Source organism: Neoarius graeffei, chromosome 4 (genome assembly GCF_027579695.1).
Source record: "Neoarius graeffei isolate fNeoGra1 chromosome 4, fNeoGra1.pri, whole genome shotgun sequence".
Taxonomy (NCBI): domain Eukaryota; kingdom Metazoa; phylum Chordata; class Actinopteri; order Siluriformes; family Ariidae; genus Neoarius; species Neoarius graeffei.
Window position 1 is genome coordinate 75,163,852 of NC_083572.1, and position 144,179 is coordinate 75,308,030.

The 144,179-nt window shown below is 41.4% G+C and overlaps 4 protein-coding genes across 9 annotated transcripts in view; 2 read left to right on the forward strand and 2 right to left on the reverse strand.

Moving 5' to 3' along the window:
• The window catches only part of LOC132884470 (glutamine synthetase-like), a 6,424-nt gene extending 717 nt beyond the window's left edge, over positions 1-5,707 (forward strand). For both annotated transcript variants that reach the window (XM_060918323.1, XM_060918324.1), the window contains exons 3-6: positions 2,177-2,323; positions 2,432-2,559; positions 3,421-3,620; positions 5,386-5,707. In XM_060918323.1, coding sequence (XP_060774306.1) covers positions 2,177-2,323; positions 2,432-2,559; positions 3,421-3,620; positions 5,386-5,701 — 791 coding nt within the window. In that variant the 3' untranslated portion in view covers positions 5,702-5,707. The remainder of the gene's footprint in view (positions 1-2,176; positions 2,324-2,431; positions 2,560-3,420; positions 3,621-5,385) is intronic.
• A 38,104-nt stretch (positions 5,708-43,811) lies between these two features.
• sec16b (SEC16 homolog B, endoplasmic reticulum export factor) lies at positions 43,812-93,433 on the reverse strand. 3 transcript variants are annotated; one of them, XM_060919710.1, is made up of 25 exons: positions 93,204-93,433; positions 90,903-91,206; positions 90,530-90,627; positions 90,250-90,340; positions 88,584-88,668; positions 88,228-88,342; positions 84,029-84,174; positions 83,808-83,869; positions 80,356-80,494; positions 79,663-79,905; positions 79,154-79,180; positions 77,095-77,192; positions 69,313-69,394; positions 69,044-69,161; positions 68,776-68,887; positions 61,343-61,448; positions 60,948-61,085; positions 60,288-60,386; positions 59,429-59,513; positions 56,418-56,822; positions 54,902-54,927; positions 54,642-54,746; positions 54,455-54,538; positions 53,500-53,605; positions 43,812-45,818 (listed from the first exon to the last, which is right to left on the reverse strand). In XM_060919710.1, the coding sequence occupies exons 2-25, from the start codon at positions 91,163-91,165 to the stop codon at positions 45,781-45,783; spliced, it is 2,871 nt and encodes a 956-aa protein (XP_060775693.1). In that variant the 5' UTR covers positions 91,166-91,206; positions 93,204-93,433; the 3' UTR covers positions 43,812-45,780. The 3 variants fall into 3 exon arrangements, with proteins under 3 accessions (XP_060775693.1, XP_060775694.1, XP_060775695.1); XM_060919711.1 differs by having other exon boundaries at positions 93,130-93,433; XM_060919712.1 differs by lacking the exon at positions 79,154-79,180.
• A 2,458-nt stretch (positions 93,434-95,891) lies between these two features.
• On the forward strand, positions 95,892-98,239 carry gadd45ab (growth arrest and DNA-damage-inducible, alpha, b). Its single transcript, XM_060918325.1, has 4 exons — positions 95,892-96,007; positions 96,380-96,481; positions 96,575-96,791; positions 97,505-98,239. Exons 1-4 carry the CDS (start codon positions 95,958-95,960, stop codon positions 97,616-97,618), a joined length of 483 nt encoding a protein of 160 aa, XP_060774308.1. The 5' UTR covers positions 95,892-95,957; the 3' UTR covers positions 97,619-98,239.
• Positions 98,240-105,316: 7,077 nt separating this feature from the next.
• The window catches only part of gng12b (guanine nucleotide binding protein (G protein), gamma 12b), a 130,794-nt gene continuing 91,931 nt past the window's right edge, over positions 105,317-144,179 (reverse strand). For all 3 annotated transcript variants that reach the window (XM_060919714.1, XM_060919713.1, XM_060919715.1), the window contains 2 exons: positions 111,654-111,772; positions 105,317-109,114 (listed from right to left, as the gene is read on the reverse strand). In XM_060919714.1, the coding sequence (XP_060775697.1) occupies positions 108,989-109,114; positions 111,654-111,746 (219 nt within the window). In that variant the 5' untranslated portion in view covers positions 111,747-111,772 and the 3' untranslated portion in view covers positions 105,317-108,988. The remainder of the gene's footprint in view (positions 109,115-111,653; positions 111,773-144,179) is intronic.

Genomic DNA, 144,179 nt, shown 5'->3' on the forward strand with positions numbered 1-144,179 from the left:
CTCTGCATGCTCCTGCGACAAGGCTTTCGCAGATAGCTTTTTGCAGACAGTTGTAATTTATTGTTGCGCGGGGAGTAATAGGCGTGCGCGATGTTATTCACCGCCACAACGCAAGGGGGCGCGAAGTCGCGAAAGCGCTAGGAGTAGTTGGTGGGTGTGGTTAGTGGAGTGTTTCCTCCAACAGGTCATTCAACACCAACAACAATGGCGGCTGGACGAGTCCGCACTTTGATCGAGATGCAGCTGAAGGATCTAGAAATCGAAACACTCCTGGTGCAGGAGCTGGCAGAGAGGCGAAGGAAGCACCGTAGAAGGTGGGCTGTACGCCCTTTGAATGAGGAGTGATGGCCCTCATAAATGACCTCAACTTTAATATTCTTTGTATGATGTTACAGAAAAGACTGTTCTGATGTTCAAATGTGATAACATTTCCGTAGGTTGACTTTTACAAATTTGTATTTCAGAATAATAAAGACACCTTTTCCAAAAAGATTTGTTTTTATTTTCCAAAGAGCAATGACTAGGAGTAAAAAGGCAAATATAACAATAACAAAATATAACAATGTACAACAATGACAAGGTGTGAAAATACAAAATGCAAATAGAAATTTTGAACATGTAAATAGATAAAAAAAGGAAAATAGAAATAAAGTGGCAAGGTGTAAAAAGGCAAATAGAACAGTAACAACAAAATATAACAAACTATAATGTATAACTTAGGTGTAAAAGGGGAAATAATATTGCAAATGCAAATAAATTCTGAACATGTAAATAGATGAAAATAGAAATAAAGTGGCAAGGGGTAAAAAGGCAAATAGAACAGTAACAACAAAATATAACAAACTATAACAATGTATAACTTGGGTGTAAAAAGGCAAATGACAATATTGAACATGCACATAAATTCTGAACATGTAAATAGATGAAAATAGAAATAAAGTGGCAAGGTGTAAAAAGGCAAATAGAATAGTAACAACAAAATATAACAAACTATAACAATGTATAACTTGGGTGTAAAAAGGCAAATGACAATATTGAACATGCACATAAATTCTGAACATGTAAGTAGATGAAAATAGAAATAAAGTGGCATGGTGTAAAAAGGCAAATAGAACAGTAACAAAATATAACAAACTATAATGTATCACTTAGGTGTAAAAAGGGAAATAACAATATTGCAAATGCAAATAAATTCTGAACATGTAAATAGATGAAAATAGAAATAAAGTGGCAAGGGGTAAAAAGGCAAATAGAACAGTAACAACAAAATATAATAGAAATAAAGTGGCAAGGGGTAAAAAGGCAAATAGAACAGTAACAACAAAATATAACAATGTATAACTAAGGTTTAAAAAGGCAAATGACAATGTTGAAAATGCAAATAAATTCTGAACATGTAAATAGATGAAAATAAAGTGGCATGGTGTAAAAATGGTGAAAAAAAATGTAAACACAGATCCTGTCTGCCACCCGGATCCCCGCTCTTTTTGGCCATCATTGCCTTTCGCTGCCGAACAAACTTGTCGCGCAGGTTCTTCCACCTCCTCGTGCACTCGATCGAATCCATGCCCAGATTCTGCGATATCTCCCTCCACGAATTATTGGAGTACGCGCTGTCCTTATAATGACTAGAACTGGAGTCGTATAGATGTACGTACTTCCTTGATCAACCGCTCTTCGTGCTGCTCCATCTTCGCTCGTGTTTTTAAAAATGGCGGTCGTGAAAACAAACCAAACCGAAGTGGAAGTGCGTGTACAGCGGGTAGAGTGGACCAATCAGAGCCCTCTTGTCTGCGACACTGTCTGCGAGGCTGTCTGCAGTGGTCACAATTTTTGGGAGGTGCGCGCAGAGCGTCTGTGAAGGTGGGGGGGCTTCGCAGACGCCATCTGCGAAGCCATCTGCGAGGACTGGGTTGTCAGCATAAATTGGCCTTGAATTGACCGTGAGTGTGAATGGTTGTTTGTCTCTATGTGCCAGGCCTGCGGTAACCTGGCGACTTGTCCAGGGTGTACCCTGCCTCTCGCCCATAGTCAGCTGGGATAGGCTCCAGCTTGCCTGTGACCCTGTAGAACAGGATAATTGGCTACAGATAATGGATGGATGGAGGTCTGTCATTTATGAAGGAGTATTTGTGGATAATGCATGCCTCTTTGTCCTTTTATTCACTTCTCTTAGAAACCAACCTTCGTCAGATGTGTGAAAAAATCATGAGCATGGTGGAGGACCAGTATCCATGGTTTGGAATGGAGCAAGAGTACACACTATTTGACTCAGACGGTATTCCTTTTGGTTGGCCCTCAAATGGTTTCCCAGGACCACAAGGTGAAGATCTTTGTGGGCTGCACCACTGTTTTTAATTTAGCCCTTGCTAAATTATGATGAATGTCTGTTCCTCTGGTCTGAATGAAGGGGTGTTCTGTGTCTAAACAGGTCCTTATTACTGTGGTGTGGGAGCAGATAAGGCCTATGGCAGAGACATCATCGAGGCCCATTATAAAGCCTGCCTGTATGCTGGTGTTATGATTTGTGGTACCAATGCAGAAGTTATGCCTGCACAGGTAAGCCTTCAAAAATGGTTTATGAAGAGCTTGTATGATGGTTTTCCTTGAACTGAAACATATGTCCCTACACCAGAAGCCATTTGAGATTTGTAACACTCTTGCTGAAGCTCCTACAGCTTCTGTTGAAGCTTTTTTTTAAATTAATTAATTGGCTGGACTCCAGTTGGGTATCTAAAGCAAACTGATAAACTACACTGTTTACACTGAACTGAATAAAGTGGCACTAGTGTGTTTACATAGCATTCCGTCATCCCGGAACCAGAGACATGACGTGTAACACAAGGGAGCATCTGACTCCAGTGTGACAAAACATTTCTGCATACTGGAAAGACAAGTACTCTGAACATACCAGTGTTGCTTTCAAATTAATAACAGTGAGTGAACAGCGTTGAGGTGCTTTTGCTAGCGTATTTATTATACCATGTTATTCAAATGCAAGGTAAGTTGCTGAGTGTAGTGTTTGTGTGATTTTAGAAATATGTTGGAGGAGAAAGTGAAGTGGGAAGTGATTTGAGGCAGAAATGTTTGCAGACGTCAACACTATAGATGCTGTAGACAGGGGTGTGACGCCGTCCACCAGTCACACCCCTGTCCTGCCATGCCAGCTGTCCCTTTTACATGGACATGGATTCTGGCTCTGATACTATGAATGTTCCATCTCTGAGCCAGAACCAATAGCTCCTTCCCCCCACCCCCAATTCCGTATTCTGACATTTTACATGGAACAGTGAGGTAGAATAAAGGCGCAACGCTCCTGCTTTTAACAGTCTGTATAAAACGGGATTAAGATTCCAAGAAGTAATGATGTGATCGGAGTATAATTGTTCTTGCACCAAACACCCCTGTCTTTCTTCTTAGTGGGAATTCCAAGTGGGTCCATGTGAAGGTATCAGCATGGGAGACCACCTGTGGATAGCTCGTTTTATCCTGCATCGGGTGTGTGAAGACTTCGGTGTTGTGGCCTCCTTTGATCCCAAACCCATCCCAGGCAACTGGAATGGTGCTGGCTGCCATACCAACTTCAGCACTAAGAACATGCGAGAAGAAGGAGGCATCAGGTATGATGGTGGAAGTACAACTGAAGTGTACTGTAGTAGCGGGTCTTGGTGCTTTTAATTGGACATCTAATATGCAGCATGGTATAAGTGAAATTATTCATTCATTCATTCATTCATTCATTCATTATCTCTAGCCGCTTTATCCTTCTACAGGGTCGCAGGCAAGCTGGAGCCTATCCCAGCTGACTACGGGCGAAAGGCAGGGTACACCCTGGACAAGTCGCCAGGTCATCACAGGGCTGACACATAGACACAGACAACCATTCACACTCACATTCACACCTACGGTCAATTTAGAGTCACCAGTTAACCTAACCTGCATGTCTTTGGACTGTGGGGGAAACCGGAGCACCCGGAGGAAACCCACGCGGACACGGGGAGAACATGCAAACTCCACACAGAAAGGCCCTCGCCGGCCCCGGGGCTCGAACCCAGGACCTTCTTGCCGTGAGGCGACAGCGCTAACCACTACACCACCGTGCCGCCCCTAAGTGAAATTATATTTAAAGTAAATAATTTTCATCTAAATTTAATGTTAATATTTGAATATAAAATGCATATGCAAATTGTGAATACATTTTTGAATGCCATTTAAAAACGTAAATTGGTATATATGATATATAAATGGTGTATGTTATGAGTAGATCTGACGAAACAGCTTGGAAAGGCTAAGGCTACATCCACACGACAACGGCAACGAGATGTTATTTAAAAAAATATCGCGTCCACATGGGCAACGATCAGTAAAATATCAGGTCCATATAGCAACGCAACGCTTGCTGAAAACGATGCAATACACATGCCACACCTCTAGGGGCGCTGTAAGACGGTCCCTTCGGAGACACCAGAGCAATAGAAGAAGTAAGGACGCATGCGCATAAACTATTATGCGCGAGACTTCATATTAGCCACAAAGTCAGAAAAATCTGTTCGTAAAATTACATTATAATGACCAAATACAATGAAAAGTATTTTTCCAGTCTCACCTGTGAAAGGTAATCCCATGTGATCTCGTTTGGACGGTAAACCTGTTGGTACAGTTAAACGCAGCACATAAATGAGGCATCTTTATTCTCTGCTTTGACCCATCCAATATGGCGGCGAGGATGACGTATGATTCTACGCAGAAGGCGGCGTCTTTAATGGTCCGGAATAAATTGAATGCTTCACGTTGATGGATTAATTTGTTCTTCTACGCCCTTTTTGAGGAATGTATTGTAGGACTTAAACCAACATCTGAAGAGGTGAGTCGCTCCTTTTTTTCCCTATTTTTGCTGGCGGGATTGACTCTGCCCTAAGGGCTATTCTCTCTCTCTCTCTCACTTTGCACCATTACACAATAAATATTCACAGTGAAAATATTTTGTAAGCGCGTTTCATGAACCAAGTTATAGGATTTGTTGACAACTCGCATCGAGTTCGTTACACTTCTACCCGGCGTGAAGCACTCACAGTCATGTGGTTGTGACGTCATCGTAAACAAATCCGTTCTACTCATCCAGACGACTTCGCAACGGCAACATTGCCAGATCTTTCCACTCTGGAACCCGTTCTCAAAAGATTGCGTTGCCGGTGCCGTGTGGACGCCAGGCCGAAACGATAAACAATTGTATTGGATTCACCTGAATCCGTTGCCGTGTGGACAGGGCCCAAGTCCTGTCACCTTAACTCCCTTAATAGTCAGAATGACAGGGACTGAAATTTGTCATCCTCAGGATCACAACTTTGGCTTTGTTGAACTCCCTCTTTGCTTCACTGCTTGTAGGCACATTGAGGAGGCTATTGAGCGGCTGAGTAAGAGGCATCACTACCACATTCGTGTCTACGACCCTAAAGGGGGGCTTGACAATGCCAGACGTCTTACTGGTCGCCATGAGACATCCAACATCAACAAATTCTCAGCTGGTGTGGCTACCCGTGATGCCAGTATCCGTATCCCACGAGCTGTGGGCCAGGAGAAGCGAGGCTATTTTGAAGATCGCCGTCCCTCTGCTAACTGCGACCCATACGCTGTGACGGAAGCGCTCATTCGCACCTGCCTACTTAATGAGGAGGGGGAAGAGCCCACAGAGTACAAATGAACTGAAAAGAACTCCCATGTGCCTTTATAGTAAGTGGTTTGGCTGATAAAAATGTCATATCTTTTTAGTGCTGTGGTACCTTGTCTATAGTTGACTGGTCAATCTGATACAAGATGGAGCTTGTCCAGGAAAGTAATCTCTCCTTTATTATTATTATAAACTTTTTGTTTAAATCCCAATGTATTATTGCCAAGTCTTTATTGCAGATGCTGGTTGTCTTGTGAGTATGGAAGAATGATAGGGAGAAGACTCCTATTCCACTCACACGTGACGTGGAGTTTTTCTGTTACCCTCCATTATGAGCATTAACATGGTTTTTAATGACTGCCTAAAAGTCTTTATATTCCTTTTTATAAGCATGTTTTGTTCTTACCTAATTTTGGTTATTGATAACTTTTTTCCCCTTCCCCTGAAACTGGGTTAAATGATCTCAAGGTCATAATTTGGTATTTCAATTGAGTAACATTTTATAAAAAACTTATCTTGGCATTAAATGTAATCAGTGGGTTCTAGAATGCTGAGGTTAATATTTTTTTAAGAAGTAGTGGGTGGTAAAATATCTGCTAGATTGATTGGTTTTGCAAATTGCATGCATTTAAATCCCTTTTTTGTTATTTTTTTTCAAAGCACTAATACTAATTTGCAAAAAAAAAAAACCCTTGCATGTCTTAGGTGGGGTTTACATTAGACCGTATCAGCGGATCATCAGATTAACGTTTTTAAAACGATTAGCGTGCACACAGCAACACCAATACACGATTCGCGTGCACATAGCAACACCAATACACGGATACGCTCGGCTCCTCAGGCATCCTGCGCTCCAAATCACTCCGCCCTGAACAGCGAGTGCCCTCTGGAGGGTGCGCACTCCGGCCCTGCGCATCTCACAGAGCGCGCGAGTGAAGCGCACAAGCCACGATTCGGGACTGAGCCGCTGTGTGTGAGATCCCAGCGCATATCACTTACCACTTGCAAGTGGAAGGATGGCAAGCCTAAAGACAATCATAACTACACAATGGGCAGTATTTGCATCAGTATTTGCAGTATTTTCATACTTTTATACTCTTTAATGAAAGGTGATACAAGGCGGAAGTCCGCGCTGTTTTTCAGCAGTCGCGTCACATGACCAGCGCCAGCGAATCAGGAAGGTGGATGTCACAGTGACGTTGTCCAATGACGATGCCAGCTAGAGCTCAGCACAGCGTATCCGCGTATCTCAATGTTTACACAGCACCGGAGCTGACACGATCTGGAATGAATACGTGGACCCTGGCGGATTCCCGTTTCTCGGCGTTTCCAGGCGTTTTAATGTAAACGGACAGTGCATCCGCGAAGAAAACGAGACAAATACGGTCTAATGTAAACTTGGCCTTAGGTGATCAACAGTTTAGTACCATGCATGTTCTAATCCACTTGAATGACCATCACCAGACCTTTCCAGGTCTGATGTGTAAAAACATGAAGCTTCATCAGGTTCAAGTGTGTGCTGCAGGTTCAAGGATCCAGAGTTTGATCATGGATTTGAATTGAATTGCTGTCTGCATCCTAGGTTTCCTCCCATGTCATGTGTAGTGAATTTGCTACTAGAAATCACTCCAAGGTGAGGGAGAGGGTTTGGGATGGGGTGGGGTTAGGTGGGGTACACTATGCTGCAAAGCACTGGTATCCCTTTCAGGATGTATTTCTCTCTTGTCTCAAGTGTTCTCAACATAAGCTCTGCAACCTTGACCAGGGATTATTGCGCAAATGAGGTTATGTATATCACTAAATGGACATGAAAACTTCACATCAACTATTGTTTAAAAATATAAAATTAAAACACATGCTTTTCTTGGGGGTGAAAACAGTGTCTGTCTTCAAACCAGAGCCTTTTATAATCCAATGTTTTCAACAGTGCGTACTGTCCTGAGTGATGCCATTTAAGAATTCCAAAGCCTTGGAGAGATGGTGTTCATACACAGTAACCTTCAGATAAAAGACGCAAGTACTAAAAGAAAATACAACCTATACAGTGCTTAATGGACAAAAATAAACCCTGTACTTTACAAAGAGCTAATGACAGGAAGACAATACACAATATCTATAGATTTTTGTCAGTTATGCTGAACTGTAGCATTCTGAACTAGTTATAGTTAAGCCAGGATGAGTGACTAACAAACCAATACCGATGTGATCTCATCTCATTATCTCTAGCCGCTTTATCCTGTTCTACAGGGTCGCAGGCAAGCTGGAGCCTATCCCAGCTGACTACGGGCGAAAGGCGGGGTACACCCTGGACAAGTCGCCAGGTCATCACAGGGCTGACACAGACACAGACAACCATTCACACTCACATTCACACCTACGGTCAATTTAGAGCCACCAGTTAACCTAACCTTCATGTCTTTGGACTGTGGGGGAAACCGGAGCACCCGGAGGAAACCCACGCGGACACGGGGAGAACATGCAAACTCCGCACAGAAAGGCCCTCATCGGCCACGGGGCTCGAACCTGAACCTTCTTGCTGTGAGGCGACAGCGCTAACCACTACACCACCGTGCCACCCTACCGATGTGATGAATTACAATAATGCAGGTGCAACTGAATAAAGGAAGCATCAGGAAATCCATCTATATAAGGATTACACAAAGAGTTTTAGCACATTTTTATGTCCATCAGTTACCAAGGTTATTAAGAGACCTGCTCAGATCTCCAGGGCAGCCACGTACCTCAGCCCATGTTTACATTAGACCGTATCAGCGGATCATCAGATTAATGTTTTTAAAACGATTAGTGTGCACACAGCAACACCAATACACGATTTGTGTGCACACAGCAATACCAATACACGGATACGCTCGGCTCCGCAGGCATCCTGCGCTCCAAATCACTCCGCCCTGAACAGCGAGTGCCCTCTGGAGGGTGCGCACTCCGGCCTTGCGCAGCTCACAGAGCGCGCGAGTGAAGTGAACAAGCTGTGATTCGGGACTGAGCCGCTGTGTGTGAGATCCCAGCACATATCACTTACCACTTGCAAGTGGAAGGATGGCAAACCTAAAGACAATCATAACTACACAATGGGCAGTATTTGCATCAGTATTTGCAGTATTTTCATACTTTTATACTCTTTAATGAAAGGTGATACAAGGCGGAAGTCCGCGCCGTTTTTCAGCAGTCGCGTCACATGACCAACGCCAGCGAATCAGGAAGGTGGATGTCACAGTGACGTTGTCCAATGAGACGCCAGCTAGAGCTCAGCACAGCGTATCCGCGTATTCTGAATGTTTACACAGCACCGGAGCTGACACGATCTGGATTGAATACGTGGACCCTGGCGGATTCCCGTTTCCCAGCGTTTCCAGGCGGTTTAATGTAAACGGACAGTGCATCCGCGAAGAAAACAAGACAGATACGGTCTAATGTAAACGTAGCCTGTGTCAGCGCTGCGATGACCTGGCGACTTGTCCAGAGTGTACCCCGCCTCTCGCCCATAGTCAGCTAGGATAGGCTCCAGCTTGCCTGCGACCCTGTAGAACAAGATAAGCGGCTACAGATAACGGATATATATATATATATATAATGAATAATTATTGACTATGTATCTTAGCTTGGGAAAGCTCACTTTTACAATAGATGTAGATAATGAAAAAGCATACCAAAATTTTTGCCATACTGTATGTTTAAGGTTACGTTTACATTAGACCGTATCTGTCTCGTTTTCTTCGCGGATGCACTGTCCGTTTACATTAAACCGCCTGGAAACGCCGGGAAACGGGAATCCGCCAGCGTCCACGTATTCAATCCAGATCGTGTCAGCTCCGGTGCTGTGTAAACATTCAAAATACGCGGATACGCTGTGCTGAGCTCTAGCTGGCGTCTCATTGGACAACGTCACTGTGACATCCACCTTCCTGATTCGCTGGCGTTGGTCATGTGACGCGACTGCTGAAAAACGGCGCGGACTTCCGCCTTGTATCACCTTTCATTAAAGAGTATAAAAGTATGAAAATACTGCAAATACTGATGCAAATACTGCCCATTGTGTAGTTATGATTGTCTTTAGGCTTGCCATCCTTCCACTTGCAAGTGGTAAACCACTTGCGCTGGGATCTCACACACAGCAGCTCATTCCCGAATCGTGGCTTGTGCACTTCACTCGTGCGCTCTGTGAGCTGCGCAGAGCCGGAGTGCGCACCCTCCAGAGGGCACTCGCTGTTCAGGGCGGAGTGATTTGGAGCGCAGGATGCCTGCGGAGCCGAGCGTATCCGTGTATTGGCGTTGCTTTGTGCACGGCTAATGGTTTTAGTGTAAACGCGAATCGTTTTAAGAACGTTAATCTGATGATCCGCTGATTCGACGTAATGTAAACGTAGCCTAAATCTGTCAGTCACAAAGTTTACAGGATTTAACAGGATAAGCCGTTGCAGATAATGAATGGATGGATGTTTTTGAGCAATTCCAACCAATGGGAAATTGAGTGAGCCATCAGAAAACAACATGCTCTGCAAACAGGCTGTCAGCCATGGAGCCAATGTCCTGTACAAAGGCTGGAACAGCCTGCGTTAGTTGTTTACTACCGATCCAGTTTTATTCACAAATTGCTGGACTGAAGTGCATCCAACCTCATCTCACTTGAAATAACCACTGACATTCTGAACCAAAGGAAACTTACCCTTTCATCAAATTATACCAAGTAGTAAGTTCTCAGTATAATTACATGCAAGTGTAAATTATATTTTAACCTTGTCTTGATACACACACACACACACACACTTTTATGAAGACATAAATTTGAGAATGGAGTTATGGTCAGTTACACAAATCCACTTATAAATGGTACTGATATACTGATAACTAAGATATTGCTTGTCTTTCAGAGAGTCCTTTTCTCAGTCTACAAAAAGAAAAGAGTACAGAATGGTCTTCTCCTTTCATTGTCTTTAACCAAAATGAAGTGCTGGCCAGCAAAAGAAAAATTATTATATAGAGCTCTATATGTAAAATGTTAATGGGTGTTTGCCGTCAATAACCAGAATGGTGTGGTAACAACTATCCTCCTCAAGGGCTACAGGGAAACAGCAGCAGTCCATCCACTAGCAAGGAAACGTCACATAGACAACACGAGTGCAGAGCATGGCACACGTTTATTATCTCTGCTGCAGCTATGACCATTTGAGCCCGCTTTTATCTCAATATTAACAGTGCTTTGCTCTAAATGTAACACATAATACAGAATTCAACTCATTGTACATTACATGAAAAACACATTTCTCAGCAAAATGAGAAACTGTGCCATGTAAACTAACACATTTGAGAAAGTTAAGTCAGCATTAGACGTTTCGAGTTCAAAACACTTTGAACAAAAGGCTAGTTTGTAGAATCCACCGATCATGGCAGCTAATTAACAATTAACTTAACTAGCGGTTAGCATGCTAATAACCTTAATTTGGTTATTTAAACTTAGCCGTGTTACATGCAACACATTATCATAATAATGCAATGTTATATATTGAACATAAATGCTCCCCTAGGAAGGAAACGAGCGTGTGCAGAGCATGGCACACATGTTTGTTACTCTGCTGCAGCTATGACCATCTGAGCCTACAATTTCCACTAGGAATGCTATTATAAACGAGCTGGCAGTCGTAAAGCAACCGTAATATAATATCGTCATAACATTTAAAGGGTAATACACACAAAAACAATGATAATATGGTAGCATAAGCCGACTGAAATTACAGCTGGGTTACACAACCACAGAGGCATCCCCCATATCAACATTCACCAAATACAATGCTCAAGTGAATACTAAAAAATAAAACAAAACACCTCTATCCACGGCGGCACGGTGGTGTAGTGGTTAGCGCTGTCGCCTCACAGCAAGAAGGTCCTGGGTTCGAGCCCCGGGGCCGGCGAGGGCCTTTCTGTGTGGAGTTTGCATGTTCTCCCCGTGTCCGCGTGGGTTTCCTCCGGGTGCTCCGGTTTCCCCCACAGTCCAAAGACATGCAGGTTAGGTTAACTGGTGACTCTAAATTGACCGTAGGTGTGAATGTGAGTGTGAATGGTTGTCTGTGTCTATGTGTCAGCCCTGTGATGACCTGGCGACTTGTCCAGGGTGTACCCCGCCTTTCGCCCGTAGTCAGCTGGGATAGGCTCCAGCTTGCCTGCGACCCTGTAGAAGGATAAAGCGGCTAGAGATAATGAGATGAGATGAGACCTCTATCCACAATATAGAGAACTGACAGTTACATGTCAACACATTTCCAAACATCAGGCTCCTACACAAAGGGGAAAAGATTCTGTTTCTGGCTCATTCCACACGGTGGTGTAGTGGTTAGCATGGTCGCCTTACAGCAAGAAGGTTCTGGGTTCGAACCCGGCGGGGGCCTTTCTGTGTGGAGTTTGCATGTTCTCCCCATGTCTGCGTGGGTTTCCTCCGGGTGCTCCGGTTTCCCCCACAGTCCAAAGACATGCAGTTAGGTTAATGTGGGGCAGCCTTGGGCTGAAGTGCCCTTGAGCAAGGTACTTAACCCCTGACTGCTCCCTGGGCACTGTAGTGTGGCTGCCCACTGCTCTGGGTGTGTGTGCGTGTGTTCACTGCTTCAGATGGGTTAAATGCAGAGGATGAATTTCACTGTGCTTGAAGTGTGCATGTGACAAATAAAGGTTTCTTCTTCAGATATTGCACCATGTTAATCCCAGACCATACATGTCAACCTTTGGTCAATCAAACCTGTATAACCAACCTCCAAAATCCGTATTTCCCTTATAAAATCCTTATAAGATGCAAATTAAAATAATTTACCTAAAATTTGAATGATAATTAACAATGATATATCCCAGTTACTTTTTATTCAGTATTAATAACAATAAACCTTCAGAATGAATACAAAGCTCCAATGTTTGACAAAAACACAAAGTGTTATCAGCGTAGTTACGAAGGAAATACTTTGTTGTTTGGAGACAGGTTTCACCGAGCGGCTATTATGCGCGAAACTTCATATTAGCCACAAAGTCAGAAAAATCTGTTCGTAAAATTACGTTATAATGACCAAATACAATGAAAAGTATTTTTCCAGTCTCACCTGTGAAAGGTAATCCCATGTGATCTCGTTTGGACGGTAAACCTGTTGGTACAGTTAAACGCAGCACATGAATGAGGCTACTGTCTAGACACTATACCAGAGACGGTTGAAGAATCTCCACTTTGCCACATCCAATATGGCGGCGAGGATGACGTATGATTCTACGCAGAAGGCGCCGTGACTTCCCGGTTGGCGGGATTCTCGCAATGCGGTGTGCGCATGATCAAAAGTGGAACGAAGTCTCGCTACCACAAGATAACGCGCGATTTCATAAGACTCTTTACTGGCTGTCTGTGGTGTACAGTACGTTTGTAAATGTTATGCGCTCTTTTATCATCGTGGGAATTGATTATAGCTCTAAATAAATATTGAAGTTTTTTTAAAGAATCCGTATAACTTTATTTATACGCCCGTATACTACGTTTATTGAATCAAATCCGTATAAAATACGGACATTCCGTATCGGTTGACGTGTATGCCAGACCAAAAACACAACAGTACCAGTCAAATGCTTAGACACACCTACTCAACCCTATTCCACAACTGTAGTAATCTATATTATGTCATGAACTGCTCAACTTAGTAAAGAGAAACAACATCCATCTTTACTTTAAGACACAAGGTGACTTTTAATGAATACAAATTAAAAACAAAACAAACAACAACAACATTGAATTAGATGTCCAAACTTTTCACTGGTACTCATCTCATCTCATTATCTCTAGCCGCTTTATCCTGTTCTACAGGGTCACAGGCAAGCTGGAGCCTATCCCAGCTGACTATGGGCAAAAGGCAGGGTACACCCTGGACAAGTCACCACAGGGCTGACACATAGACACAGACAACTATTCACACTCACGGTCAATTTAGAGTTGCCAGTTGACCTAACCTACATGTCTTTGGACTGTGAGGAAACTGGAGCACCCAGAGGAAACCCACGTGGACAACATGCAAACTCTGCACAGAAAGGTCCTCGCTGGCCATGGGGCTTGAACCCGGACCTTCTTGCTGTGAGGCGACAGCACTAACCACTACACCACCGTGCCGCCCCGTGCCTACATGCAATCTGAATTATTTAAACATTAGTGGTTAGCACTGTCACCTCACAGCAAGAAGGTCCGGGTTCGAGCCCCGTGGCCGATGAGGGCCTTTCTGTGCGGAGTTTGCATGTTCTCCCCGTGTCTGTGTGGGTTTACTCCAGGTGCTCCGGTTTCTCCCACAGTCCAAAGACATGCAGGTTAGGTTAACTGGTGACTCTAAATTGACCGTAGGTGTGAATGTGAGTGTGAATGGTTGTCTGTGTCTATGTGTCAGCCCTGTGATGACCTGGCGACTTGTCCAGGGTGTACCCCGCCTTTCGCCCGTAGTCAGCTGGGATAGGCTCCAGCTTGCCCGCGACCCTGTAGAACAGGATAAAGCGGCTAGAGATAATGAGATGAGATGAGACATTTTACATACATTACATATATACAGATATTGATACTACATCTTTATTGACTTTATTGATCACATAATTGTTTTGATACGAATTAACACTTCATTAGTAATGTCACTTGACAATATAAATACATGTACATATTCATTTGAAAGACAAAGGACTTACCCAATTAATTTGTGAGCAGTAACTAGTGAATGGTGATGTAAAAGAAGTAAGTAGATTTCGTTAACTTATCAATATTTTTTAGATTTCATCATTTATTTATTTATGTAGTCCAGTTCACAGCGACAACATGATCATCAAATTTGCTGATGACACCACAGTGTTCGGGCTGATCTCAGATGGAGATGAGACAGCCTACAGGGAGGAGGTTCAGAGGCTCTCGACCTGGTGCTCAGTAAACAACCTGGCTCTAAACACTACAAAGACAAAGGAGATCATTGTGGACTTCAGGAGGAAGAAAAGTGACCACCTCCCCCTCTACATTAACGGCGAGTGTGTGGAGAGGGTTCATGATTTCAGATTCCTGGGAGTCCAGATCTCTGACGACCTCTCCTGGACAATCAATATCTCAGCTGTTATAAAGAAGGCTCAGCATCATCTACACTTCCTGAGAGTCCTCAGGAAGAACAATCTAGACTAGAAGCTGCTGCTGGCCTTCTACCGTTCCTCCATCGAAAGCCTGCTGACGTACTGCTTGTCCACCTGGTACGGGAGCTGCACTGCTGCAGACAGAGGGAGGCTTCAGAGGACAGTCGCAGCAGCACAGAGGATTGTCGGCTGCCCTCTCCCCTCCCTGACGGACATATACACCACCCGGTGCATCAGCAGAGCTCGGAGCATCCTTAAAGACAATTCACACCCTGCCTCCCAGCTGTTTGAGGTGCTTCCTTCTGGGAGGTGCTACAGATGTATTAAAACAAGGACTACTAGAATGAAAAACAGCTTCTTCCCAAGAGCCATCACCATATTGAACTCTAAGAGGAAACAAATATAATGTCGACATTATGCAAAACGTGTCATTGTCACGTTTACATTCTGTGCAATACAAATAATTCAGGGGCGGCACGGTGGTGTAGTGGTTAGCGCTGTCGCCTCACAGCAAGAAGGTCCTGGGTTCGAGCCCCGGGGCCGGCGAGGGCCTTTCTGTGTGGAGTTTGCATGTTCTCCCCGTGTCCGCGTGGGTTTCCTCCGGGTGCTCCGGTTGCCCCCACAGTCCAAAGACATGCAGGTTAGGTTAACTGGTGACTCTAAATTAACCGTAGGTGTGAATGGTTGTCTGTGTCTATGTGTCAGCCCTGTGATGACCTGGCGACTTGTCCAGGGTGTACCCCGCCTTTTGCCCGTAGTCAGCTGGGATAGACTCCAGCTTGCCTGCGACCCTGTAGAAGGATAAAGCGGCTAGAGATGATGAGATGAGACAAATAATTCATTATTTATTCTGTACATAGCCATCCATATTCATACTTGGATATAAGACACTTTTATACGTATTTCAATTTTTGTAATATTTAAGTGTTAGGATTTAAGGTTTTTTTTGATACTTATTTTTTTTGCACTGGAAAGGGAGAAGCTTCTAATCTCGTTATACAATTGATTGTAAAATGACAATAAAGGGCATTCTATTCTATTCTATTTTCACAAAGCTGCTGTCTGGTAAACTTGTAAATTCTAAAAAGGGAAGGTTTTAAGCTATATAACAGTTCAAACTTGATGTTAATAGCACCAATATTAAGAAAATTATGGCAGCTTATCTTTGAAAATCAACAAATCTGTCGACTGCCATTTTGACAAATATAATTTTTTAAATTGCCAAATATTTTAATTTATAGTTCAGATGATAGCTTGGAAAAATTAGACCTAAATATGCATAAAAGTGTGTTAGAAAATGTGTAGCAACAGCTATTTTAACATATTTTTTATGATTTTATTAATCTTTGGAAATGCCATTTTTGGCATTTTGGCTCTTTTAGTGTAAAAACCAAGTCCGAAACAGTATCATCTTAAATATTTGAAAATTCTGTAATTTCAAAACCAATAACTTAATGAATGAGGTATCATCTCATCTCATTATCTGTAGCCACTTTATCCTGTTCTACAGGGTCGCAGGCAAGCTGGAGCCTATCCCAGCTGACTATAGGCGAAAGGCAGGGTACACCCTGGACAAGTCGCCAGGTCATCACAGGGCTGACACATAGGCACAGACAACCATTCACACCAGAATTAGAGTCACCAGTCAACCTAACCTGCATGTCTTTGGACTGTGGGGGAAATCAGAGCACCCGGAGGAAACCCACGCGGACACGGGGAGAACATGCAAACTCCACACAGAAAGGCCCTCGCCGGCCACGGGGCTCAAACCCAGACCTTCTTGCTGTGAGGTGACAGTGCTAACCACTACACCACCGTGCCGCCCCTGAATGAGGTATCAGTGTCTTTGTTTTTTTTTTATGGTCTTTCTGATGGACTATTGTATGAGAAACTACCAAAGAAAAAATGCTGTGGGGTACCTAATAAAAGCAGACCAAAACAACATGGTTTAGTAGTTCCTTTTTCTTCATTACTGCATACACCCGATTCACATGTACAACCCCAAATCAGAAAACGTTGGGATGGTATAGAAAATGCAAATAAAAAAGCAGTGATTTCTCAATTTACTTTGACTTGTATTTCATAGCAGACAGAATGAACCCAAGATACTTCATGTTTTGTCTGGTCATATACCTCCATTCCTTCATTTTAAGCCTGCAACACATTACGGAAAAAGGTGGGACAGGGCAGTTTAGAGCGAGTAATGAGGTAAAACAAACAATGAGGACATTTGAAATAGGTGATGTATCAAGGTGATAAAATCAGTATCCAGGAAAGGCCTTGTCTTTGAAGATGGGCCGAGGATCTCCAGTTTGTCAACAAATGCGTGAGAGAATTTTTTTAAATGTTTAAAAACAATGTTCCTCAAATAAAAGATATGAAAGTATTTGGAAGATATTTTACCATCAAAGGTACATAATATCATGAACGATATTGAATTGATTAAAATCTAAAGGAATTTTGGTGCGTAAAGGGCAAGGGTACAAACCTAAGCTGAACACACATGATCTCCGATTCCTCAGACGGCACTGCATCAAGGACCATCATTCATCTATGCCACATGGTATAACCACATGGGCTCGGGATTACTTTGGCAAACCTTTGTCAAGCACTACAATATGGAGTTACATCCATAAATGCCAGTTAAAACTTTACTGTGTAAAAAGGAAACCTGTTAACTGTGTCCAGAAGCGCCACCAACTTCTCTGGACTCGGAGGCATCTGGGATGGACCATCACACAGTGGAAATGCGTATTGTGGTCAGGCGAATCAGTATTCCAGGTCGTTTTTTGTAAGAAATGAATGTTGTGTGCTCTGAGCCAAAGACAAAAAGGACCATCCACACTTACCAGCAACAAGTCCAAAAGCCAGGGTCTGTGATGGTATGAGTTTGTGTCGGTGCTCTTGTCAAAGGTAACTTACACTTTTGTGATGGAAGCATTAATACAGAAAAGTACATTGAGGTTTTGGAGCAACATATGTCTCCATATGTTTTCCAGGGATACTTCAACAAGGCAATGCAAAACCATATTGTGCACACATTACAAAAGCATGCAAATTTTGAAATGAAAAATGTGACATCGATGACCCTATACTGCAGCACACCTTAAGACCTGTTTGCAGGAACATTGAGACGAAATATCACCTGAAACACTTCATCATTTGATTTCTTTAGTCCCTCAAAATCTTCTAAGTGTTGTGAGAGAAGGAATGGGAAACTGTCCCAGGTTTATTTGAACTGGACATGTGCTGAGATATGGTAGGGGAGCAGCTGGTGTTGCACTGCCATCTGGATGGGCAATCTGGGAATTACAACAACAGAGAGGACATATAAAATGGTCCTAATATGTCCTACTTAATTTGCTCCCACAGTGTGAAGTTTCCACAGTCGGCAATGATTTGGGGTGCCATGCCATCTGCTGATGTTGGTTCACTGTGTTTTATCAAGTCCAGTGAGCAACAGTCCAGTTCTTTTTCTTCTTAGCCCAGGTAAGATGTTTCTGACTTTGCATTTGGTTCAGGAGTTTCTTGATTAGATAGATTAGATGAGATGGAGCTTTATTGATCCCTTTGGGAGGGTTACCTCAGGGAAATTAAAATTCCAGCAGCATCATTACAGGATAAACAGAGAATAGAAAATAGAGAAAACTTCTAGATAAATTAAATTAAGTATTTACATATACAAATATAAAAGATATGGGGAGAAAAAAAAAAGTCCAGCAGGAGAGGTATTGCACATTTATATCGCACATTGTCCAGTATTGCTTTTTGTCAGGCTAGGCTACTGCTCCTTCCCATCCTCTGTCCTCCTGTTACCCCCCGAGAGGAGTTGTACATTCTGATGGCATGAGGGACAAAGGAGTTTCTGAGTCTGTTCATCCTGCACTTGGGAAGGAGCATTCTGTCACTGAACAGGCTCCTCTGGTTGCTGATGACGGTGTGTCCATGATGTTCAGTAGTTTGTCCATAGTCCTCTTCTCTGCCACCGTCACCAGAGAGTCCAGCTTCATGCTGACCACAGAGCCAGCCCACCTGATCAGTTTGTCTTGATATTAGGAATGCGACGGTTGTAGCCCCTTTCCTGAAAACGTCAATGTGTGGTGGCTCTTGATGCACTGACACCAGCCTCAGTCTACTCCTTGTGACACTTTCCCAAGTTTTTGAATCAACTTTTCTTGACCAGGGGTGTAGCTGGGGGGGTCCTGGGGAGCCTGTGACCCCTTCCTTTGTCGGACCATACATTTTTTCAATAGCCGCATAAGAATATTAGAAAAGCACTCACTGTAATTTTTTAACATTTTTTTTTTAAACTAGATTGTCACCTCAGCCTCATTAGGGTTTCTATAACCTTGTATGGACTTCCTGTGGTTTGGGCGCGAAAACCAGGTTCTGCACAAGCGCAACACAATCGCAGTAGAAAGCACGGTCAAGCTACCAGTGTAGCTGCAGTCTTTTTAGTTGTGAATTACGAGTATTTCCTCTTGTGTTAATAATTAGCCATGTCAAAACAAGCAAAACTTCCCTCCTTTCGACTGCCAGTCAGTGTGTGACTCCCGCTTTGAAAAATGCTAGCTATGCCCCTGTTGACAATCCTCTCAAGGCTACAGTCATCCCTGTTGCTTGCATACCTTTTCCAGCAAGCCTTTTCAGCAGTGACTTTCTGTGGCTTATCTTACCTTGTGGAGGGTGTCGACAATTGTCTTCTGGACAATCAAAAGATACACAGTATTTATATTGTTTTACTCAAACTCAAAATGAAATATTCTAATATTTTGAGATACTGGATTTCTGATTTTCACGAGCCATAAGCCATAATCTTCAAAATTAAAACAAAAAACCCTTGAAATATTTCCTTTTATGTGTAATGAAGATAGAATATATGAAAAGTTTACCTTTTTGAATTAAATTATGAAAAAATGAACTTTTTCATGATATTACAATATATTGAGATGCACTAGTAGGCAGCTAGATGTTTGGATTGATAGATGTTTAAATAGCAAATGTCTTCTTAGATTACTATAGATAGTTATTTATATACCTTTGTTATATACTTATACCTTATTTTGGAATCTATTTTCTCTATAAATGCATCATGGGGAGCCTGAGGAAAATGTTATCTCAATGCACTCTATATTTGTTTAAGGATGGATTGACAATAAAGCTCTCTTGAATCTTGACTCAATAGAGATCTTGCAGTCACGTGACCGGAAAGTACACAGCCACCATCTTGTCGGTAAAAAACACAGCTGAATACTGCTGCACTTGTGTACAGAATGGATCAATTTCAACCGACGGACTACACGGCTCATTTTTCTAATGAACAGATAACTAGATATGTGTCTAAAATAAACGACCTACAGATTAGTGACCCTTATGGCTTACCGGACAGAGTTTTCACGACCGTGTCAGTGGATATTGAACTGCCAGCGGAATACCCGGACGTGTATAATTACCTCATTAACTTTCCCTCGCTGTTCAGTGGTGAAGCACTGCGTGCTTATAAATCTCTGGACAGTTATCTTTACAGAAATTAAGGATTTGTCAGCGACTCAGATGTGACATCTTGTAAACAAGAAAATAATCCTCACTGGATGGGTAAGTCACTTAAGTATTGAGTATAGCACTGACCAGCCGATTATAGAATAAGGTAATTCCAGCTGTAATTCCAAATTGTCCGTGTTGTTTACCATGGATCTGGCGTTGGAGAAGTAGAGGCTTAGCAGTGGAGATTTGAGTGGCTGTTTTCTGAGCTTAGTCAACAGGCCAGCTCTACAGCCTCGCTTTTGCTTCCGCTCCCGGCGCCGCCTCCTTCGCTTTGCTTCCGATAACAATCCACGGAGACCCCGCTGGTCTCGCTATCTCGTCCGGAATGTTGTGCATGCGATGGAAATCGCTACAAACCGTCATTTTCTGCTGGAAACCAATGTCCAGTAAGTCCATACGGTTGTAGTGGATATTGAAGTCCGGTACAGACGAACAACACGCAAAAATACACACAAAAAACATAAAAAACGTGCACAGGTAGGGAGAGCTTGTAGCCGCAGCCGTTGTAGTAGAATTGTATATAGTAGGGTTTTCCAGAAGAAAAGGTAGAAGCAGAAGTAGAAGTAGAAGGCGGAAATATGGCGTTTGACCGACAAGATGGTGTCTGTCACAATCTGGATCGGCTGTGATGTCACATGCAAGTGCTCCATTGCTGGTTGCTTGAGTGGAAGAGTTGAGTTGTGGTTCCTTGACGAGACACTATGAGTCGCTATTGACCATGAAATAACTCCTGGACAAACTGTGTGTGAGAATTATTTTTTTAAGGTGGTTTAACAAAACATATTCTAATTACAAATATAATGCAAGTATTTCAAAATAGACATCCTGGTAGACAGCCAGGTAAAGTTCCGCTAAGGACGAACAAGGATTGGTTCCTCCTGCCTGTGCCATCTGGTCACCATGTTACCATGCACATCGGATCAGTACGGTCGTATCTCTGCCTAGGAAGCTACACAAAACTGGACACATTATTCATCTTATAGCCCTCAAGCATAACTACGTCATCACTTGTTTACTGCAATACATTGTGGCGGATAGCCGGGGTCAGTAGTTGAGCAATATGATGGATGTCAGATTAATTTTACGTGAGAGCGATGTGAGAGGAGTGATTTTGCCATGCTCTGTCGTGGAAGACAATGAAATTGGTGATTTAAAGAGGTGGATAACATGTTGAGGGTTTACAGCAGGAAAATTGGAATCCAAATCAAGCTTGGTGAGAAGGTACAGTGGTGCTTGAAAGTTTGTGAACCCTTTAGAATATTTCTGCATAAATATGACCTACCGAAAAACATCATCAGACTTTCACACAAGTCCTAAAAGTAGATAAAGAGAACCCAGTTAAACAAATGAAACATAAATATTGTACTTGGTCATTTATTTATTGAGGAAAATGGTCCAACATTACATATCTGTGAGTGGCAAAAGTATGTGAACCTTTGCTTTCAGTATCTGGTGTGACCCCCTTGTGCAGCAATAACTTCAACTAAACGTTTTCGGTAACTGTTGATCAGTCCTGCACACTGGCTTGGAGGAATTTTAGCCCATTCCTCCGTACAGAACAGCTTCAGCTCTGGGATGTTGGTGGGTTTCCTCACATGAACTGCTCGCTTCAGGTCCTTCCACAACATTTCGATTGGATTAAGGTCAGGACTTTAACTTGGCCATTCCAAAACATTAACTTTATTCTTCTTTAACCATTCTTTGGTAGAACGACTTGTGTGCTTAGGGTCATTGTCTTGCTGCATGACCCACCTTCTCTTGAGATTCAGTTCATGGACAGATGTCCTGACATTTTCCTTTAGAATTCACTGGTATAATTCAGAATTCATTGTTCCATCAATGTCCTGGCCCAGATGCAGCAAAACAGGCCCAAACCATGATACTACCACCACCATGTTTCACAGATGGGATAAGGTTCTTATGCTGGAACGCAGTGTTTTCCTTTCTTCAAACATAACGCTTCTCATTTAAACCAAAAAGCTCTATTTTGGTCTCATCTGTCCACAAAACATTTTTCCAATAGCCTTCTGGCTTGTCCATGTGATCTTTAGCAAACTGCAGATGAGCAGCAATGTTCTTTTTGGAGAGCAGTGGCTTTCTCCTTGCAACCCTGCCATGCACACCATTGTTGTTCAGTGTTCTCCTGATGGTGGACTCAGGGGCGTTGCACCAAATTCTGGGCCCTATGCACAAGCAGTGGCCATGTGCCCCCCCCCCCCAAAAAAAAAGCTCACCAGTTAACAATGCTGAAAGTATCTAACAACAAGGGCGTACTACCAGTCCAGTCAGTTATGTAGCCACACATTAATCTAACAACTCTTCAATGAATAAAAATCCCTAATCACACAATACGTCACTGAATCTTTGTTTTATTTGCAGAATGATTAAAAGTTGTAATAGTAAATGCCACCAAAGGTCACCAAACATAATAGGCCTGCATGAAAATTGAGCACCTTTGCATTGGGCTGAAGAGAACAGATTTTTATCAAGTAGCTTATTTATTACATAAAAGAAATGCCATTTCCAGATTTCTACATTAACAAAATATTTCCTTTAGAATGAAAGGTAAACAAAACTTGACTCGTCATTTTTCAATTTAAAAAGGGCAAAAAGAAAACAGGCTTCCACAAAGTGCTAAACACTGGAATTTATACCCCAGCTATTAGCCTAATTATGTTATGGCCCAATAGAATTTAATTTTCGATTAGTATACTATTGCAATGCAGAGAAAAAAGGCATCATGTTATTTCTAATTTTGTGTTGTGCAGTTTTTAGCACTGACAATCGCGGTGGTATTGAAGCATTTATAACCGCGGGTGTTCATTTACTGTAGGCTATTTGCTTTCACACTTGGGCTCACCTTTCTTGGGAAAGAAGTTTGTGAGCAGTTGCTTTCCCTCATTTCTTTTCTTGTCTCTTTCCTGCCTCTCTTTTCGTTTCTAAAAACCGGATTTTGTTTTCTTGTGCATCATCTTCCATAGTACAGATAGCCTACAATGCATAGCGCTAAATGCGCCGAGTTAAAAAGCCCGGTGAAAGCGGACTAAACCATTTCGTGCAAAGGGTGGGGGGGCCTGTCCCCAGACACTATATGTAGGCTAGGACAAACAATTCAATCCATTAATCAAACGATTTATTTACCCAAAACATTACATTTACATTAGTTAGCAACATATATTGTGATCTTTAAATGGTATTGATATTTAAAGGAAAATAAAATTACAGACTCCTCAAGGGCCCTCCCCCCACTTGGGGCCCTGGTAACTCAGTCCCCCTTTTCCCCCCACTACGACGCCCCTGGGTGGACTCATGAACATTAACATTAGCCAATGTGAAAGAGGCCTTCAGTTGCTGAGAAGTTGCCCTGGGGTCCTTTGTGACCTTGCTGACTATTACATGCCTTGCTCTTGGAGTGATCTTTGTTGGTCGACCACTCCTGGGGAGGGTAACAATGGTCTTGAATTTCCTCCATTTGTACACAATCTGTCTGACTGTGGTTTGGTGGAGTCCAAACTCTTTAGAGATGGTTTTGTAACCTTTTCCAGCCTGATGAGCATCAACAACGCTTTTTTTGAGGTCCTCAGAAATCTCCTTTGTTCGTGCCATGATACACTTCCACAAACATGTGTTGTGAAGATCAGACTTTGATAGATCCCTGTTCTTTAAATAAAACAGGGTGCCCACTCACACCTGATTGTCATCCCATTGATTGAAAACACCTGACTCTAATTTCACCTTCAAATTAACTGCTAATTCTAGGGGTTCAGATACTTTTGCCACTCACAGATATGTAATATTGGATCATTTTCCTCAATAAATAAATGACCAAGTGTAATATTTTTGTCTCATTTGTTTAACTGGGTTCTTTTTATCTACTTTTAGGACTTGTGTGAAAATCTAATGATATTTTAGGTCATATTTATGCAGAAATATAGAAAATTCTAAAGGGTTCACAGACTTCCAAGCACCACTGTAAGAGTCTAGACCGAGTCTACCACACTGTACAACAACAACATCAAATCTCAGAATGTCTTATTTCTGAGGACGTATATTGCACCAGCTAAAGTTTATCGAGAAAACAAATCTGTCTGAATATCAGGAATTGTATGTAGCCTCCCTGAAATTGGCTGTAATGTCTATAGTGTTCATGGCGAAGTTACATTCATGTTAGGCCGACTGCCAGGTCCTGCAGCCAGGTATAGCAAAACTTTATAGGCCTAATCAACAAAAATGTGCGAACAAAATAAATAAATTGTGTGCTAAATAATTTCATTCCTAATTTCAAAACATTTTGCTACATCTAGTCAAATCTTAAGAAATAAACTGTTTTGTAAGTCTAATCTGGATTTATTTGTTGAACACAGATTGAACTTAATTTTTGGTGTATTTTACAGGGTGAAGGACTTAAACAATGGATTAAGTTGATATGTATGTGACCCAGATGGTGATGCATTAATAAATGCCGCTAGTGAGGTACACTGAACATTATACATACCTGAAAGAGAACCCTTCATGGTTTGGGAGTTTTATCGGTCTGACAGGCTCGTTCAGCTGCCGAGTGCTTCGGTACGTTGAGAGGCAAAGGCCGAAGAATGCTTCTTTGTTTTACAGGCTTTGGAATATCGCTAGTTTCAGATGATGAACAGTGTCGATTGTTATAATCTATAACCGAAGGCCATTTCACAGACCATGGAAATATTGCTGGGTCACAGTTTAAGTACGTCTTTTTCCCACCAGAGAAATGTAAGCTACAAATACTTGTCCATTTCGATTCAGTCTGAAGGTTTTCGTTGCGGATTAAACTTCTCCATTTCTTTCTTCTCTTCTTCTCAACTGGAAGCTGATAAAAGCTCAAGTTAGGTGTTCTCTTTGTTGTGGAGACACAGTAAGGCACACAGCAATTCACTTTAGGCACGGTTAAAACCAGTTAGACACAACAATGCAGTGTTTAACAAAGGTAAAAGTAAACAATTCGGTGACACTCATCCCAGAACAAAAATAAGATCGATATAACAATTCAATGCTATAAAAAAGCCAATGTGTATTTAAGAAAATGAGATGTAAGATATTAGTGTGAGCACTGAGGAATAATCTATAAGTTATGGCAGTCTATCAGGATCGATTCATGTGTAATGTGAATTATGTGACCAATAAATATTGTTAAGACATAACTGTGAGAATGAAGTGAAAATGACAAATAACATTAAGGAAAAAAAAAATCCTATTTCAACAACTATCCTAAACAGAAAGGAAGAAGAAATATATGAAAGCGAAAGATAAGAGAAAAACTGAAATAATCTCCATAAAAATTATTATAGAGCGGCGGCTACAATTATCAACAGTCCATAATTATCGACACCTTTTCAGATTTACCAATAAAAAAAGCAATTTTACAAAGGTAAGTTTCAGTTACAACAGTTATTATTGGTTAACTAATCAACCAGAAGACCCCCCTTCCCCTTTGAGCTTGTCACTTGATGACACGGCTCATTACCTGAGATGGACTTTTTTTAGCAAGATCAGCAATTTGAGGAAAACCCGGACGTTGTCATCGCAGGTAAGCATGGTGGAAAGATCATGGACATGTTTTTACTTATCAAATTCATCGATATTTCATGATCTCCTTGTCTAAACCTACTTTGTTTCTTACTCTTTCATTTGACAGTCCGCCATTTTGTATCTAAACGCGCATTTGAGGTGACACTTGAGGTGTCGATAATAGTGATCACTTTAACCGGTGTCCACCATTATCGACACCTTGTGGAATTAAGTGACATTTATAACTATTATGTGTCGATCTTTGTGTAACATTGTTGAAGTAGATGAAATACTTTTAAAAAATAAAAGTACTGTGATTTACAATATTTTTTTCTGATTCATAACAGAATGGAATGCTTATAGAGTATTTGGAATCCTATTGCAATAAATAGAATTAGACCAGAATTAAATTCCTAGCATATAAAAAAATTACCCGCTTGAAATATTCAGATTTTTCTATTCCATTCAGAAATTTTTTTTTTGCAGTTTGTTGTAAATATCTACCACATATTACAATATCAGTAGACATTTTATATTTTTAGATGTAAAAATATAACGTTTTGGTTTGAGGAATGACATGCGACCTTTGACCTGGATTTTCATGTGGTTACAATGTCAATTGCCTGTTGACATTTATTGGTAAACTACAAAACTAAAAATGAATACAAACAACAGCGAATGATAAACAAAATGTGATCTAAAAATACTTAGAAAGTGGGTAGAAAGTGGAACAAAAAGATTTTCTGACAGGTTAAACATTATCAGTTCATTTGTTTACACCGTCAACAAACTCGAGTGAGCAAGCGAGTGGGGACTGACAGCATCCATACATTCCAATTTACCAAAACACTCTGTCTGAGGACCCTCCAGATCTACACCTTTACCTCATAAACACCATTAACACAAGGCTTGTCTAAACAGATATGTTTTCAGCCTAGACTTAAACGCTGAGACTGTCTGATTCCCGAACATTACTTGGAAGGCTGTTCCATAACTGTGGGGCTTTGTAAGAAAAGGCTCTGCCCCCTGATGTAGCCTTCACTATACGAGGTACCAGCAGATAGCCAGCACCTTTTGATCTAAGTAGGCGTGGCGGGTCATAGAGGACCAGAAGTTCACTCAGGTACTGTGGTGCAAGACCATTCAGTGCTTTAAAGGTCAATAGTAGTATTTTTTATAATCAATACGAAATTTGATTGGGAGCCAGTGCAGTGTGGATAAGACAGGGGTGATGTGGTCATATTTTCTAGTTCTAGTAAGGACTCTTGCTGCTGCATTTTGAACTAACTGGAACTTGTTTATGCACTTATTGGAACATCCAGACAGTAAGGCATTACAATAATCCAACCTGGAGGTAACAAAAGCATGAAGTAGTTTTTCCGCGTCATGTAGTAGCATTAAATTTCTTATCTTAGCAATATTTCTGAGATGAAAGAAAGCTATCCGGGTAATGTTATCAACAGTGGCATGCACAGATAGACACGAGGTGGTGCTCAAGCACCTGCCCCTCTGCCCTCTGTCCAAAAAAGTGCCCTTTTGAATTTTTTTTTTTTACAGTTTACTGAGGCCAATGTCGACATGATCTTTTAGAAAAGCCGTGGCATTAAAAGCGTGTGTGAAAATAATGTCCCGATGTGTGACCCCTCCGCACACACACCGGACCTCTGTCTCTCTTGCTCTGTCACGTGAACAAGCGTGCAGTGCATTCAATGTGAGGTTGCAGCAGCATAGCGTCCTGGAAGCCACGGCCTTGTCGTAGCGCAGACAACACATCGGGCAGTCAGTCAGCTCTTCCCCTGCCCCACCAGCCAGGCATGGGCGCCGCCAGGGGGGGAAAGGTTAGAACAATTCTAGGGGCCCAGCACTGCCATGGGGCCCTTTAAGGGGCTGATAATATGCTTTTGACGATTTTAATAAGACTTTTGAAATAACAACAATGCAATATTCCATCTGGTAAAATGAGCTAATTGAACAAGGTTGTCTATTTCTTGAGTTCTTCAACATATTGTCATTTAACCCTCCCCCTTTTGTGAAATGGTACGGTCCAGTTCTGGTAGAGGCGCGATTGCTGTGTCGCGGGGCAGCAGCCAGCCAGCCAGCAGTGGAGTGCGTACAGTCTATGATCGCTAAATATGAAGAGTGGCTGTCAAAATGTAAAGAAAGGCAGCTGAAAGCTGAGAGGGACCGGAGAGGCAGGCAACTGGTCACTCAGTTTTTCCCAAAGAAAGGTAGCTATCGCTCACATGTGTGTTCAAAATATTAGCGAATGGTAAATGAACAGTATGAACGTGGTTGGATTAGTCTATCAAGAGAACACTTTTACAGTTTGTACAGTGACATTTTTTCCATTTTAATAACTGAACTGACTTGTGTGATAAACAAGATGAAATATTACGTTATGCTGGCGCTAATAACTAGTGCTAATAACCAGTTTCATAACTAATGGAGTGCCCTAAATATGCACAGATTCAGCCTCACTGATGAGGCTACGTTTACATTAGACCGTATCTGTCTCGTTTTCTTCGCGGATGCACTGTCCGTTTACATTAAACCGCCTGGAAACGCCGGGAAACGGGAATCCGCCAGCGTCCATGTATTCAATCCAGATCGTGTCAGCTCCGGTGCTGTGTAAACATTCAGAATACGCGGATACGCTGTGCTGAGCTCTAGCTGGCGTCTCATTGGACAATGTCACTGTGACATCCACCTTCCTGATTCGCTGGCGTTGGTCATGTGACGCGACTGCTGAAAAACGGCGCGGACTTCCGCCTTGTATCACCTTTCATTAAAGAGTATAAAAGTATGAAAATACTGCAAATACTGATGTAAATACTGCCCATTGTGTAGTTATGATTGTCTTTAGGCTTGCCATCCTTCCACTTGCAAGTAGTAAGTGATATGCGCTGGGATCACACACACAGCAGCTCAGTCCCGAATCGTGGCTTGTGCACTTCACTCGCACGCTGTGTGAGCTGCGCAGGGCCGGAGTGCGCACCCTCCAGAGGGCACTCGCTGTTCAGGGCGGAGTGATTTGGAGTGCAGGATGCCTGCGGAGCCGAGCGTATCCACGTATTGGCGTTGCTGTGTGCACGCAAATCATGTATTGGTGTTGCTGTGTGCACACTAATCGTTTTAAAAACGTTAATCTGATGATCCGCTGTTACGGTCTAATGTAAACATGGGCTCAGGGGGGCCTCTGCCCTACCAAACCACTGAACCCCCCTTTGGAGAAGGAGGTAAGCAGCAATACAACCCATAAATGCTTTAGGATTGAAGTTTTTAATGAGCGAGCGCCATATACAGTTTGGTAGATTAAAGTGTTGCTAATGTAACAGACGTTGCGTTGTGTTGTTCACCAGTCTTTTTATTCTGAAGAAATGAGACACAAATACACTGCTGAGGACGGGCTGCAAACGTCCAGTGGCATTGGCGCTTACATTTCCAAAACGAACTGAAAGAGGCCAGCGCCTCGTTCCCATAACTACCTGCGCTCTTAAAGGGCCAGCGCAGAATTTCCCCACCACTACACACAATGGCAAGTGGAAAAAAATAAACCCGTTACACTAATAACGGACACCGGTCAAGTGTTTGACATGGTTACGTGTGTGGAATGTTCACACGTTCTAAACCATTGGTTTCAACCATTGGTTAATACATAAAATGTAATAAAGTCACAAACTCAAGGTCCATGGGCTATCAAAAGTCAAATAATGACAATGGTGCAATTGTGACGAGGGTGGGCAAAGTTGGGGGGCCCAAAATTCTAATCTTTCATGGGGCCCGAAATTTCTGGCGGCGCCCCTGGAGCCAGGTAACACATGAATCGAGTGAAAATGTATTGTTTGCCCTCTAAGCCCAAGCTGTAATTATTTTGTCGTGAAGTAGCCCGTCGCATACAGAAACAACTGCACATAAGTATTATATTTTTTGCTAGACCATTTTCAACACAAAAACAAAAATTTATTTTTCTATTTTGTTCAACTAGAGATTCCTTGCAAAGTCAAAAAGCCTTGATGTAATAAATTAACATTAAGTGGTTGTTTTACACCTTTAAAAACTAAAACGGGTCAGTGGTGACCCGAACACAAGAGGAGGGTTAAATCTCAGACTTTTATAATAAGGTGTTCCACATGCGCAAAAAAGTGCCCTTTTTTCCCCCCAGAGCACTTGCCCCCCAAAATGTCTGTGCACGCCACTGATTGAAAACACCTGACTCTAATTTCACCTTCAAATTAACTGCTAATCCTAGAGGTTCACATACAACCCCAATTCCAAAAAAGTTGGGACAAAGTACAAATTGTAAATAAAAACGGAATGCAATGATGTGGAAGTTTCAAAATTCCATATTTTATTCAGAATAGAACATAGATGACATATCAAATGTTTAAACTGAGAAAATGTATCATTTAAAGAGAAAAATTAGGTGATTTTAAATTTCATGACAACAACACAGCTCAAAAAAGTTGGGACAAGGCCATGTTTACCACTGTGAGACATCCCCTTTTCTCTTTACAACAGTCTGTAAACATCTGGGGACTGAGGAGACTAGTTGCTCAAGTTTAGGGATAGGAATGTTAACCCATTCTTGTCTAATGTAGGATTCTAGTTGCTCAACTGTCTTAGGTCTTTTTTGTCGTATCTTCCGTTTTATGATGCGCCAAATGTTTTCTATGGGTGAAAGATCTGGACTGCAGGCTGGCCAGTTCAGTACCCAGACCCTTCTTCTACGCAGCCATGATGCTGTCATTGATGCAGTATGTGGTTTGGCATTGTCATGTTGGAAAATGCAAGGTCTTCCCTGAAAGAGACGTCGTCTGGATGGGAGCATATGTTGCTCTAGAACCTGGATATACCTTTCAGCATTGATGGTGTCTTTCCAGATGTGTAAGCTGCCCATGCCACACGCACTAATGCAACCCCATACCATCAGAGATGCAGGCTTCTGAACTGAGCGCTGATAACAACTTGGGTCGTCCTTCTCCTCTTTACTCCGAATGACACAGCGTCCCTGATTTCCATAAAGAATTTCAAATTTTGATTTGTTTGACCACAGAACAGTTTTCCACTTTGCCACAGTCCATTTTAAATGAGCCTTGGCCCAGAGAAGACGTCTGCGCTTCTGGATCATGTTTAGATACGGCTTCTTCTTTGAACTATAGCATTTTAGCTGGCAATGATGGATGGCACGGTGAATTGTGTTCACAGATAATGTTCTCTGGAAATATTCCTGAGCCCATTTTGTGATTTCCAATACAGAAGCATGCCTGTATGTGATGCAATGCCATCTAAGGGCCCGAAGATCACGGGCACCCAGTATGGTTTTCCAGCCTTGACCCTTACGCACAGAGATTCTTCCAGATTCTCTGAATCTTTTGATGACATTGTGCACTGTAGATGATGATATGTTCAAACTCTTTGCAATTTTGCACTGTCGAACTCCTTTCTGATATTGCTCCACTATTTGTCGGCGCAGAATTAGGGGGATTGGTGATCCTCTTCCCATCTTTACTTCTGAGAGCCGCTGCCACTCCAAGATGCTCTTTTTATACCCAGTCATGTTAATGACCTATTGCCAATTGACCTAATGAGTTGCAATTTGGTCCTCCAGCTGTTCCTTTTTTGTACCTTTAACTTTTCCAGCCTCTTATTGCCCCTGTTCCAACTTTTTTGAAATGTGTTGCTGTCATGAAATTTCAAATGAGCCAATATTTGGCATGAAATTTCAAAATGTCTCACTTTCGACATGTGATATGTTGTGTGTGTTCTATTGTGAATACAATATCAGTTTTTGAGATTCGTAAATTATTGCATTCCGTTTTTATTTACAATTTGTACTTTGTCCCAACTTTTTTGGAATCGGGGTTGTACTTTTGCCACTCACAGATATGTAATATTGGATCATTTTCCTCAATAAATAAATGGCCAAGTATAATATTTTTGTCTCGTTTGTTTAACTGGGTTCTCTTTATCTACTTTTAGGACTTGTGTGAAAATCTGATGATGTTTATGCAGAAATATAGAAAATTCTAAAGGGTTCACAAACTTTCAAGCACCACTGTAAGTAATGAAGCCATTATGGCTGACTTATTTCAAATGAACCACATGAATGACACCAGCAAAGCAAGAAATATATGAATGGAGAAAAATGTAGGAAGTGCACATTTGTTATACAGTATTGCTATAAACTTGTACTTTTCAAGCGATGTCAAGGATTCAAAGGATTCAATCAATGAATGATTGATTCAGTGAATATTGAAGGATTCAAGATGTGATGAATATTCAAGTTCAAGTCAACTTTATTGTCAATAATGCCATATGTGCAGGACACACAGAGAATTGAAATTGCGTTTCCCTCTTATCCGCGGTGCAACAGTAATAAACATGAAATATAAAATATAGGTACAAGATGGGTTTATTTACAGTACACACACAAGCTAAAGCTATCTAAGAAAAGGCAGTGGCAATCCAGAAAGTGCAAATGTGGCAGTGTGAACAGAATTAACGGTATAAATTTAAATGTGACGAATGACAATATAAACAGAATGAACAATGTAAACGGGAACAGCAGTCTGACAGTATAGTAGGGCAAGATAGCACGATATAAACAGAATTATCAGTATAAATATAAATAAATAAATATGGCAGTATGAGCAGAATTTTCAGTGTACAGTAAGTATAAATATGGCAGATATGTAAAAAGTGTAAACAGTGTTGTAAACAGTTTTTATATAGTGCAATTAACTAAAAATAATTTAAAAAAACATGTAGACAGTATTGTAAACAGTTTTTACATAGTGCAATTGAATATAAGCACCATATAATCTTCTCAAACACCATGTGGCTTTGGTGAACTGCTGACAAGTGTGTGAGCAACGTTGAAGTACTCAACTCCTCCTCCAGCATCTTAATCCTCCCTGCTGGTTAAAAATGCACCAGTCACAGTGAAATCAGCCTCAGCAGACGTGTAGCCTGAAGGTAAGAAATTCGGACAAACGCAGATGTCCTTTTCTTGTCACAAGTAATTGCTTAGGAAATATGCTATAACATATCCAAGCTCACACTGACAGCAGAGATTTAATCAGGTGTTATTTTGTTTAGTAATATGAAATTCCTCTGGCGTTCTTCCAGTGCGCTTCTTCAAGGTCATTTATCTTTTAAACTTTCAAGATGCATTTACTCATTCTGTATTGTCTCTCAAGGAAAAACTTGCCTTTTTAGTGATATATTTATTTAAAATACAGTACTGTGCAAAAGTCTTAAGCACATGTGAAGAAATGCTGTAGACCAAAAATGGCTTCAAAAATAATACTATAAACAGCAGTAAGTCATAATAAATGAAACAAAGTCAATATTTGGTGTGAGACGACCCTTTGCTTTAAAAAAAAAATAGTCATCTCCGGTACAATGAGTGCAGTTTTATGAGGAAATAAGCTGGAGGCTTTACTGAGCATCTTGCAGAAACAGCCACAGTTCTTCTGGACACTTTAACAGTCACACTTGCTTTTTAATGTTGCAGCAAAACCCAGTAGCCTTCAATATGTTTTCTTTTTTAATCTGAAAAGTGGTCTCTTATGTAATATGCTGCTCCGATACAAACTTTTTTTTCTGTATGAATTTAATTTTGTGCAGAAAAACAAAGTTTGGAACCCTAAAATGTTTTTGTACTGACTCGTTAATGTAGAAGTCATAAAATATCTAACAAAGTTTGTATGGGGAAAAAAAAGGGTCCCCACGACTCTTACACAGTACAGTAAATCACCATTATCTTAGAAATATAAAGCTGTGATAAGTGATCTGAAATATCTGAGCAATGCACACACACACGTGTGTATATATATATATATATATATATATATATATATATATATATATATATATATATGTGTGTGTGTGTGTGTGTGTGTGTGAGAGAGAGAGAGAGAGAGAGAGAGACACGTGCCTGCTTCAACTTTTACTAGCTGGACATACAATTACATATACACAGTGTACAGGTCACCTGTGACTTATGCAGCAGTAGGAAGAGAAAACAATGGGAATTAATAACAGGTTCTGAATGGCATCCTGGTGTCACTGAGCCCAAGACATGTTTTACACAGATGGTTTGTCGTCAGCAGTGGTGTAGTGGTTAGCACTGTCACCTCACAGCAAGAAGGTCCGGGTTCGAGCCCAGCGGCCGGTGAGGGCCTTTCTGTGTGGAGTTTGCATGTTCTCCCCATGTCCGTGTGGGTTTCCTCCGGGTGCTCCGGTTTCCCCCACAGTCCAAAGACATGCAGGTTAGGCTAATTGGTGGCTCTAAATTGACCGTAGGTGTGAGTGTGAATGGTTGTCTGTGTCTATGTGTCAGCCCTGTGATGACCTGGCAACTTGTCCAGGGTGTACCCTGCCTCTCGCCCATAGTCAGCTGGGATAGGCTCCAGCTTGCCTGTGACCCTGTAGGACAGAATAAGCGGCTTCAGATAATGGATGGATGGTTTGGCATCAGCTCAATTTTCTTGTTTTTATTAGTGTGCTTTTAAATGGCTGAAACAATGCAAAAAAAAAAAAAGTATAAAATAAGCATAGCAACTAAAACCAAAAAGTTCTGAAATAATTTGTCAATAGATCATAAATATCAAATAAATCTAAATAAGTTCAGTCCTTTCAGCAAATGAAGTCAATACAAGGAAAAATAATTTATTGACTATGTCAAAGTTTAAATGTCATGGTGTCAGTGTTTTCGTCAAATCACATTTGAAATATTATGCCTTAAATCTAAATGATTCTGGCGAGTAAAAGATTCACTTGCTTGACGTGTACTGAATTACTTAAAATAATATTTTTTGAATATCATTAATAAGACAAAGACAACATTATGTAAAGCTCAAATATTGCACACTTCACAAATGTATGAAATTTGCTGTTTTAAATGCTCTATAAGGCACAGAAAATGTATCTCTAGAACAGGACCAGTAAGCAACAGTCACATGGACTGAACAGAGGAATGTAATTTTCTATACAGGTGCATCTCAAAACAATTAGAATATCATGAAAAAGTTCAATATTTTCCATCAGTTATTTAAGAAAGTGACAATTTAATATATTCTGGACTCATTACATGTAAACTCAATTTTTTCAGGCATTTTTTTATTTTACTTTTGATAATTATGGCCTAAAGCACAAAAAAAATTGGGAAAAAAACCCCTCAGAATCTCATATCATCTCTAGCCGCTTTATCCTGTTCTACAGGGTCGCAGGCAAGCTGGAGCCTATCCCAGCTGACTACGGGCGAAAGGCGGGGTACACCCTGGACAAGTCGCCAGGTCATCAAAGGGCTCCATCTCAGAATATTTTAATATTTCATTTTGAGTTTGAGTAAATTACTATTCAAACAGTATAAATACCATGCATCTCTCGGTCTAGTTCAGAACATGCAACCACAGTCATGGGGAAGACTGCTGACTTGACAGTTGTCCAGAAGATGATCATTGACACCCTCCACAAGGAAGGTAAGCCACAGAAGGAAGGTAATTGCTGAAAAGGCTGGCTGGAAAAGATACACAAGCAATGGGCATGACCGCAGCCTTGAGAGGACTGTCAAGAAAAATTGATTCAAGAACTTGGGAGAGCATCACAAGGAGTGGACTGAGGCTGGTGTCAGTGCACCAAGAGCCACCACACACAGACATCTTCAGGAAAGGGGCTATAACTGTCACATTCCTAATATCAAGCCACCCTGAACCAGAGACAACATCAGAAGCGCCTTACCTGGGCTAAGGAGAGAAAGAACTGGACTGCTGCTCAGAGGTCCAAAATCCTCTTTTCAGATGAAAGTAAAAATTTTGCATTTCATTTGGAAATCAAAATCCTGGAGTCTGGAAGAAGAGTGGAGAAGCACAGAATCCAATGTGTTTGAAGTTTAGTATGAAGTTTCTGCAGTCTGTGATGATTTAGGGTGTCATCAGTTGGTCCACTGTGTTTTATCAAGTCCAAAGTCAATGCAGCCATCTACCAGGAGAGTTTAGAGCACTTCATGCTTCCATCTGCTGACAAGCTTTATGGATATGCTGATTTCCTTTTCCAGCAGGACTTAGCACTTGCCCACAGTGCCAAAACTACTACCAAATGGTTTGCTGACCATGATATTACTGTGCTTGATTGGCCAGCCAACTTGCCTGACTTGAACCTCATAGAGAATCTCTGGGGTATTGTCAAGAGGAAGATGAGAAACAGATGACCCAAAGATACAGACGAGCTGAAGGCTGCTATCAGAGCAACCTGGGCTTCGATAACACCTCAACAGTGCCACAGGCTGATCGCCCCCATGCCACGCCACACTGATGCAGTAATTTCTGGTAAAGGAGCCCCAACCAAGTATTGAGTGTATAAATGAACATACTTTTCAGAAGTTGGACATTTCTGTATTGTAAATCCTTTTTTGGCTGACCTTAAGAAATATTCTAATAATTTGAGATACTGGATTTCTGATTTTCATGACCTATAAACCGTAATCATCAAAATTAAAACAAAAGAAAGCTTGAAATATTTCACTTTGTGTGTAATGAATATATAATATATGAACGTTTTCCTTTATTAATTAAATTATGAAAAAAATAACTTTCACCAAACCCCTTATGGATATTAAAAGAACAAGGACTGTGATGTCGCCCGGTATGGCACAGCCAGGGCCCCACCCTGGAGCCAGGCCCGGGGTTGGGGCTTGTATGCAAGCGCCTGGTGGCCAGGCCTTTGCCCACGGGGCCCGGCCGGGCTCAGCCCGAAGCAGTGATGTGGGCCCGACCTCCTGTGGGTTCACCACCCACAGAGGTAGCCGTAGGGGGCAGGTACAGCGTGGATTGGGCGGAAGTCGAAGGCAGGGGCCTCGACGACCTGATCCCCGAACACAGCGGCTAGCTGTTGGGACATGGAATGTCACTTCGCTCGGGGGGAAAGAGCCTGAGCTTGTGCAGGAGGTTGAGAGGTACCGGCTAGAGATAGTCAGGCTCACCTCCATGTGCAGCTTGGGCTCTGGAACCCAGCTCCTCGAGAGGGGCTGGACTCTCCACTTCTCTGGAGTCACCCACGGTGAGCGGTGGCGGGCTGGTGTGGGCTTGCTTATAGCTCCCCAGCTCAGCCGCCATGTGTTGGAGTTTACCCCAGTGAACGAGAGGGTCGCCTCTCTGCGCCTTCGGATCGGGGAGAGGGCTCTTGCTGTTGTTTGTGCCTACGGGCGGAATAGCAGTATAGAGTATCCGGCCTTCTTGGAGTCCCTGGGAGAGGTACTGAAAGGTGCTCAGACTGGGGACTCCATTGATCTACCAGGGGACTTCAACACTCATGTGGGCAATGACAGTGACACCTGGAGGGGCAGGATTGAGAGGAACGGCCTCCCCGATCTGAACCCGAGTGGTGTTTTGTTATTGGACTTCTGTGCTAGTCACGGTTTGTCCATAACGAACACCATCTTTGAGCATAGGGGTGTCCATAAGTGCACGTGGCACCAGGACACCTTAGGTCGGAGGTCGATGATCAACTTTGTTGTCATTTCATCTGATCTCCGGCCCTATGTCTTGGACACTCAGGTGAAGAGAGTGGCCGAGCTGTCAACTGATCACCACCTGGTGGTGAGTTGGATCCGCTGGCGGAGGAGGAAGCCGGACAGACCTGGCAAGCCCAAACGTATGGTGAGGGTCTGCTGGGAACGTCTGGCCAAGCACTCCGTCAGGGAGGTCTTTAACTCCCACCTCCGGGAGAGCTTCTTCCAGCTTCCGAGGGAAGCGGGGGACATTGAGTCTGAGTGGACCATGTTCTCTACCTCCATTGTAGAAGCAGCTGTTCGGAGCTGTGGCCGCAAGGTCTCTGGTGCCTGTCGTGGCGGCAATCCCCGAACCTGGTGGTGGACACCGGAAGTAAGGGATGCCGTCAAGCTGAAGAAGGAGTCCTATCAGGCCATGTTGGCCTCCAGGACTCCTGAGGCAGCTGACGGGTATTGGCAGGCCAGACGTGCCACAGCTCAGGCAGTTGCGGAGGCAAAAACTCGGAACTGGGAGGAGTTTGGTGAGGCCATGGAGGAGGACTATTGGTCGGCCTCGAAGAAATTCTGGCAAACTGTCCGGCGCCTCAGGAGGGAGAAGTAGTACTCTGCCAACACTGTTTACAGTGCGGGTGGGGAGCTGTTGACCTCGACTGGGGACATTGTCGGGCGGTGGAAGGAATACTTCGAGGATCTCCTCAATCCCACCATCACGTCTTCCATTGAGGAAGTGGAGGCTGATGACTCAGAGGTGGACTCGTCCATTACCCAAGCTGAAGTCACTGAGGTGGTTTGCAAGCTCCTTGGTGGCAAGGCACCGGGAGTAGATGAGATCCACCCTGAGTATCTCAAGTCTCTGGATGTTGTGGGGCTGTCTTGGCTGACACGCCTCTGCAAAATCGCGTGGCGGTCGGGGACAGTGCCTCTGGAGTGGCAGACCAGGGTGGTGGTCCCTCTTTTTAAGAAAGGGGACCGGAGAGTGTGCTCCAATTATAGGGGAATCACACTTCTCAGCCTGCCCGGGAAGGTTTACTCCAGGGTAGTAGTCGAACCTCGGATCCAGGAGGAACAATGCAGTTTTTGTCCTGGTCGTGGAACACTGGACCAGCTCTATACCCTTCATAAGGTGCTCAAGGGTTCATGGGAGTTTGCCCAACCAGTCCACATGTGCTTTGTGGATCTGGAGAAGGCATTCGACCGTGTCCCTCATGGTATTCTGTGGGGGGTGCTTCGGGAGCATGGGGTTCGGGGCTCTTTGCTAAGGGCTGTCCGGTCCCTGTACGAACGGAGCAGGAGTCTGGTTCACATTGCCGGCAGTAAGTTAGACCTGTTCCTAGTGCATGTTGGACTCCGGCAGGGCTGCCCTTTGTCACCGGTTCTGTTCATAATTTTTATGGACAGAATTTCTAGGCGCAGCCAGGGGCCAGAAGGAATCCTGTTTGGGAACCACAGGATTTCATCTCTGCTTTTTGCGGATGATGTTGTCCTGTTGGCTTCTTCAAACCAGGACTTTCAGCATGCACTGGGGCGGTTTGCAGTCGAGTGTGAAGCAGCTGGAATGAGAATCAGCACCTCCAAGTCCAAGGCCATGGTTCTCGACCGGAAAAGGGTGGCTTGCCCTCTCCAGGTTGGTGGAGAAGTCCTGCCTCAAGTGGAGGAGTTTAAGTATCTCGGGATCTTGTTCACGAGTGAGGGAAGGATAGAGCGTGAGATCGACAGGCAGATCGGTGCAGCCTCCACAGTGATGCAGTCACTTTACCGGTCAGTCGTGGTGAAGGAGCTGAGCCAAAAGGCGAAGCTCTCGATTTACCGGTCGATCTACGTTCTGACTCTCACCTATGGTCATGAGCTTTGGGTAATGACCAAAAGAACAAGATTGCGGATACAAGCAGCTGAAATGAGTTTCCTTCGCGGGGTGGCTGGGCGCTCCCTTAGAGATAGGGTGAGAAGCACAGTCACTCGGGAGGAGCTCGGAGTAGAGCCATTGCTCCTCCACATCAAGAGGAATCAGCTGAGGTGGCTCGGGCATTTCTTTCGGATGCCTCCTGGACACCTCCCTGGGGAGGTGTTCCAGGCATGTCGCCCCGGGGAAGACCCAGGACACGCTGGAGGGACTATGTCTCTCGGCTGGCCTGGGAACGCCTCGGTGTTCTTCCCGAGGAGCTGGCCGAGGTATCTGGGGAGAGGGAAGTTTGGGCTTCCATGCTCAGACTGCTGCATCCGCGACCCGGCCCCGGATAAGCGGATGAAGACGAGATGAGACGATAACTTTTTCATGATATACTAAGTTTTTGAGGTGCACCTGTATAAGCTTACATATTTTTTAAAACATGCTTAAAATATAATAATTTTATTATTATTATTATTATAGCAGCTTTCATACATGAATGCAACTCAATGTGCTTTACGCAAATAATAAAAATCAGGGCTAACAAAACATTTAAAATCAGTCAGGTATAATGTAAAACTGTAAAAGATGAACATAACATCTATAGTAGTTTATTGCTTAAAATGATAAATTCCATCCCGTCAACAAAAAGCTGGGTGTAATAATTTAGGCCAGTTGTAATCATTGAGGTATAAAAGCATTGTCACTGAATTGTCTGGGTATTGCACACCTCAGTGGTGGAGAATTTTGTAGAAAATCTTGGAGCTGAGATAAAAATTCGAAGAGAGGATGTGGTTATTAACTTTTACCTTCATTTTATTTCCCCAGTGTCTGGTGATATTTATGTGATAATTGTCTGGGAGCTGCAAGACCAGAACCAAACCAAAAATAAGAATGCCAGAAAATTCTAACAGCTTGAAGCCAGACATATTCAACAATAAAGCCTACATCTCAAAAAGAAGCATCAGAAAGACTTTACTGAATAAGATACGGTATATACCCATAGAGAGTGAACTCAACACTAATGCTAAGCAATCATTATCTTCTGCTGGCTCTGCCAGTGAAATGGATCCAGTGTACTGTGATGCACAACAGGAAATGAACGAGTGTAAAAATGTTAGTGAGATGCAGAAGGTAGGATCTGAGCCTGAGGAGGTGTCCAGCTTTCCCAGCCTGAAGGTGAAACTTGAGGAAGAATGTACTGAGTTTGAATTGGCACCAGCTCCAGAAATGCAACAGGAAGCCACAGTAGATGTACCAAAGCCATGCAGGAAACATGAGCCAAATTCAGAACCAAAACAAATAGACAAGCCACTTTATGTTTTCGCAGCTATGAAGAAGCGAAGCATGGAGGGAGATACAGAAAAACGCCCTTACAAGTGCCCTTACTGCAACTGGGCCTTCAAGAAGTCCAGCAACTTACTGAGTCATGTGAAGACGCACAGTGGGCTGAAACCACATGTGTGTGAACTGTGTGGAAAAGCTTATGCTCATCAAGGCACACTGCAGCAGCACAAGCGGCTACACACGGGTGAGCGGCCCTACAGCTGCCCATTCTGCGACAAAACCTACACATGGTCCTCTGACTACAGCAAGCACATCCGCACACACACTGGTGAGAAGCCATACACATGCACAGAGTGCGGCAAGGAATTTGTGCGCTCGTCAGACCTGCGCAAGCATGAACGCAACATACACACCAATGACAAGCTATTCCTGTGTCGTGCGTGTGGCAAGACCTTCAACAAGCCTCTGGCACTGCTACGGCATGAGCGTACACACCTGGATGAGAAACCTTTCATCTGTCGAGACTGTGGCAAAACCTTTGCTCTTCCCTCCCGCCTGACTGAGCACCAGAAAGTCCACAATGGCTTGCGGCCATACGTATGCCCCATCTGCACCAAAACCTTCACTAAGTCCTCAAACCTGACTGAGCACACGGATTTCCGTCCGCACACGTGTGCAGAGTGTGGTGTGGCGTTTGCCATGCCATCACGCCTGCTACAGCACCAGCGCACACATGCAGCCAGACGACTGCAGCAGGTCCAATAGCCACCAGTTTCATAAGTTTCGGTTGTTTCATAGCAACTGGTGGCTTTCATAGCTCAGAACAACTCAGCCAATGCATCAGTCATGAACCACACTCGTCCTTTTTTTTGTACTGTGGAGCAATCACACACTCATTTTCTTGTGGTAGTGCATCTCTAGTTTTTAATATTTATTCCATTTTGTTTTGACTTGCTTAGCAAACATTTTATTTTTTTTACTTTATAATATTTAGTTTTGCATATTCTGTCTTTTACATATTATTTTAGGCAGTCACCTCTCGGTGCACATGTATCCTGACAGCTGCACCCAGATTAATATTTAATTCTTTTTTTTGTTGTTAGAGACCTTTATTCGTTCAGACAATTTCTTCCTTAATTTATTCTCATTTTTGCCCCATGTTTTTTCCACTGTCTAATGGTTTCAGAATGTAAATGCTTTCAATTTTTGTCACCTTGTCCATGATGGCAGTAAATCCTTCCTCTGTTATACCCCACTGACTGATATTCATTTTGAGATATGTTGCTATGGAAGCCCCTGCTATCTGAGTAAACATGTCTCTGTACTACTATTAGCACAAAGCTAATTTAAGCCAGTATCAAACCCCTGTAACAGAAAGCCATTGGGACAACTTGTTCTACATGCTGATCACAGCTTTGACTGGCTTAGGGGTATAAAACTCCAAGAATAAAGTATACAGCACTGTTGTTAATGCCTCACTGACATGGGCGTCGCCACCATTGAATGTGAAGGAGGCGTGTCCCCTTCACATTTTATAATTCTTCATTTGGACCCCCCCACATTTAACATAAAATGTTAACCCAGCGCTGTTTCTATTGCTTCGTGAAAGAATCCATTCCACTTGATCGATAAGAGAATCCACATACCACTGGAAATCCACTCTGGGTTTTCCGGGCGTTACCTACGGTACAACAACTCACTGCACACAAGTGAAGTGAATCTCAGGGCAAGCAGAGAAATTTTGGTGCAAGGTGCAGCTGCTCGAAAGTGGAGGAGGTAACGTCAGCCCCATTGCCACCTCACAATGTCTAGCTTTTGCTAAAACCTTATTCTTTTGTTATATGCCCTCAAAATTAACCCTAGGCCACATTAAATTAATGTTCAACTAAACAATGAAATAAGCTTAGCCTAATGGGGTATTCTTGGTTGATGAAGAATTGTTTGCAGTATTTGCTCCCTCCCCAGACACAATGGACATAAGGAAATTCTTTACAAAGAAGCGGAAAGTAAGTCAAAATTTACCCACAGGACAGGTTTCTTTTGTCCCAGTGGAAATGTTAGTGCAGTTAGCTGGCTAGTCAATGTTAGGAGATGTATCAGCTAGCTTAATGTTAGCTATCATTGAATTCAAACCCAGTAGGCCTGCCTTACTGTAATGCCAAGAATGAGGTCAAGTCTGCTCTGATGATATTTATTGATTCCCTGTTGTGATTTGAAGAACTTGTTTTGTCTGGTCTTTGCCAGTTTTCTGGAAAGTAACATGGGAAATCAGTGTATGGGGAAGGAATAGTAGAAAGGAAAGCAATGGAGAGATGGATGTTATTCCAGGTGGATTGTGAAGGAAAGGGGGATAAAAGTTATGCAGTGGTAGAAATTATGGTGGCACCAATGCAAGGAGTTATATCTATAAATCTATTTGTTATACTAATCTGTAAATGTTACTGTAGTACCACCATTGCATGTAGGTTGACAAAACTGCACTTGTGTGGATAGATCTCAAAAGAGCAGTGCATGCAAGACAGCCCAAGAAACTTGCAGAACTGGAAGCCTTTTGCAAGGACAAATGTGTGAAAATCCCCCAGGTAAGAACTGAAAGATTATTAGCGGCTACAAAAAGTGTTTACAAGCTGTGATACTTGCCAAAGGGGGTGTTACTAGGTACTAACCATGCAGGGTGCCCAACCTTTTGCTTCAGGCCCTTTTCCTTTGTCATTTTGAAAATGTAAAAGATGAAAATAAAAAATTGTTTTTGCTTCAAATATAAAGGGAATGAGTCATCTTTAACTTTATGCCTTTTGGAGATCATTTCTTCAACTTGCTTAACTGTTCACAGTAACAGCAATTTTGACCAGGGGTGCCCAAACTTTTGCATACCACTAAAATATAAAATTATTCCAGAAAGGCATTCATCAAAAGCATTTCTCACATCTCATTATTTGCATAAGGCTTTGGTTTCACAGTTTTTGTTTGTTTTGCTTTTTATTTTTACTTGCCTTTTCCTGTTTGAGTGGTTTTAAAATGAATCCTGAACCAAATACAAAATACTGCAGTTTTGTATAATGTTAACAGATCAAGAAATGTTACCATCATCAATATCTGGTCGTCTTCATTGTGTTTTCAAGACCATGATACTGTATTTAGTTATTTCATTTCTTATTATAATAGTTTATAAAAAAGTATATCCCATTACCAATGGATTTCTGAATACTATCTACACTGCCTAGCAGAAACAAAACAATAAGAGCCTTACATTTCCTGTGTTTTATCATTTAATCACCTTCAATGTCACAAACAAAATCAAGATGCATGTTAAAAGCTTAGAAGGCAATTGTATGCTCATCGTTTAAAGCTTACACAGAAGTGACATCATTTGTGTTCCTTCAGTGCTAAAATACATGTTAAAAAAATCATTGGATTCACCTTTTGTGTTTAACTGTGTAACAAAGAGTGAAAGGAGGTCCTTCTGTTGACAGAACATATTTCTCTCTCTCTCTCGCACGCACACAGCTGTGCAGACTCATGGTAAAAGGAACCATCATGCATCTTATGCAATTCTGTTGTCCTAATTGGAAAAGTCCCAGAGGAATTAATGCAGTGTCACTCTCATAGTGGTCATCTCAATACAGTATCAGTATAAGGCACATACAGTACATGCAGTCCTTTCCTTTTATTTACTTCCATTATTCAAGGCCAAATAGTAACACGTGTCATATATATTAATTGTCTTAGTGCAAGAGAAAATACTATGAGTTTCTGTAATAGTACATCAACTTTAACACATACAGTATAAAACAAAACATACAGTGAATTAATTTACAAACCCAAAGATTGTCTGATAATACAAATATTAAATGGATACATTTGATAAACAATTTGAAATTGCTCAAATTGCTCAGTCAACATGTTTACAAAACATTATTTACAAAACTATGAAAAGATATTGCCACCAACTGAACAGCTGATGATCATATTGTAAATTATAATGTGGTTTTACAGAGGTGGCTTAATAATGACAATGTTCTGCATTTTCATACTGCTTTTTGCTGAATTCATTTCAGAATTGGAAAATGTATTTCTTCAGTCACAGCATTTACTGACTGATTTGATCATTAAAGCAACATGTGTACATTTTTGTTGCTCTTAAGGCATCTTTGCCAGAAAGGGTATTTTCATATTATTTAAACCTCACAATCTAGAAAACCAAAAACTTCAACAGAAACAAAACAAACAAAAAAATAATTAACAGAAGCCTCTTATAGAGTGAATACTAATTTATCAGAAAGTTGTTTTAATGATATCATAATCAGTGTATAATAACAAATTTGTTCCCAAACTGTTGGCACCCATAAAGGAAGCAGGGCTCTCACACTTCCTAAATCCCAATCGAACCCGTCAAGAACCACGATTGCTTTCCAAATTCATGGTACAAAATGTGAGCTTCTCAGACTGAACAGAAGTATCTTCAAAAGTTAACAAAAATGTTTGATTTCTGTTAATTTTTGGTCCTTTTAGATTAAACAAAATTGAAGAGACTATAACAGGTACTTCTGAATTATTTTAAATTCACTATCTGGTACTTGTCCTCTTCTTGAGAAATTAAATATTTGATTAATTGATTCAAAGGTGTGGCAATTGCATCATAGCTTAAAAGTACAATTAATGTGATAGACAGTATACATATTTTCATATATAAAATGCTTTAAAAGTGATTGCTTTGCATTTTGTTCCCTTCACAGTACCAAATCCAGAATAATTGAGACAGTTACTATAAAGAGTATGTTTTTTTGCATCATAAACCTAGACCTTGCCTCATGCACTTTCTGCCTATTTTTGTGCATTCCTGAAATCTGTTGCATAATCATAAAAAAGAGCTCATAAGGTGAAACCAAAACCGTTGTGATATTTCACGCCTTGTCCAACACCACAGCCATTCGCCAGCTTTGCACTTCAAGGGTCCTACTGATATCACCACCATCAACTCCAGCTTTCAGCTGTTCCATTTCTTCAGTCAAAGACAGGAAAGTCTAATGTCTCAAATGCACTAATTCAGCATTTCAAATGGCACAGATAATGTGTGTATGCGCCTCCAAAAAATATCGGGTGATTGAGCATTTTGGGTCTGTTTGATGCTGAATCCTGAGAAGTTTTGATCCAGACTAAGCAGGTTGACACCACCTGTAAGCCTCCCATGAAGCGAACAGCCCCATGTGCAGAGCTGCATTAGGGACCCTGGCCCACAGCTGCACCTGGCAGTTGACCTAAAAGAGAACAACTCTAGTCACAATGAGAACACTGCTTCAACCTCAGAACCTCTTTTTTTTAATACAACCCCGATTCCAAAAAAGTTGGGACAAAGTACAAATTGTAAATAAAAACAGAATGCAATGATGTGGAAGTTTCAACATTCCATATTTTATTCAGAATAGAACATAGATGACATATCAAATGTTTAAACTGAGAAAATGTATCATTTAAAGAGAAAAATTAGGTGATTTTAAATTTCATGACAACAACACATCTCAAAAAAGTTGGGACAAGGCCATGTTTACCACTGTGAGACATCCCCTTTTCTCTTTACAACAGTCTGTAAACGTCTGGGGACTGAGGAGACAAGTTGCTCAAGTTTAGGGATAGGAATGTTAACCCATTCTTGTCTAATGTAGGATTCTAGTTGCTCAACTGTCTTAGGTCTTTTTTTGTCGTATCTTCCGTTTTATGATGCGCCAAATGTTTTCTATGGGTGAAAGATCTGGACTGCAGGCTGGCCAGTTCAGCACCCGGACCCTTCTTCTACGCAGCCATGATGCTGTAATTGATGCAGTATGTGGTTTGGCATTGTCATGTTGGAAAATGCAAGGTCTTCCCTGAAAGAGACGTCGTCAGGATGGGAGCATATGTTGCTCTAGAACCTGAATATACCTTTCAGCATTGATGGTGTCTTTCCAGATGTGTAAGCTGCCCATGTCACACGCACTAATGCAACCCCATACCATCAGAGATGCAGGCTTCTGAACTGAGCGCTGATAACAACTTGGGTCGTCCTTCTCCTCTTTAATCCGAATGACACGGTGTCCCTGATTTCCATAAAGAACTTCAAATTTTGATTCGTCTGACCACAGAACAGTTTTCCACTTTGCCACAGTCCATTTTAAATGAGCCTTGGCCCAGAGAAGACGTCTGCGCTTCTGGATCATGTTTAGATACGGCTTCTTCTTTGAACTATAGAGTTTTAGCTGGCAATGGCGGATGGCACGGTGAATTGTGTTCACAGATAATGTTCTCTGGAAATATTCCTGAGCCCATTTTGTGATTTCCAATACAGAAGCATGCCTGTATGTGATGCAGTGCCGTCTAAGGTCCCGAAGATCACGAGCACCCAGTATGGTTTTCCGGCCTTGACCCTTACGCACAGAGATTCTTCCAGATTCTCTGAATCTTTTGATGATATTATGCACTGTAGATGATGATATGTTCAAACTCTTTGCAATTTTACACTGCCGAACTCCTTTCTGATATTGCTCCACTATTTGTCGGTGCAGAATTAGGGGGATCGGTGATCCTCTTCCCATCTTTACTTCTGAGAGCCACTACCACTCCAAGATGCTCTTTTTATACTCAGTCATGTTAATGACCTATTGCCAATTGACCTAATGAGTTGCAATTTGGTCCTCCAGCTGTTCCTTTTTTGTACCTTTAACTTTTCCAGCCTCTTATTGCCCCTGTCCCAACTTTTTTGAGATGTGTTGCTGTCATGAAATTTCAAAATGTCTCACTTTCGACATGTGATATGTTGTTTGTGTTCTATTGTGAATACAATATCAGTTTTTGAGATTTGTAAATTATTGCATTCCGTTTTTATTTACAATTTGTACTTTGTCCCAACTTTTTTGGAATCAGGGTTGTATATAAAATCTCTGAACCCTAGCAGTTCATCAAACATTATTGACCTTTTTCATTCCAGGCCACCAGGAAAAGCTAAAAGTCAGGCAAAGAATCATCATGACGTGACACTGCAAAGTGTCAAACAACAAGTTTAATTTATATAGCGCCTTTCACCAACCCAAGGATACTTTACAGCAGGGGTCTTCAATCCTATCCGCAAAGGGCCGGTGTAGCTGCAGGCTTTCATTACAGCCAAATTGGAGGCTCACTTGATTGTTGACTGGAGATGAGGGTGAAATGATTAAACAAGTGAAATCAGGTGTAGCTCCTGCTTGGTTGGAATGAAAGCCTGCAGCCACACTGGCCCTTTGTGGATAGGATTGAAGACCCCTGCTTTACAGGGTAATGGCACTACGGAAAAAGAAACAAAAATCAACCAAAAGAAAATATAACAGATACGAGACACAGGAAAGGAAAGAACAAAATGACAATTTGCATGAGTCTAAAGAGAGCAGATTTATTGAAAGCTTTGAAGAAGTAAAACAGTCAGTGATCAGGAGAGGAGGGACAGCAAAGCGATAAGATTTAAGAGGAGCCTTGATTTTGGGAAGAGATATATTATCACAAGGGCTCTGAGGGAGAGAATTCCACAGCTTGGGGGCTGCAACCCTAAATGTCCTGGAACCCATGGTGAATACTTTAAATCTGGTGGACAGACAACAGACGAGAAGATTAAGATCTGAGACTGTGAATGGGAGAGTAGGGTTGAAGTAATTCTATTAGATATTGAGGAGCATAGCCATGGAGTGCTTTAAATGTAAACAGAATAATTTTATATTGAATGTGATCTTGAACAGGGAGCCAGTGGAGGTTCTGGAGGATAGGGGTGATCCATGTTGAACATTTAGTATGGGTGAGGACTCTGGCTGCAGAGTTTTGAATATACAGCTCTGGAAAAAATGAAGAGACCACTTCAAATTTTTCTTAATTCAGCATCTTTATGTATGGCAGCCATTTCATTCCAGTGTCTGTGCTGGAACTCCAACACAAGGACAACTCATTATACTTAATGAGGTACCCATCAGGTGATCGCCTGAACCAAATCTTATTTAATGAGGAAAAGTATAAAAAAAACACTGCTGTGGTCATCACTATCCTCTTGCAATAGGACCAGTTTTGATGGCAAAAACAGTGCTAGTCATACCTTAAGTTTAATTGAAATACAAAAATATCTATTCATCATGCCAAAAGAGTTAAAAAGAAAAAAAGTTTTGAATGAGAAAAAGAAGGGTTCAATTCTGGTTTTACAACAGTTTGCTTCCATCCTTAAAATTTCAAAGACGGCAGTTCATAAGAACAAGGTCAAGCAGCAGACATCGGGAATAATAAAGTTACAGACTGGCAGAGGGTGAAAATAACTCCACTAATTGGGATCATCGCCAACTTCTTCGAATGTCATTCAACAACCATAGGACGACATCAAGTGACCTACAAAAAGAATGGCAAATGGCAGCTGGGGTTAAATGCATGGCAAGGATGGTTTGAAACGAGCTCCTCCGGGTGGGGTTGAAGTCATGCAAAGCTAGAAAAAAGCCTTTCATCAATGAGAAGCAAAGAAGAGCTAGGCTGAGGTTTGCTAAAGACCATAAGAATTGGACCGTAGTAAAGTCGTCATCTCCGAGGAGTCCAATTTTCAGCTTTTCCCATCACCTGGTCATCTAATGGTTAGACGGAGACCTGAAGAGGCCTACAAACCACAGTGTCTCACATCCATTGTGAAATGTGGTGGAGGATCGGTGATCAGGAAGAAAACTTGCTTCTTTCTGCTCTGACAATATTCCATAACTCTGAGGATTGGGTTTTCCAGGAGGACAATGTTCCATGCCACACAGCCAGGTCAAATCAAGGTGTGGATGGAGGACCACAAGATCTTGGTTGGGCTGCCCTGTCATGGGCAGCCCAACCTCCAGATCTGAATCCCACTGAAAACCTCTGGAATGTGATCAAGAGGAAGATGGATTGTCACAGGCCATCAAAAAAAGCTTAGCTGATTGAATTTTTGCACCTGGAGTGGCATAAAGTCACCCAAGAGTAATGTGAAAGACTGGTGGAGAACATGCCAAGACACATGAAAGCTGTGATTAAATGTCATGGCTATTCAACCAAATATTGATTTCTGAACTCATCCTAAGTTCAAGCATTAGTATTGTGTTGTTTAAAATTGAATATGATCTTGATTTCTATGTATTATTCAAGGTCTGAAAACACTTCATCTTTTGTGTTATTTTGACCAGTTGTCAGTTTCTGCAATTAAATGCTCCAAGAGCCAATATTTTTATGTGGAAATGTCAATAGTTTATGGAGTAAAATAAAAATGTTCATGTTCCTCAAACCTATAAATAGTAAAACCAGAGAAACTGATCATTTTGCAGTGGTCTCTTAATTCTTCCAGAGCTGTACTGAAGCCAAGCAATGGACTTGGCTGGGAGACCAAAAAACAGAGCATTACAATAATCTAGTCGTGATGTGATAAAAGCACGGATGAGTGTTTCAGGACAGAGACATGCAATATTGCAAAGGTCAAACCAGACCTGTCAAACCAGACAGGAAGGCCACGCCTTCAGAAACAGCAGCTGATAAAAGATGCGTCACCAATTAACATCCGGTGACACTCTGAGGAAGACGGAAGTTGTACGTCGAAACATGTCAGGTAAACAAACCCAAAAATTAGATGTCTGATAAAAAAGGAGAGAAAAAAAAAAAAACTAAAGAGGAGAAGGACGACCCAAGTTGTTATCAGCGCTCAGTTCAGAAGCCTGCATCTCTGATGGTATGGGGTTGCATTAATGCGTGTGGCATGGGCAGCTTACACATCTGGAAAGACACCATCAATGCTGAAAGGTATATCCAGGTTCTAGAGCAACATATGCTCCCATCCAGACGACGTCTCTTTCAGGGAAGACCTTGCATTTTCCAACATAATGCCAAACCACATACTGCATCAATTACAGCATCATGGCTGCGTAGAAGAAGGGTCCGGGTACTGAACTGGCCAGCCTGCAGTCCAGATCTTTCACCCATAGAAAACATAAAATGGAAGATACGACAAAAAAGACCTAAGACAGTTGAGCAACTAGAATCCTACATTAGACAAGAATGGGTTAACATTCCTATCCCTAAACTTGAGCAGCTTGTCTCCTCAGTCCCCAGACATTTACAGACTGTTGTAAAGAGAAAAGGGGATGTCTCACAGTGGTAAACATGGCCTTGTCCCAACTTTTTTGAGATGTGTTGTCATGAAATTAAAAAAAAAAAAAAAAATCACCTAATTGTTCTCTTTAAATGATACATTTTCTCAGTTTAAACATTTGATGTGTCATCTATGTTCTATTCTGAATAAAATATGGAATTTTGAAACTTCCACATCATTGCATTCCGTTTTTATTTACAATTTGTACTTTGTCCCAACTTTTTTGGAATCGGGGTTGTAGTTTTTCCTGCCTTAGTCGATTTATTTCCATTTCACATGCATGCAACTGTTGTAAAGTTCAGTGTGTTTGTGAAGAACTCTCTGACTGTAGGTTCATTACTTGACAATGTAAAAATCATAAAATACAAATCGATAAAGTTTGCATGAAGAAAATAGGGTGCCAAGACTTTAACAGTACTGTGTTTGAGAATATTTTTACATAATTTTTTTTTGTTATATCATCCACCTCTAGGTTTAAAAAAAAAAAAAAAAAAAAAGTGCTGCGTCATGACAGACAGGATAATGTTCAAGTTTAAAATTGTTTAGTGTGTAGGTTGTAGGCATTTTATACAGACTTGGCAACCTGCAAGTGAATCAGTGCAGCCAGTGTCATGATGCAGCACATTTTTGTTTTTTTAAATAAACCTAGATGTTGGGTTCGCCCAGAAAGAGACCCTGGATTCCTTCGTGAATGCCTTTCCCTCGGGCCCGAGGTGGACGAATCAACACTAGAGATGGATGATAAACCCCCCCATGAAGGCACTAACTCAAATGCGAGAAGAAAAATAAAACAAGATTCTTAAGCAACCTCTTCCATCCTCACTTCCGACTTTGTTTTTGCAAAATACATTTTAAATACAATTGTGAATTTCTCTGGAGTTTTCAGGCTGAGCTCCTCTTGATATATTCTTTAACCACTCATTTCCCTGTTGTTCTTGAAGCATTTGCTTCTATTTGTTAACATTTTTCTTGATAGCAGGGAGACAGTAATGCCCTTTATCTATTTCTCTGTTTGAACAAGTAAAAGCAGAGCAAAAATTAACCATAATGAAGACAGATTAAGCCTTGCTTGCATGAAAGACGGTGTCTGTCTGACCCCAGCTGTAATTATCACATGATGTGTGACATTATGCACAAGGGGTCTATAAACAGTATGCATTAGGGAGCATCAGTTGCCCTCACTTTCATAAAATCTGATGCGTTTTTGTTTGGGCGTTCCTTTTCACCAATAAAGACATCCTGTAAAATTTTTTGACCATATTCAAAAGTCTAATGGCGGCACCATGAGGTTCATTTTTTGCCAAAAAACGCTTATTTTATGTTTTCGCGTAAGGTTTGAATCACAATGTTGGACTCCATTTATTGATTTCTTGTGACCCAGAGATCATGTTAAGAACCTTTGCAAGGGATTGAGAAGCATTAATGTGATTCATAATACATTTGTATTGTTTAAAAGTAGTTGAACAATGAGTCAATGAACAGCTAAAACTCAAACTGTGCTTGATAATATATTTAGAAATTGTCATAAAAGTCATAAAATAGCAGCTTTTTCCATAACTTTGAGCTTCATGGTGCCACCATTAAACTTTTGAATTTTGTCAAAAATATTTCACCCAGTGTGTTTTCTTACCAAAAGGAACATAAAAACAAAAATGCATCATGATCGGAAGAACTTTTCATTTTTAGGGGGCAACTGATGCACACCATACTACAACAGCGGAGGTATATAAACTAACTTGCAAAGCAGTAAATGAAACCGAGACAAAGAAAACAGCCAAGACGTAATGGCGGATACATAGTGAGGGACACTTTTAGGAACTGAAATAAAAGATCAAAAAGCCCAATTTTTGTAGTGCTAGTGTGTAATATATGCTCATTCCAACTTGCCTGGTCGGGCATGTCGGGGACATATCCCACTTGCCCGAATGCATGTTTCACTTGCCCCGGGCAGTCCTAAATGCCGAGCCCTGAAAGCATTACGCAGCTCACAAGTGCTCTCAGGGACACCCCATCAGAGTTACATGGAGCTACCGTATAACTGGTGAACCAGACATTGACTCAGAATGGAAGACAAGCCATTCAACCTGTTACAAATCAATGTACTATCAAAATGACTTCAAAGCTGATATTTTAATGTAAAACTGCTACTTAGTGTTGCTTTAAATCTCATAACCCTGAGCAATAATAAATACTTATGATACTTGGGCTATACCCCAAACTGCAATACTACTGTACTAAATAATGTCCATACAACATTGCAGTCATTGCTATTTAGGCACATTATTTAAGGTGCATTATATGGTTCGGGACACATCCTTATATTCTCTGTGTGCACTAGCAGCACAGATTTATCTACATGGTGGAGAAAAAAGAAAAACAAAACACAGGACTATCCATTTTATGAAAAGTTATTCTTCAAATAGCTTAAAATGGTGACTTTGGCATTGTTAGACATTGCCATTTGAGCTTGGTTACCATGTTTTGATATCTAAAAATATTATGTATTGACATTTTTGGATTCTAATCCTGGCTTGTAGGATTGGATTTTGAGATATGGATATTTTCACTGTAGATACTGTATATCCCAAAGCAGCTTCACTTTGGAGGCTTGACTGAGAAATTATATATATATATATATATATATATATATAATTTTTTTTTTTTGGGGGGGGTTTAAAGTGTTAGGACTGAAAAGAGGACAGTAAAGGATGGTGGAATTATAATTGTAGAAAAAAAGGTAGGATGAAGAGATATTAAGATCATAGAGATCTAAGAACTGTGTGGACACACACACACACACCACTTACCAGCTCTCCTAGAAAAGGGATTGATGCCAGCAGCTTGAGTCTGTGATGGCAGCATGGGGAAAGAGACCTTTGGTGGAGTAGGGAAGGTAGGCGTGGGTGTTGACTCCTAAAACAAATTTGTGACTTTGAACAAATCGAAAATGTCAAAATACACAGACAAAACACACCTAATTACAAACACTACACATACAGTATATGGCCAAAAATAACAGACACCTGACCATCATACCCATACGTGCTTGCTGAACATCCCATTCTAAAACCACAGGCATTAATATGGAGTTGGTCCCATCTTTGCTACTATAACAGCCTCCACTCTTCTGAGAAGGTTTTTCACTACATTTTGAAGAGTGGCTATGGGGATTTGCCCATTCATCCACAAGAGTTTTAGTAAGACCTGGCACTGATATCGAGCAAGAAGCTGGCGTATAGTTCGCTTTCTAATTCATCCCAAAGGTGTTCATCCAGGCTGAAACTTGGAATTTTTATGCTCTATGCACAGGGGTATTATCATGCTGGAAAAGGTTTAGGCTCAGCTCCTTAGTTCCAGTGAAGGATTTTTTTTTTAATTATGATAAAAAAATTAAAAAAAAAACCACAACACACATTCCAGACAATTATGTGCTTCCAAATTTGTCGCATCTGTTTGGGAAAGGCCCACATATTGATGTCAGGTGTCCACAAACTTTTGGCTATATTAGTTTACATACACACAATGCAAAGGCATCTAACTAACATGAATAATACATTAAAAAAAATAAAACTTAAACTGCGATTGCTCTATTAAAAGTTAATATGCAATTCCGTTCACATTTATTTTCAAGATTAAAAAAAGTAAAATAATTTTTTAAAACTCAAATTAGCTTGTAATTAACATTACTGAACAGCTTTGGTGCTTACTAGTAACGTCTGGAGTAGTAGTAGTCATAGTTGTATTTAGTAGTAGCATAATTACCATGAGAGCAGGTTTGGTTTGTTCATATTGGTCCTCTGGAGTTTCTTTAGGCTTTGATGTGAACCATCTGCTAAACCACCCTGACTTTGGTTCCAAATAAATAAATAAATAAAACAAACAAAACCCATACATTAGAAGAGGTTATACTAACACTTCAACAGGATTTTAAAATATTTAACACGCTGACCTTTTCTGATTTCTGACTGGTGGTTTCTGTTGGATTAGCATTAGTAAGGGTGGTCAAGGCCAGATCAGCACTATCAGGAGCAGTTCCATTTTTAGGAGCATCCATCTTTACACATTTTAAAAATATTATACAGTAAGAAACAAGCAACAAAATGTACCATCCTTAGTTTTAGATTCCATGACAAGTACTCTGTTACATTGACAAGTAATTGTGATGGTTTTGTTTGCCTTTATTAATTTATAATTAATTTATTTTCTTACCATGTTTTTACTAGTGGAGATATCATCTAGGAAAACAATTCAATAGAGACAATTAACAGACACACGAGTATGCGTGTAGCACATTACAGATTTTTATACATTTAGTATTAAAAATATAATAAAACTCATTCTATATTGTGTTATTAGCAAAGGCATATATTCCAACAAATAACATACACTAACATTTATTAACATACACTACAATGACCATCACAAACATTCACTGCCAAACATTATTCACTAATGCCAACATTCACCAACACTAAGGCTACGTTTACATTAGACCGTATCTGTCTCGTTTTCTTCGCGGATGCACTGTCCGTTTACATTAAACCCCCTGGAAACGCCAGGAAACGGGAATCCGCCAGCGTCCACGTATTCAATCCAGATCGTGTCAGCTCCGGTGCTGTGTAAACATTCAGAATACGCGAATACGCTGTGCTGAGCTCTAGCTGGCGTCTCATTGGACAACATCACTGTGACATCCACCTTCCTGATTCGCTGGCGTTGGTCATGTGACGCGACTGCTGAAAAACGGCGCGGACTTCCGCCTTGTATCACCTTTCATTAAAGAGTATAAAAGTATGAAAATACTGCAAATACTGATGCAAATACTGCCCATTGTGTAGTTATGATTGTCTTTAGGCTTGCCATCCTTCCACTTGCAAGTAGTAAGTGATATGCGCTGGGATCACACACACAGCGGCTCAGTCCCGAATCGTGGCTTGTTCACTTCACTCGCGCGCTGTGTGAGCTGCGCAGGGCCGGAGTGCGCACCCTCCAGAGGGCACTCGCTGTTCAGGGCGGAGTGATTTGGAGTGCAGGATGCCTGCGGAGCCGAGCGTATCCGTGTATTAGGCTTGCCATCCTTCTACTTGCAAGTGGTGAGCCTTGCGCGGCTTGCCATCCTTCTACTTGCAAGTGGTGAGCCTTGCGCATGCCCTAAATACACTGGGATCATGTTACGCGCCGTCTGAAATGCACTGGGATCATGTTACGCGCCGTCTAAAGTCATGTGATTAGCGTATCCGCGTATTGGCGTTGCTGTGTGCACGGCTAACGGTTTTAGTGTAAACGCGAATCGTTTTAAGAACGTTAATCTGATGATCCGCTGATTCGACGTAAACGTAGCCTATAATTCACCAATATTCAACACACACCAACACCACCATTCACCATTACACAGACATTCAACACCCATTAATTAGCAACATCCACATTAACCAACAGCAACATTCACGAACACACACTAACATTAACCAAAACCAACACTAATCATTCACCTACACACACACAATCAGTCAGCAACACACACCATAAACCAGCACTAACATTTACCAACATACAACAACATTCACTAAAACACACACGCTAATATTCACCAATCCATATTCATCATTCACCAAATGTTCAACACACACCAACATTCACCACCACACATGCAGGATTTGGGTTGAAAGTCCAAAGCACACCGACACAATGTTTTCAAACAGTAAGTTGGAAGTATCATTCTAACCTATATTATTGTGGGTCCTTGGCTCCAGACTGGAAAGAGTCTGATGGTACGACGTGTCAGAATGATTAACACCATCCTGAACTGCACAAATTGGTGGGAGCTCAGAAGGGACCAGATTCTGTTGGGCATACCTGGGAACTGGAGCATAGATTTGAGGAAGCCGTTCTTCAGGAACATATGTTTGGGTTTCTGGGATGTAAGACTGTTCTTTTGAGAGATAGGAGGGGAAGGAGTGTTCTGCTGGGGAGTAGTGGGAATAAGACTGTTCTTCTGAGGGGTAGGAAGTATGGAGAGGTGCTGCAGACTGAAGCTGATTGTAATGCATATTTCCTGAACCATTATGACTGTCCTCAGTAACAGAAGTATGGATCATCTCACTGGTGGAAAGCTGGTCCTGGCTAAAATCTATAAAAACATACACTGGGTTACTTTACAGTCTTGAACTACTTTCAGATCAAAACATAGAAAATGATACAAACAAACACTTTTCTAACAGTAAAGACATTTTAAGATTTCAAAATGCAAAAAATAAAGAAAAATCAGTTATGGCCCTTTTCCACTACCCTTTTTCAGCTCACTTCAGCTCGCTTCAGCTCACTTCAGCCCGACACGGCTCGCGTTTCGACTACCAAAAACCAGCACGACTCAGCTCGCTTCAGCCCTGCTTAGCCCCTAAAACTCGCACCGTTTTGGAGTGGGGCTGAAGCGAGCCGAAGCGAGCCGAGTGAGGCTGGGGGCGTGAGCAGACACTCCCCTGTGCACTGATTGGTGAGGAGGAGTGTCCTCACATGCCCACACACGCCCCGCGAGCACGCTGGGATCTGTAAACACCGCAAACCCAGAAGGAGAATAATTACGAATTACGAGAATTTCTGGAGCCTTATGCGCCTCGCCTCATCTATACGCTCTTGCCAGTATCTGTCCGCGTTGTCGGTGACAACAAGCCACAGCACCAAGACCAGCAACACTAACGACTCCATGTCCTCCATGTTTATTGTTTACTATTCGGGTCGTGAGACTACCGCTTAAAAGGTCACTAATGTCACTGTTTGCGCTGCTTAACGACATCACCTGACGTCCACCCACTTTCGCTAACTCCACCCAATGTGTCCACCCACTTCCAGCCAGCACGGTTCAGCGCGGTTGTAGTCGAAATGCAACTCCAACAGCCCCGCTCAGCCCGACTCAGCACGGCACGGCTCAGCCCGACTCAGCCGCGTTTGTAGTGGAAAAGCGGCATTAGTTGTATACTTTTGCTGCAGAAACTTGGTCAAACCTGTTGTTCTAAGTTATTTCTCATGTTACTGCCCATTAACTCTGTGGAAAACACACCATGTTTATTTTTATGTTGTTAGTACTGCTTCAAAACCTTCGGCCTCTAATGTAAACAGAGACATATCAGCTTGCTAACTAGCAGATTAAATTAAGTCATCTGATCTATAATGTACATCCGCAGTTTTAGCTACATAAACTCCAAACTGAAAACAGCATTTCACATGTTACATTTGGGAAATATTAAGCATTTTATTGCTCCTGCCGAGACTTGGGATCAATTTCTTCTGCTATATTTTGGTGTTTTATAAAAGCAATGGGTGCAGATTCCAGTGTATTCTGGATGAACATGCAGGCCTGATCCATTGTGACTCCAAGTGGCCATCTAATACATTACACTTGACCTAATAACCCGGTGGATGGGCCAGTAAGATACTCCCTGATGTTCTCTCCACAATAAATGGTGAGGGTAGTCAACGATAAACAGTACTGTAACAGTGACTAAGGCTACATCCACACGACAACGGCAACGAGATTTTATTTAAAAAAAAATATCGCGTTCACATGGGCAACGGATCAGTAAAATATCAGGTACATATGGCAACGCAACGTTTGCTGAAAACGATGCAATACACATGCCACACCTCTACGTGCGCTGTAATACGGTCCCATCGGAGACACCAGAACAATAGAAGTAGGACACATGCGCATAAACCCCTTCTTCTACCCGGCGTGAAGTACTCACAGGAACAAACACACAACAAGAAGATGGCTGCGACTACGCGAGGAAATCGTGCCTTCTGTGTGTACATCTCATTATCCCTAGCCGCTTTATCCTTCTACAGGGTCGCAGGCAAGCTGGAGCCTATCCCAGCTGACTACGGGTGAAAGGCGGGGTACACCCTGGACAAGTCGCCAGGTCATCACAGGGCTGACACATAGAAACAGACAACCATTCACACTCACATTCACACCTACGCTCAATTTAGAGTCACCAGTTAACCTAACCTGCATGTCTTTGGACTGTGGGGGAAACCGGAGCACCCGGAGGAAACCCACGCGGACACGGGGAGAACATGCAAACTCCGCACAGAAAGGCCCTCGCCGGCCACGGGGCTCAAACCCGGACCTTCTTGCTGTGAGGCGACAGCGCTAACCACTACACCACCGTGCCGCAAATTAGTTTTATTAGTGTGCATAGTTTTATATAACTTAATTTTCTTATTGTGTGTGAACATTTTGAAAAGCATTTTTATATAATTTATATAACTTTTTATATTGTGTGTGAACATTTTGAAAAGCAGTCTTATCCAATAAAAAAAAGAAATTCAAGAAATGGTTCAGTTACTTGTTTATTTAAAAGAAAAGCTGTATACAAAAGTGAATGCAATGCAGTGGTTCATACAAAAACAGCGAGAGTGCTGCTTGTTCTAGTCATGTGGTTGTGACGTCATCGTAAACAAATCCGTTCTACTCATCCAGACGACTTCGCAACGGCGCCGTTGCCAGATTTTTCCCCACTCTGGAACCCGTTCTCAAAAAAATATCGTTTTGGGGCACCCAAAACGCCGGTGCCGTGTGGACGCCAGGCCGAAACGATAAACAATTTTATCAGATTCGCCTGAATCCGTTGCCGTGTGGACAGGGCCTAAGGTCTCATGTTCTACTGTTTTCTACTGGATGTGAAGGTAACACATTGAATGATACGAATATGAGGTAACACTGGAACAGCAATTTACCTGCATCTTCCCTCTTTTCCTTTTGGGCCCAAGCAGTAGCTTCAGCAGCTGAGCGGTACAAACTATCACTGCCCAAGTTCCCCATCTACAAATGCACATTCATTCTTAGGATTGCTATACAAGACATAGATCCAGAAAACAACAACAGAGACAAAAAGAGACAGGAAGACTGGTATATAATGTCTACAGGAGTACAGAAAACATTGGGAGCATAGAGCAGAGTAAGTAAGCTTAGTATGTAGGAAGATAAGCGCACACTGTATGAGGAATATAAATTTATTTCCAAATTGGGGCAAATAGCAGTTGGGGGCTAAAGGTTCTGCATAAAGACCCAACAGTGGCAATCAGCAGTACTAGAATTTGAACACAACCTTTGAATTTTATTTGTATACACACACACACACACACACACACACACACACACACACACACACGAATGTAATATTTTAAATGCTGACTTATTCTATAGTTGCATGAAACTGATCATGTACAAATGGTATTACCAAGACTAAATCATATGCTTTAAAGTGAGTGTGTGATATTTTAGGCAGTTTACTTTATTATAAACTAATGCATTTTTGTTAAATCTGCATTTGTCTTGTAGCTATAGAGAAGGCTACAGCCTAAAAATCTATAGCGCATGTCTAAAAAATTGAGACATTCTACTTCCATTAAACATGTAATTGTGTTTTAGTCAATAAACTACATGTCATTTTTTTCTGGACATTTAATGACCATGTGAACTAGCTATAGACAAACAAAAGATAATACAAAAATAAAAGGTCTGTTCTCATCCTCTCAAGCAAATCAATCAATAAAGCATGGTCATTGCGGCTGCACAGATGGAGCACGAGCTCACCTGCAGGTCCTGTAGATGCTGCCGTAGGAGAGACAGCCAGTCTGGATCAGCACCTGTCTCACTGATCTGTGCTTCAGAGTGTTTAAGTCTGTCCACCATCTGTGAAAGCACATGGAAAAAAAAACCAACCGACCAAATAAAACACTTATTACACCACAATGTTGCAGCAATATCCAGATCCAGGCCTGAATCAAAATGATGTTCTGTTACAATCAGGTGAAAATTCAAATTCAATCCAAATTGCTTGAAACTGGTCTCATTGAATTCAGAATTGAATGCAGAACAACATACAGTACTTTTTCACGGGATCTCGGATGGATGGATGGATGGATGGATGGGCGGGCAGGTGGACAGGCCCGTGACCCGTAAACAATGCCTCCACCACACAGTGGTATAAACAAACCAAATTACAATTCCTCATTTAAAATCAATTCTATTATAGCATACAATTCCACCTTCAGACTTTGGGTGAGACCTCATTCCTGTGTGGAGCGATCCCAAACTATGTACTGAGGAAGAAAGTGATTCAAGCGTCAATATAGCTACTACTGCTTTTTGGGGGTTTTTTTCTGCACGGCTGTATTCAGTTCTTTAAGTACTTGTGTTTCTCTGATACAGCATACACATAGCCGTGTGTCTTTGTTGATGAGCGTGTGTTACCTTGATAACCTCCTGTAGCAGTATGATGTGTGGCTCTTGTATTGTGAGCAGAGCTTTGGCTACAAGCTCACAGTAATGGAAGGCCTGTGAGAACAGACCGCAATCCAGCAATCGACATGCATACAGGAACTTGTATACCTGCACGACAAGATGCACCACAGCAACAGTGGAGCAAACAGGAAATAACCAACAAGTAAATCACAATTTACTTAATCAAATGATTCATGATATTGAACCGTCTGTGATCCTAATTGGTTAAACTAAACACACTTATTACAGACTATTTAAAAACAGTTAATTGTCAAACAATTTGACCAGCTTGATAAAATCAATGGTGAAGGACAACTTTCGGACATGACTGTACATAATACGAAAAGGGAACAGAGCAGACATACCAGAAAAGAAGGGATGATGAAGGATGGGTTTCCCAATCTCTGACAGTATTCAAACACCTCAGTGCAGCGAATGGCTGAATTATGACAGAAGTCAGCAAAGGAAGCACTGCAGGATTATCATATCAAGAGAAAATGTAGAATAAAATTTCAAGAAGCCTGCTGTAAATATTGTGAGTGATGGTAGAAACAAGCAATACAACTTTGGACATTTTGATTCGCCCTGAACCTTTACGTATTTATTTACCTTTGGCCAAAAACATCCCCAATAAAAATTGTAGCCCAAAATCACCATATCCAGATTAATGCTGCTTCGTTTTTATGGCAATCTCAGCAGTGGTCACTGACTGACATGAACAAATTGGCAAAGCTCATTCTTATTAATCAGTTTTCCTTAGGTCTACATAAATCGTCACACACAACTTATGAAGGAACACAAAGCAAATGTCCAATCAGCAATGTCCGAGCGACATATGTGGGGTCCATGAGGACAGCTCAGATAAGCCAAATATACCAAATATTACGTTAAAAAAAAGAGAAGACCTTCCTTGGAGCAAGATACTAGATGTTTTCATTTCTGTGCAGACACAGACTAGTTTTGGTTTTTTTTCCCCCCTCTAAATTTTTATTAAGAAAAATCTCCCTGAGACAACATAAGGAAAAAACTCTAGAGAGAAACAGCACTCAGAAGGGAACCCATCCTCTTATTGGCGACACCAGATAATGAGAAGCGTTACTACCTATCCACAACTGTATACTATTAAATCAAATAGTACCATGTGTTAAAAGGATTTAGAGTTTTTAGCTTCAAGTCTATAGTATCCAAGTACAGTTATCCACTGAATAATGAATGAGACTTCAGCATAGATTGAACTTACTGATACATCTTTAGACTACTCAAGTGGCATCATCAACAGTATTTGTGTGTCTGTGTGGTACACACCTAGAGAATAAAGCTATAGCTCATACAATTATACAACCCCAATTCCAAAAATGTTGGGATGCTGTGCAAACTGTAAATAAAAACAGAATGCGATAATTTTCAAAATCATGGAGGCCCTATATTTCACTGAAAATAGTACAAAATTAACATATCAAAATGTTGAAACTGAGAAATTTTATTGTTTTTTGAAAACATAATGCTCATTGTGAATTTAATGTCTGCAACACGTTTCAAAAAAGTTGGGACAGGTGCATGTTTACCATTGCGTTGCATCACCTCTACTTTTAACAACACTGTAAACGTTTGGGAACTGAGGAGACCAATTGCTGTAGTTTTGAAAGAGAAATGTTGTCCCATTATTGCCTGATATACAGTGGTGCTTGGAAGTTTGAACCCTTTAGAATTTATGCAGAAATTAAGACCTAAAACATCATATTTTCACACAAGTCCTAAAAGTAGATAAAGGGAACCCAGCAAGGGCGGGTGGTGCATAAGGGCGATTGGGCGACGCACTGCCAAAACAAAAAAAAAAAGTTTTTTTTTTTTTTAAACAAACTTTCACCAGTGCTGCTCTAGGCTGTTTTAATCTGTCTCTGGGCATCATTGTCCAATCAGGGTGGTCTTGCTTCTAGGAGTACCGCCCCTTTTGGGGTGATTTCAGTCACGTTGAAAATCACCCAAGAGTTCACTGATAGAGTCCCATGTTAATATATTTTTTTTCTCCTAACTGACACTTCAATGCAATCTCTATGGGTTCCAGGGGGGCTTGCCCGAACGTACTTATGTCACTGCGAAGCGTGGCAAAGTTGCGTTCGATCCACTCAGTTTCTGAGGTGAGATGGATGTGGAAAGCAATTCAGTGCGGTCTTTAAAAGAAGTTCCATTTAGTCAGCGATCAAATCGAGCTAAATTGGCAACAAAACAAGCTGGACCCCCTCGACCAAATCTAAACATACCATAAAACAAATTTCGACAAAGGGGGGGAAAATCATATACTCGAGGTTTTACTTCAACATGGTCCCAGCGCAAATCCTGGCGAGCTGGCTGCAAGGACGCCTCAGCGGTTTTCTGCTCCCCCTGCTTACTTTTCCACCCTGGAGGTGGCTCCACGGACAAAACTGCTTGGACGGTCACTGGAGTTTCGGACATGCATCATTTGTCGGAGAAAATAAAAAAAACATGAGTCCTCAAAGATTCACATGGGCAGCTGCCTGAAATTTTTGGCTTTTGGGAGAGTGAATATCGCTACACAACCGGATGAGGGCTACAGGCTAGCAGTTCACCGCCACAACGATGAGGTGAGCAAGAACAGGCACATATTAAACCGGCTCATCCAACGCGTGAAATTTTGTGGAGTGTTCGAGTTAGCTCTACGAGGCAAAGACTAAACTGAGGGCTCCAGTCACCGTGGTGTTTTTCTGGGTTTGGTTGACTTCGTGACTCACACACACACAGTCACAGAATCAGTTCACTGTTGATGTTTTCAATGTGCATTTTTATATTTGCCACACTTTGCTCTGAGAGTTAGCACTTTGGTAATATCCTTGGTAAATACCAGTAATTGCAAGATCTAAAGATCCACTCATCTATTTATTCAACTGCTATTGTTATGTTAGCCAACTATTTACAATGTTTTGTTACAGTAAGTGCACTTTCCTGTTGTCCTTAAGTTGCACAGTCTGTAAAATTCTTGCTGGTCATGGAGTTTGAAGTACAAAATCTATTTACAGAACATTCTATAGAACAGTACTTTCAAGATTGGCAAATAAATATGTATTATTTTTTAAAAATATGGTTTCCTTTCTTATTTAGTTGTTGGACATATCTTTTATAAAGATATCATTCACATCATACAATATTCAAATAATTTGAATAGTGAATAGGGCGTAATTGGAATTGGTCATTGTGGAGCCAAACTATTCTTCGATTGTGAATGTTGTTTGCAACTTTACACCACAGTCTATAGAGATCTAGATCTGGTCACGTGACCAGAAAGTACACAGCCGCCATCTTGTCGGTAAAAAACACAGCTGAATACTGCTGCACTCGTGTACAGAATGGATCAATTTCAACCGACGGACTACACGGCTCATTTTTCTAATGAACAGATAACTAGATACATGTCTAAAATAAACAATCTACAGATTAGTGACCCTTATGGCTTACCGGACGGAGTTTTTACGACCGTGTCAGTGGATATGGAACTGCCAGAGGTGGAATACCCAGACGTGTATAATTACCTCATTAACTTTCCCTTGCTGTTCAGTGGTGAAGCACTGCGTGCTTATAAATCTCTGGACAGTTATCTTTACAGAAATTCAGGATTTGTCAGCGACTCAGATGTGGTATCTTGTAAACAAGAAAATAACAATCCTCATTGGACGGGTAAGTCACTTAAGTATTGAGTATAGCACTGACCAGCCGATTATAGAATAGAATAAGGTAATTCCAGCTGTAATTCCAAATCGTCCGTCTTGTTTACCATGGATCTGGCGTTGGAGAGATAGAGGCTTGGCAGTGGAGGTTTGAGTAGCTGTTTTCTGAGCTTAGTCAACAGGCCGGCTCTGCCTGCAGCCTCGCTTTTGCTTCCGCTCCCCATGCCGCCTCCTTCGCTTTGCTTCCAATAACAATCCACGGAGACCCCGCTGGTCTTGCTGTCTCGTCCGGAATGTTGTGCATGCGATGGAAATCGCTACAAACAGTCATTTTCTGCTGGAAACCAATGTCCAGTAAGTCCATACGGTTGTAGTGGATATTGAAGTCTGATACAGACGAACACCACGCAAAAATACACACAAAAAACATAAAAAAAACGTGCACAGGTAGGGAGAATTTGTAGCCGCAGCCGTTGTAGTAGAATTGTATATAGTAGGGTTTTCCAGAAGAAAAGGTAGAAGCAGAAGTAGAAGCAGAAGGCGGAAAGCGTTTGACCGACAAGATGGCGTCTGTCACAATCTGGATCGGCTGTGACGTCACATGCAAGTGCTCCATAGCTTCGGTAGCTACAGGGAAAAGATTTCTGTAATGTGCTGCCATCTAGTGGACAGAAGTGGCATGGAACTGTGATATGCAGAGAGAAAACAAAAAAAAAAAAAAAAAAAGAGTTAATAATGTCTGGCTACCTATAATGTACCTGTTGAATGAGTCACCTTATGACATTATTGGATAATTTGCCCCTCCTGAGAAAATTTTCAGGACCCGCCACTGGAACCCAGTTAAACAAATGAGACAAAAATATTATACTTGGTCATTTATTTATTAAGGAAAATGATCTAATATTACATATCTGTGAGTGGCAAAAGTATGTGAACCTCTAGGATTAGCAGTTAATTTGAAGGTGAAATTAGGTGCTGTTTACATTAGACCGTATCAGCGGATCATCAGATTAACGTTTTTAAAACGATTCGCGTGCACACAGCAACGCCAACTACACGGATACGCTCGGCTCCGCAGGCATCCTGCGCTCCAAATCACTCCGCCCTGAACAGCGAGTGCCCTCTGGAGGGTGCGCACTCCGGCCCTGCGCAGCTCACAGAGCGCGCGAGTGAAGCGCACGAGCAGTGATTCGGGACAAACAGCAGGAAGTGAAAGTCCGCGCCGTTTTTCAGCAGTTGCGTCACATGACCAACGTGGCATGACCAACGCCAGCGAATCAGGAAGGTGGATGTCACAGTGATGTTGTCCAATGACGACGTCAGCTAGAGCTCAGCACAGCGTATCCTCGTTCCTCAATGTTTACACAGCACCGGATCAGATACGTAATGGATTGAATACGTGGGCCCTGGTGGATTCAAGTTGTTCCGCCTGTGGAGTCGTTTCCCGGCGTTTTAATGTGAACGGACAGTGTATCCGCGACGAAAACGAGACGGATACGGTCTAATGTAAACACCACCTTAGAGTCAGGCGTTTTCAATCGATGGGATGACAAATCAGGTGAGAGTGGGCACCCTGTTTTATTTAAAGAACAGGGATCTATCAAAGTCTGATCTTCACAACACGTTTGTGGAAGTGTATTATGGCATGAACAAAGAAGATTTCTGAGGACCTCAGAAAAAGCATTGTTGATGCTCATCAGGCTGGAAAAGGTTACAAAACCATCTCTAAAGAGTTTGGACTCCACCAATCTACAGTCAGACAGATTGTGTACAAATGGAGGAAATCAAGACCATTGTTACCCTCCCCAGGAGTGGTCGGCCAACAACGATCACTGCAAGAGTAAGGTGTGTAATAGTCGGCGAGGCCACAAAGGACCCCAGGGTAACTTCTAAGCAACTGAAAGCCTCTCTCACATTGGCTAATGTTAATGTTCATGAGTCCACCATCAGGAGAACACTGAACAACAATGGTGTGCATGGCAGGGTTGCAAGGAGAAAGCCACTGCTCTCCAAAAAGGACATTGCTGCTCGTCTGCAGTTTGCTAAACATCACGTGGACAAGCCAGAAGGCTATTGGAAAAATGTTTTGTGGATGGAGAAGACCAAAATAGAACTTTTTGGTTTAAATGAGAAGCATTATGTTTGGAGAAAGGAAAAACACTGCATTCAAGCATAAGAACCTTATCCCATCTCTGAAACATGGTGGTTTGGGCCTGTTTTGCTGCATCTGGGCCAGGACAGCTTGCCATCATTGATGGAACAATGCATTCTGAATTATACCAGTGAATTCTAAAGGAAAATGTCAGGACATCTGTCCATGAACTGAATCTCAAGAGAAGGTGGGTCATGCAGCAAGACAACGACCCTAAGCACACAAGTTGTTCTATCAAAGAATGGTTAAAGAAGAATCAAGTTAATGTTTTGGAATGGCCAAGTCAAAGTCCTGACCTTAATCCAAGCAAAATGTTGTGGAAGGACCTGAAGTGAGCCGTTCATGTGAGGAAACCCACCAACATCCCAGAGTTGAAGCTGTTCTGTACAGAGGAATGGGCTAAAATTCCTCCAAGCCGATGTCCAGGACTGATCAACAGTTACTGGAAATGTTTAGTTGCAGTTATTGCTGCACAAGGGGGTCACACCAGATACTGAAAGCAAAGGTTCACATACTTTTGCCACTCACATATGTAATATTGGCTTGTTTTCCTCAATCAGTACATGACCAAGTATATTATTTTTGTCTCATTTGTTTAACTGGGTTCTCTTTATCTACTTTTAGGACTTGTGTGAAAATCTGATGATGTTTTAGGTCCTATTTATGCAAAAATATAGAAAATTCTAAAGGGTTCACAAACTTTCAAACACCACTGTACAGTTTCAGTTGCTCAACAGTTTGGGGTCTCCTTTGTTGTATTTTGCTCTTCATAATGGGCTAAATGTTTTAAATAGGAGACAGGCCTGGACTGCAGGCAGGCCAGTTTAGCACCCGGACTCTTACCGCAGAGCCATGCAGTTTTAATACGTGCATAAAGCAGCTTGGCATTGTCTTGCTGAAAGGAAGACAGGCCTTCCCTGAAAAAGATTTTGTCTGGATGGCAGCATATTGCTCTGATACGTGTATATATCATTCAGCATTAATGATGCCTTCCCAGATGTACAAGATACCCACGTCATGTGCACAAATGCACCCTCATACCATCACAGATGCTGGCTTTTGAACTGTGCACTGATGACAAGCTGGATGGTCCCTCTCCTCTTTAGCCTGGAGGACGTGGTGTCCATGATTTCAAAAAAGAATTTCTACTTTTGATTCATCAGACCTTGGGACAATTTTCCACTTCGCCTCAGTCCATCGCAAAAGAGCTTGGGCCCAGAGAAGGTGGTAGTGTTTCTGGATATTGTTTATATATTGTTTTAACTTGCATTTGTGGATGCAGTAATGAACTGTTTTCACAGACGATGGTTTTCTGAAGTGTTCCTGAGCCCATACAGTGATTTCCACTACAGACACGTGTCTGCTTTTAATGCAGTGTCATCTGAGGACCTGAAGATCAGGCACCCAATGTCAGTTTTCAGCCTTGTCTCTTGCATACAGAGATTTCTGCAGCTTCTCTGAATCTTTTAATGATGTTATGTACCACAGATGATGTGATCCCCAAATTCTTTGCAATTTTACATTGAAGAACGTTATTCTTAAAATCGTTGCACTGTTTGCCCATGTAGTCTTTTACAGAGCAGTGAACCCCTCCCCATCTTTACTTTTGAGAGACTCAGTCTCTCTGGGATGCCCTTTTTATATCTAAATCATGTTACTGACCTTTTGCCAATTAACCAAATTATTATTTTTTAGCATTACACAACTTTTTCAGTCTTTTGTTGCCCCTGTCCCAACTTTTCTGAAACATGTTGCTGACATCAAATTCAAAAGGAGCATATATTTTTCCATAAACAATAAAATCTCAGTTTAAACATTTGACGTCACTGTACTATTTTCAATGAAATATAGGGTTTCCATGATTTGCAAATCTTCACATTCTGTTTTTATTTATGTTTTACACAGTGTCCCAACTTTTTTTGGAACTGGGGTTGTAATTATAATAGCATTAAGGTGAGAAACTTGCCTAGGACTGCTGCTCAGTAGCACCAGATGCTGCGTTTTGTTTGTGTACCAGCCAAAGGGCGCGTGAGCCGTAAGGTAGCAAATGTGAGCTGCATGCAGCAGGCCTCTGGAAGCTAACAGAGAAACACAGAAACCCCACTAAACATGCGGTCAGTGCTAGAACAGTGGTTTGTAAAAATATCTTGGGGGCCTGTACATGTTTAATTCAGAACTCAATAATGGTGTGTGTGTGTGTGTGTGTGTGTGTGTACACGTTTAAACTTTTGTACCTAGAGTGTCACCCAAGTTGACAATGGACTTGCGGTGCACAGCAGAATCCCCAGTTTCATTGGATAACATAACAGCAAGGTGAGGTCTCCAATCACCCCACTTCTCCTTACTATAGGACTGAGAAGAGAGGAGAAAAAGAATACAAAAGAAGATTATATAGGATGAGCTGAATCAGCATAGTTTAAGCAGGAATGTGATGGAATCAATAAATATAAGAACAGAGGTGATTTAATGGAAACCAAAACTGAGAAAGATTATGGTGCATTACCATGGCAACAGCTGGAATCCTCCCAGAAAGTAACTGGAAAAGGGTTTGGAGTGGATCACTTGGAGACAGACTCCCTGTAAACCTGTCATCGCACACACACACACACACACACTTTATAAAAAGTTGAGTTTGCACACATGAGAAAACAATTTACCATTCAGCACCATTCTATGCACACCTCTGGAAATTGATATTAACAAAGATTCAAAACATCACTAAGCACAATCAGAGCCATAGAATAAAAAGAAAGAAAAAAAAATACAGCTGATTTGCCATATTGGACACTGGACACACAAACATACAACCAGAGGTGATAAGGACATTAAGGCAGGCAAAGAAAAAAGTTTCACTATAAATTGGTTGCATAATATAAACAGCAGTGATTAGTGAACACCGCTGTCCTTAAAGAAATTTGCACTAAAACCAATAAAACCAGAAAACAAAGGGGACATGAACATCTTAAAAACCATGGCTGACTCAGTAATACAAGTCATTCACACCATTCATATTCTTATGACACCCATGTCCATATCTGAAATATGCAGATCCTTGGGTACGTATGAAAAGCAGGATGAGAACCAGTACATAAATATGATTCACTAAAAAAACCTTTAAAAAATAAATAAAAATGCATGCAACACATACACCTAATAAAAGCTGTGGCATTATGTAAATGTTTTGTCCAACAAAACCAGCTAATAAGACACCAGTGAGCTTCATTCATTCATTCTTCTTGCGGTTCCTGTTAGGGGTCACCACAATGGATAATGTCCCTCCATCTCCTCTTGTCCTCCATGTCTTTTTCTGTACCATCAACTGTCTTCACCACATCCATAAATCTCATCTTTGGTCTCCCTCTTTTCCTTCTACCTGGCAACTCCATCTCCAGCATTCTTTTCCCCCAACATACCCTGGATCTCTCCTCTGTACGTGTCCAAACCATCTCAATCTCGCCGCTCTCACTTTGTCTCCAAGCCCTCCTACGTGTGCTGTCTCTCTACTATATTCATTTCTAATCCTGTCTAACTTTGTCACTCCTAATGAAAATCTCAGCATCTTCAACTCCGCTACCTCCAGTTCAGCCTCCTGTAACTTCTCAGTGCCACTGTCTCCAAACCATACAACACAGCTGCTCTTACTACTGTCTTGTACACTTTCACTCTTGCTGGCGACCTTCGGTCACAAATCGCTTCTGATACTCTCCTCCAGCCATTCCAACCTGCTCTCACTCTTCACTTCTCGCCATTACTTTGTACAGTTGACCCCAGATATTTGCACTCCTCTGCTTTGACTAACTCTATTCCTTGTAGCTGCACCATTCCACTGTCCTCACCCTCATTCGCACATGCATGTACTCCAACTTGCTCCTACTAACTTTCATTCCCCTTCTCTCTAGTGCATATCTCCATGTTTCTAAGTTTTCTTCCACTTGTTCCCTGTTTTCACCACAGATCACAAGATCATCTGTAACCATCATTGTCCACAGGGTCTCTTGCCTGGCACTGTTGGTCAACCTGCTCATTACCATTGTAAATAAGAAAGGGCTTCGGGCCGAGCCCTGGTGCAATCCAACATCCACCTTAAATGCCTCCATCATTCCCACTGCACATCTCACTGCGGTCACACTGTCCTCATACATATCCTGCACCAATCTCACTTCTCTGCCACTTCTGATTTCCTCATGCAATACCACAACTCCTCTCTCAGCGCCCAGTCACATGCCTTCTTTAAATCCACAAACACACAAATGCAGCTCCTTCTAGCCTTTTCTATACTTTTCCATCAACATTCTCAAAGCAAATATTGCATCTGTAGTACTCTTTCCTGACATGAAACCATATTGCTGCTCACATTTCTCCACCTCTCCTCTTAGCCTAGCTTCCACTATGCTTTCCCATAACTTCATGCTGTGGCTGGTCAACTTTATGCCTCTATAGTTACTGCAGCTTCATTCATTCATCTTCAGTAAGTATTTTATCCTGCTCAGGTTTGTAGTGGGTCCAGAGCCTCTCAGGAATAGTGGATGCATGGAGGGACATCATCGAATGGAAGGGCACCACGCTCATTTACACATTCACACTTTAGTGCAATTAAGAGTAGCCGATCCACCTACTGGCTTGTTTTTGAGAGGTAGGAGGAAACCGGAAAACCCAGAAGAAACCCACACAGTCGCAGGGAGAACATGCATAAACACTAAGTACAGACAGTAACCTGAGATCAGGATCACAGAAGAAAAATGCCTCCTAAAATAGGTGGTGAAAATTTACTGATGCAAGTCAAAAACACTTTTTTTTTTTTTTTTTAAACCTTTGTCACATGCACACTTCAAGCAGAGTGAAATTCATCCTTTGCATTTAACCCATCTGAAGCAGTGAACACACGCACTCAGCAGTGGGCAGCCACACCAGAGCGCCTGGGGAGCAGTCAGGAGTTAAGTGCCTTGCTCAAGAGCACCTCAGCCCAAGGCCGCCCCATGTCAACCTAACTGCATGTCTTTGGACTGTGGGGGAAACTGGAGCACCTGGAGGAAACCCACGCAGACACGGGGAGAACATGCAAACTCCACACAGAAAGGCCCTCGCCGGCCGCTGAGTTTGAACCCGGAACCTTCTTGCTGTGAGGCAACAGTGCTAACCACTACACCACCATGCTGTTGGATAGTGACCTGGAGTGGCAGAGTCAGATTTCACTGCAGCTAATTCAGCAGCAGATACAGATGTCCATGCAGTAATCGAGATATCTGTACACTTGCCTTGCACATGCCTTAGCCAACAAATTTACACATTGGACATTTGATCTCTTCCATTACTATGGTGTTAATGGCCTGCAAAATATCGCATTACAAACCAGATGCTCCACTAACCAGAAAACATGCCAGTGGGATTATTATGAAGACAAAGCATTTTGCAGTGACCAGAGAGCCATTTTCTGGACAAGAAACTTGACACTGCATTGCAATTTGTGGGATTGTGCCAGCTAGAAAGCCCCAGGAAGTCCACATGCCTGGCCCTCATGCTTGAAATGATTCAATGCGTGCTACCATGTCAAGTAATAACACAGCGTGCTACCATGTCAAGTTAACTCATCTGTTTCTATATGTGTGAAGTGTAGTACAGTTTTGTCATTCACTGCTCAAACGTGATAAGCTATTTTGTAGATTCCCCTCACCTACAAATTTGCTAACCAAGTCATTTGTGCAGCGCACATCTGATTTCCTCTGTCAACATGGTGACGACAACCTAAGGGAAAAAAGGTAGCATCACAACCAAGATGCAACTCTTACTAAAACGTGTGTGGAATTATTATACTGAGGAGACATTTAGCCTCCTCACTAGTTTAATAAATATAATGCAAAGTTAGCGCTGATGTTTTTAAAACACCCTGCTTACATGCACTGCCTCTTTCTAGCAGGTCTAAAATTATGAGCGAGGATAGTGATATGACAGGTGAAAACATCGTTCAGCAATAGCAAGAACACGTGCAAGAAGAAGCCATGTCAACAAGTTAGGAACAGCTGTAAATAACAGCCATGGCTTTGAAGTAGTCCCTTTACCTGGTGTATGTGGACCTGGGGAGTAATACAATGCCATTATCTGGATAGTGCTCAAGATATATGGATATTATACATATGTTTTTGCATTCTGGAAAACACTGAAAACACAGGGCTGCTGGAAACAATTCATTTTTAATTCACAAATTATAACAATTAGCAATATGCAGAACATACACCATATGGCCAAACAGCTACATCCTATACTATTGCATGGTTCCAATTTTGTTTCAGCAATTTGGGATGGGCTCACATATGGGTGTGATGGTCATGTGTCCACCAAATTTTGGCCATATTAAGAAACTTTATTCAACTCTTGAACCAGACACCCTGTGGATCTTTCTGGCAAGCTTTCTATCTTCTGTCGAAATGTTGCTGAGTAAACAAGCTAACTACATTTTGAAACAGTGATGTCTTTCCCAAATCAGGAAACTGTTTAGACATGATTTGCTTCAGTTTTTAAACTTTGTTACATTCCAAAAATATATGATTTCCTGATAACACTTTCCTATAACAATGATGGAAAATGATCATTTAAGAATGGTTTAAGAACGCGTGCAATTAACTGCAAGTTTTACAATACTTGAAAAAATTAATTACATTATTATTTTAATGTAGAGTCAAGCAGAGACATGAATCTCTATGGACAGCAGGCGGTCCACATGGACTATATGCAGTGATGGCTCAACACATGAAAAAAAAATATTTACTTGCAGAAATATCGTAGGGCGGCACGGTGGTGTAGTGGTTAGCACTGTCGCCTCACAGCAAGAAGGTCCTGGGTTCGAGTCCCGGGGCCGGCGAGGGCCTTTCTGTGTGGAGTTTGCATGTTCTCCCCGTGTCCGCGTGGGTTTCCTCCGGGTGCTCCGGTTTCCCCCACAGTCCAAAGACATGCAGGTTAGGTTAACTGGTGACTCTAAATTGACCGTAGGTGTGAATGTGAGTGTGAATGGTTGTCTGTGTCTATGTGTCAGCCCTGTGATGACCTGGCGACTTGTCCAGGGTGTACCCCGCCTTTCGCCCGTAGTCAGCTGGGATAGGCTCTAGCTTGCCTGCGACCCTGTAGAAGGATAAAGCGGCTAGAGATAATGAGATGAGATGAGAAATATTGTAGAAATGTGGCTTTATTTTGAAGATCAGTAAAGCAGTGTTTAGGTTAGACCAGTGGTTCTCAAACTTTTTTCACCAAGTACCACCTCAGAAAATACTTGGCTCTCCAAGTACCACCATAATGACCAACATTAAAATACAGTAGCGTAGTAGGCCTAAGTATTCATTAAAAACAAGGTGGAGGTTTTATTTAACAAGTATATTTAATATTGTTGGCCACTGTAACATTACACACAGTACTTTGAACAGTAACACTGTGTTTAAATATAGGAAAATAAAACACTGTACTTAAATAATGAATCAAATAAATTGGCCAAATCTGCAACATCTGTAGTCTCATCAAGCTGTATGGTAAAATATCTACTGTTCTTAATGCGCTCAGTGTCTTTTTAACATCGTCAGCCATGTCATTTATTCTCCTTGACACGGTGTCATTTGAAAGCGGCACCAAGTTTAACACTCTGGCAGCTTTCTCTCCACACATGATACGTGTCATCTCTTTGGCTAATGGCAAACACAGCAGTTCCTTGATTGTGTGCGGCTTACCGGCTTTGGCGATCAGGAGGCTGGCACGATATGAAGCTTCCTGTGCTTTGGCTACGGGTGTACCATAGGACAGAATGGTGGACTTGGACTGCTTCAGTTCATCACGTTTTTGTAAAAAAAATCCATTGGTTTGTCCTTTAGTGCTGTGTGTTTGGTTGTAAGATGCCGTTTGAGATGCTATGGTTTCATGGACTCATTGCTCAGAACGTCCCCGCATACAACACACTGCGGCCTGGGCAGCTCCTCTGTCCCGCTCCAAATGAATCCCAGTTTTATGTATTTTTTGTCATACTTCCTCCTCACTGGTTTCTGCCGTTTGCTAGCAGTTCTGGGGCTGGTTTTGCCACTGTCGTTAGCATCTGCGCTCGGCTCACACACGTCCTCTTCAGTTCTCCCTCTCTCCTGATCCACGCTCCTATTCGCGGATTTAAGCCGCGACAGTAATTTTGTCGTACTCGTCATAATTAGCAAAGCCACCTCCACCTTTTCCCCATCACAGCCTAGTCTACCAATGGCGGATAACCATCTGTCAGCGGAACCGGTGGGAATGCGTACGTACGCTACGTATGGCTACCCAGAAGCACTTGCAAACTTTTTTAAATTATTAACTTAATTTGTATCTCCTTTCATTTTCTTGTCATCTGTTGATATTTTCATCCATTCGGATATTATGGATAGTATTTCACATTTTATTTTATAAAATTTATTTATATTTAATTAAGTGATTCTTTGGTGTACCACTAGAATGGAGCCCGCGTACCACTAGTGGTACGCGTACCACAGTTTGAGAATCACTGGGTTAGACTAAGACCAAATAGTGTATCTTGTACTAGTAATCATGTTAAAGATCATTCTCTTTTTTTAAGTTACACAAGCAGGGTTGCAGAAATGTGCACCACTGTGAACCTGTTTCTCTCAGAAATTCCCAGTCTTTTTATGCACCATTATTGGTAGCCCTGCAATTAATACGTTGTACAACCTCCCTTTGCCAGTAAAACAACACAGTCTTCTCCTATAACATTTTCCAAGGTTGGAAAATACAGAGCAGGACATCTGAGATCATTGCTTTTTACAGAATCTCTCCAAATCATTCAGGGTCCCAGACCCTCTCTTGTGATCTCTCCTCTTCAGCTCACCCCACAGGTTTTCATTGGGGTTCAGCTCAGGGGACTGAGATGGCCATGGCAGATTCTGTGGTCAGCTAACCACTTGTGTTGATTTGGACATATGCTTCGGATCATTGTCCTGCTGGAAGATTCAACGACGACCCAGTTTTAGTTTCCTAACAGAGGCAGCCAGATTTTGATTTAAAACATCCTGGTATTTCATGGAGTCTGTAATGCCATGTATCCCAACAAGGTTTCCAGGGCCATGGGAAGAAAAACAGCCCAACATCACAGAACTTTACCATATTTTACAGTTGGTATTGGGTTCTTCATTATAACCATCCTTCTTTTGACACCAAACCCACCTTGAGTGTTTATTGCCAAATGCTCCATTTTTGTTACATCAGACCATATAACATGGTTCCAGTCAAAATTGTACTAGCACTTCGCAAACTTCGAGTGCTTGCGTTTGTGGTGAACTGACAGAAAAGGTTTTCTCTCTTGCATACCTTCCAAATATTCTGTTGGCATGGAAGTGGCATCTGATGGTGGTTTTGGAGACTTGGAAACCCCATGATTTTACTTTTTCTTGAAATTCACCAACAGTGACCCTTGGTGATTTTTTTCTCTCTCTTACCATCCTCTTCACTGTACATGGGGGCAAAATAAACTTGGGTCCTCTTTCAGGCAAATTTATAACCGTTCTAGTTGGTGTCCACTTTTTTTTTTTATTATTGCCCTAACATTAAAAACAGACATTTTCAGGTGGGTAGCTATTTTTTTTTATAACCATTCCCTGATTTATGAAGGTCAACGTGCTTCTTACTCATTTGCTTTGTCTCCTCTCTCATCTTTCCCATGTTGATGGATGACTAAGGGAATTTGGCCTCTGTCTCACCTCATGTGTTCCCCAGTTAATCAAGAAGTCATGGATTACAGTTTGAAAGTTCCTACAAACTCCAATCAACTCAAAAATGTACAATTTAAATGGGAAACATGCTTCATTAACATTGTGTTCACTATAATTTCCAGGGGCGCCAATAAGTGGCACATGCATTTTTGTTGAAAATAATTATTTCTTGAGGGATTTGCTTTTCTCTGAATACATTTATTTCAATTTAAAAGTTATTTGATTTCTCCGCCCCCCCCCAGGACCATGCAATCACTTGGCCACATGCTTGAAACGAGTCAATCGCTGACACAGTTCCACAAACCAAAATGTAGAGGCCACTACATTACAGTTTGTGGAACTGTGCCAGACTGAAGGTCACAGGAAGTCAGTGTGCTTGAAATGAGTCGATCGCTGACACAGTGTGCTAAAATGTCATCTAGTTAACTCATCTGCATTTCTGTATGTGTGGACTCTAACACAGCTTTGTGATTCTGTGATCAATTGTATCTGACTTCAGTTCATGATCAGGTTTAGGGTATTAGAGTAAGAAACTGTGATATACAGGAACATACACACACCTGCTCAGTACAGTGTTGTAGGCCCTACTGTCCATCTTGCTGGCCAGAAAAAGAGCGTGACCCCATAAGCCACTCCGCATGGCTGACTCCAGTGCTTCCTATAAGAAGAAGAGGTGCTTTTAAAGGAGTTAAAGGTTCTGCAACCCAAACTATGGCATTAATACAGTTGAACTACAGTTACTTTAAAGGAAAAAGTTTAGACAAAAATTGCCATCAGACGTGACAGGTTTAGTTTTGCAATTAAGTTACAAGGTTAACGTAGCCAACAAGTCAAATAAGCATACAGCCCATATGGAGAAGACATACAAATTGCATACATGGTCAATTCATACAACCCTGATTCCAAAAAAGTTGGGACAAAAGTACAAATTGTAAATAAAAACTGAATACAATAATTTACAAATCTCAAAAACTGATACTGTATTCACAATAGAACATTATCAAATGTCAAAAGTGAGACATTTTGAAATTTCATGCCAAATATTGGCTCATTTGAAATTTCATTACAGCAACACATCTCAAAAAAGTTGGGACAGGAGCAGTAAGAGGCTGGAAAAGTTAAAGGTATAAAAAAAAAGGAACAGCTGGAGGACCAAATTGCAACTCATTAAGTCAATTGGCAATAGGTCATTAACATGACTGGGTATAAAAAGAGCATCTTGGAGTGGCAGCGGCTCTCAGAAGTAAAGATGGGAAGAGGATCACCAATCCCCCCTAATTCTGCACCAACAAATAGTGGAGCAATATCAGAAAGGAGTTCGACAGTGTAAAATTGCAAAGAGTTTGAACATATCATCATCTACAGTGCATATCATCATCAAAAGATTCAGAGAATCTGGAAGAATCTCTGTGCGTAAGGGTCAAGGCCAGAAAACCATACTGGGTGCCCGTGATCTTCGGGCCCTTAGACGGCACTGCATCACATACAGGCATGCTTCTGTATTGGAAATCACAAAATGGGCTCAGGAATATTTCCAGAGAACATTATCTGTGAACACAATTCACCGTGCCATCCGCCGTTGCCAGCTAAAACTCTATAGTTCAAAGAAGAAGCCGTATCTAAACATGATCCAGAAGCGCAGACGTCTTCTCTGGGCCAAGGCTCATTTAAAATGGACTGTGGCAAAGTGGAAAACTGTTCTGTGGTCAGACAAATCAAAATTTTAAGTTCTTTATGGAAAATCAGGAACACCGTGTCATTGGGACTAAAGAGGAGAAGGACGACCCAAGTTGTTATCAGCGCTCCGTTCAGAACCCTGCATCTCTGATGGTATGGGGTTGCATTAGTGCGTGTGGCATGGGCAGCTTACACATCTGGAAAGACACCATCAATGCTGAAAGGTATATCCAGGTTCTAGAGCAACATATGCTCCCATCCACACGACGTCTCTTTCAGGGAAGACCTTGCATTTTCCAACATGACAATGCCAAACCACATACTGCATCAATTACAGCATCATGGCTGCATAGAAGAAGGGTCCGGGTACTGAACTGGCCAGGCTGCAGTCCAGATCTTTCACCCATAGAAAACATTTGGCGCATCATAAAATGGAAGATACGACAAAAAAGACCTAAGACAGTTGAGCAACTAGAATCCTACATTAGACAAGAATGGGTTAACATTCCTATCCCTAAACTTGAGCAACTTGTCTCCTCAGTCCCCAGACGTTTACAGACTGTTGTAAAGAGAAAAGGGGATGTCTCACAGTGGTAAACATGGCCTTGTCCCAACTTTGAGATGTGTTGTTGTCATGAAATTTAAAAATCACCTAATTTTTCTCTTTAAATGATAGATTTTCTCAGTTTAAACATTTGATATGTCATCTATGTTCTATTCTGAATAAAATACGGAATTTTGAAACTTCCACATCATTGCATTCCGTTTTTATTTACAATTTGTACTTTGTCCCAACTTTTTTGGAATCGGGGTTGTACATTTGACACAAAAAAAAAAAATTGGTTATACTTGTTAGAAGTAGCATATACAGTGCCCTCCACAAATATTGGCACCCCTTTTAAAGATTAGTAAAAAAGGGTTAGGGGAAAAAACAAAATCCACCTTTTGCTGAAGTAGCTTCATCTCACACTGAAAAAATGAGAACTGAAATTTATTCAGAGAAAAACAAATCCCTCATCAAGAAATAATTTTTAACAAAACCACATGTGCCACAATTATTTGCACCTCAGGAAATTATAGTGAACACAATGTAACAAGCATATTTCCTATTTAAATTGTACATTTTTGAGCTGATTGGAGTGTGGTTCATATAAGGTTCTCAAGCCTTATAAAATGTTATAGGAGAAGATTCTCTTAGTAATCTTCACAAGGGGTGCTAATAATTGTGAGGGGCACTGTAGTGCTAAAATGTACAGGACAACCCAAAAAGAGAAAAGATTTTAAAGAAGCTCAATATTTAAAATTCTCACCCATTTTAAATAAATCCTATTAACAAGGCTAATCAAACTAAACATTAGTCTGAATATTTTATAACACTACATTATAACACAGAAGAGAACAGACCACACAGAGAACAAGCCACCACAGTAAGAGCGAGCAAGGGAAGTGACCTTCTTTCTTCCAGCCAGCAGGAGTTTGGTGTAGTCCTGGATGTTTTGTTCTGAAGTCTCTTCATTACTGAGTGGGTTTCCAGTTAGGAGATCTGAAGTGTTGAAGCTCTCCATCTCTGATTTTGGAGTTTCATTCAGATCAATGAGACTTCCCATGTCTGACTGCTCACCAACTCCATCACACGCTCCTACAGAGTGGCTTCCTCGAAGCAGGAGTTCGGCAATATCAGAACCTACGATTCTCTGCACAACATGTATACAATGTCACCAACTAAACAGCCCAAGGCGAGTACACACGTTTTAAAATTAGCTCTTAAAAGGCCCACAGCATTGGATAGTTGTGTTTTCTTGCACCAACCCATCTGACTGAACTCATAAATCATTCATAAAAGTTAAACTGGGTATGTAAAGACAAGACTGAAAAGATTTCATCACAGCCTCTGTTTAAAGGACTGGTTCAACAAAAATGTAAGCCTTTCCATGCTACCGCATGTGTAAATCAATCAAACAAAACGTATTTGGTTTCTCAGGTTTGCTTCATCATGTTTGCACTGGAATTGTGAGGGTAAATGTTCTAAGAAATAATGGAACGTATGCGGAAATCATCACATACTTGCCTCAAACAACTTTATTTTGCTCAACTATCACTTCCACACGACTAGTTTAGCGCATCAGTAACAAAGTCCTACTTACCCCATTCTGTCTACACAGCAGTACCAGCAGCTGCCACAGGAGGGAGGCAGAGGAAGCCTTGAGTGTGGTTTCATCCTTCAGACAAGCATCAGCCATCTGCAGGGCAAAGTTAATGACATCCACCTTATGCAGATCCTCCCTACATGAAAGAATAATTAAAAAAAAAAAAAAAAAAAAACTCTTTGTGGGGAGCCAAAATAGGAAAAATGTAAAAATATTAATACCAGGCTACTGAAGTTCTGCAATATTTTCCAATAGCTTGTACCAGTTAGTACAGGTAATGTTTGGTATTTCACAGAAAGCATCTTACTGTATAACCATGCTGGGATTATTATAGATTGAGTGATTGTGCAGGCTATAATTTTCAAATCATTATTTCACTCAACTACATTGCATATAATTTTAAGCTACCAATCACAGATCATTTCTGCTTCTCAATGTACAGAAAGCATTAAAGAACACTAGCTATTAAGCTAAGAATCAATAACTTTATGCAGAGGAACCAAGGAAGTGGCAATGTTACTGTATACAGCTGTACAAGACTGGAGCTGAACCTGATAAGTCTTTGTGAGGGAATTACAGTGTACACACACACACACACACATACACACACAGTGGTGCATGAAAGTTTGTGAACCCTTTAGAATTTTCAATATTTCTGCATAAATTACCTAAAACATCATCAGATTTTCACACAAGTCCTAAAAGTAGATAAAGAGAACCCAGTTAAACAAATGAGACAAAAATATTATACTTGGGTCATTTATTTATTGAGGAAAATGATCCAATATTACATATCCGTGAGTGGCAAAAGTATGTGAACCTCTAGGATTAGCAGTTAATTTGAAGGTGAAATTAGAGTCAGGTGTTTTCAATCAGTGGGATGACAATCAGGTGTGAGTGGGCACCCTGTTTTATTTAAAGAACAGGGATCTATCAAAGTCTGATCTTCACAACACACGTTTGTGGAAGTGTATCATGGCATGAACAAAGGAGATTTCTGAGGACCTCAGAAAAAGCGTTGTTGATGCTCATCAGGCTGGAAAAGGTTACAAAACCATCTCTAAAGAGTTTGGACTCCACCAGTCCACAGTCAGACAGATTGTGCACAAATGGAGGAAATTCAAGACCATTGTTACCCTGCCCAGGAGTGGTCGACCAACAAAGATCACTCCAAGAGCAAGGCGTGTAATAGTTGGCGAGGTCACAAAGGACCCCAGGGTAACTTCTAAGCAACTGAAGGCCTCTCTCACATATGGCTAATGTTAATGTTCATGAGTCCACCATCAGGAGAACACTGAACAACAATGGTGTGCATGGCAGGGTTGCAAGGAGAAAGCCACTGCTCTCCAAAAAGAACATTGCTGCTCGTCTGCAGTTTGCTAAACATCACGTGGACAAGCCAGAAGGCTATTGGAAAAATGTTTGGTGATGAGACCAAAATAGAACTTTTTGGTTTAAATGAGAAGCGTTATGTTTGGAGAAAGGAAAACACTGCATTCCAGCATAAGAACCTTATCCCATCTGTGAAACATGGTGGTGGTAGTATCATGGTTTGGGCCTGTTTTGCTGCATCTGGGCCAGGACGGCTTGCCATCATTGATGGAGCAATGAATTCTGAATTATACCAGCGAATTCTAAAGGAAAATGTCAGGACAGCCATCCATGAACTGAATCTCAAGAGAAGGTGGGTCATGCAGCAAGACAACGACCCTAAGCACACACGTCGTTCTACCAAAGAATGGTTAAAGAAGAATAAAGTTAATGTTTTGGAATGGCCAAGTCAAAGTCCTGACCTTAATCCAATCGAAATGTTGTGGAAGGACCTGAAGCGAGCAGTTCACGTGAGGAAACCCACCAACATCCCAGAGTTGAAGCTGTTCTGTACGGAGGAACGGGCTAAAATTCCTCCAAGCCGGTGTGCAGGACTGATCAACAGTTACCGGAAACATTTAGCTGCAGTTATTGCTGCACAAGGGGGTCACACCAGATACTGAAAGCTAAGGTTCACATACTTTTGCCACTCACAAATATGTAATACTGGATCATTTTCCTCAATAAATAAATGACCAAGTATAATATTTTGTCTCATTTGTTTAACTGGGTTCTCTTTATCTACTTTTAGGACTTGTGTGAAAATCTGATGTTTTAGGTCATATTTATTCAGAAATATAGAAAATTTTAAAGGGTTCACAAACTTTCAAGCACCACTGTGTGTGTGCGCGCGCGCGCGCACACACACACACACAAGTATTTGATAGTAAAAACATCTTTTTCTGTTTTTCAAGAATTTTTATAGCATTTTTCACAAATTGCTACTGTCATTTTGCCAGCTTGTTTACATTCTAAGCGGAAATTATTTTCTTGGACGTTTTGTATAAAGTTTTTATTTACCAAATTTGCAAAAAATAAAAACGCACTGTTTCTCAAAATCCGGTGAATGTGGATAGAATAAAACAGTTATTCCACTCAATCTCATCATACATGGCTTACAGCCAAAGCAGCGCTATGCGCCTCATCAGCTATCAGCTCATGTACGAATCTCATCATCTCTAGCCGCTTTATCCTGTTCTACAGGGTCGCAGGCGAGCTGGAGCCTATCCCAGCTGACTACAGGCGAAAGGCGGGGTACACCCTGGACAAGTCGCCAGGTCATCACAGGGCTGACACATAGACACAGACAACCATTCACACTCACATTCACACCTACGCTCAATTTAGAGTCACCAGTTAACCTAACCTGCATGTCTTTGGACTGTGGGGGAAACCGGAGCACCCGGAGGAAACCCACGCGGACACGGGGAGAACATGCAAACTCCACACGGCGTGGCCCTCGCCGGCCACGGGGCTCGAACCCGGACCTTCTTGCTGTGAGGCGACAGCGCTAACCACTACACCACCATGCTGCCCTCAGCTCATATACGAATCAATTTCGTGAAATAACTTAAATATACAATCCTACATATGCCTGCACTCTATTCTCTGGTGTGGTATGGCCTGCATCTTGTGTTTTATGATGCAATAACACTTGCCGGTCATGTGTTTAATACTAAATCAGATATTTTGAATAAGGTTTTCAGGTCTCCCAGTTTCGATAAGAAATGTGGCAAAACTGCTGTCTGTTTTACTTTTACCGGTCTGCTTTCTTAAATTATTTCCAATGGAATGATATAATTAAAAAACAAATTTTCTAAAAGTTTAACATCACTTTAAAACACTGAAATATTTTTGTGAAAACAATAGGAATGTGTTCTGTTTTTATTTATTCTTTTTTTTAAAGTAATTCAAAGTAATAAGAATAGCTGTGCTGCTAGGTTAATGCAAAAATAGCAGTAACGTTTAAAAAAGCAACGGGCTGACTACAGTTAATAATAACAGTCGTCTCTATTTGACTGCAGTAAACTGAGAACAGATTTGCTCCTAAAGACCAATAGTGGAAACACAGGACTTACCTTGCCAGTGGTCCAGGAAAGCCTCTCATATCATTCTGCTCACGTGTATCACTCAGTATAACCTATACACATCAAGTTCTTGCATCACATTATACATATTGCATAAACACTTTCCAATCCTGGTCCTGAAGTCACCTTACACAGCACATTTTAGTGTTTAATACAAATGTTCTAGCCTCATTAAGAGCTGCTTCGGTAATGGCTGACTCATGCTTTTGTACCTCCAGGCTGTGAAGCTCCACCTGAGCAGGTTCTCCATGAGATGGCAAAGCTGGAGTGACTCTCACCAGCTGCCCTGCAGGTCCAAAGCTCAAAGCCACATGAGGAACACAGAACTTCAGTGGAACCACTGACTTGGACTCAGCCTCTGGTTGTAATAGCATAAAGATACACAAGTTAGTTCAGGAGTTAAGGCTTTGTTTTAGTAACTAGAAGGTTGAAGTCAAATTTCTGGACTAATACAAAGCCACTGTTTTGCTCTTCGGGTGCTTTTACATATGCAACATTTGTTTGAGTCTGATTGAGTGAAACCTCAGTATGGTTGGCTTGGGCAGGCGAGAGCACAGCAATCATGCTCGGTGTGGACCAAACCAAACAGTCTGAGACCATCTGAGGTGCCCTCAATCAGCTTCTAAGGCCCTGTCCACACGGCAACGGATTCAGGTGAATCTGATCAAATTGTTTATCATTTTGGCCTGGCGTCCACACGGCACCGGCGTTTTGGGTGCCCCAAAACGAAATCTTTTGAGAACGGGTTCCAGAGTGGAAAAATCTGGCAACGGCGCCGTTGCGAAGTCGTCTGGATGAGTAGAACGGATTTGTTTACGATGACGTCACAACCACATGACTGTCAGTGCTTCACGCCGGGTAGAAGTGTAACGAACTCGATGCGAGTTGTCAACAAATCCTATAACTTGGTTCATGAAACGCGCTTACAAAATATTTTCACTGTGAATATTTATTGTGTAATGGTGCAAAGTGAGAGAGAGAGAGAGAGAGAGAGAGAGAGAGAGAATAGCCCTTAGGGCAGAGTCTTTAGTCCAGACACTGCGGAAGCAGTATCAAACCGCGCACCGCCCGTGCGCTTTCCAAAAACAAAAACAATCCCGCCAGCAAAAATAGGAAAAAAAAAAAAGGAGCGATCTCACCTCTTCAGATGTTGGTTTAAGTCCGACAATACATTCCTCAAAAAGGGCGTAGAAGAACAAAGTAATCCATCAATGTGTAGCATTCAATTTATTCCGGACCATTAAAGAATTTTGGAGGATATCAGAATGTTGGCGTACCGGCTTCCATCTACCCCCGTTCATTCCTCTTTCCGCGTCTTTCGTTTTACACTACTGATTAATAATCAAAACTTTATGTGGCTGATGCTACAGAAGAAGGGGTTTATGCGCATGCGTCTACTTCTATTGTTCTGGTGTCTCCAGTGGGACCGTCTTACAGCGCACGTAGAGGTGTGGCATGTGTATTGCATCATTTTCAGCAAGCGTTGCGTTGCCATATGTACCTGATATTTTACTGATCCGTTGCCCATGTGGACGCGATATTTAAAAAAAAAAAAAAATCTCGTTGCCGTTGTCGTGTGGATGTAGCCTAAGTGAACTCTCGTGCTAATGAATTGACTGGTGTTTATTCACCGCAAATTCTTCCCTCTTAAATAAATAAATAAATAAATAAATAAATAAATGGCAGCCCCATATCTGAAAGAATAAATTACTACATGTACATTTTGAACTTAATTTACAAATACATGACCACCTTCTTCTTCTTCAAAAAAAAAATGCAGATTACACAAGTTTCTCATTAAAAAGTATTCACTGTCTCAACAACTGCCCTTAGACATCCTTTATAAGCAAGTATTGAATAAAGCTATATACGTTTTTTTTGGTTTGTTATTTTTAATTGCAAATGTTGTTTTTGGTATTTATATATGTTCTACAGATACATAAACTAGAACTTAGGTTGAAAAACACCAGATTATTCCTCAGCTATCTGCTTGAATTAGATTCTAAAAGATCTTGAATAAAATGTACATGGGTACTTGTGCTGTGATAATCAGAAACATACAGTGCACTCCACAATTATTGGCACCCCTTGTAAAAATTAGTTAAGAAATGTTTAGAAAAAAAAAATCCCCCTTTTGGTGAAGTAGCTTCATCTCACACTGAAAAAAATAGAAAAATCCCAACCTTTAATTGAAAAATTTATTCAGAGAAAACAAATCCCTCATCTAGAAACTTTTCAACAAAAGCAAGTGCCATTATTATTGGCACCCCTGGAAATTATAGTGAACACAATGTCACTGAAGCATGTTTCTCATTTAAATTGTACATTGTTGAGTTGATTGAAGTGTGTAGGAACCTTCAAGCTGTAATCCATGAAATCCTGTTTAACTGGAGAACACATATGAGGTGACACAGAGGCCAAATTCTATTAGTCCTGCATCAACATGGGAAAGATAAGAGAGAACACAAACCAAATGAGGGAGAAGTGCGTTGAGCTTCATAAGCCAGGGAATGGTTATTAAAAAAATAGCTACTCTCCTGAAAATGTTCATTTCTACTGTTCGGGCAATAATAAAAAAAAAAAAGTGGAAACCAATTGGAACTGTTACAAATTTGCCTGGAAGAGGACAAGTTTATTTTGCCCCATGTACAGTGAGGAGGATAGTAAAAGAAGCAGAAAAAAAAAAAAAAATATATATATCCAACAATCACTGTTTGCGAATTCCAAGAAAAAGTTAAATCTTGGGGCTTCCAAGTCTCCAAAACCAGCATCAGATGCCACCTCCATGCCAGAGTATTTGGAAGGTATGCAAGAGAAAAAAAATCTGGTCAGTTAACTACAAATGTAAGCACGTGAAGTTTGCAAAAAACTACTACAACTTTGACTGGAATCGTATTCTATGGTCTGATGAAATCAAAATGGAGCTTTTGGCAGTAAACACTCAAGGTGGGTTTGGCATTTAAAAAAAAAAAAAAAAAAAAAAAAAAAAAAAAAGGTGGCTATAATGAAAAGAACCCTATCTGAACAAGTGGTAAAGTTCTGTGATGTTGTAGGGCTGTTTTTCCTTCAAAGGCACTGGAAACCTTGTTAGGGTACTGTACATGGCATCATGGACTCCATGAAATACCAGGATGTTTTAAATCAAAATCTGGCTGCCTCAGCCAGGAAACTAAAGCTGGGTCATCACTGGATCTTCCAGCAGGACAATGATCCGAAGCATGTTCAAGTCAACAAAAAAAATGGTTCGCTGACCACAGAATCATGATTTTGTCATAGCCATCTCAATCCCCTGACCTGAACCCCAGTGAAAACCTGTGGGGTGAGCTGAAGAGGAGAGTGCACAAGAGAAGGAATAGGAACCTGGATGATCTGGAGAGATTCTGTACAGAGGAATGATCTCAGAAGCCCTGTTTAATTGGCAAAGGAAGGTTACAAAGTACTAAATGCAGGGGGTCCAATAATTGTGGCATATGCATTTATTTACTAATTATTTCTTACGAGATTTGTTTTTCTCTGAATAAATTTCAACTAAGGGTTGGGATTTTTCTCTCCCCCCCGTGTGAGATGAAGCTACTTCACAAAAGTTGGATTTTTTCCCACCCTTTTTACATGGGGTGCCAATAATTGTTGAGGGCACTGTAGTGCTCAACTGTACAGTACAACCCAACAGAGATAAGACTTCAAAGAAGCACCTCATATTAGTATCACGTTAAAGAACGTGCTATTTTTTTAAGTTACACAAGCAGGGTTGTGGCGGCACGGTGGTGTAGTGGTTAGCGCTGTCGCCTCACAGCAAGAAGGTCTGGGTTCGAGCCCCGTGGCCGGCGAGGGCCTTTCTGTGTGGAGTTTGCATGTTCTCCCCGTGTCCGCGTGGGTTTCCTCCGGGTGCTCCGGTTTCCCCCACAGTCCAAAGACATGCAGGTTAGGTTAACTGGTGACTCTAAATTGAGCGTAGGTGTGAATGTGAGTGTGAATGGTTGTCTGTGTCTATGTGTCAGCCCTGTGATGACCTGGCGACTTGTCCAGGGTGTACCCCGCCTTTCGCCCGTAGTCAGCTGGGATAGGCTCCAGCTTGCCCGCGACCCTGTAGAAGGATAAAGCGGCTAGAGATAATGAGATGAAGCAGGGTTGTAGAAAATGTGCACCACTGTGAACTTGTTTCCCTCAGAAATTTCAAGTCTTTTTGTGCACTATTATTTGTACCCCTGCATTTAATACTTTGGTTGGTTGGATTTCTCATTTTTTCAGTGTAAGATGAAGCTACTTCACCAAAAGGGGGATTTTTTTCTAACCCTTTTTAACAAGGGGTGCCAATAATCATAGAGGGCACTGTATACTGTTCTGTTGATCTACAGACAGATATAATATGATGTTTATTGTATGTATGCATATCTACTCTGCCCACGTCTACCTGAGTGAGCTGGAACATTGCTCTGCTCCTCTCCATCAATGTACTGGCTGAGTTCATAGGTGCTGGATGACAGGCCAGAGGTTTTAGAGCTGGCCAGGCCTCCAGGTTCAGACACCTGTGGGAGATTTGTTTTAAGATGAAAGTTCAACATAAGACAAGACAAGATACAGAGTGCTTTGGAATGCTGAGTTTTAACACTGCACAAATACAGACTGTACCACTTATTAAATAACCATTTAAAGGCATAAGAAATAACTAATATACAGTAACAATACACACGATTATGTTAACAACTGCATTCACAATTATGCATAAATAGAACATGGTGGGAGTAAGACAATGAGGAAGAGGCAAACCTCTCCGGTTTCATTCCTGGTGTCCAAGCTTTCTCTCACAGAAGCACCACCATCATACTGTCCACTGTCTCTTCTCAGCTCATACCTGAGTGATTATGTTAAAGAGATGGATTAGCAACAAGTCACGTTTTATAGTTTCGACCTTAACCAAACTGTCGTAAATCAGACAAAACCATGATTTAAATTGGAGTCAGGAAACCCTACTCCAACAATACAAAATCAGTAAACAGTACGTGTTATTCTATTTTCCCCAATTTATTTATTTAATGGAAATGTGACTTTCAACATACAGAAATATATTCTGTAACTTAGTTTTTTATTTTATTTTACATGATTCAGTAAAGGGCGGCACGGTGGTGTAGTGGTTAGCGCTGTCGCCTCACAGCAAGAAGGTCCTGGGTTCGAGCCCCGGGGCCGGCGAGGGCCTTTCTGTGCGGAGTTTGCATGTTCTCCCCGTGTCCGCGTGGGTTTCCTCCGGGTGCTCCGGTTTCCCCCACAGTCCAAAGACATGCAGGTTAGGTTAACTGGTGACTCTAAATTGACCGTAGGTGTGAATGTGAGTGTGAATGGTTGTCTGTGTCTATGTGTCAGCCCTGTGATGACCTGGCGACTTGTCCAGGGTGTACCCCGCCTTTCGCCCGTAGTCAGCTGGGATAGGCTCCAGCTTGCCTGCGACCCTGTAGAAGGATAAAGCGGCTAGAGATAATGAGATGAGATGAGATGATTCAGTAAAATCTTTAAAACATTTTATTTTAATAATCAAATGCATCAGTAATCGGTCTTATTAGTAGTAATATTGTTATGGGCTATATTTCCATAACATATAACACTAGAGCTCAGCTCTGCTGGCTGCACAAATAAACCACAGGTGGCAATAAAGACCAAGCACTTAAGTTTCTGAACTAGAAATTGGACATTTGTGAGTTAAACCCAAGGACTGCCATATAACCACTGCTGGGCCCTTGAATAACTGCTCAGCGGTGGATTTCCCAAAAGCCTTGTAGGAGCCATTTGTTTAATCATTTGTTGTAATAAAATTCTTATTTTTGTGAGTATGTGCCCTCTTGTTATGTGCCCTACAAAGGGCCCTTAAGTAGGAAGGAGGTGTGGCTGATTGGGAGCACACAGCTTTTTGACCTTGTCTTGTACTCTATATTTTCAGTTTGCCTTATATATTAACTTTATTTACGAGCTAAAGGAGCTGTATTATATTTATTTTGGTAATAAATCAGATCTATTTATCTGGAAATTTCACTGGACTTTCTTTGGAGCCTTTTTTTTTTTTTAAGCAAACAAGCATCAAAGATCCCCCAGTCAACACCAACTGTGACAGACAAAGGAATCAAAATCGGATAAATGGCTACTACAAGCCTCTTAACGCTAAGAGTATCTTAACTAGGAGAGAGAGTGTTCACTGTGATGCTTGGCTCGCTCAACCATTTAACGATGATCTTTGCGTTACGATGCTTTTGGGAAACCTGCCCCAGTTTTGTGTATGGCTTATATGAATTGTACTGGGGCTTAACTTGAGTAATTTTGGACTCATAGTTGAGCATCTGCCAAATAAATAAATCAATGTGAATATAAAGAAGGTGCACCCCAGAGAATCCCTGCTGCATGCTTACACACCTGAGAACCATTGTAAATTAATGGAAAATGGCCTGACCCATGCTGGTGTGTGTATGTGATTCCTGACCACTCCTGATGCCCGTCTGTTCTCCATCCTTGCACCGGCCATCCACTGGCATCTGAGGCTGCTGCATTAACAGGAGTAGATTTGGCAAATTGCATTTAGCAGGTACTCTGGTGTGTAATCGTTTAAACTATAGTCGTTCAAATTCTGTAAAGCTGCTTTGCGACAATGTTTATTGTTAAAAGCGCTATACAAATAAACTTGATTTGATTTAAACTACTTGAACCAATGTGGTGCCTGATTATGTGAATACCTGGGTATCCATAATGGCCTCTGTAGTAGCCATGATCGTAATAGCTGTAGTCATTCCTGTAATCCCAGTAGCTCTGAGGAGGATAATCATATCCCTGCCTAAACAGATCATAATAGTTAGAGCCACACTTCTCTTACGTATAGTAATTAAGTAACTGGTCAGTGCTGGTCCCTTTATATTGATTAACAGGGTAGAAAACTGCATAGCTACAGATGGATTACAGCCAGTAAGTGTAAAGCTGCATAGTGACCAACATGGCAAGTATATTTAATAAAATGGGCAATAACTTAAATTTAAAAAAAAAAGTAGCTATAAAAGTGTCCCAAGTAACATGGCAACATTACAGACAATAAGCACTCATCACTGTACTAACCTGGAGTGTGATCGAGCTCGGTCAGGTGTGTATGTCTGGCTGCTATATGCAGTGCCAAACTCTGCAGGAGGAGGACCGTTCATGTAGAACATGTAGTGCGGATCTGGAGCATACCGTCGTCTCTCGCTGTCTCTTACATCTGGATGAGGGTAATAGCCTTGTTTTCCTGTGTGATGAGACCTGTACTGCTCATCCCTGACTCTGTGATCTGAGCGCTGGGTCTGTGGCCTCTGTTCATTCCAGTTCTGCCATCTAGGCTCCATTATTAGCTCAGGGTTAAAGCCAGCCACAGTAACCTGTCACACTACACAGACACACTCCTATGAGAACAACTTTATTAGAACATAAACTCCAATTACTGCAAATGATGGCTGGTGTCTTACTGAATGTTTAAATAAATAAATAAATAATACAATTATTGAAGAAGCTTCCTAAATATAAGCTTTGGCCTTCTGCATTAATATGCATTTAGGGAATAGGCAATTTGACAGAATGTAGCCCAAATATTTTCATAATTTGAAATCTGATCTTTCTTTCAGACAACTCATATCAAGATGCATTTCCTGACATAAATTCAACCAAGCATCAATTTGTTGTTCTTGTGTCTCTAGAGCCAGAATAACACCAGAATATTCATGCATTGCACAATCAATTATTTCTGTGACGAATCTCAGTCATCCAGGTACATAGTAATCTGTGGTTGGTTGAAGAGAGCAACTGGACTTGCTTGAAGATTCTTGAAAACGGTTCACCTCTCATCCTAAAGGCATCCTCAGTTCTGTCTGACTACTAGGGAGTATCCAGTATTTATCCTCTCATGGATCATCATAGAATCCGAATCAGAATCCTGATGGCTGCATTGTAGGTGGCTGATAAAAGATGTCATAGACACCCACCTCTGTTCAATGATGGTCGTTCCAGGTTGACAAAAATGAACGATCCTCTCTGGCTAAGATGTCTGCCAGTTTTCTGGAAGTCCTCTCATAGGGATCTCATCCCAAAGTGTGTAGAAACATATCTGTGACGAATCTCAGTCATCCAGGTACATAGTAATCTGTGGTTGGTTGAAGAGAGCAACCGGACTTGCTTGAAGATTCTTGAAGTGTTTCTACGCACTTTGGGATGAGATCTCTATGAGAGGACTTCCAGAAAACTGGCAGACATCTTAGCCAGAGAGGATCGTTCATTTTTGTCAACCTGGAACAACCATCATTGAACAGAGGTGGGTGTCTATGACATCTTTTATCAGCCACCTACAATGCAGCCATCAGGATTCTGATTCGGATTCTATGATGATCCATGAGAGGATAAATACTGGATACTCCCTAGTAGTCAGACAGAACTGAGGAAGCCTTTAGGATGAGAGGCGAAACGTTTTCAAGAATCTTCAAGCAAGTCCAGTTGCTCTCTTCAACCAACCACAGATTACAATCAATTATTGTATTGACATACTTATTTGAACATTTGACTAAACTTGAGTAGAACAGAACTGCAAAAATTAATTATATTTTAAGCTCATTTTTTGTTGGCTTACACACAAGTACATGTGGCATCAAGCCTGAGCTTATAAAATTGGCTAATATTAGAACTTGGTGTTTATTTACTCCAGAGCATTAAATACCATTCATATAAACTGTTTGACCAAATCACATCACATCACACATGCGCTTCTCAAACACACTGAGACAGCAGACAAAGACAGTTTTAGTCAGCTAAAGCTGTTCTAAGTATAAGGTACACACATAACATGGGCTTATAATGCAGCAATGACCAACAACTGATAACAACTGCTGATTGATCATACAGAAACCAGACCAGAAACACCCTCGCTGTTTACTTCCTGTTCACACTTATCTGTAGTCAAATTATGCAGCAATCCTGAATCCTCACTTCATATTTCAGGAGTTTAAGTACAAAAATGAAGGCGCTGCATTAATTTGTGTGTGTGTGTGTGTGTGTGTGTGAAAGTCACAAACACAATGAAGAAAAACAAAACACCATAGGAAAGAAGGAAAAGAGGATATAATGAAGGAAATTAAATCTTGACTTTGAGAATATACTACAAACTTTCTGTCTCTGGGGGGAAAACTTTTACAGGAACAACTTGATTCTTTAATTAAAGAAAAAAGAATGATAAAACACTTTAAAGATTCTTTATTTAACAGTGTCCATAAAAACAGAGCTATAATAATAATAATAATAATAATAATGCCAAACTACATCATACCTTCCACAAACAGCAGAGTGGGAGCAGAGTTAAGCAGATGTTCAAGAATGAGAAAGCCAGATGTGTACACTCACAGTTGAGCAGTGAACAGTTCACGGTTCTTGTTCTGTGTCTCCGAGTGAACACACACTGCCACATCATGACACTCCAAATCACAGCCTCGCACTGCAGTGACCCATGGACCTGCTCACGGAGTCAAAGTACAAAACACACAAATCAGATGCAGCAAATTCACAGCGCTGCCCTCAGCTGTGCGCCTCCCGGTATTCTTTCCACAGGAGGATCACAGCAGCGGCGGCGGCGCCACGTCGCGCGGAACCCCTGCGCTCGCGAGGCTTTTCTCCTTTCAGGAACATTTACAGCCACGGACACACGAAGAAGAGTGGAGCCAAACCGCCGCCATTTTGGGAAGGGCAAACTACAGCATCATCATAATAATCATCGCGCAGTGCAGTAGCCTATTTTGTCTTGTTTGATTGATTGATCTTCATCTCATCTCATTATCTGTAGCCGCTTTATCCTGTTCTACAGGGTCGCAGGCAAGCTGGAGCCTATCCCAGCTGACTACGGGCGAAAGGCGGGGTACACCCTGGACAAGTCGCCAGGTCATCACAGGGCTGACACATAGACAACCATTCACACTCACATTCACACCTACGGTCAATTTAGAGTCACCAGTTAACCTAACCTGCATGTCTTTGGACTGTGGGGGAAACCGGAGCACCCGGAGGAAACCCGCGCGGACACGGGGAGAACATGCAAACTCCACACAGAAAGGCCCTCGCCGGCCAGAGGGCTCGAACCCAGGACCTTCTTGCTGTGAGGCGACAGCGCTAACCACTACACCACCGTGCCGCCCTATTTAGTAAAATAATGCACAAAATACATAAACATAGTGTACATTACGATACACGGATAACACAAGAAAGTGTAGAACACTTATTTCCATCGTGGTCCGGCAATGGAAAAATTAATTATACACCAATTTACACCAGTGTTGTATATGTTTACCTACATTGTAGTCTTATTGTATTTTATTCCATTTTCGTCATCTCTCTCTCTCTGACTGTCTTTCGTATTTTCTGTTATGTTACATGTATGCACCAGAGCCTCACCATAAGCATTTCAATGTGCATACAAACTGACTTAACAAGAGCAGTCTTTACCCAATCATATGACTTTCTTGTTGGTCATAAATCCCCTTTAACCCCCATATAATGGTTAGGGTTAGAACCAAAAATACAATTAAATAAAACAAAAGTCCTAAACAGAATCAGTGGGTACAGTCAATTAATTAACTAATTAATTTATTGCTTAATTAATTAACTAATTAATACATACGAACTGACTTAACCACAACAAGAGCAGTCTTTACCCAGTCATATGACTTTCTTGTTGGTCATAAACCCCCCTTAACCCCCATATAATGGTTAGGGTTAGAAGCAAAAATACAACTAAATAAAACAATTAAAAGTCCTGAACAGAATCAGTGGGTACAGTCAATTAATTAACTAATTAATTTATTGCTTAATTAATTAACTAATTAATACATACAAACTGACTTAACAACAAGAGCAGTCTTTACCCAGTCATATGGCTTTCTTGTTGGTCATAAATCCTCCTTAACCCCCATATAATGGTTAGGGTTAGAAGCAAAAATGCAACTAAATAAAACAAAAGTCCTGAACAAAATCAGTAGGTACAGTCAATTAATTAACTAATTTGTTTACATACAAACTGACTTGACTTAACAACAAAAAGAGCAGTCTTTACCCAGCCATATGGCTTTCCTGCTGATCATAAATCCCCCTTAACCCCCATATAATGGTTAGGGTTAGAACCAAAATTCAACTAAATAAAACAATTATAAGTCCTAAACAGAATCAGTGGGTACAGTCAATTAATTAATGACTTATTAATGTACCTTTTTTGGGGGGGCTTTTTCACCTTTATTGGATAGGACAGTGTAGAAACAGGAAATGAGCGAGGGAGAGAGAGACGGGGAGGGATCGGGAAATGGCCTTCAGGTCGGAATCGAACCCGGGTCCCCGGGATTTATGGTATGGCGCCTTATCTACCTGAGCCACGACGCCCCCATTAATGTTTAATTAATTAATTAATTAATTAATTAATTAGCTTTGTTTCTTTTATGTTTCGGGTGAATTTAGAAGTGAAATACCTGGCTTCCCTTTGCGCCTGCAAAATGTTTTCTTGAATTTTTGAATGTTTGAACTACTACCTGCATTGCCAGCTCTTGTCCATGGCGTTATCAAGCGCATTTCTCTAATCAGCCACAAGGTGCCGCTGTAGGTTTATAATAACTTCAGAGCTTTACAGGGCCAAGTAGTGTGCTGTTTAACTAACCTGTCTTCAAACGCATTACAGTAGATAGGCTACATTTTGAAATATCATGGAGTGCAGATTGGTTCCCGATGTTCCATCCTAACAAAAACTTAAACTCATTTAGTTTATTCCAATTAGTGACGGAGTTAAAGTCTGCAGGACACAGTGAGTGTTTCACCGACCTTGTCGCTGGAGTTGGGCAATAAGGCCTTCGTATGCAAATTAGGCGCTGTAAGAGACGCCCCAGGCCGAAGCTGCGTCATGCGCTGCTCGCCATAACTGACCAATAGGAGTCTGTATGCAAATTAGAAGCTCACTGGGGTTCTCACGCTCCTGTTGAGCCAATAGGAGTCTGTATGCAAATTAGCAGGGGTATAAGAGACTGCTTTGGCTCGCGCGGCTTTATAGCCGGTGTGTTCTGTTGCGGGTTTCTGAGGAGACGAGGATTACTGTTAGCAGAGTTTACCTCACGGATTATTTACCTCATGTGCAACATGACCTATGAAGAATTTTGTGGAGATAACGCCACGGAAAGGTAATTTGCATAATGTGTGTTTGTTTTAGCGACATATAGGTGTTTGGTTGTAGCTCTTGGACATGACTAGTAACGCTTTTGGGAAGGGAGTGTGTAGTTTGTCCGGGCTTGCAGGAAAGACATGTCCAGGCACTTTTTCACTGAGTAGTTTGAGGGAACGCAACGATATCACGGTTTAATGCTGTTTTGACACTAGTGTGCTCGCTCAGAGTGTTTCCACAACGTATTTGTTGTTCTGCTTAACTTTTATCCTCTGTGCACGATAATGAATTCCGGTTTAGTTTAAATATAAACAGTGTGGATGTTTCCTCTACCTGTTCCAGTGAGGAGGGGGGGAATAAAGCTAACAGCTGTCTTGTACCTTTTGGACAGAATGGACTCTGTGGTGAAGGCACTGGAGGAGGTGCTGACTGCTGCTTTACCTCAGGGTTGCATCACAGTCGGAGTTTACGAGGCTGCAAAATCACTCAACGTGTAAGTTAAGAGTATTATTCGCATCCCTTACCTGAATGCATTCACACACGATCTGTTTCATGCTCATCATGCATGTCCTTTTGCTTCCCTCAGAGATCCGGACAACGTGGTCTTGTGTCTTCTGGCTACAGATGAAGAGGACGTCCATGATGTCGCCCTTCAAATCCACTTCACGTTGATCCAGGCCTTCTGCTGTGAAAACGACATCAACATTTTGCGTGTGAACAACATGAGACGGCTGGCTGAGATCCTGGATGGTGTCAAGCCAATGGGAGGAGAGCCAGTGGACCTGCACTGCATCTTAGTCACTGTACGTTCCATTTCCTTCCTCAGTGACTGTAAATGTCAACTATTTAAACGCAATGGGGAAACCCTGAGCCAATTGTCTCCTGCGTGCTTGGTTCTTTGGGCTTGCTCACACTACTTCCTCTTACGCAGGCTGTGGATTCGCATGCATGTCATACTGGTTACTCAGGACTGATCTTGGCTGGTGTCTTTGGAACGCCATCGTACTGTGAATCTTTTGTGCCAGTGACTGACTGGGCTGAGAGTTGTAGGGTTTTAGTTGCTGCCTTTGAAGTCGGCTTGTTAAAAGCTGCCCAATTCGTTTGAGTGTGTGTGATGTGGCATTCCAGTCAGTCTGAGGCTGCAGCAAATTGGCAGCCCTACAGAGCATCTGACTCCAGTTACTGAGCTTTTTGCAGCTGCTTTGGGCTGACTTCACAACACTTCCTGCATGGCTGTTTGCGCAAGCAGTGTTTCCTGGAAAGAAATTTCTGTAACTTGACCACGGATTTGCAAATTAGAAAGGATTCTGTGAGAACAGCTGCTTTTTAGGTTAGCAAGCAGCACTTAAGTCACTTGCTGCCAAACTGGCTGTGTGGTCCAGGCTGCTTAAAGTTCTTTGTCTCTTCTGTTCGTGCTGTTGAGCGAGCAGGCATGCATGCAAAACTTCCTTTTTAAATAAGTGTCTTCAATGTCCAATTTAAACCTCTGATTAACTTGCATTTGTGTTCTTTGCAGAAGCCACAATCATCTGCATGCAAAGACCCAGCCTTGAGCAAACTGAATCGTTTCTGCAGAGACTGTCGCTGTTTGGATCAGTGGGTGCCGGTCATCAACCTGCCTGAACGATGAGGCCGAGTAGAAAGATCACGTCACAAATCACAAGCTAGTGCATCGTATTTGTGTATACCTGCCTTGGCAGAATCCCTGGACTGTCTTTACATTGCCACAAGGAGGATGACAGGAGGGAGGAAAAATCAACAAAATGCAAGGAACAAGGAAATCTAATCCACCAGCCATGCTGATCAGGAGCATGGGGATTTTCTTTCAGGCTGCAGAGCGAGACATGAACAGGAAGCGTGACTCAGCAGGGTGTTAGCAATGTTGACACGGAATGAACCGCTCCTGCCTTTCTGGAATAAGACTGTGTACCGGAAATCAAAGGACCAGAATAAATCGGTGACTGCACCGAGCATGACTCGGACTGATGGATCACTAAACATGCTTCCGAAACAGAATGTTCTGGAACATGGAGAGGACTTAACTTATGATGTTTAATTATTACCTTTAATTATTCTAAATATTTAAATGGGGGGAAATGGTGTTTGGTTTTGCAAAACATTAGTTTTTTGTAAAGCTCTACTTTTTTGTGACCTGTTCCTTGTCTGTCTAATGTGTTAATTTAATGATTTTGTATTTATGTTGCAAAGTAGTTTTGTAAAACTGTTTAAATAAAATGAAAGAGCCACCTGACTTGGTTTCTGCAACATGCTTTCTGGCTTGTGTCTTGGGTAGCAAGTGTACACTTTTTTTGGGGGGCTGAGCACCGTTTCATGAGGTCAGGGTAACTCATGTTAGCGTGACCTCAGTCACGTTGTGCATAAGCTAACTTGAACTAGCTGTTTCGAAGTAATGCTGACACTGTACAGAACATGCATGGACCTGTCTGTATGTAATGTCTGCAGTAGTAAGTAGGCACGTGTTTAACTGGTTCATTGTTCTAAATGGAATACTGAACAAGCAAATGATTGTAGACCATTCAAATTTGGGAGGAATCAGTTCCATATTTTGGTGTAATGTGAAAGCAATTTTTTTTCCCATGAGAGAATTAAATAAAACTTTGACAAGCCACAGAGAGCAGAACTGAGGACTGTCCTGCTGGACTGAGGATGTTTACAGATGCAAGTAATTACTTTTTAAAGCCAATTTGTTAAAATGTGCATCAAGTTTGACCTTTTGTGCATTTTAAAGCTTCATCAAATTCAGATGGCATGACCAGCGTAGTGTAAAAACTGCCAAGCTCATTTAAAAAAAGCTTTTAATTTGGATCTCTGGCTGGAATGTGCATCGCTTGCATTTATTTTAAAACCAAAACTGCAGTGTTTTCAGCCTTTTCTATGATCTTCCTAAAACCAGTTATCAACAAATGTTCCCAATTTCTGTGTACACCAATAGGTTTGGCCATGTTGTCTCGTATGAAAATGCACCAACAGCAAAATGTTTTGCACTCTAAGCACATAATAGTATGGGCCATAATCTCGCAGTGCATCATTCACCCTTCTTTGTTTTGGCAACAGTAAAACAAGGACACTGAGCCCAGAGAAAACAGCCCACACCCTTGCTTTCCAACGAAACCAAAAATAGATGTACTAATGCACTCTGACAGCAGGAGAACTCTGTTCTGGTGTGTGCAGCAGCTGTACTATGGCTGACTACTTGGCCTCTGGGGTCTGTTGTCTTTACACAAAACAGGAGATAAGGGTCCTCACAGAGCCCAAAATAGCAGCAGCAGCTCCGAGACGGTGAGTATGTCAAGCATACCTAGCAGCAGGCTATGTTTTAGGGACAAAGGAGACCTGAAAGAAATGCCAATGGCATGAGTCAAAGCCAATCGAGACTGGGTATAGCTAAAAATAATCTTGAAAGCAGGCTGAGCACTTCCTGCCAGAGCTGAGAGGGAAGTGGTTGGCATGGATAAATGCCATTTGCTTTTGGAGCATGAAGGCCAGCTGTAATTCAGTGAGAGGCACCTGGTAAGAAGTCCAATGGTCAATTCAACCTGACCTGGTAAACAAAAAGAGAACATTAGGAGGAAGAAAGAGTTCTCATGAATTTTCTCTCTTCACTGATGAAATTCACTAATGCATCAAAGGTGGGAAGATTCAGAGAGTGAGAAAGGTTTATAGTCTGTCATTTCTAGTCATTTCCAACTACGAGTTCCACCCCCTTTACACAGCAATACTAGAAACTTCAAGTTAAAAATTAAGTTTCCACTTTAGAGAGACCTGGTGGAGGCATTTGTAGACATGGGAACAAAAAACTTCTCACGTTATCTCCACACTGGTGAGCACTGAGGAATTTCCCGAGCTGATGTTCAGTTTTTCTCACTTTTCAGAGGGAAGGAATGCAGCCGCAAGCAAAGGGAAGGGGAGAGAGACAGAGCGCAGCCGCTATTATGTGAGCCACGAAGCTTGTTAGAAGCACCACGAAAGCTATTCCCATGACTCAAGGAATGCAAACTTATTAAGAGGTTCTAACGGCAGAGATACAGGTCAAACTCAGGCAGCATAAGGGTCACAAATGTCCAAAAAGCAGTTATATTAGTTGTAAATTTACTGATTTGTTTTTCCGGTTCATAAAACATTGGAATGTTACTCCTAACTCAGAATTGTTGAGTATGCTTTTAGTGGTCTCAGGTCAGTAAAAATAGACAAAAGGCTAAACTGCAGTGCCACTGACCAGCTCATCTTTAAGGACTGACTGAATCCTTCCTCTGACGCTCTGTCTGAACCCACACTAAAGACAGGTCAGATATTGAATGTATTCCACATACTGGATTTATCATTGAGCTTGTACTACAAGCAAGAAGGCAATTCAATCAGGAAAGGCAACTAGACCACAAAGTTAAGTTCATCACTCACTGTAGGAAACACAAATACGTACAAACTGACCTGATTTGGGGAGTGACAAAGGGATGGATCATTACAAAACACTGATCTGACCTAAAGGCTCCAACACGCATGTTAGTCGAAAGGTTTTCCTGAAACTCACTCAATCAGCCCTATCTGATCAGATTATGTATACTAACAATAAATTAGGAATAATACACCACAGTATTATATAACCCTGACATATATCATGCTTAACACTTACTGATATAACACCTACAGTACTGTGAACAGCAAAATGCCCACGCAGCTCGATCCATCACTCACAAATTTCAACAATGGTTTACGGAGGAGCAGCAGGTAATGTTGTCTACTCACAGCTCCAGGGTCCCACATTACTGTCTCTGTGGAGTTTCATGTGTTCCTTCCACCCTTCAAAAAACTGCTAATAGGCTGATTAGTGACTGTAAATTGCCTCTTTGTGTGACTGAATGTGTTTGCATGGTGCTTTGTGATGGATGGACTGGTGTCCCATCCTGGGTGTGTTCCTGCCTCGTGGCCAGTTTTCCAGAGATAGAGTTGACCAGGATGTGATTATTGAAGAAAGTGAATAAATTAATAATTGGGCAAAATTGATAGAGAATTATAATGTTTTCCTAGGCAATAGGTTACACTGGTGTATAAAACATGGTTATAAATTTGCCTTTTAGAAAAAGCTGATAAAGCTTTTGATAGGATTTTTAATGCTTCACCCGATAAAAACTCAAAACCACAGAAACCCAACCAGAGATAACAAACTACCTTCTGCTTGCTATGCCAGAGGAGGAAAGATCCACATATTGCATGACGGCCTCCGGTCCGAAGAATCCCCGAGGGAAAGCAGGCAACAGTACATCACGAAGAAACCATCACCGCTTGAAGCCAAAAGTCTCAAAACTGGTAACTTCTTCAGGGATAACAAAAAACAAGCACAATCCCAACAACTTTGCCAAATCTCTGTTGAACGTAGCCACATGGAATGTAACCTCTCTTGTGAGCAACCTTCGCAAGTGACATCAGCCTCACCACTGCTCTAGACGCATACAAGATCAATATACTTGGTATGACAGAGACACGCATGCCACAACAGCATGGTAATCACTCAGTTGGAGCACAGTGAGTCACTTGGTTGAAGTGTATTGGGGAGGACTTGGAGTTAGTGACTGGCCGCACCAGCATCTGACATGAGCAAGGCAAAGTGATGGCTATGGACAAGAGAGCTTGGAGGGCCATGCTGCAGAATGTGACCGGTTTCATTGGTGCACAGCCATATACAAGATGATGGATGAAAGCTTCTCAAGTAAGTTTAATGCTATGCAACTGCAGTGGGAAACTGTCTTAAACTGTTGAAAAAAAATGTAACAAATGGCACATGCTACGAACAGGAAAGGATAATTCAATCTTGGGCAGAAACCCACACAAGAACTTTTTCCCCATTCTCTTGCACAACTGATACAGCAAGTCTTGACCACCTGACCTGCAACCCAAACTGTACATACATACATACATACATAGAATAATAATAAAAAAGTCCAAAGTATTTGAATAGCCTCAGTACGAAGCAGAAGACAGCCTTTTCTTAGGCCACGGACTTCTTTCTTGCTTTTCTCCTTGCAAACTCCACAAACCTTCCAAGTCCAGCTCTTTAACAAGCTCTAACTCAATAGCCAGCAGTGACAGCATGTTGAGACTTCATTTTAGTTTGGAATTTGTTATTATTCTGACCTATAGCACTAGTTAAAACAATAAGGACCGAATTGACGCTCATTGAATATAAATTTAGAACCCCACATAACATTTCCAGAATTTATTTCAGATTCTGTAACTTTACCTTCATTGGCTTGTGCTCATGTGTTCAATTCCTGGCAAGTTTCCAACTGTTTCATATATGTGAAACTCTTTGTAAAGCCATAATTGTGCTTAAGGGTGTCTTTAACTGCTTATGTATTTTGTATATCCATTATCTGATTTGTGCAGGCCAACAACCATCTGTCTTCATTGCATGGAAAGGTCTTCGGTTTTTCTCATGGTAACAGATGACAAAGGTATTTTATACAGTATTTGTGCAACAGCAACATTCCTGAAGACTGAGAGTAAATGAAAAACAATATTTTTTTAGAATAAATTGTTTACATCCATTTAGAATAATCCTTAGGCATATGAATAATCCAATATACATTATTATCATCATCATTATTGTTGTTAAAGTGGTTTGAATAATTTATGAAAATTGTCTTTTTACAACAAAGGCAAATATTAGATAATTTCTTGAGTGGAAATTTTGAATGATTGTGTATAATGTTTATTTTATAATCATTATGGCTCATGTTTTTTTTTTTAAATAAAGGGTACCAATAATTCTGGAGGATACTGCATTCATATGCAATGTGAGTGCAAAATTTGTGAGCAATAAATCAAGACAGAAGTGTTGCGAATAAAATTATATTTAATTTGAACTGGAAAAAGGACATTTGTAACATCAGAATTTGTAATCAAGCTCTGGTGTTTTTCACAGATCAAAGTTACTTTTGAGCAGAATGATCCACACAAAATGGTGAGAATGAGTGCACTTCATGTTCAAACAATCTTTTTTGAAAGGCAAAAAGCTTGAGCAAGTCATTACAAGGGTCATTACGAAATCACCTTCAGGGATGAACACATTAATAATGTGTTCATGTGCAAGGCTGCTTAGTGATTAAAGAATGCAAATTCAGTTATATATTACTTGACATACTTTCACTGGAATGTAATGTTTTTGTGACTGCAGTCCAGATTCAACCAGTTTCAACTGAATGAGTGCGAGCGAACATTATTGACATCCCTATCGGTAAGGTTGGTTAATCATGCTAGCACTGCCAGTAGGCTAATAAACCCCAGAAGTTAGCATGACTAACTGTTGAAAGGTGCTGGATTCCACTTATTGTTGGCCAGGTCAGCATTTGTGCTAAACATTTCTTTTCATTTTTTTCAATTGCCATTTAGCAAAGGCTTTACTCCATTTGTCCTGAGGATTGGTGATACACAGTGTGTAGGACTGCAGGCTGCTAGTTCACAGTAGAGGAACCCTTGAGTGTGTAAGAGAGTAGCAAGACCAAGAGTAGGAAAACTTGACTAAGGCCTTCACTTGTTTTCACCCAGTCATATGATGAGCATATACATGTTTTAAAAAAATGCACTCACATATACACATAAAAAACTGCATGGCAATATGGAGGGCTTTCACCCAAACCGCAGTTGTAAACATGAAATGTCAAAATTCACAATAACAGTCACTGGAGTAATTCTTTGTCTATGGTTTGCTCAGTGTAGATTTAAAAAAAAAAAAAAAAAGAGAGAGAGAGCGACAGAGAGAGAAAGAAGCACTGGCAGTGACTCTAGAGACATTACTATTGCTGGCTCGACTGGACATGACAGGATGGCACAAACAAGTTACAGATAGTATTTTCTTCTGAATGATAAAATCATTAGAATTCAAAACAATCAAAAGCATCTTACATGTAAATAAGGCATATAATCATTAAAGGGTTACAATATATTACTGTACCATGATCTGCAATCATATATATATACACACACAACCCCGATTCCAAAAAAGTTGGGACAAAGTACAAATTGTAAATAAAAACGGAATGCAATAATTTACAACTCTCAAAAACTGATCTTGTATTCACAATAGAACATAGACAACATATCAAATGTCGAAAGTGAGATTTTGAAATTTCATGCCAAATATTGGCTCATTTGAAATTTCATGACAGCAACACATCTCAAAAAAGTTGGGACAGGGGCAATAAGAGGCTGGAAAAGTTAAAGGTACAAAAAAGGAACAGCTGGAGGACCAAATTGCAACTCATTCGGTCAATTGGCAATAGGTCATTAACATGACTGGGTATAAAAAGAGCATCTTGGAGTGGCAGCGGCTCTCAGAAGTAAAGATGGGAAGAGGATCACCAATCCCCCTAATTTTGCGCCGACAAATTGTGGAGCAACATCAGAAAGGAGTTTGACAGTGTAAACTTGCAAAGAGTTTGAACATATCATCATCCACAGTGCATAATATCATCAAAAGATTCGGAGAGTCTGGAAGAATCTCTGTGCGTAAGGGTCAAGGCCGGAAAACCATACTGGGTGCCCGTGATCTTCGGGCCCTTAGACGGCACTGCATCACATACAGGCATGCTTCTGTATTGGAAATCACAAAGTGGGCTCAGGAATATTTCCAGAGAACATTATCTGTGAACACAATTCACCGTGCCATCCGCCGTTGCCAGCTAAAACTCTTATAGTTCAAAGAAGAAGCCGTATCTAAACATGATCCAGAAGCACAGACGTCTTCTCTGGGCCAAGGCTCATTTAAAATGGACTGTGGCAAAGTGGAAAACTGTTCTGTGGTCAGACGAATCAAAATTTGAAGTTCTTTATGGAAATCAGGGACGCCATGTCATTCGGACTAAAGAGGAGAAGGACGACCCAAGTTGTTATCAGCGCTCAGTTCAGAAGCCTGCATCTCTGATGGTATGGGGTTGCATTAGTGCGTGTGGCATGGGCAGCTTACACATCTGGAAAGACACCATCAATGCTGAAAGGTATATCCAGGTTCTAGAGCAACATATGCTCCCATCCAGACGACATCTCTTTCAGGGAAGACCTTGCATTTTCCAACATGACAATGCCAAACCACATACTGCATCAATTACAGCATCATGGCTGCGTAGAAGAAGGGTCCGGGTACTGAACTGGCCAGCCTGCAGTCCAGATCTTTCACCCATAGAAAACATTTGGCGCATCATAAAACGGAAGATACGACAAAAAAGACCTAAGACAGTTGAGCAACTAGAATCCTACATTAGACAAGAATGGGTTAACATTCCTATCCCTAAACTTGAGCAACTTGTCTCCTCAGTCCCCAGACGTTTACAGACTGTTGTAAAGAGAAAAGGGGATGTCTCACAGTGGTAAACATGGCCTTGTCCCAACTTTGAGATGTGTTGTTGTCATGAAATTTAAAATCACCTAATTTTTCTCTTTAAATGATACATTTTCTCAGTTTAAACATTTGATATGTCATCTATGTTCTATTCTGAATAAAATATGGAATTTTGAAACTTCCACATCATTGCATTCTGTTTTTATTTACAATTTGTACTTTGTCCCAACTTTTTTGGAATCGGGGTTGTTATATATAGCGCTACTCTAACTACCATAAACAGGACACTAACAAAAGTCTAAGGTTTTCTAAGGCATAGGCGAGAACTGCGTAGACAGGAGAATTCGTGTCATGCTTCTCACTTATCAAACATGCTTTTGGCAGGGGTTATGAAACAATCCATGTAGCCCTAAAATACCACTGAGCACTAATGATGCTTTTTGTCATTCTTGCAGGAATGCATTCACTTTCGCTGTTTGAAAAAGGCAAGAGAGCTTTCTACCGCACTGTGGAAAAGCTGATGTGTGGGGTTTTGGCAAATTTGTAAAGGGAAGGGTGAAAAGAAAGCATGGTTGGTTTAGTGCTCTGACAGAGGAGGCAACCTTTCACTGACCTATGTGAAGCCCTCCATTGTTCACACGTACTGAGTTGAAGAGGGTGTGCTGGTACTCTTGAGGACTAATTACGTCAGAGTGACGCCACCGGTTCCTCCACAATGAGCAACAGGACTCTAAAGGCTACCAGTCATCTGAGTCATTTTCAGTGTCTAGTAGTATGAAGACGAGGCAACTGGACTTGTGTTGAGCTAGTTTATTGGTGCTTTATTCCTAATTCTGTCTGGTTCAACCTTGCTTTCTATTAATACCAGCCCAGAATGACAATATATAAAATTCAGTAGGACCCTAAATTTTGCAAGAGATTAGTCAGCTGATTAGCTTGAACAGACTACTCAGTGTAGAACCATAATCTTGCAATATAAGTTCATTCACCTGAACTTGACTGCATATGGATATGGAGGTTTTCGGTCATCCATGTCATTTAAGCTAGTGGAAAAAAAGTGTTAAATTTGTTTGAGCAAAAACACAATTTCCACAAACCACAAAATGCATCTGATCAACCAGGACCCAAAGGGCCTCAACTATAAATCTAAACTGCTGAAGCCAATCTAAAAAAATCCTCCCAGATCCCTAAATATTTTGTTAACTTCTTGTTCTGTTTCATCCTCACATGTGCATGTTCATGATAAAGTACCAGGTGTGTTCCCAGCACAACTGATTTACGTTTAATGATATCACAAAATGCCATAAAGGACAACACTGCAAACAGAGAGCTGGTGGCTAAATGATGAAAGAGTACGTCCTGAACACAGAGTATACTAAATCTTCCAGTATTGAAACTCAGCCATTGCGACATGGTGGCTATCACAGACCCTTCCTGCAGTTGTAGGGTGCCATTTCGTTTCTCCTAATTAAATAGATAGTCTTATTTTTCTTCATTTATGGATTTGCTTCAGATCGCCTTCCTTAAGTAATTAATATGGAAAGAAAGATTTTCACAGAACTTTAAATTTGTGAGTGTAGTTTTAAATAAATAAATAATTTAAACTTGACAACGTAATCAGTGTATAAAATTGCAGCAATTTGTACCAATGCTACATTCTCAAGTCTATCAGTCGAGGTTCCGTTAAGTATTTAATGCATGTAAACTTACACACACTGTGGAGCGCTCACAGGACACGAATATTTTTTCTAAACTAACTGGATTTTCATGAATACCACATTTCTTGGTATGTTCCTGCAAATGATTTATGAATTTATTTGTTTGTCTCTAGCTTGATAAATGAGCCCCAAAGTCACATACTCACATCATACTGTACAGTTATCAACTTCCAACACATTTTCTTATGTGTTTTCTGATCTTGTATTCCAAAAACTATGAATTGGTCAAAAGCTTGTAACATTGCTATTATCCCTAGTAGCATCCGTCTGGAAACTGGAATCACTTTTTTCCTTAGCATTAGGCACGTTACAATTCACCCAATTCACAATTTGATTTGATTCACGATATTGAGTTTACAATTCAATCTGTCCCCAGTATTTTTTGAAAAAAAAAAAAAAAGAGAAAATTTTATTACCAAAAAAATGAAAATTTATTTTCCTATTCTTTATATTAAATATTATATTATATTAAATATAAAAAAATTAATTTTCTTAATAACTACCAATAATTATTTACCCACACTTGTAAAGGCTGGAGTCAAATATAAAATCACCTCTTAACTAAAATATTCCTTTTATTAAAAATAAAAAAAAAGTTAATAACAAATAAGCCTTTTCTTAATAAACTTTCATGAAGAGTTACCTCTACTTCAATTTGCTTCTCTTTAGCTTTCAGCAGTATGTAAAAAGAGAGCTCTGATTTCTTCTTGCATCTATTTGTACAGTCAATTGCACAACAGCTCTTCCCATTTTAAGATCCATTTTTGTGGGTTTTTCTCCCACGGTAACAGAGCTATGTTACTTCCGCCTATGGTGAAGTCACACGTATTTCTGCAAGGTTTTTTTGTTTTGGGTTTTTTGCATTTTTTATTTTACTGAATTGTCATAAATTTGTATCAATTTATTTTCGCACAATATATCGTCATATGCCTACTTAGCATGTAGTCTGCTGTCACGTCACACAAGCATCTGACTCATGGAGGTATGGCCCAGCAGCTGAAGGAACAAATGTACATATTTTGCTACTTTATAAAATGGTTAATGGTTTAACTGAGGCGGGTCTGTGACGACTTAAGCATGCAGACTGCATTACGCTAAAGAGAAATAGATTTTTTCACTGAACTATTGCTTAAGAATAAACCACTTTAACCAGAAGTCCAGTTGCCTCGATTTATTACTATGTGGAACGGTGTTAGTTCTGCAGTCAAGGTTCTGCACTAGTAACTGGATGGTTTTATGCTTGAATTAAATTCTGTCTCATCTGCTAGACACTTTAGATAAATGCACTTGCCAAGTGAATAACTGCTGGGGGGAAAACTGTATCAGGACATGTAGAGCACTGTTTCAGGCCTCTGGGCTTCTCTAACTTTCCTTGAAAGGTGAAAGGTTGAATGTGTAGCTCCAGTGAGCTTTGTTATAACACAGAGTCAGAGTACTACTGCTGAGGTTTGCTGATCAGAACTGGGACATTAAAAGGACATGATGATCAAAGAAAATGGAATTAGCCTTGATGAGTAGCGCTCTCTTTGTTTGGGCACTTCCCAACTGAGATTTTTTTTTTCTTCATCTTTATTTGCAAAATGGTCTGATCTAGACCACATCAGATAGCATGATCACAGCAAACAGCTTCTCAGTTCAGGCAATCAATAGTGGGGTTAAATAAAATCCTATCACAAGCTTTGTCAATGCACCGTAAAACTTGTTTACTTAGAGGTTTTTGGTCTTGTTTTCTTGAAAAGAACAGAAGTGAAAGAAGTGAATATGTTTCAAGTGTAGACTCCTGTTCTAGCCTGGAGGGCAGGAGAATAAAAGAAGAGTAAGAATGAGGAGGTTAGCTGACTTTAAGGTGACTAGTGTATGAATGCTTTAAGGTAAAATATTCTCTCTATAAAAAAGGAGGCATCAAAGAGCACATGATTAGTGCTTCCCACTACAATATAGTGCAGGGCTTCTTATCCTTAAAAGGGTTTTCTGAGGCCGGGATGCCCATGAGTAGAGGGTCGTACTTGGCGTGCTCGCTGCAGTAATGCATAAGGTCAGCAGAGGCTTTCGAAACCTAAGACAGAGAATACACAGTAATGACAAAGTGTAATCATCATCATCAGCAGAATAATGTCTAATGGAAAAAAATAAATAACTTATTAGGAGAGAAATTATTACAATTGTGTGTGTGTGTGTGTGTGTGTGTGTGTGTGTGTGTGTGTGTGTGTGAGAGAGAGAGAGACAAAAGCAGTTTTTTTGGATTTTGTTTTGAAGAATGAAAACTCACTTTTATTGTTATATGTGTTTTTGCTGAAATACATTCTCAATAAACTTATAATACAGGAACTGAGATAGTCATTACAAAACATTGATTTTGTGTTTCTTCAACCACTGTTTATTTGGATGCATGTTTTAGGTCACCATCTTTTAAAAGACATTCAGTTTTTGGGATTAAAAAGAAAAACAAAATTCATGATGATTAATCTTGACAACTATACCTGAATCACCATCCACAAAATAGACCCAAAGCATCCATGATACACCAGCATATTATACTAATCAGGTAATACCAGGTACATAGGTTTCTTCAATTTTTTTGCCAAACATGTTTTAGTTACTTCTGAACACAACACGATTCCAGTTGTAGTTTGAAAGCTACCTGGTGAAGTCAAGGCACTGCAGTTTGCATGTTGCTATAATAGCTAATACTGAATAGGTGATCTGAAAGAAATCAAAGTATGCAATGCAGGAGCAGTATGCTTATGGCAACTAATAATACACTGTTCCGGACTTTTAAAAAAATAAAATAAAAAATCCATTACTTGACTTACAAAGGTCAGCAACTATCTGGGTTTTTTTTAAATTAAACAAATAAAAAAAAAAAACTATAAAAGTTAGCTGACTCCATAAACTGGCCTCATTTACAATTTCACATTTCATACCCAATCTTAATTCTTTTGGCACCAATTCTCATCTCATCTCATTATCTCTAGCCGCTTTATCCTTCTACAGGGTCGCAGGCAAGCTGGAGCCTATCCCAGCTAACTACGGGCGAAAGGCGGGGTACACCCTGGACAAGTCGCCAGGTCATCACAGGGCTGACACATAGACACAGACAACCATTCACACTCACATTCACACCTACGCTCAATTTAGAGTCACCAGTTAACCTAACCTGCATGTCTTTGGACTGTGGGGGAAACCGGAGCACCCGGAGGAAACCCACGCGGACACGGGGAGAACATGCAAACTCCACACAGAAAGGCCCTCACCGGCCCCGGGGCTCGAACCCAGGACCTTCTTGCTGTGAGGCGACAGCGCTAACCACTACACCACCGTGCCGCCGGCGCCAATTCTTTCTGTGACAAACTTTCTTTCAGAAGAGGCTGAAGGTAGCAAGAAAAAATACTGCGGGATGTGTGTTAATAAATACATAAAAAATATTTTTAAAAACCAGGAAAATTTAAATATTACTTCAGATTTCAGACGAGGACACAACTGCTCAAAGGCGACACAAGAGGATACGCTAACCTGGTAGCTAATATCAGCATGTATTTTTTTCGCGATCCGGTTTCCATCAAATCCTGCGCTCTGATTGGCTGGCGAGCGGGTCCGTATCCTACGATACGGACCCCGGTTATGGACCTCTGGCAACTCGCTCGTTCACAGCAACAACAAACATAATAGCATTTTTTTGCCAACATTTATCTTTTTTTTAATAAGATTTATTTATAAGATTATCAAAAATCTTATAAATTTTTGCCAGCATTTCTCAGGAGAATAGCATTAATTTTACAGCATGGACAGCGATAACGACAGTGTTCACAGTGAAAGCGAGTTTTACTACCCTGAGGAAGAAGAAATAAAAGAAAACATTTCAGGAGAAAGCTAAAAATCTGTAACTGCTGCTAACGCTGAGCAAAAACATGGCTGAATCCTGAATGACTCAATTTTGTATAAATAGGGGACTACATAGGCGGCAAAATGTAGTTTTTTTCCTGCCATGGAAGTGCACTTGTATACCGAAGAGGAAGCCATTTGCATTACAGCCGTGAATGAGGATTCAAAATGACGGCTCGGTTTTCCCTTTCGGGCGCTCTCGTTTTCTGTTAGAATTTGGTAAAGAAAAAAATATATTATTTACCAGCTTAAGGTCGGTCCATATGGTGAAATACCGTGACCTCGGCCTTGAATACTGACCTCGGCCCAGAGGGCCTCGCTCAGTACTTTCAAGACCTCGGTCACGGTATTTCACCATATGGACCTCCCAGCTGGTACATAACATGTATACATGTGTGTTTAGCTCTGATCAATCAGTACTCTGTAGTGTTTTCACATCACCTTTTGGTATTGCCTCAGCTCGCTTGGAACCTCGACATAGGTGACACAAAAAAAAAAAGGAGTACCAGGTACTATCAACATCTTTTTCCTGATGGAAAACCAAAAAAGGTGTGTTGAATTGAGTTGTGCTGGTACCATGCAGTGGAAAAGGGCCATAAAACTCATCAGCTGGCTCTCGGTTACTTTCAATGACCTGGATGCATTTCCTCCAACAGTGTACTTAATTTCTTAATATAGTATAATACCAGTGATTAGGATCTGTAGACCTTTACCTTTATCCTCTCAATGTTTGCCTCTATCCGTAGCTGCTGTACAATTCTTCTTGCCTGTGCTATATTATTCGAGCTCTGCATCTTTGATGACATTTTTCTTGCTGGCAATCTTCACAGACCTGCAAATACACATAAATTAACGGTTAAAGTCTGATGCATGCATTTCAAAACCAAAAGGTCACTAAAACACTGTTAAAACAAGGGTGACTGCCTAGTGTGAGAGAGAGAGAGAGAGAGAGAGAGAGAGAGAAATCTGGAGCAGGCTGGGTGGGTCTTCTGAACACAGCTGTTGCTGTGTGCTTTCTTGTAATCTTCAGTCACATGCAAACTCACTTGCACACACATGCACTGAAGCTGATACAAGCTGCAACTCAGACAGTACTCCAGCTGCACCACAAATACTAGTAAACGGACAGCTTCCTAAACTATATCAGGTACTACCAACTGACAGTCAAATTTTATGTTTGGTGCAGACCTATATCAAACTTATGTAAATTGAGCCCATTTTGCAAAATGTAAAGACTCTACCTGTACTCGGGTGCGCACCAGACAATTGAGCCTCGAGGGTTTTGGTCAAATGGACCTTTTGAACTTTTAAGTTTTATACATATTATGGAAACTATCATTACCCAATCTGCACCTCCTGCATTATTTGCAACAGTATAAGCACAGAAATGATGCACATGTCTGTACATTAATTTTGTGTTAGTGCTGCATACAAAATTATGTACGTATGTAAGTTTCTTCTTATGGATCTAATACATCAGACTCAAAAACTCCTTTGTCCCTCACGCCATCAGACTGTGCAACTCCTCTCTGGGGGGGAGGAGGGGTAACAGGAGGACAGAGGATGGGAAGGAGCAGTAGCCTAGCCTAACAATAAGCAATACCGGACAATGTGCAATATAATGTGCAATATAAAGTGCAATATCTCTCCTGCCGCCGCCCCCCCCTTCCCCATATCTTATTCTTTTTATATTTGTATATGTAAATAGTTTATTTTAATTTATCTAGAGGCTTTCTCTATTTATTTTCTCTGTTGTGGGCGGCACGGTGGTGTAGTGGTTAGCGCTGTCGCCTCACAGCAAGAAGGTCCTGGGTTCGAGCCCCGTGGCCGGCGAGGGCCTTTCTGTGTGGAGTTTGCATGTTCTCCCCGTGTCCGCGTGGGTTTCCTCCGGGTGCTCCGGTTTCCCCCACAGTCCAAAGACATGCAGGTTAGGTTAACTGGTGACTCTATGACCGTAGGTGTGAATGTGAGTGTGAATGGTTGTCTGTGTCTATGTGTCAGCCCTGTGATGACCTGGCGACTTGTCCAGGGTGTACCCCGCCTTTCGCCCATAGTCAGCTGGGATAGGCTCCAGCTTGCCTGCGACCCTGTAGAAGGATAAAGCGGCTAGAGATGATGAGATGAGATGAGATTTTCTCTGTTTGTCTGTAATGATGCTGCTGGAATCTTAATTGCCCTGAGGGAACCCACCCAAAGGGATCAATAAAGTTTTATCTAACCTAATCTAATCATCTCCATAAGAAGAAACATCAAAAATAGTGACTGATCCTAAATGATGGGTATTGGCATTTTACAAACGGCTCTGAAACAGTCCAAAAAGTGCAAGTCAAAAGAGCAATATTGGCACAACTATATTATCTTTTCTGTAATATTTTAAAAAAAATAATAACAAAAAATACATGTGAGACCTATGAGGGAAACTAACCCTCAGCGAGAACCAATAAGAAGTGTTTATCAAAGCTCATGAGTCCTGACCAAAGAACCTGGTGTAGACTTTATCAATCTCTTTATGAAAAGAGACTAAGTGAAAGTTAAATAAGTATTACCCTCAGTAACACATTTAGTGCTGCACAAGCACCAGATGTTCAGATGAGCCACCGTGTGCACAACACGCTGTTTATCCCACTTCCTGAGAAACCATGCGCTCTTATCAGAGATTTAGAGGAAGAGCACACAAAGCCCTCTGCTGTCTGTCTGTCTGTCTGTCTGTCTGTCTGTCTGTCTCTAGGCTTGTATCTCTACAAAGCGGAACGCCCTGAAACAAACAGAAAGTTCAGAGAGCAGGAGGACAGAGATAAAGCTGAATGGAGGGACTCATAAATCGTCCTGTCTGATTGATCTGGCTCTGTACCAACCATCAAGATGGGTTAAGAAGCCCCAAAGTAATCTACACACAAAACCACCCAATATGATATGTTCTGAATGTGCTGTGAGTATATGCATAAATAACCAGTCTGCATTGTGCAGAAATCTACAGCATACTAATATGAAGCAAATGAGGGGGAAAAAAAAAAGAGAACAAACTAAACTTCCTGTGAAGGTTCAACAGAATGACAGTTACACTGGAAGCACACAGCAGGAATTTAAACAGAAGACCTTAGCACAGAGGACTTGATTTCCTGCAACCGTTCTTCTTCAGTATTCACTCCGGAGGTGGAAAATGACATGCAATAAAAGATTACGACAGCCATTAACTCCAATTAACAGGCAATTCCCGTGGTACACAACATCTCAGAGATGGCATAAAAGTTATGGAAAATAAGGACTTATATTTAGCCTGCCACATATGAACAGTAAATGTTTAGTGCATGCCATAACCAGCTGAAAGAACATTGAGCGTTGATTCAGTATCATCACCTGACTGGGCTGAACAGACTGACGAAGCCAGTGATTGTGCAACAGTCGGTTAGTTGGTGACGTTTTTAGTGGCCATATATATGATGAAAAGAAGGAAGTGGGAAAATCTAGCAATTCATTATAATGCATTCATTTGGTTGGCAGACAGGTTGACAGTAGCCATCAATAATGAATGCACTGCCAATAAAATACTGATTTTGATTTAATCATGCAACCTCGTGCAACCCCTCGACAGGTGGTGACCTAGTCACTGACCCCACTGAACCACTGTCCAGTTTTAACCATCTTACCAGAAAGCAGTGGACACAAGCTAACAGGCTACGGTCACGGCATGGCAGAATAGCAGCCACCCTGCAGCGTTGGGGCTACCGTGACTCCCTCACATGCCCAGCATGCGGCATTTCCCCACAAGATACGGACTACCTAGTGTTGCCCAGTCACAGCAGTTCCGGGGGGGGGGGGGGGGGGGGGGGGTGCAGGATGATCCATCAAGCTGGCCAAACTTTCATTGACTGGATTGCAAACATAAATTTGGAGGTGTGATAAAAAATTTAAAAAACCATATGCAACTACTACTACCTCATCAAGTTCAGGTTTTTCAGTGAAAACTACTACCAATCAAAAACGAGCTGCAGTCTTTCTTTACAATGTCATAACCAGGGCTTTGAACCGGTTCAAGGAACGAAAACGAAAACCGGGAACTTTTTCTATTTCACATGGAACAGAAACGAAACCAGAAACTTTATTTTTTATGCTCTGGAACAGAAACACTTATTAAAAATAATGGTAACCGGTTAATACCGGTTTTTATTTCGTTCCTCAAAGTTTCCGTAGCCTACAAATAAAGTCATTCTTCTCCTGCGCAAGTTTCTATGACCCGCTGGGGTTCACTTCCTGTGTGACGTTCGCTGACTGAATGGAGAGAGCGGGAGGGTGGACTACTATCACGTCTCCACATCTTAAATAAGAGGTGAATATTGCAGTCTATCGTTATTCGAAAACGTCAATTTCAAACACGATATCAATATATTTGTCCACGTTAATGAGAGGCTCGCGAACATTAAATGACGTTAACCTCTGTTAGCCTATCAATGCATAGGGCCTGACTAGCCTTTGGTAACACACGAAACGAATTATCTTTCATTTTTGGCACTTTTTCTGTTTGTGTAGATGGGAAGACATACTGAGAATCCAAATCGCCAACATTTGAAATAATTGTTTTGAATTATTTCTTGTCTTATTTAATGAAGGTTGTAATAGAATTAGCCTACATTTGGCTTAAGCTGGATGAGACAGAGACATAATTTTATAGCCATTTGTTAAACAGCTGACAGGGAACGTAATTAACCGTTCCGGGAACGAAATTTTTTTGTTCTAATCGGTTCGGGAACGTCTATTTAATGGTGGAACCCAAAACCGGAAACGTTAAAATTCCGTTTCTGTTCGGAACGAACCAATAGGAAAAAAATTCTGGTTCAAAGCCCTGATCATAACTGACTGCGTTGCACACTGGGTAAGAACTGTGCCAAACCAACCTCAGCTTTGAAAACATTCAGACAGCTGTACAAACTGACAAAATTCAACAAATTATACGAGCAAAATTTTAATTTAAAATCTACTGGTGATACCATGCAAAACATGACATATTCAGAACTGTTACAAGCTCAACCCCCATTCGGAGAATTTAAGCACTTGCTCTCTATTGAGTTCTCAAACTGCCAAAATGACAAACATGCTCGGCCTGAATCCAAAACAAGTTACAAGTTACGTGGAAGCCAATATAAGCACAAATGTAAACGCTTGAAGGTTCTTGCTCATGAACACCGCAGCAGCTATGTGGCAGTTCCAGGATCCAAACTCTCAAACTTCAAGTCACTGCCTAAATACAATTTAGTAACTGCTTGTCGGTAATACAAAGGTGCTTATGGTGAGTAAAATCATTACACCAAACACCTACACACACTGAGCAAAAAAAATGCAGTATAGTAAATACACAACTGTTTGACAGCATATGCATTCAGTAACTTGCAAAGCCAATGTTCAGTTTTGTGGTCGTTCTGATGGTTGATGCAATCACTGTCTGTTTGCAAGACAATGTTCTGATGCAAGCATTGTCTGTTTGCCGATGCTAGTGTGAGAACTGCAATTAGTCAGGTTTTTTTTCCTCACTATGAACGAATAACAACCTCACATGTTAACACAGCAATGGCAGACATAAATAAACCCACACACACACACATTCACCCCTACAGACCACTCCAAGAGATCAATCCTTCTCTACTTCCTCTCTCTGGGGCCAAATGGATGCTCATATGTGACAACATGAGTAACTAGCAGAGCTCAGATAGCCACATCCGTTTCATTAACCCACTCATTCGCTCCTCTCCCTCACTCCCCCCCTCTCTCCCTACAGGAAGCTCCTTCCCTTTCTTCTCCCAGCCTGGACAGTATTAAATGATTAAAAGTTGTGTAAAAAAATACAGGGGGAGAAACAGGATGAAGGGGGAGTTCGTAAGAACAGGAAGCTTACCACACATGAGAGCCAAGATGTGAGCTAAGCACCACCAGTTAGATGAGCAAATACAGGACTCAAAGGATTTAGTCTTTATATACGCAATACTTGTGTAAGGTCTCGGTCCACTTCTAAGTGCACCCTAGTGTGATTCAATTGCAGTGAGAATGCAGTGTGATCCTGAATCAACCTGCAGGAAGTGAACTAAATGGGTATTATGGGTTTTGGGGGGCGGCACGGTGGTGTAGTGGTTAGCGCTGTCACCTCACAGCAAGAAGGTCCTGGGTTCGAGCCCCGTGGCCGGCGAGGGCCTTTCTGTGTGGAGTTTGCATGTTCTCCCCGTGTCCGCGTAGGTTTCCTCCGGGTGCTCCGGTTTCCCCCACAGTCCAAAGACATGCAGGTTAGGTTAACTGGTGACTCTAAATTGACTGTAGGTGTGAATGTGAGTGTGAATGGTTGTCTGTGTCTATGTGTCAGCCCTGTGATGACCTGGCGACTTGTCCAGGGTGTACCCCGCCTTTCGCCCGTAGTCAGCTGGGATAGGCTCCAGCTCGCCTGCGACCCTGTAGAACAGGATAAAGCGGCTAGAGATAATGAGATGAGATGGGTTTTGGGCACCATTTTTAATTAATTAGGAACCATTATCATGCCTGCATATTTCCTAAAGGAAATGCAATCAATTTTATGTTACAGAAAAAAAAAAAAAACACTCAGAAAAGTGAAGAAATTTGCTTACACATCCAATACATATCCTGTTTCTCAAAAACCTTTGCACTATTCTAGAACATTTCTACTTAAAACGTCGATGTGCATAGAATGTTTATACACGCCATATATAAATAAAATAAGATTAAAATCACCTTCTTTTGGCTGCTCCCGATTAGGGGTCGCCACAGCGGATCTTTCGTCTCCATTGCTCCCTGTCTTCCGCATCCTTCTCTACCACACCTGCCACTTTCATGTCCTCTCTCACCACATCCATGCATCTCCTCTTTGGCCTTCCTCGTTTTCGTGTGCCTGGCAGCTCCATCCTCAACATTCTCCTTCCAACATTTCTTCTCAGGATGTGCCCATACCATCTCAGTCTCATCTCTCTTAGCTTCATTCCCAAGCTCTCCACATGTGCTGTCCCTCTGATGTGCTCGTTCCTTATCCTGTCCAACCTCCCATCGCAAACCTTAACATCCTCAACTCCGCCACCTCCGACTTTGCCTCCTGTCTCTTCGTTAAGGGTACGGTCTCCCATCCATACATCACAGCTGGTCTCACTACTCTCTTATACGTCTTACCTTTCACTTTTGCTGGGACTTTCCTATCAACTCCCGAAATCCTTCTCCAACTGCTCCACCCTGCCTGCACTCTCTTTCTCACCTCACTATCGCAGCCCTCATTTTCCTGCACAGTTGACCCCAGGTACTTGAATTCACCAACTTTCTTTACGTCTACTCCTTGCATCTTCACTACACTCTCATCCCCATGCACGTGTATTCTGTTTTGCTCCTGCTCACCTTCATTCCAAATGCATACCTCCATCTCTCCAAACCCAACTCAACCTCCTTTCTACTTTCACCACATATCACAATATCATCTGCAAACATCATGCAAGATTAAAATAAGACACATTTTTTTGGATTATCACCCAGAGGAGGATGGGTTCCCTTTTGAGTCTGGTTCCTCTCAATGTTTTTTCCTTGCCACCGTTTCCTCAGGTTTGCTCATTAGGGATAAATAAATTTATAAGGGATAAAATTAGTTCAGATGTTTGAAGTCTTTATTTTTCTATAAAACTGCTTTGTGACAATGTTTGTTGTTAAAAGCGCGATACAAATAAACTGACTTGACTACGTTCAAGCAAAAACCGTGCACTAGACTTTGTGCGTAGTTCCCATGTAGAGCCACACCCTGAGCTCTTAGCACCTGCGTAGTCTAGCACTTTGGACACCCTGTCTGGCAGTGAGTGCATGGCCCAGAGAAGTTACTTAAGTTCCTTCAGTGGCAGAGAGACCCTGCTCCATATGCTACAGCAGCTTTAAAGAATCCACAATCTTGTCCTGGAAAATGTGCTGTATTATGAACCTTTCGAGAGCAAACACTTCAAGTGTCTGACAACTGTACAATCCAATATCATGGTTTTTTAGTGCCTCTCAATAAAGCTTCTCCTTTTCAAAGAGGAGGACTGTAAATGCTATACAACAACTACAGAACCTACTAGGATGTTGTTTAAAACCTGTGTTCAATCTTAGCTAATTTGTAGAAATTCCACTTCAGAAATCTTGCAGGGTGGTAGAGCTGGTAATTGCTCTTTTTTTTCCCCCTCATGCCATCTAAAGCAAAATACCATCTACATTTTCATTTTTATTCACAGAATTTTCATCACGCCTTTATACAGGGTCACTTACATAAGTGACAAAAGTGCTCATGATAATAACATAATAATGATATACCTAGGCCTAATTAAAATTTCCTCCTCATGGTACAACATACTGTCACCCACCCCTAATTAAGGGCGTATTCACACCTACGTTGTTTGGTCCGGACCAAACGAACCGAATTTCCCTTGGTCCGGACCTTTTGGGTTGGTCTGAATACAAACCACCGAACTCTGGTCCGGACCAGACAAGCGGACCGAGACCGAGCTGCAAGGTCGGACTCGGTCCGGACCAAAGGAACTCTGGTGCGGACCTTTTGGAGGTGTGAAAGCAGACCGGACCAAATCTGACAGTTTTGCTTTTTTTGTACCTCGGGAGCTTCCGTCGTTTGTCGGGCATTATGGGAAACAGAGTCTTGACACTCCACCGCAAAGTGCAAACACTGTTTCGGTTGTCAAGGGAACCTTACAACAGTCGTTCAGTCATTCAGACCAGTGGTAGGCTAGACTACAGAGTATAAAAAATGAGTAGGGGGCAAACGTGGGCCGAGGAAGAAACGCGTACCCTTGTGGATATATGGGCAGATGTCCACATATCTGAGCTTTTGGAGAGAACACACAAAAATGCCGACGTGTTTGCTGTATTCAGTGAGAAAATGAAGGAGAAGGGGTTCACGCGCTCCCCAGAACAATGTCGGCTAAAAGTGAAGAAACTCCGTCAGACCTACATTAAAATCAGGGACATTCTTTCAAAAAGTGGCGGTACGAGCGACGCAAAAAAGAAATTCATCTATTACGATGGATAAGGCGAATATCCCGACACATACCTCCTCCGTCTTGCGTGAAGAGCCAGAACTGTCACAACGTGATGTGCGCTCATCAGCGCTATCCTCCGTAGCCGCCTTGCCCTTTGTCGTCGTCGTTGATAAATTACTTGTACAACAGCATAGTAATCGCACAATTGTGAAAACTGGAAAAACTGGAAAAAACATATAGCTTTGATGACATTAAAAAGAATAACAGCATGGAAAGCCTCTATGACTACTTTTGAACTTAACGCTTTGTGCGCGTGTCGTCTCTGACCAATAGCTGAACGACCTCAGGGCGCGTGGCTTTGTTGACAGATTTTGGTCCGCTTACTAAAATGTACAGTGTGAAAGCGAACCGCACCAAAATGAAAAAATAAAAAAAACATTTGGTTCGGACCAAAGCAAGTGAACTATCGAACTATCCTGGTCTGAATACACCCTAAGAGCTTTAGATAGACAGCCTAGAATCACTCCTCAGCATACATGTCAACCTATACGGAATGTCCGCATTTTATACGGATTTGATTCAATAAACGTAGTATACGGGCGTACAAATAAAGTTATACGGATCCTTTAAAAAAACTTCAATATTTATTTAGAGCTATAATCAATTCCCACGATGATAAAAGAGCACATAACATTTACAAACGTACTGTACACTACAGAAAGCACAGACAGCCAGTCAAGAGTCTTATGAAATCGCGCGTTCTCTCGTGGTAGCGAGACTTCGTTCCACTTCTGATCATGCGTACACCGCATTGCGAGAATCCCGCCAACCGGGAAGTAACATTTAGTTTGAAATGCGTATTTCCACCTGAGCGACCTTCAATAGTGACTGAAAAGATTCTGAATGGGCACTCCAGCAAGATCAACACAGACACTTGCTGTGACATGCAGCCTCGTGAGGTATTGGTGCGGAGTGCTAAAAAAGCTGTCATGGAGTACAATTCAGAACATTAGAGTGACACTGTGTTTTTGTCAAACATTGGAGCTTTGTATTCATTCTGAAGGTTTATTGTTATTAATATTGAATAAAAAGTAACTGGGATATATCATTGTTAATTATCATTCAAATTTTAGGTAAATTATTTTAATTTGCATCTTATAAGGATTTTATAAGGGAAATACGGATTTTGGAGGTTGGTTATACAGGTTTGATTGACCAAAGGTTGACATGTATGCCTCAGGGTCAAATGAACCATGTTGCATGCTTCTTTTTCATGATCGTTTCCGACTCAGAGTCACTTGTGAACTGGGGCGCCAAGGAGATCTGATAACCAAGCGCAAGAGCAAAGTAGTCAATCTTCCACCTCTTCATGCAGGTAGTTCTTTGAAGGTGTTCAGACTGCAAGAGAAGGAAACACAGCAAGATCGGCGGAGATTTCTAGGGAATGAGTCAGGCTAAAGATTTCTCTGTAGTACATAAACAAGTTAGAGAAAGAGAAAAACATACAGAACCACCTAAGGGCAGACAGCAGGGCTGGGCTGAGGACAGAGCCACATGTAAAGGCAAACCAACATCATTAGGCCACCCTAACAGGCTTCAGTGCCCTACAGCTGCCCCTTTCTCTGACTCTGCATGATTTGCCCTGAAGTTTCATTCCAGGAATAACATCTGTATGCAGGAAAAGCCACACAGGGACCACCATGCATTTAGACGCACCTGGAGAAGACCTTCAGCTGCAAACTCTTAAAAAGACACTCATCGCTATAGTAGATCGTAAGCACTGCTGTTCCGTCTGTTCATAATTCAACACTATTGTGCAACGGTGTTTGCAGAGACACTCAGGAAGACTGAAAACCACACTACACCATTCATGATGACACTGCGTGCATTCATAAGCAGTGCCAGGAAGCAACGGGTTTAATAAGACACAGAGTGCTATGTATACAGCTGTATCCACAGCTTGGTCGAATAAGTGTTGGAAATACAGTGGTCAGTGTGACGTGTCTCACCTGAGGATCCCACAGCTCATCAATGGGCTAAATGAACAACTCTGCTAACCAACAAAATGCACATTTTGCAAGCATAGATATTACATTAATATGTCAAAGTTGCAAACTACAACTAGAAATCGACTCCGTTATCATTTAGCTACTTAGCACTCAGACCACCTCCTTAGATTTTATAGAAGTAAATTTTTTACCCTAATTTACTCAAACATGTACAACCCCAATTCCAGTAAAGTTGGGAAGCTGTGTAAAATGTACAACCCGGATTCCAAAAAAGTTGGGACAAAGTACAAATTGCAAATAAAAACGGCATGCAATAATTTACAACTCTCAAAAACTGATATTGTGTTCACAATAGAACATAGACAACATATCAAATGTCGAAAGTGAGACATTTTGAAATTTCATGCCAAATACTGGCTCATTTGAAATTTCATGACAGCAATACATCTCAAAAAAGTTGGGACAGGGGCAATAAGAGGCTGGAAAAGTTAAAGGTACAAAAAAGGAACAGCTGGAGGACCAAATTGCAACTCATTAGGTCAGTTGGCAATAGGTCATTAACATGACTGGGTATAAAAAGAGCATCTTTTTATACCCAGCATAAAAAGAGAGCAGCGGCTCTCAGAAGTAAAGATGGGAAGAGGATCACCGATCCCCCTAATTCTGCGCCGACAAATAGTGGAGCAATATCAGAAAGGAGTTCGACAGTGTAAAATTGCAAAGAGTTTGAACATATCATCATCTACAGTGCATAATATCATCAAAACATTCAGAGAATCTGGAAGAATCTCTGTGCGTAAGGGTCAAGGCCGGAAAACCATACTGGGTGCCCGTGATCTTCGGGCCCTTAGACGGCACTGCATCACATACAGGCATGCTTCTGTATTGGAAATCACAAAATGGGCTCAGGAATATTTCCAGAGAACATCATCTGTGAACACAATTCACCGTGCCATCCGCCGTTGCCAGCTAAAACTCTATAGTTCAAAGAAGAAGCCGTATCTAAACATGATCCAGAAGCACAGACGTCTTCTCTGGGCCAAGGCTCGTTTAAAATGGACTGTGGCAAAGTGGAAAACTGTTCTGTGGTCAGACGAATCAAAATTTGAAGTTCTTTATGGAAATCAGGGACGCCGTGTCATTCAGACTAAAAAGGAGAAGGACAACCCAAGTTGTTATCAGCGCTCAGTTCAGAAGCCTGCATCTTTGATGGTATGGGGTTGCATTAGTGCGTGTGGCATGGGCAGCTTACACATCTGGAAAGACACCATCAATGCTGAAAGGTATATCCAGGTTCTAGAGCAACATATGCTCCCATCCAGAGGACGTCTCTTTCAGGGAAGACCTTGCATTTTCCAACATGACAATGCCAAACCACATACTGCATCAATTACAGCATCATGGCTGCATAGAAGAAGGGTCCGGGTACTGAACTGGCCAGCCTGCAGTCCAGATCTTTCACCCATAGAAAACATTTGGCGCATCATAAAATGGAAGATGCGACAAAAAAGACCTAAGACAGTTGAGCAACTAGAATCCTACATTAGACAAGAATGGGTTAACATTCCTATCCCTAAACTTGAGCAACTTGTCTCCTCAGTCCCCAGACGTTTACAGACTGTTGTAAAGAGAAAAGGGGATGTCTCACAGTGGTAAACATGGCCTTGTCCCAACTTTTTTGAGATGTGTTGTTGTCATGAAATTTAAAAATCACCTAATTTTTCTCTTTAAATGATACATTTTCTCAGGTTAAACATTTGATATGTCATCTATGTTCTGTTCTGAATAAAATATGGAATTTTGAAACTTCCACATCATTGCATTCCGTTTTTATTTACAATTTGTACTTTGTCCCAACTTTTTTGGAATTGTGGTTGTAAATTAAAACAGAATGTGATTATTTGAAAATCGTTGGAAACCCTATATTTAATTGAAAATAGTACAAAGACAATATATCAAATGTTGAAACTGAGAAATATTATTGTTTTTTTGAAAAATATATGCTCAATTTGAATGTGATGTCAGCAACGCATTTCAAAAAAGTTGGGACAGGGGCATGTTTGCCACTGTGTTGAATCACCTCAACTTTTAACAACACTCAAAATGTTTGGGAACTGAGGAGACCAACTGCTGTAGTTTTGAAAGTGAAATTTTGTCCTATTTTTGCCGAATATACAATTTCAGTTGCTCAACTGTTCGGGGTCTCATTTGTTAGAAGAACAACAGCAACAACTTTATTCATCACATGCTTGTGAAATTCCTCTCTGCATTTAACCCATCTGAAGCAGTGAATACACACATGCACAAACATGTGATCAATGAGCACACACGTATACCCAGAGCAGTGGGCAGCCATGCTAACAGCGCCCGAGGAGCAGTTGGGAGTTAGGCGCCTCGCTCGAGTGCACCTCAGCCCAAGGCCGTCCCATATTAATCTAACCACGTCTTTGGACTGTGGGGGAAACCGGAGCACCTGGAGGAAACCCACGCAGACACGGGGAGAACATGCAACCTCCACCCAGAAAGGCTCCCGCCGGCCGCTGGGCTCAAACCCAGAACCTTCTTGCTGTGAGGCGACCATGTTAACCACTTACACCACCGTGCCGCTCAACCGTCCTTCTTACACCACCGTTTGTTGTATTTTGTGCTTCATAATGCGCCAAATGTTTTTAATGGGCAACAGGTCTGGACTGCAGGCAGGCCAGTTTAGCACCTGGATTCTTTTACTACAGAGCCATGCAGTTGTAATATGTGCAGAAAGCGGTCTGGCATTGTCTTCCTGAAATAAGCAAGGCTTTCCCTGAAAAACAACTCATCTGGATGACAGCATGTTGCTTCAAAACCTGTACACATCATTCAGCATTCATGATGCCTTGCCAAATGTGCAAGCTACCCATGTCATGTGCACTAATGCACCCCCATACTGTCACAGATGCTGGCTTTTGAAATGTGCACTGATAACAAGCTGGATGGTCCCTCTCCTCTTTAGCCTGGAGGACACGGTGTCCATGAATTCCAAAAAACAATTTCAAACTTCGATTTGTCAGACCACAGGACAGTTTTCCATTTTGTCCATTTCAGTCAGTCAATCATAAATGAGCTCTGGCCCAGAGGAGGTGGTGTTGTTTCTGGATATTGTTCATATATGGTTTTAGCTCGTGTTTGCAGATGCAGTGACGGACTGTATTCACAGACAATGGTTTTCGAAAGTGTTCCTGAGCCCATTCAGCAATTTCTACCACAGAATCATGTCTGTTTTTAATGCACTGTCTCCTGAGGGCCTGAAGATCACAGGAATCCAATGCTGGATTTCAGCTTTGTCCCTTGTGTACAGAGATTTCTCCGGATTCTCTGACTCTTTTAATGATATTATGTACTGTAGATGACGTAATCCCCAAATTCTTTGTAATTTTACAGTGAGGAGTCTTACTACATTACATTACCGCAGATCATTCCTTCCTGCAGCTGTTAAACTGTACAACCAGCACTGCTCACAGTAGACTCACATCTGTAGGTCTGTCAATAGTTGTTGCATTGGGTTTTTTTTTTCTGTTTTATCTTCTGCAATTATGACCACCTGATATGTGCAGCAAGTGTGTTTCATCTACTTCATAATTCCTCTAATTTAGTATTTATCTCTTTAAAAAAATTATATATATATATATATATATATATATATATATATATATATATATCTCCTCCCGAGAACCAACCCATAGACTTGTGTCCTCTGTAGTTGACATTTGTTTTATGTGCACACCCTCTTACTCTTTCCAGCTATTCACTTGAATCCTGGTGTGTTGTAAAGAGTACTGTACATCCTGGGCTTTCCAATGATGTATCATATGACTAGGAGGGTTGCTGGGAAATTCCTAGTAAGGAAATCACAACAAAAGAGAAATTCATCTCATTATCTCTAGCCGCTTTATCCTGTTCTACAGGGTCGCAGGCAAGCTGGAGCCTATCCCAGCTGACTACGGGCGAGAGGTGGGGTACACCCTGGACAAGTCGCCAGGTCATCACAGGGCTGACACAGACAACCATTCACACTCACATTCACACCTACGGTCAATTTAGAGTCGCCAGTTAACCTAACCTGCATGTCTTTGGACTGTGGGGGAAACCGGAGCACCCGGAGGAAACCCACGCGGACACGGGGAGAACATGCAAACTCCGCACAGAAAGGCCCTCGCCGGCCACGGGGCTCGAACCCGGACCTCCTTGCTGTGAGGCGACAGCGCTAACCACTACACCACCGTGCCGCCCCAAAAGAGAAATTGAGAGAGACATTTTTTTCTTGATTCCCAGGAGGTGACAAATTTATTTATTTATTAAACTTGTGTGGCTTGATATGTCCTCTTCTGCTGCTATCCACTGTGCTGCTGCAAACAAAAAATTTTCCCCACTGTGGGATAATAAAGGTCTTCTTATCTTATCTTACACTACAGGAATTTAGCAGACGCTCTTATCCAGAGCAACGTACAACAAGTGTAAAAGTCAGGTACAAGAAATGCCGAACTTCTAGATAAGAAAGGTCTAGTACCAAATGTATAAGTGACAGAATAACATTTAGTGTAATATTCTGTGGAAGTAATAATCAGTTATTCTGAAATTGTTGCAGTATTTGTCCATGCAGTCTTTCTTAGAGCGGTGAACCCCTCCCCATCTTTATTTCTGAGAGACTCGGCCTCACTGGGATGCTCTTTTTTTTATACCCAATCATGTAATGACTGGGTATAAAAAGACTCATCTTTTTATGCCTAAATCATGTTACTAATGTGTGTGTGCATGATGCCCTGTGATGGACTGGCATCCCATCTAGGGTGAATCCTCATGCTGGGGTGCCCGGTGTTCCCAGGACAGGTTCTGGATCCCCCTCAACCCTGACCAAGATAAAGCGATTATTGAATATAAACTAATGAATAAATGAATTTTGAGCAATGTAAACAATACTGGTGACAACTGAGTCCCTTTTCATGTTTTGAGGATCATCCTGATGGCAGCTGTACATGCACAACTGGAAGTGAAGTGTGTTCCTTTCAGTGCAGGCATCATGTCTATATACTGTACATCATGTCTCTATAGTTCTACATTCTGCGTGCCTTTTAGTACTGTTCCACTTTTAAAATTAAGTAAAAATTTAAAAAGGGTAATCTTGACCTGAACAGAAAGCAAAGCTTAATAGCAGGATGGGAAACTGATATTCAAGAGCTGGTTGCTTCTTTATTAATTATTATATGTTCCTGTACGCCCTAGTCCTTTGCCTTCTCAGAACCAATTTATTATCTCTCATTCACACCAGCAAACTGCTTAGCAGGAGTCTGACAAGAGCTGCAGGCTGGGTACTAAAACTGCACGTTGCGCTATGAATAAACAATAGCACTGTTCAGCATGTCCGGTGCACAGAGAGGACAATGGGAACTATACTATCAGCATGGTGACACACTCCAGCATGTTAGACAAGAGATAGTGTGGCACAAGACAGCAGAACCAGTGATGGACAAGAATGGAATGAGCTAAGTGCACCAGTATGAGCGTTAATCACACACAGCCTGCTGTTATCAGACTGACAGAGTGTGCAGAACTGAGGCCAAGGAGGCGAGGAGGAGGAGACGAGATGGCCTCCGTCACCCAGGAACAGGGGGAAAAGAGGGGGAAGGGGTACAGCGAAAAACCAGAGGAGAGGAAAAAAAAGAAAATATTGTTACTGTGATTATTATATTGCTGTTACTATCAAGATGACAATCGTTGTTTTACTACAAATGTTGGAATTATCATGTTAGTGTTCATTAGGCCTGTGTTGATAATCACTGCACAATCAACTGTGATGTTCACCATGCATGATCATAGACTCTGTTTCCATGGGGCGGGTGGGCACACACACCTATAGCAAATAATGCCAACAGAATTGTCACTCCAACTGAATAATAATGATTTTAAGAATGTAATAACTTCTCTAATTAGTGCTGAGGCTAACCAACACTGACACCATCACGATTTGTTGGCCACATTTCCTGAGGAGACCACCAACGTCACTGCAACTTCGCCCTTGAGTAGAAAGCTGAAGGGGAAAGGAAGCGAAGTCGACCAAAGACTACATGAAGGAGAATGGTGGAGAAAGAAAGAACTGAATTCAGTTGGACATCCTGGAACCAGGTGCACAAGGCAGCATTCCAGCAGGACAGTTGGAGAGCAAACATGGAGGCCCTGTGTGCTGTTCGGCATGAGGAGAATAGGTGAAGGTGAAGTTCTCGAATTACAGTGGAATAATACCATAAACTGTGAGGTTTGAGCTCATTGTGGTTGTGAAATTATTGTGATACTAAGGTAAAAATGTTATATTGGTACATGCCTGGTAGCCTCTACAATGCAAAGCTACATCTAGCTTCTGCATTATAATGCTCCACCTCTTCAACCCTCCAGAATTTAACAAGCACTGAGCTGCAGATGATTATTTTCCTAAGTGTTTTGCATATCTATTGTGTAGACTACTACTCGGAATCCTGAACCAACTGACTAATTATCAAAGTCATCATGAATTGAAGTAGGTGTATAGAAGCCTGGAAATCTTCAACGTCAAAAGCCAGCGGGTTCTCAGAACAGACACTGAGAACTTCTACCTTGGTTAATGTCCTGCTCAAGACAAAAGCCTTGCTGGTACAATATGTTCAAACACACCATACTGCTTTTGGGAAGACTTTAAAGTACTATCACTCCCCCTGCTTGCCATTCAGAAGGAGGTTGCCTATTTCGGTAGCATTTCTGGGCAGAGCTTGTGCTCCTGTAGTAAGATTTGTCCCATATATAATGCAGTACAATAATCTAATGAGTGCCTTATTTTTCATCTTATCTCATTATCTCTAGCCGCTTTATCCTGTTCTACAGGGTCGCAGGCGAGCTGGAGCCTATCCCAACTGACTACGGGCGAAAGGCGGGGTACACCCTGGACAAGTCGCCAGGTCATCACAGGGTGACACACAGACACAGACAACCATTCACACTCACATTCACACCTACGGTCAATTTAGAGTCACCAGTTAACCTAACCTGCATGTCTTTGGACTGTGGGGGAAACCGGAGCACCCGGAGGAAACCCACGCGGACACGGGGAGAACATGCAAACTCCGCACAGAAAGGCCTTCGCCGGCCACGGGGCTCGAACCCAGGACCTTCTTGCTGTGAGGCGACAGCACTAACCACTACACCACCGTGCCGCCCTGCCTTATTTTTACTGTGGCCAAACATTCCATATTGATACATTTAATATCACAGAACAAATTCGACCAAGTCATGTCAAATCACGTTATTTTCCTGATTATGCACAGTCACAGTTTAATAATTTGGCAATAAATCATTTAATATAGTTGTGCTTCTATTGCCATCCTTAACTGAACCGATATTGAAAGACAAGGAAAAAGAGACAGAGACAGCCAGAAAGCACTCTTCAAATCCTCGTGCAAATCTAAAACTGCCAAATTCCAATTTCATTAGTAATTCATAAGATACGAACACATTATAGGCTGGTTAGATAAGCACGAGACAACAATAAAAAGAAAAGAAGAAGGTCAGGTGCATCAGGTTGCTTTATTCACTGAGTCACAGCCTGATAGTCGCTCGCTCTCATACCACCGGTTAGTGGGAGGCCGAGACAGCATGGGAGACAGAGCAGACATAAATGCATGGCTTCATGTGTTACTATCAGGGAGGAGAGAAAAGAGGAGGAGGTCACACACAGGGTTACGCTCCCTTTTTTCCACCTGCACTGGGTCCTTACTCATGTACAGAGATACCCCACTGCACCTAAATCCACCCTCCCCCACTCTGTGTCCTCGGTGTCCCCTTCATTACTGATTAGCATGAGTAAGTGGTGTAATGTCAGTCGAGTCTGTCTGATCTCCTCAGGGTCGGTGTTAAAAAGCCAGACATCAAAACTCTGTCTCTGTACACATATCTATGAAGGTCTTCAGTCGTGCAGGTCATTTTGACGGTGAGTGGTTGTGTGTGGACAATAGCGACTGCTACTGATCTGAGGAGCTTCACCAGTCTAGAAAACTAGAACCTTTCTCTATCTGCACATTCCTCCAAATGGCCCGTACATAATCTGATCCCACCACCCACTCTTCGCCAGGTGACTGAGATCAGAGAGTTTAACTGTGCGTTTGAAGTGCACTTGCTTTTCCTGCTGCCACGGCACATCTGCACAGCAGCAGAGGAGTCTAAGAACACGGAGGGCAGTCCAGTGGTAGCAAATGATTGGAGGGCAATTGCTTGGGGGGGGGTTTTGCTCTCAGGAAAAAACATGGCAGGACAGGAAGCCAAGCAACATGAGAGTCAGAACAGCCCGTCTGTCTGTGGCCCACTAAGGAACGGCCAGATGAGACATCAATGAGACAACACGCCATCTGTTTCTATTAATACCTTCTGTCTGGCACACACAAAGAGAGAGAGAGAGAGAGAGAGAGAGAGAAAGAGAGAGAGACATGCAAACCTGCTGCACAAAGTCTATTTGCTTTAAAGCTGGTGGGTGATTTAAAAAAAAAAAAAAACTTGCATGCAAAGCTGCTGATGGCCATTATGTGCTGCTGCAACAAGTTGGGGCTAAGTAGCGCACAAAACAACACCTCCAAGTTGAGGATTTTCAGTTTCCCTTGCAATACTGGTTCAATGGTCAAACCATATACATTTCATAAGAAAACTAGTCTGCATGTAAAACAGGTATGGCAAGCAAGGCAATAACGTACATCGCTATATGCTTTCTTTGACATGAACTGCAGAATACATCTTGTGTAAGCTTAAAAAAAAAAATCTCTAAGCAGCACGATATTGCCCATCCTTATGAGAAAAGTTAGGAATATTATCATTTTGCAAAGACTTTCTTCAGCCACTCTGATTTCTCCGAAGGGCACATGACATTAACTCCGCACGTGATCATTTCTAAAGGCAGACTTATTAAAAAAAAAAACACACACCCCCTCTGCTCTGCTCTTTAATTCTGACTGACATCCCTTCTGCTGACAGACCAAAGTGAGCCATTCTTAAATCAACTGTCTTCCTAAGAGCTGCCAAGTCTTTGTTCACTTTCCTGTCTTGTTAGTTATAGCTGCGTCTTTGTAAAGATAAAAAAGATGAAAGCACTGAGTCACATGGCGGCAGTTAAGAACCGCGTGTCTTCATTGTGAATAGACAGCTTGGAGTCTTTGTATTGAGCAGATATGGGACAAAGTGTGCATAAAGGTAGCCTTTGTTCAGCTGTTTTGGAGGTGCTTTATCGTAACACGAAAGCAGATAGGGGCTCTGTACATGCCGAGGGATTGGTGAAGCTCCCGACTGTAACTGCATGCTGAGACATATATTTCACGCAGGTGGAGAACAAGATATCCCTGTGTTTCACAGCATACAGGTCGACATTCAGTCACACATAGTGCCTTTCAAGTTTCATATTAATAACCTTTGAACCATTTCTGTACTTCTGGCATTCTAATTTTTGGAAGTTATTGTAATATAACCCCCATTTGCAAGGTCATGTTCTATGTGCTTGATTCAAGTTGTGTTTGCTGGCTGCTTTGTTGTCTCTCCTTACACAGTAGGACCGCCTGGGGAACAATGCTGCTAATACCAGTTGTTGAACAAGTGCAGCCATACATTCAAAATACATTGCATCTATACATCTTCTACATCTCCAATACCTGTACGTTATCAAAGTGGTAAATCTTTATCACCTGGAGATAATAGTTATGCTATAGCCAAATCAGCATGAAGACAGTGTGTGATTTAACAAAAAGTGTTTTCATTAAACATGCTTAACAGTTGGTGGCTGTTATGTAATAGAGAAGAGTTAACTAATGGGTGGGAATTCACAAATGACCAAAAGTTTAACCATTTTTTGTACCCTGGTGGACAAAGACAATTTTTTCACATTGCAAAAGATTTTAAAGCAAAGAGGCTACTCTTTATGCAATGGAATAAAAATGGGACTTAAAATGCTAGCACTTGAGTCACAATAAGATGTTCTGCATGTTTCCTGAAATTTGAGCTACATATTTTCAGTTAGGTGCATTATTAATCTCTACTGAACCCTCAACATGCATATCAGGGCCACTAAAAAAAAAAAAAAAAAATGGTCCATTGGGGTAACGTCAATCTGAACCTGTTGAGCTAAACAACGTAAATGCAAGAGCCCATGGTGTTTCTCATAAACCACATGACTTACAGGCACCGTAAGTATCTACACGTGGACAAATTCCTATAGCTGGTTTATCCTGCTGGTTTGTCCCAACAGAGTATTCTCACTGGTTGTGATAAAGCATTTTACTGCCATCAAAATGGAAAGTATCTACTCCCACTAAATACCTAGCTGCTTCATTCCTCAGCTGGTTCTGCAACATCAGACATGCTGTGGTGCAACTATGAAGTTAGTTAGCCAGGGTACAAGACTGTACATGGCAGGAAAAATGTTGCCATCAATGCTGTCACACTGTATTTTAACAAAGCCACAGTAGGATGGTGAAGGAGCCTGGACGTAGGAGTATATGCTAATATCGTTATCGTGACACGTTTGGTCTTGATATACTTTTCTGCAGGTGTCTTCTGTACTTTTAGTACTTTTTGGCCCAATCATAGACAATAACAACCAGTAGTCTCACACTAACAAGTAGCTGATAAACACTGGCATCAGGGGACTTTGAACCAGAATTTTTTTCCTATTGGTTCGTTCCGAACAGAAACGGAATTTTAACGTTTCCGGTTTCGGGTTCCACCATTAAATAGACGTTCCCGAACCGGTTAGAACAAAAAAAATTTCGTTCCCGGAACGGTTAATTACGTTCCCTGTCAACTGTTTAACAAATGGCTATAAAATTATGTCTCTGTCTCATCCAGCTTAAGCCAAATGTAGGCTAATTCTATTACAACCTTCATTAAATAAGACAAGAAATAATTCAAAACAATTATTATTTCAAATGTTGGCGATTTGGATTCTCAGTATGTCTTCCCATCTACACAAACAGAAAAAGTGCCAAAAATGAAAGATAATTCGTTTCGTGTGTTACCAAAGGCTAGTCAGGCCCTATGCATTGATAGGCTAACAGAGGTTAACGTCATTTAATGTTTGTGAGCCTCTCATTAACGTGGACAAATATATTGATATCGTGTTTGAAATTGACGTTTTTGAATAACGATAGACTGCAATATTTACCTCTTATTTAAGATGTGGAGACGTGATAGTAGTCCACCCTCCCGCTCTCTCCATTCAGTCAGCGAACGTCACACAGAAAGTGAACCCCAGCAGGTCATAGAAACTTGCGCAGGAGAAGAATGACTATTATTTGTAGGCTACGGAAACTTTGAGGAACGAAATAAAAACCGGTATTAACCGGTTACCATTATTTTTAATAAGCGTTTCTGTTCCGGAACATAAAAAATAATAAAGTTTCTGGTTTCGTTTCTGTTCCATGTGAAATAGAAAAAGTTCCCGGTTTTCGTTTTCGTTCCTTGAACCGGTTCAAAGCCCTGACTGGCATACATCTAATTTCCTCATTGCCAGAGGGAACTGGCCAAGAGGAGACTTTGCATTACTGACAATCTGTTGTTGAAAAGTGCAAGTCCAGGAGTCACTAGCTTGCATGGGTGTATTGGTGCGTGGATGACCCTCAGGCTTTTTGCCCAAATATTGCACAATATTGACACTACAAGGTCAGAGTATCTCCACTGTATAAATCAAGTAACTTATTTTATTATGCATTTCCTGAAGCACAATTGACTCAAGTAGGGATGTAACTGGGGCCTAGTTAAATTAGGCCACTAGTTTGTTTATAATTTGGGAAACAGAACCAACAAAATAAAAGCGAATATCTCACACTTAGAAAGATAAAGTACAACTGTGTGAGTGGGATTAAAAAGCCAATCCCACACACATCCCTGAGATTATGAATTCGAGCGATGTAACTGAGGGCCAGACCTCAGAATTCACATACCATGCTAACTACAGACCATTTCTACCTCTGTTTTTGACTCCAGCGTTTTCAGGCAAGAATCATATTGAAAGAAAAAAAACAAACAAACATCTACATTCTTATCACTCACTCCAACTTACTAAGTTTCCCTCAGCAAGCTGTAGTTAACTAGCGAAATAGTACCTGCTATTTAATTTGGGTAGAGCCATTCGTATCTGGTATGTATACTAAGTAACTTTAAAAACGTACAATGGAATTCAACACGATATCACTTTAGATCCATGCATATATTTGAAATTTATGATATTGTATGTAATGCACACACATCTTGAAACATCGATAAAGGACATTTATTGTCAAACTCAAGAATTAATTCACAATAAAAAAATTCAAAGTGACAGTTGGTCCATGTTCGGACCGTCATGCTGGAGATTCTGGGTCTGTGTCGTCCAGGGGTCTCAGCAGCAGTGACTGAGGGTGTCAGGAATCTGTCACGGAGGTGAGCTAGCCTGATGTGCTGATCCTGAACTGGCGTCGTGACTCGAGGCTGACCAGGGCGTGGACGATCCCTGGTGCTCCCTGTCTGTCTGTAACGCTGACTCAAACGGGAAATGGTCGAATGATGAACACCGAAGTGCCGGGCGACCTCTGTCTGTGTACTTGCGGCACGCAACATCCCGATGGCCTGTTCACGTTGATTTTGGCTTAGGCGTGGCATCTTCAATAATGACAATTTTCCCATCGTTTCCCCCAGGTATTTATAGGCAAGATTGTGTGTGTACAGTGTATGCAAAATTTGTTTGAAAATTAAAGCCTGTCCATGTCATTGACTACCCGAGTCATATTGTACGTTATTGAGTACAACTCCCTTAAATTCTGATTTGAGCACAGATTTGGAACTTATTCGGGCGGAACGAAGTTATTTTTCCATTGTGATATATTTCTTTTCTTCTTGAGATAAACTCAGCACGAATTCAGCAAGTTTTATCAATGTGCGTTTTTAAAGTTACTTAGTGTATAATGCATTTTTTCCTCTGAAGCTAATAGTCACCTGAACACAGGGGTGGCATGGCTATCAGGAAGTTTTGGACTTACAGACAGGCTATCAGGATGTTCAAGAGAATTGTCCAGGTAGGCTGTTCGGTTTTCCTCTCTGTGTGTGTGTGTGTGCGCGTGTGTGTGTATCTGTTTGTTTCCCCCTTTTCTCTCACATGCTCTCTAACAAATGGCACGCACGCATGCGAACAGTTTCGTAGAGACCCTACACGTGATTGGTTCAGTCTGTTGAGTTTCGATTAACAGGTTTGTGTTCATGTGTGGACAATGAGGGAGAGTATGCACAAGAAAAAAAAAAAAGAAGACAGATGAGCAAAGTTAAAAAAATAAACTTTTACATTCTACATCTGTTGTTGGTGATTGTAATGTGTTAAACAGCATTGAGAAAGCAGTTATTCAATGCCTCGCTAAATAAGGCAAAAGAGTGATGAGCATTATTTCATATTGGCCTTTATTTTAGATCTGATTTGCTTTGTACTATAATTTCACAGATCGGGTTGTCTCTCAGAACATTCACTAAGCTACTTATAGGGAAAAATTGGCTGAAAGTAGATGACTAGATAGAGAAAGTGTGTCCAAGAGTGACAGTGCTTTGATCCTACAGTTAACAACCAAGCTTAAAGTGCATATCACGGGTAAATTCAGGAGCAAGATCAATGTAATTCTCCTATTTTATATTAAACTTTGGTCAAATATCTGTCACATTTTGTGCAATTTTTTTTAACCTTGCGCAATACCAGAAAAATTCAGTTGAAATCAAGCCGAATTGGTCCGCCTCTGAAAAAACTTGGCATTTGGATTTCCCGGGAAACATTGATTTTCGTGACGTCACGTGCGGGACACCTTCTGAATCCTATGTCAGCGCTGGTTTGTTTGTGAGAAAATGACCTGGTTGTTTTCTGCAAATTTCTTCAACGTTATCACGTAATTATTAAAATGGTTAACAGAGGTATCGTAGGAGGCTGTAGCAACACCAATCTTGATAGGATTAGTACTCATCATTTCCCGAAAGACCGGACAATGAGAGAGAAATGGGAGCGCTTCGTGCGAGGCACCCGGAAAAATTGGCTACATGCTACAGACTACAGCATTATTTGCGGATGCTCACTTCACAAGGCCCGATGACTTTGAGAACTATTTGCAGTGGGAAATGGGCTTCGTGAGGCAACTTGATCTGAAAAAAGATGCAGTTCCATCTGTTAGAATGCCCAACACTGTCTCCATCTGTGTCAGCGTCACCAAAGGAACCAGCCGTGTTCGTCTCCCCTGACAGAAGGCAAAGTGCCGCATCCACCGAGGCCCTCGAAGCCGAGGACCTCGAAGCCGAGGACCAAGCACAGCCAAGAAAAAGACCAAGAAAATCAGCAGTTCACAAGTTGACTGTTGCCAGGGTAAGAAATAATTCTGACATCTCATTATATTCTTCATCCAAAGGTGAAGTAACATTGCGCTCAGGTGACAATTCCATATCTCATCTCATTATCTCTAGCCGCTTTATCCTGTTCTACAGGGTCGCAGGCGAGCTGGAGCCTATCCCAGCTGACTACGGGCGAAAGGCGGGGTACACCCTGGACAAGTCACCAGGTCATCACAGGGCTGACACATAGACACAGACAACCGTTCACACTCACATTCACACCTACGGTCAATTTAGAGTCACCAGTTAACCTAACCTGCATGTCTTTGGACTGTGGGGGAAACCGGAGCACCCGGAGGAAACCCACGCGGACACGGGGAGAACATACAAACTCTGCACAGAAAGGCCCTCGCCGGCCACGGGGCTCAAACCCGGACCTTCTTGCTATGAGGCGACAGCGCTAACCACTACACCACCGTGCCGCCTTACAATTCCATATTTCAATGCAAAATCGCTAGCTGCTAAACTTGGTCTACACAGGCTGTGCACTGAAACCGTGCAAGCTCTCGCAGCCTGCTGGCGCTTCCGCAGGTGACGTCACGAATCTGGCTCCAGACTCCCTTGGGATTTTTCCAGACGTGTTTTATTTTATTTTTTTCTGCTGTAGACAGATGGCCTTGTGCAAAATTACCCTTCTGGATGAGTGTGCAAATGGACATACTTTCATATAAAAAACAAAATTGGTCCAGGATATGCCCTTTATTATGAGCTACCAAGGCTATACTTCACCTTGGTTGTTTCATTCTATGGCACACATATTGCAAACAGCAAACTGCATATTAGTGCAGTGCTGATGCTCCAAGATTTTTGAAATCGATCCACCAGTGCTACCTGACAAAGTCTAATTTTGCATTGCTTAACAAAGAATTAAGCTGATGCACTATTAAAGAAATTATCGAAATATTATCTATTAAATATATATAAAAATGAGCTGAATTGTTTTTTCATCTTTAGCACATTGCTTATTTGATTAATATTTACAAGAGAGCGTACTTAAAACAGGCAAATGATGGAGGAAGCCACTGCAGCGTCCAGCAAAGAAGTCAAGTTTATTTTTATAGCGCTTTTAACAATAAACATTGTCGCAAAGCAGCTTTACAGAATTTGAATGACTTAAAATATGAGCTAATTTTATCCCTTATCTATCCCCAGTGAGCACGCCTGTGGCGACGGTGGCAAGGAAAAACTCCCTCAGACGACATGAGGAAGAAACCTCGAGAGGAACCAGACTCAAAAGGGAACCCATCCCCATCCGGGCAACAACAGACAGCATGACTATAGCATTAACAGTCTTAACGTAGTAACTGTACTCTATTATGCAGTTACTAGTTACTCTATTATGCAGTAATAATATTTAGGACAAATGTAAAAGGTCACCTTCAAACAAATTTCCTTGATTTTTTTTTTCCCAGTCCAAATGATAATTTTTAATAGCTGTGCTCATAATTAAATGAATTTCATTTATTTTTCTCATTAGATACCAAACAATCCATTATGAATAGGCTAGTAATAACAGTATAATAACAATAGTAATAGCTCAAATAATCAAGTCATGCTATGCTTCCTGCATTGTATTAATCTTGGATCTTGGCTGCAAGCTTTTTTTTTTTTTTTGGTACTTGTTTACATTTCTTTTTTCTGATCCACATAAATGGAAAGAAATGCAAAAAAAAAAATATTAGACAAAAGAAACAATTCATACAACAAATAATGGAGTTACCAAGGAGTCTGAAAAAGCTGTAAGTTGGATAAGGGTTGCGAAACACTAGAAATGTAAATATCAACATGAAAAAATCTCTTTCAATAAGGAAGGTGTGTGTTCTGGAACCAACACAACTGCAGGGATGAGAGTGGGTGGTCACCAAAAAAGCAGAAAACAAGATGGTGCCCGAAGCCGGGGGTCTGGGAGGAATACCCCCCCATGAAAATTTTGAAAAAAAGGCCTTACAAACCACTTTTCCTGCAATCTGAGCCGTAGTAGATAAAAAAATCTGTTGTCTTTTTTATATATTTACATGAAAATATGTTTCAAATCAATAGGAGTATTGTTTGAATTCAAAATAAAATCACATTCTACATTCAAGGGTATGGTTATAATTTATGATCAACAAAAATGACAAACTAAATTCACATTAAACGTAAGTTTCATTAATTATCAAAATGTTCATATATTAAATAAAATTTCTTAGGGAGAAAAGGTCAGTCACCCTGTGTCCTCATTAGTTGCATATGATTTCGAAGTCTTTTGAAATATTTAAGGTTTTCAAAACTGTCAGCATTAATTCAGATTTACTGACCATCATATACATGTTCAATGTATTAAATCAAACGAATGCTAAGTTTATGGGATAATGTCTATGTACACTTTATACAATTATTTATAGTTCACACTCACTTCTCATTTTCATTTAATAATTTCGACTTCTTCAGCCTTTTGGCCAAAGACAAAAGCTTGTCAGTCCTCTCTCTGTTTTTTATACCAGCATCGATTTCACGTACCTTCGCTTCGTCTCGCTTGTCAATTGTATTCGGCATTTTGAGTAAAAAAGCCGATACGAAAGAGAAACGTATTTTTGAAGCGCAGCGACGATGAACATGTGCAAGTTTCGATAAAATAGAACGATGCAGGTACTTTTGTAAGAACTGTTATGATTGGCTTTTGTTCTCTCCCACACTCTTGTAAGAACTGTTATGATTGGCTGTCATGCTCTCGCCAGCAATGTTTTGGCCAATTACATTGTAGATACGAGTAACACGTATTCTACCGCGAGACTTAGCGAGACTAAAGATGGCGAAAATGTAAACATGTAACATCGTCGTATGCTTGAGTATCACAAAGGAACATACCCCAACCCCCTTCAATGAAAAAAACATCTCAACGGATTTGGCATAATATCGATTTTCGCTCAGAAAAAGCGGAAATCCGCCGAAAAGTGGAAAACTCTCATCCCTGCAACTGACTCCCTTTCAGTTACTGACCTGCACATTTACAAGCACAAAGTTGATTCGTAGCAAAAGCAAAGCAAATCTTTATTTTTTCATACTAAACACTAAAATTTACAAATAACAAAAACATAAAACAGTATGATGCTGCCTAGAAATAACTGAAAAGCTAATCGAGCTAGGCAGCAAATTCGTGTTTCAGCACTGAACAGATCTTAATATCAAGCCACCAAACAGTTTTCTCAGCTGTAAAACAGATTAATCTAATATTAACAGCTCCTCAGTCCAGCAAATCCACCTTCGCTCAGTCTTGTTTACTGCTGGCCAATTCCAGCATTACAGATGCGACACTCATAGTGACTTGCAAAGTGTCTCACTGCATGCACAAGCTTAATGTCAGTCAAACAGTTTGCATATCTTGTCATGTAATCTTTCCAAGACAAAATCACATTCAAAAGTATGATATTTACATCTATGGAAAAAGATTAAGAGACCACTTTAATGGTGGTCACCATTGTGTGTGGATGTGTGAGGCAATATTTGAAAATGAGTGCGGTTTCACAGACTACCGCCCGAGAGCGTGGGCTGGGGGATGTGGGCCACCTACCTCTGATTAGAGGGCATCAACATCCTTTATATAAATTTCATGACATAGAAAAGCACCAAAAAGTTGACTCTACATCAGCATCGGCCTTGTAAGTTTCAGGATGATTTAAACCAGTAAACGGCGTTTTGAGCCATTTTCAACCACAAAAATTTTGATTTTGATAAAAATAATTGTCAATATTAACACCATCATTGATGTTTCATCACAGTACAGTCATAACATTTGGTTTACAGCTCAAAAACACGTATGCAGCATCTCTTTAATATAGACAACCCAAGTATACATGTTAAAAGTGACTCTCTTCACTGTGTAATTATATCATATCATAAGCTAAGATATTTACATAGGACTTCTAGATAGATTTTAACTTTACAGAAAGCCTCATGGGCGGCGCGGTGGCGTAGTGGTCAGCGCTGTCGCCTCACAGCAAGAAGGTCCGGGTTCGAGCCCCGTGGCCGGCGAGGGCCTTTCTGTGTGGAGTTTGCATGCTCTCCCCATGTCCGCGTGGGTTTCCTCCGGGTGCTCCGGTTTCCCCCACAGTCCAAAGACATGCAGGTTAGGTTAACTGGTGACTCTAAATTGACCGTGAGTGCGAATGGTTGTCTGTGTCTCTGTGTCAGCCCTGTGATGACCTGGCGACTTGTCCAGGGTGTACCCCGCCTTTCGCCCATAGTCAGCTGGGATAGGCTCCAGCTTGCCTGCGACCCTGTAGAACAGGATAAAGCGGCTACAGATAATGAGATGAGATGAGAAAGCCTCATGCTAAATATCACAATATGCACTGACATGTTGAAACAGATTTGTGAAATAAAAGATGACCTAGAACGTATAAATTCCTGTCTTTCAATTGCCATTAATGGCATCTGGTTACTCCTCTTCAAATAATTCATGTTAAAATGGAACATATTATGAAAAACCCACTTTTTCAGTGCTTGTGCACATACGTTTGGGTATCTGGAGTGCCTACTCACCCATAGACTCTGAAATAAGACAACCCAGTCCGTTTCTTTTGTGCTGCCTATTTTAGAAACCATGCTTCAAAAAGCCGTTCAGACTTGGCTTCCCCTTTCTATGTCACAAGTGGAGCTCCTTGGAATTATTCCATCCCTCGTCTGAGTGTCTCCACTCATGGTTTCAGAACTGCTTTTATGAATGAATATTCATGAAGAAAGTGCTACTTGATTGGCTGGCAGAAGAGGGGAGGTGGGGTGAACAGTGGTTCATTATCATTTCAAGGAACAGGAACTCAAATTGTCCATTTTGAACAGGGCTGTTTAGCCAGGATGAGAAGGGAGCAGTGGTGCTTTATCCTTGTGCTATTTTAACCAAAGCATGCCACAGACTTTTCATTAAAGGGCATATTCTGGACCAATTTCTTTTTTTAATATGAAAGTATGTCCCTTTACACACTCATCCAGAAGGGTAATTTTGCACAAGGCCATCTGTCGACAGCAGAAAAAAATAAAATAACAAAACGTGTCTGGAAAAATCCCAAGGGAGTCTGGAGCCAGATCTGTGACGTTATCTGCGGAAGCGCCAGCAGGCTGCGCGAGCTTTGCACGGTTTCAGTTAGGGATGTCCCGATCCGATCACGTGATCGGAAATCGGGCCCGATCACATGGTTTCAGACTCGATCGGAATCGGGCATTGCCTCCCGATCAGGGATCGGATATATATCTATATAATATATTCTCATTTTTAACACATCAATAGCTATGCGTTGGCACAGAGTGAGACCAGACCTCTTGTCTCAACACAGCAACATCAACGCGTGCGGCATGACATCACTTTGTAGCGGAGACGCTATTGGTTATTGGCTGCCTGTTGCCGGCAAAGTTGAACACGGAAGCAGTTCGAAGCGGAAAGCAAAGCATGAGATCATTTTTTTTTCGTTGGATGACAAAAGAAACGGGCTCAAACCTGAAAGGGTAGAAATGCTTGTTTTCATCAAGAAAAACGTTCATTTCCTTAATTGAAATTACTGTACACCACTGTGAGATGCGTTCTTAAAAGCAAATTACTGGCACTGTGGCACTTTTTTTTTTTTTATTTGTTTACATTCCTGCCAGGTATTTTAAGGTTATTTTTTTTAATTTGTTATTTATTGTTCAAACTGCCTCACGTAAGTGCTCTGTTTGCTAACGGAGTTGTTGGATGTTAAAATAAGGTGTTAAATAAAAAATGAGGAACATCCTGGATCCGTTTCTTTCCTCTTCTTTATTTTTTATGGATTATAAGAAGTATCGGATCGGGACTCGGTATCGGCAAATACTCAAAATCAAATGATCGGTATCGGATCGGAGGGCAAAAAAACCTGATCGGGACATCCCTAGTTTCAGTGCACAGCCTGTGTAGACCAAGCGCTCCCATTTCTCTCTCGTTGTCCGGTCTTTTGGGAAACGATGAGTACTAATCCCATCAAGATTGGTGTTGCTACACCCTCCTACGATACATCTGTTAACCATTTTAATAATTACGCGATAACGTTGAAGAAATTTGCAGAAAACCACCAGGTCGTTTTCTCATAAACAAACCAGCGCTGACGTAGGATTCAGAAGGAGGCGTCCCGCACGTGACGTCACGAAAATCAATGTTTCCCGGGAAATCCAAATGCCAAGTTTTTTCAGAGGCGGACCAATTCGGCTCAAATGGCTTGATTTCAACTGAATTTTTCTGGTATTGCGCAAGGTAAAAAAAAATTGCACAAAATGCAAAATGTGACAGATATTTGACCAAAGTTTAATATAAAATAGGAGAATTACATTGATCTTGCTCCTGAATTTACCCGTGATATGCACTTTAAGACCTCAGGGAACTGTGCCAACATGTGGAAAAGGGGTATGTCATCTTTAACTTCGGATAACAATTTTGGACATATTTTATTCCTTATAACTACAACAGCAGGGGTGAACAATGTCCCAGTCCAGGCAGCTGAGACATGCTGATTATGTGCCCAGGCCAGTGGCAGATTTAGAACATTATGACTGGGGTTGCCAAGGTGGGATGCAGAGCTAGTGTGTTGTGGCTATAACCAAATGAGACTTAATGCCAGATAAGCTCAATGTGCAAATACTATACATTGCATGTCTGACCCCATGTTCATGATGCTAACTGGGCTAAAACCAACTGTCATGTTTAGAGTGTATAGTATTTTTCCCCACCGTCCACCCATGTACAGATTAAGAAAGAAAATATGATATCAAAAGCATTAAGGCTGGGTGACTGCTCTCCCCTCACTCACATGAAATTACACAATCATTACAGCCAAGAGGAGCATTTTACAATAAAGTTGCACAGTGGCAGAAGGGAAGGGCCAGACAGGAACTGACTGGTGTGCTGAGTTGCCAAATATCAGTTCGTTTCCAACTGTACTTTCCGAATGAACAAGGACTGTGTGTGCCATTATTTTTTGAAAGAAAGGGCATACACGTGCACATGTATGAGGCATTCCTTCTTTTAAAAGTAAAGGCAGAGGTAGTCGGTGTCCGTGTTATGCAGTCAGTAACTGGAAGCATGCGTAGCTCAGCTCCGACGTTTCAAGAAAACAAGAGAAAAGGAGAAAGAGACAGGGGCTTTATCCATCTTTTTCCTCTAACTCGCATACATTTCCTGATCTCTGGGCTGGGACGTTCTTATTACTGCATGAATGAATGCATTTAGGTCGCGCCACTGTGTCCACGTCTAGACAAGCAGGCTAGACTGAGCTCATTTCAGAGGAATCTGGCAGACCCACTGTAGCACTAGACCGTGCCTTTCTCCCCACACCCTGCAGCTGAAACTCAAATGCAGCACTTATTTCTGACAAGGTGGGTTTTTTTTTAATCTTTCCTTGAAAACCTTACTGTCCTCAACTTCTTGAAATAAAGTTTCTCAGGTTATCTATCTATCTATCTATCTATCTATCTATCTATCTATCTATCTATCTATCTATCTATCTATCTATCTATCTAATACACCCACCTTAGCATGAAAGCCTTTCTTGTGTTTAGTATCTCTTTGCAAATGGGAAAATCTCTCTGCAAACATTCGCAATGGAAGAGTAAAGATAGGATTTTTCCATTAGGGAAGTGTGCGTATGCATGCATGAAATGCAACGTAACCACAAGTGCACTGGCATTGCGGCGTGGCAGAGATAGTGCGTAATCAGGCTCTGGGTGTTCACCGAAAAAAAAGCACAACGCAAGCACTTGTAAGGACACAGGAGGAGGGCAGTCACCTTTCCCCTAATCCTCATTCAGCATTCCTCTCCATACAGTCTACATA

Coding starts and splice junctions, on each gene's coding strand:
- sec16b (XM_060919710.1), bottom strand. CDS start 91,165: ATGGAGCCTAGATGGCAGAACTGGAATGAACAGAGGCCACAGACCCAG. Junction 60,387..60,947: donor TGCTACAGGAGGTTATCAAG/GTAACACACGCT, acceptor GTGCTTTCACAG/ATGGTGGACAGACTTAAACA. Junction 54,539..54,641: donor CCAGTCAGAAATCAGAAAAG/GTCAGCGTGTTA, acceptor TTGGAACCAAAG/TCAGGGTGGTTTAGCAGATG.
- gadd45ab (XM_060918325.1), top strand. CDS start 95,958: ATGTGCAACATGACCTATGAAGAATTTTGTGGAGATAACGCCACGGAA. Junction 96,482..96,574: donor GCTGCAAAATCACTCAACGT/GTAAGTTAAGAG, acceptor TGCTTCCCTCAG/AGATCCGGACAACGTGGTCT. Junction 96,792..97,504: donor TGCACTGCATCTTAGTCACT/GTACGTTCCATT, acceptor TGTTCTTTGCAG/AAGCCACAATCATCTGCATG.